The following is a 144,179-nucleotide window of genomic DNA, read 5'->3' as shown; positions in this document are numbered from 1 at the left end:
AGCAGGGAGAGTGGCAGGCAGAGGGAGAGGGAGAAGCAGGCTCCCAGCGAGCAGAGAGCCAGACATGGGGCTCCATCCCAGGACCCTGGGATCATGACCTAAGCCAAAGGAAGCTGCTTAACTGACTGAGCCACCCATGCACCCCATGCCTCTCTATATCTTGATTTTTTTTTTTCCCTGAGGGAATATTTCTATTTCTTCTTTTTCTTTTTAACTTTTTTAGCTTAGGTATTTCATTGTCTCTGTAGAAAATAATTACTAGAGGGAAGAAATGAGGATGCAACAACAGAAAAGATATATACTTTTTGAAAAGAAGTATCTTTTGCTGTCTGTTTTGTTTAGGAGAAAATGTTTATTTGTTAAATGATTAGAGTGAATATTCTAAAAGTTCTTACAAGAAGACAGAAAAAGTAGGTACACTGGAATTGCAAACATTACAGAATCTGCTTGAGTGGGCATGAATTAGAAAGTAATATACTGAAATATTTCTCCCAGGGAAGAGGTCCTAGCATTTAATTTGTGTAGGTACAAGAGGCAGAACTTCAACTAAGGAAAAATTACCAGGAATCAGATATTGAATAAGTATGAGGAAGAACTTCCTAGTAATTGTAGCTTCTATCTTTGAGTGGGAGGGTGAGTGTAATGAATTTTCTCTTCAGATCAGGAGACCATATAATATTTTGAGAGTAAAATGGGGTACTGATACTTATAGTTGCATAATTCTTGAGATATGCATGTATTGACTGACAAGTTGGTTTTATTTTATTGACAAATTTACGTAATAAAAATTATATTAAAAACTTTAAAAATACAATTCTTAATAAATAAATGACATGTCTATACATTAAAGAAAATGTCATAAGATTGTGTACTAAAATTATATAAGCTGCATTTTTTTTTTTGCCTTATTTGAATACTTTTTTTAAACTTATATTTTGGGTACTGATTTGAATACTTTTATCAGTAATGTACAGGTTAAGCCATCTTTGCCTTTATTTCCCCTGCATATTTCATGTATAACTGCCCTATAATTCTCCTATTTCTTTTTTTTTTTTAAGATTTTATTTATTTATTTGACACACAGAGTGAGAAATCACAAGTAGTAAGAGAGGAAGGCAGAGAGAGAGGGGGAAGCTGGCTCTCCAATGAGCAGAGAGCCCGAGGTGGGACTTGATCCCAGGACCCTGAGATCATGACCTGAGCCGAAGGCAGCGGCTTAACCCACTGAACCACCCAGGCGCCCTAATTCTCCTATTTCTTGAAGAGTCCACCAAGTGGCAGACTGACAGCTTCAGGTGTCCTGTGGGCTGGGGTGAGGACCGTGAGAATTGCCATATCAGCTGCACCCTCCTGGACGGACTGCCACTAAGCCAGCAAGGGCAGCAAGCAACAAGATGGTGTGCATGTAGACGAAAAAAAAAAAAAGATGGTGTGCACATGCATTTTCTTTCATTACCAAGTGTCCTGCATGTTCTCCTCGGGGGACTGGTGTTAGTTGCTCTCCTCATAGAAAGCTTTGGACATCTATCAGATTTAACCAGGGGCTAAGGTGGGAACTCTGTTCACTGCACAAAACCTTAATGGTTCCTCGCTGAGTAGGAGCTGAAGCTGGAAAAAGTCCAAGTCCGCCCGACCTGTCGTAACATTTTTAATGCACTTACTACTAATGATACTAGATCAATCTAAAGCAAAGACTAAACGGAACAGGCCAGCAAAGAGCCATGACATATAGAGGACCATCCTTGTTAAGCCAACCACGATGATCTGAGACATACCCAGTTGTTTTCTCTTTTATTTAGGCTTAAACTCTACACAGGCCAAAGGAATTCGAAATCACAATTCATGGGGGGTGTTTTAAGTGTGTCTAAAATGTGGTGACTCTAGAGTGCTGTTTGTGTGGTGCCTTACTCCTCACAATTTTCCCTCCAGCCCTGTTGGAGGCTGGGAAACGCTGGAGCCTTCCTTCCAAGAAAGGAATCCTACCAGCCTGCTGCCCCTGAATCTGGGCTTACTACCTGCCACTCTTGAGCAAAGCCCTGTGTCCCAGTCTGTGTCTCATTTTCTTCTCTGTAAATTGGAGATAACAGTAGTAACTATGTCATAAGGTTGCCATGGGGATTAAATGACCTAACAGTTGTAAAACAGTATTTGCTATGGAATTGTTAAATAAAATAAAATGGCTTCTAGAGCCATGTGGGAGAGAAAAGAAAATGTGCTTTGATCTACTGTGTTCTGTTCTTCAGCCTAACGGTTGAGAGTTTCTCTTCTTCACTCTCTACAAGGAAAGAATTGCCCTTGGTCCTAAAATAAGAATCCTGTTGCATATGATGGCAAAGGCACAATGACATGGTTGCTGCTATTTTCAAAGGGCTCTTAATGCAAGACTATCTTGCTTGTGATTAGAAACTTAATTAAGGGCTTTTAGGTCCTTGCACTCTGGTTAGGAGATATCCTTAAGATTCTGAAATCTGGAGCTATCAAAAATACTTTCTGCAAAGAGCATCAGCCGCAGACAATAAAAGCAGCTCCAGGGAAGAAAATTAGAATGAGCTGAAAATCTCTTCGGACTCCCATCGTAGTTACAAAGGAGAACAAAATGCAAGTGCCGTAAACGGGACCATGACTCATCATATGGTCCTGGAAATCATGGCCATGAAAACCAAAATACTGTACATAAGAAATGATACAGCAGTTTTAATACACTGTAAGATTATATTATTCTTCTGGTTTTAGATTTAACTGCTTGTCATTCCATGTTTATGCTAACCCCACACCACTGTGGGGTTAGCATAAAAGAATTTTTTTTTTCATTCTAGAATAAAATGTTCTTACATGAAAAACTGTTCAGATGAATCACAGCCTAAGAAGTGCATGTGGGCAGTTTATAATAAAATAAAAGCATTACCTTTGCTAAAGCATCAGAATTTTTTTTTAAAGCAGGATGCACTTTGTATTCAATGATAATTACTGTGTTTTTAAAAAAACAGCGGTTGAAAAAAAAGCTGTACTACTTGTTACTGACCCTCTGACTCACCTGAACTTTAGTGCCTCTTGATGATGCCAGAGTGACTTCTTTCGAAAGTAACATCCCAGATTTAGCCACAAACGAGGGTAGTCTGGCCACAGCATTCACACTTCCGTGACACCAGCCCTGTCTGTTGTCACATGGTTAGGTGGGGGTGGGTTCCATTTATTATTCTTCAGATACTGTGATGAAAGAAGTTTGGGATTATGTGTAAACAAGTAGTTCTTGTCACTCCCAAATCAAAGGGTCATACTCGAAGCATGAACCCACGGAGCGGACTGGGCTCCATTAAGACTTGCTGAGAAGCTCTCTGCAGGGCTATGCTCTCCAAGTGTGAGTCGCTAAGGGATAAAGACCTGATCAGCCACACTGGAAAACGGAAGCACTTCCACACGCAGGTCACACACATTTCCACACACATTTCCAATCCTAAGATGCTTCAGCACAGAAGTGTCAGAGCAACAGGATGAACATGATGAATGAAATTCTTCCTCTTTAATTTCAGTGTGTCCTAATATACGCATAAATTTAGGTGACAAGTAACAATCTGTTAAGTCAGGAAAAAAGTTCTTCGGAGTGTGGGTTTTATGTATAAGGAGGCGGCTTGGCGGACCTGGTGGCTCAGTCGGTTAAGTGTCTGCCTTTGGCTCAGGTCATGTCTCAGGGTCCTGGGATTGAGTCCTACCTCAGGCTCTCTGCTCAGCGGGGAGTCTGCTTCTCCCTCTCCCTCTGCCTGCCATACCCCCTACTTGAGTGCTGTCTCTCTTTCTTTTGGTCAAATAAAGCAAGAAAGTCTTTTAAAAAAATAAGGAGAAGGTTCTTACATTTCAGGTATCTGCAACAGAAGAATTTGAGTCTTTACAACCTTATTGTTAAGAAGTCAGATTTTTCATAGACATTAATCCTTTGTTTCATCAATGAAGGACCAAGTAATTTAAATTTGAAGCTCAGACATTAAGTTGTATTGATTTGATTAATGCAGAATTTGGCAAATGGTGGGCTGAAGACCCAAGATAGCCTTTACCTATTTTTGTAAATATTTGCTGGAACATAGCTATGCTCATTTGTTTTCATATTGTCTATAGCTACTTTCACTCAGAGATCATGTGTAGAGTAAAAAAAAATTGATATGTAGTCCTTTGTGGGGTGGTGGGGGGAAGTTTGCTGATCTCTGGATTAATACATATTTTCATAAAACTTTCTTAAAGACCTCATGGGCTTTCTTTATGGTCGCTTGTATACTGGCTCCTAGGGAAGAGAGAAGAGTAATGGAGGTACAGCTGGGCTGAGATCCATTCAGTAGTTTTATGCTCTCTGCTGCCTTCATTTACCCAGCCAAAGTTGCTTCTTACCTCCTTTGTGTCTCTCTAAACTCTAGAGATAAGTCTGATTTTGTAGTCATGTGTTTAAATGTTTGTCTTCCTGTTTGATACTGATTACCTTGAGAATAAGGCTCTTGCTTGACTTAATTTTTTATTCTTAAAATCTAATACAATAGTTGACATAGTACTAAGAATTTTAAGGAATTAAATTAAATTGCCAGAATTTCCCAGCGTCCCAAAGCAGAAGCATTGTATGATAGATGCAGAGAAAAGAAGCTGAGAATGCATTCTCCCTCACCGCAGTTGAAATTATTTTAAAAATAATTGAACATGAACTCTAAACCTATATGGACAAAGAACAGGAATTGAAAGTTTCTGATGTGTCTTGATCATCGAGCTCAAAATCAGTAATCATGAAGTATGTTGAACAAAAATGAAGATTTTGTTTTTAGTTTTGTAGCTTTTAATTTTTCTTTTACAATATACGCTGTGAACTCTTGGTCATTGAAATGATTGAGGTAATGGGATTTTATAGTTAACTTAATAATCTGGCTAATTACTATATAGTAATAGGTTTCCAATTTTGGTGGGGGGATGATTAAACAAACAGTCATAAAACCCTGTGGACAAATTTTAAACATGCTTTAATGATTCAGAAGGCACTTCAGGATCCTGAAGTAACGCTGTTATTATAATGAACATAAATAGTAGGTGGTCAAATACTTATTGATTTTCATTCTGTACTTCAAAGAAGGCAGTCTAAGAAATTGGGCTGAAAATATGCTGACCCTGTGGTATATTTTGAAATTGCTTCAAAAATTCCTGATATCAGCTTGTTTACTTGTCATTTATATTTTTCACATAAAAGTAAATTACAGTAAAAAAAAAACAACTTCTGTTATTTGAGTTTCTTAGCTTTCTGCATTGTAGATAAAGGAAAGTTTTAGTTTTACAGTTCTTAAGTATCTTGAGAGTTGGCAGGTTTCCAAAATACTTTTCTTTTCAGTTTTGATGCCAGTAGTAAATATTAGTTTATACCCATCTTAACCATCAGAAAGAAATATCCTCCTATCAGTCTTCTTCCAAAATTGGTTTTCTGTCATAATGTCCAAAGTGATGATTGCTATGGACCTGGATGGAAAGATATGAATTTAAATCCTGACTCAGCCACTTATTTGTGTGATGATGGTCAAGTTATCTCTTTATGTTTCAATGTCCTTATTGGTAGAAAAGGATACTTAAATAACAGGGTTATGTAAAGATTAGTAAGTTAATGAATATAAACCCCTTAGCTAGCAAGTTTCTGGCACTTAGCTGAAAATGGTAATTCTTTGTCCTCCTCAGAGTCCAGATTTTTAAAAATTATTTACTTTTTAATTTTTAAAACTAACATACAATAAAATTTGGTGTATGGTTTTGGGATATAATTTCATGAGCAGTAACATATATAAACATTTACATAACCATTATCACAATTGGGATGCAGAATAATTCCATCCCCCCTCCAAAAAATCCCTCATGCTGTTCCTTTGAAGTCACACTCTTTCCCTGTCCCCATGACCTAGAACAATCACTGATCTTTTCCCACCAGTATAGTTTTCCCTTTCTAGAGAGTCATATAAGTGGAATCATGCAACATAACCTTTTAAGACTGGCTTCTCCATCTAGCATGATGCATTTGGGATTCATCCAGGCTTTTATTTTGGTGACAGTTTGTTCCTTTTACTGTCGAATGTTATTCAATCCTATGGATGTATCACAGTATGTTTATGTGTTCACTCATTGAAGGACATTTGGGTTAGTTCCAGTTTGGAGCAATTTTTAAAAATGTTTTGATTTTTTTTTTTTTTTAATTTTTAGAGGAGGAGGAAGAAGAGGAGCAGAGAGAGAATCTTTTTTTTTTTTTTTAAAGATTTTATTTATTTATTTGACAGACAGAGATCACAAGTAGGCAGAGAGGCAGGCAGAGAGAGAGGAGGAAGCAGGCTCCCTGCTGAGCAGAGAGCCCGACGTGGGGCTCGATCCCAGGACCCTGAGATCACGACCCGAGCCGAAGGCAGAGGCCCCAACCCACTGAGCCACCCAGGCGCCCCCAGAGAGAGAATCTTAAGTAGGCTCCACACCCAGTGCAAAGCCCTATGCAGGGCTCCATCTGGAAACCCTAAGGTCATGACCTGAGCCGATATCAAGACTCAGATGCTTGACTGACTGAGCCATCCAGGCACCCCATTTGGGGGCAATTCTGAATAGAGATTCTGGATGAACATACGTTACATGAACATACATGTTCATTTCTCTAGGGTAAATGTCTGGGAGTGGCATTTTTAGGTCATGGGGAAAGATGTGTTTAACTCTGTAAGAAACTGTCAGGGTGTTGTATAGAGTGGCCGTATCATTTTTCATTCCAGGAATGGATGAGGCTTCCAGTTGCTCTATATCCTTACAAACATTTGGTATTATCATTAAAACAAACAAACAAGCAAACAACAACAACAAAGCCTTTCTGGAAGATATGAAGTGGGTATTGCACTGGAGTTTTCATAATAATCTGAACATATTTTTATATGCTTATTTGCAAACCAAGTCTCTTCTTTGGTGCAGTGTCTGTGCAAATATTTTGTCCATTTTTACATTGTGTTGCTTTCTTATTGGCAACTTTTTGAGAGTTATTGGAAGATCCTTTGAATATTTTGAGTACAAATTCTTCTTCAGATATGTAACTTGTAAATATTTTCTCACAGTTTGTGACTGGCCTTTTCATCCTCTTTACAATATTTCACAAAACAAAGGTTTTTAAGTTTGATGAAGTTCGATTTACCAATTTTTTCTTTTATGAATTGTACCTCTATTATCATGTTTAAGAACTCTGCCTAAACTCATGTCATAAAAATTTACTCCTGGGGGCGCCTGGGTGGCTCAGTGGGTTAAAGCCTCTGCCTTCAGCTCAGGTCATGATCCCAGCGTCCTGGGATCGCATCGGGCTCTCTGCTCTGTGGGGAGCCTGCTTCCTCCTCTCTCTCTGCCTGCCTCTCTGCCTACTTGTGATCTCTGTCTGTCAAATAAATAAAATCTTAAAAAAAAAAAAAATTTACTCCTGTGTTTTCTTCAAAAACTTTATCATATTATGTTTTACATTTAGATCTGGAATTCATTTTGAGGTAATTTTTATACAGGATGTAAGGGTTTAGAAGTTCCTGGCAGTGAGCTCAGTCAGTTAAGCGTCTGCCTTTGGCTCAGGGTCCTAGGATGGAGCTCAGGCACTGGGCTCTCTGGTTGGTGGGAGTCTGCTTTCCCTTCGCCCTCTGCCCCTCCCCCTGCTCAGCCTTTCTCTCCCATGCATGTGCTCTCACTCATCATGCACTCTCTTTCAAATAAATAAATAATATTTTTTAAAAGGGTGCTAGTAGGGTTTGTTTTTGGTAAAAAGATCAATTGGCCCTGTTTCTATTAGTCTGTCTCTGTATTCCATTGATATTTGTTTATATCTCTTTATCAATAACCCACTGCCTTGATTATTATAGTTTATGGGTTTATGATAATTCTTAAATTACCTCCAACTTTATTATACTGTCTCAGAATTGTTTTGTGCCTTTCCCTTTCCATATAAATTTTAGAATCAACTTGCATTTATTTACACAATTTTATTGGATTTTAACTGGAATTACATTAAATCTAGGTCAATTTTAGGTGGAGAGAATTGACATTTTTATTATGTTAAATCTTGAATCCACAAACACAATGTATCTTTCCATCTATTTGGACTTCTTTCCCTAGTGTTGTGTGATTTTCAGCATCTAGATCTTGCAAATACTATGTTAGATTTATGCCTAAGCATTTCATTATTTTAGAGCTATTATGTTTTTAAAAATTATTTGCAGTTTTCAGTTGTTCACTATTAGCATATAGAAATAAGATTTTTGTGATTATAAATCCTGATACCTTCCACAACTCATTTATTAGTTCTTGGGTTTTTTGTTTTGTTTTGTTTTATTGTTGTTGTAGATTACTTTGTATTTCCTACATAGACAATTTTGTCTCTTGCAAATAGGGACAATTTTATTTTTCCCTTTTCCAATCTTTTCGATGTTGAATAAGAGTGGCAAAAGTGGCTATTTTTGTTCTGCTCCTCACTTAGGGTGGAGAGCGTTCACCTTTTTGTAAAAAAGTATGATATTAGCGAGAGGTTTTATTTATTTATTTATTTATTTATCTTGGCAGATGCTCTTTCACAAGTTGAAGGAGTTACTTTTTTTTTTTTTTTTTAAGATTTATTTATTTATGTATTTGACAGAGAGAGTGAGCACAGGCAGACAGAGTGGCAGGCAGAGGCAGAGGGAGAAGCAGGCTCCCCACCAAGCAAGGAGCCTGATGTGAGACTCGATCCCAGGACGCTGGGATCATGACCTGAGCTGAAGGCAGCTGCTTAACCAGCTGAGCCACCCAGGCGTCCCGAAGGAGTTACTTTTTAAAAAAAGAAGATTATTTGTTTATTTATTTATTTTACAGATAGAGAGAGAGAGACAGTGAGAGGGAATACAAGCAGGGGGGAGAGTGAGAGGGAGAAGCAGGATTCCTGCTGAGCAGGGAGCCCGATGTGGGGCTCCATCCCAGGACCCTGGGATCATGACCTGAGCCGAAGGCAGATGCTTAATGACTGAGCCACCCAGGAGTCCCAAGGAGTTACTTTCTATTCCTAGTTTGTTGAGCCTTTTTCTAAATCATGAAGAAATGTTACATTTTCTCCAAGTATCTTTTGGTTATCTCCTGATTTCTCTTGAGAAATCAGGTTGAGATGGTAGATACATTGATTGTTCATGATGTCCAGTTGTCATTATTCTTTTTTTTTTTAAAGATTTTATTTGTTGATTTGACAGACAGAGATCACAAGTAGACAGAGAGGCAGGCAGAGAGAGAGAGAGGGAAGCAGGGTCCCTGCTGAGCAGAGAGCCCGATGCAGGACTTGATCCCAGGACCCTGAGATCATGACCTGAGCCGAAGGCAGCGGCTTAACCCACTGAGCCACCCAGGCGCCCCGTCATTATTCTTTATATATATTCCTGCCTACTATTTGCTGATATTTTATAGAGGATTTTTGTGTTAATGTTCAAGAGTGATACTGATCTGCAATTTTATTTTCTTGTTCTCTTTGTTAGGGTTTTGATATCACAGGAATGCTGGCTTCACAAACAAATTTGAGAAGTCTTCCCTGCTCTCCTATTGTTAGGGGAGACTATAGAACTGATGGTATTCTTTAAATATACAAGTAAACCATCTGAATCAGTAGATTTTTTTTGGAATGGTTTTTCAATTTAAAAAACCAGTTTCTTTAATAATTATAACACTACTCAGAATATTTCATTTTGGATGAGTGTTGGTAGTTTATGTTATTTGAGGTCTTGGTCCATTTCATATAAGTTATTGGATTTATGTGCTTTTAATTATTCATAATAGTCCCCTATTTTCCTTTTAATATTTGTGGAGTCTACAATGATATCCCCTGTTCTGCAGTAATTTGTGTCTTCTCTCTTGTTCTTTTAAAGTTTTGCCTGAGCTTTATCAATTTTATTAACCTTTGTGAAGGTTAATAAAACACAATTCATTCATCTATTTTTTCCTGTTTAAAATTTTTACTCTTAATTTTGTTATTTCCTTCCTTTTCTTTTTTAAGATTTTATTTATTTATGTGAGAGAGAGCACGTGAGAGGGGGGAGGGTCAGAGAGATAAGCAGACTCCCTCCTGAGCAGGGAGCCTAATGTGGGACTCAATCCTAGGATTCCAGATTCAAGACCTGAGCCTAAGGCAGTCACTTAACCAACTGAGCCACCAAGGCTCCCTGTTATTTCCTTCTTATGCTACTTTTTAAAATTTTTAATGGAAAAGTTTAGATTTGTGATTTGAGACCTTCCTTTTTTTCTAACATAAGCATTTTTTTAAACATTTTTTTTTTCTAATTTGACACAGACTGAGAGAGGGAGAGATATCACAAGTAGACAGAGCAGCAGGCAGAGAGAGAAGGAGAAGCAGGCTCCCTGCCAAGCAGAGAGCCCGATGTGGGGCTTGATCCCAGGATCCCGGGATCATGACCTGAGCCGAAGGCAGAGGCTTAACCCACTGAGCCACCCAGGCGCCCCCTAACATAAGCATTTAATACTAAAAATTTCTATCAATGGATGGCTTTAGGATCATCCCAAATTTTAATATTTTGGACTTTAATTTTTTTCAGTATAGTATATTTTTTAACTACCTTGAGATTTCCTTTTTTTTTTTTTTTTTTTTGAACTGTGAGTGATTTATTAGTATGTTGTCTAATTTCCAAGTGTTTGGAAATTTTCTTATTATCTTTCTCTTATGAATTTCTAGCTCATTTGTATTATGGAAAACATATTTTGTTTGAATTCAATTTTTAAAATTTGTTAAGTTTTGTTTTGAAACAAAGAGGATCTAGTCTGTATTATGATTGCTCCATGTGAATTTGAAGAGAATGTATACCATGCTGTTATTGGGTATTGTATAAATATGAATCAAATCCACTTAGTTGATCGTGTTGTTCAGTTTTTCTATATTCTTCCTGAGTTTTGTTGGCTTATTTATCTATTCTACTGAGAGAATTTGAGGTTGTCCAGTATAATTATGGATTTATTTCCTTTTGAATTTTGTCCATTTTGCTGTATAGATTTTGAAACTTTGTTGCTTATTTGGGATTGTTTTGTCTTCTTGGTGGATTGACACTTTTAATAGTATGTAATATCCCTGCTTATTACTTTAGTTTTCTTTTGATTAGAGTTTGCATGCCACACCTTTTCCCATCATTTTATCTTTTATGTACCTAGCTTTTGTTTTTAAATCCTTTCTGACAATCAATGTCTTTAATTTATGTGTTAAGACTATTTACATTTAACGTAATTATTACTATATTTGCATTGAAATCTATCATTTTATTATTTTCTGTTTTTTCCTCTCTATTTTTTGCTTTTCTGTTTCCCCTTTATTGTTTTCCTTTGGATTATATGAACTCTTTTATTATTTCATTTTCATTTATCTATTGTGTTTGACTATCTCTCTCTCTCTCCTCACTCTCTTCATAGTCTATTGGTGCTCAAGAGTTATAATAGACATACTTAACTCTTTCACAATTTATTTGAAATCAATGTTTTACCTCTTCATTTAGAATGTTGAAAGCTTATGACCATAAAGAATCTTTTATTTTCTCCCATTTATACTGTAGTTGTCCCATGTAACATGAATGCACACTGAAAAATGACCAGACGATGTAATAATTTTTGTTTTAATCTATCAAATGCATTTTAAAGAACTCAAGAGAGAGGCACCTAGGTAACTCAGTCAGTTAAGCATCTGCCTTCGGCTTGGGTCATGATCCCAGAGTCCTAGGATCAAGCCCGGAGTTGGGGTGGGGTGGGGGAGGGTCCCTGCTCAGCAGGGATCCAGCTTCTCCCTCTTTCTCTGTTGCTCCTCCTGTTTGTGCTCTGTCTCTCTCTCTCTGTCAAATAAATAAATAAAATCTTAAAAAAAAAAATGACTTCAAGAGAAGTAGTATTTACCCAAGTCTCTACCATTTCTGAGGCTTTTCCTTCAATCCTGATATTATAAGTTTTATTTTGATATAATTTCCCTTTGATCCAGGATTGAAGAAAAAACTTACTTTAACAATTGTTTTAAAGTGAGTTCTCTGGCAATTAATCTTCTTCATTTTCAAAGAGAAAGCACTTATTTTATCTTTATTCTTGATGAAAATTTTGTCAAATTTAGCATTTGATCCATTTGAACATATTGAGCTAATTCCTCTGGCCTCCATGATGTCGGATAAGAAACAACATTTGACTTGTTTTCCCCTATAGTTAATGCATTGTTCTTTCTTTCTACTTTAAATATATTTTTTTTCTTTAATTTTCAGAAGTTTGATTAAAATATGTCTTGGGATGAACTTCCTTGTGTTTATCCTGTATGGGGTTTACTGAAGTGAATTTAAAATCTGTAAATTTCTGATTTTCTCCAAAAGTAGGACATTTTAGCTACTATTTCTTCATATTTTTTTCTGTACAACCCTTTTTCCTTTCCTTCTGGAACTCCAATTACACAAATATTAGATCTTTTGGTATGGTCCCACACATCCTTTTTCCTGTCATCTTTATTCTGCTATTGAACCAATCCAGGAAGTGTTTAATTAGAATGTAAAGTTCTAAAAACATGCTGTTTGAAAAGGTATAAGGAGATCCCTAGTATCCTGGGGAGTCTTATATTTGTGCCATATTTTGTTTTTAAGAAAGTGTTATTATTAATAGTTGTATTAAGATAAGCTGCCAGTCAGTTAAATCAGTGAGATATAGGAGACATTGTAAGTTGTTTTATGTAAAAAGTATGTGTGCATTTGTGGTTCTTAAACATGTGCACAAACTTTTTAACTCTTCCCTTCAAAAGGTTCACTTTAACTACACTCCCTTGAATAGTGTTCAGTGTCATTTTAATGAACTGTAGTTAACAGAGTACATTGAAAAGTGATGGTGTGTCATTATCAAGGTCATGTAGGAAAAGGAATACAACTTCCATGAGGCTTTCTTTTTTGAAAACCTCACCTTCGTTACTCTGTCACCATATTGTGTGGTCACACGTAGAGAATAAATGTGTAGGTGTGTTGATTGTTATCCACAGCCAAGGGTCCAGGATATGTCCAGCACATTGATGTTAGAAGACATCTGAATAAGCAAGACTTCAGAGGATTCCAGCTGCTTCACTCAAAGCTGAGAGGAGCATAGATAAATTGTCCTGAGTCCTACCTGAATTGTTGATATTGAAGCAAAATGTGTTTTGTTGTTACTAGCCTGCATATTTTGGGTCGTTTATTATCTAGCAATAGATAAATGAAATGGATTTTGGTATTTGGCACCTGGAAGTGCTGCTGGGGATGCTGCTGTTACCAAACCAAACCAAACCAAACACCACCACACACACACACACACACACACACACACACACACCATAAAATATACAGGAATTGCTTTGGAAACTCAGGTAGTGTTAATGAAAACTGAACACCTTGGAAAGACTTTTAATAGAAAACAGCCTTTCTTTAAGGCTTCTAAGGCAGGTAACAAAATCCATCCACCAGCGCTTTCCATTCTTTTAATTACATGTTAATTTAAGTACTAGAGATAATTCATACGCTAACGTTTTGCCTTTTAGCTGCACCTCCTTGCAACATACCATGTATGAGAGTCTTAGTCATTGTGATGCCACAGCACATTAGGAGTTAACCTCCCTCCCACACTTGCCTCTTGCAGTGGTTGCTATCTGACTATTGGGTGATTCAGGTTCAAAATCCTATCCTGAGGAGCTGTTTTCTGGAGCCACTTCCCATTCCAGTTCTTTAATTGGGTTTTCATGAATGCAGAGCCTGAGACAATGACTCAGGGAGTGTAGTTTATTTGGAAGATAATCCCAGGAAACAGAAGTGAGAGAGGGGGGAATGACACAGGAGAGAGAAAAGCCAATAAAGGGCACATTATTGAGCAGGTTGTTGCTGAGAACTGCTAGCATTTGATCCTACTCGAGAACCTTGAAGAACCTTGTAGACTAGGCCTCAGAAATGTCTTGCTAAAGAAGTAGAGTCCAGTCTGCTTATATAAAAACTCCTGTTCAACATTGTTTGAGGGCTCCTCCTATGGTTATTAACATTTTTGCACTTTCATGTCTACTGACCATCTATATGCATCTACTCAGTGACCTTCCAAGACTTCAGAGAAATTCCTGAAGCAGAGAAACAAAGAGATGTCATACTTGAGGACAGACGCTCACAATATGCATGGAATTGTTTATATCAACTGCACTGAAATCAGGTGGACTAAAAAAAAAAAAGAAATCTTGTCATTTGCTACAATATGGATGGAATAGAGGGCATTACGCCAAGTAAAATAAGTCAATCAGAGAAAGACAATTATATGATTTTACACATATGTGAAACATAAGAAACAAAACAGGATCATAGGGGAAGAGAAGAAAAATAAAACAAGTCAAAATTATAAAGGGAGATAAACCAGAAGAGATTCTTAATGATAGGAAACAAACTGAGGGTTGCTAGAGGGGAGTGGGGGTAGAGTGATGGGGTAACTGGGTGATAGACATTAAGGAGAGCACGTGGTGTAATGAGAACTGGGTATTTTATATAAGTCTGATGACTCACTGAACTTTATCTCTGAAACTAATAATATATGTTAATTAATTGAATTTAACTTAAAAATAAATTTAAAAAAGAGAAATCAGATGGACAGAGTGGGGTGTGCCTTTGAAGACCAGCAGCATCTATTACACTTACATTTATTGAATATCGAAGGGTATATGCTAAATTTTAAGTGGGGGTTAGGACAGAATTTATTTTGCATCCAAACTAATAGACTTTTTGACAGTCCATGGGCCTCATGTTCCAAACTTTTGATCTAGAATCTCAGTGATTCTATATCCTCTTTTCAGGCTCACGGGAAACCTCACTCTCTATCCTCTCTTGCAATTAGGCTGGTTATGGACTGAGTTCTAGAGAAAGGTTCGGGGACAGAAGTGAAGTATACCACTTCCAGCTCTCTCCCCTAAAATTATTTCACTCTTTGCTTGTCAGTCAAGAGACAGTTCAGTGGAAAGATGATGAACTCTGACAATGAGAGGAACTTAAATTTTTAAGTCATCATTTGGAAGAGAAGAACCCAGGCTAGTTACCCAACTCACATCATATAGTGACTGGGAAATAAACTCTGTGTATGTGTGTGTGTGTGTGTGTGTGTATGTGTGTTTGAGAATCCAGGGATGTTTTAGGTTATTTGTTTTAGCAGTTGGTGTTAATTACTTTGGCTAATACGAAGTGGTATTTTTTAAATTTTTTTATTTATCTTTTATTTTTTAATAAACATATAATGTATTTTTATCCCCGGGGGTACAGGTCTGTGATAGGAAATCGCCAGGTTTACACACTTCACAGCACTCACCAAAGCACATACCCTTCCCAATGTCCATAACCCCACCCCCTTCTTCCAACCCCCCTCCCCCCAGCAACCCTCAGTTTGTTTTGTGAGATTAAGAGTCACTTATGGTTTGTCTCCCTCCCAATTCCATCTTGTTTCATTTTTTCTTTTCCTACTCCCCCAAACCCCAAGTTGCATCTCCACTTCCTCATATCAGGGAGATCATATGATAGTTGTCTTACAAAGTGGTATTTTACATAAGGCCAGTAGCTTCATGATTCTCACTACTTGTTGGCTATTGAAAGTATTAGTTACCACCTCATTATCTTATATACAGGCATATGATGATAATTGACAGAATCATGTTTGTGATTTGCTTTCACCCTTTTTAGGGACTAGGCAGGAGATCCGCTCAAAGCAGTGGTATTAATATTTTAGATAACTTTCCTCCTTGTTAGGGAGAATTGCCTTTGCTATCTTATACTTGCTGAACACAACCTGAGATGGAAATCTTCCTTCACAATTTCAAGATAATAAACATGAGAGAAAGAACCAGCGTGAAAGACTGTTTTCCTTGTGAGTGGCTAAGAAAATACACTGGATATAATAAATATGAGTCAATGAAAGACAAGCAGAAAATTCCTTGAATTTTAGATGAATAGGAAAGATTGTGTAGGGTCTAATAATACGTCTTATTTTTAGACACGGGTAAGGAGAATGCGCATCTCTTTGGTCAGATGGACCGTGACAAAGAGGTAAGAAGACTCCCTCTTGTGGTTCTTGAGAAAAATAATTCCTGCTACGAGAGCACACTGAGAAAACAGAAATTCTGGATTCGAAGATAACTTCAGTGAGTAGTTAGAATTTATCCTTTGCTCCCTGACCTGGTTCTATGAAGCTGAGTGACCATGTAGGCTATGCTGATGGGGATCTTCTTGAGAGTTTGTAACCTTGTATTGCGAGCCTCAGGGAGGAATGGGGGATGGGATGGAGGGAAGGACTCTTCTACCTAAACAGGAAGAAGGTTGCTTTCCACTTGGAATTGTGTCCCTGGAGGCTAAAAGAGGTAGTAATTGTCTCTAAATTTCTTCTTTCTCTAACTTGCAACTGTTACCCAATGTGGCCTTGTAATTATTCTGGGGGAAGCTTCTATTTAAGAGGAGTGAATTTGGTATTAGGACACTGCGTCCACTAAAACACGACTTGTTATTTTGTGGGTGTAAATCTATTCCTCAGGTATGTGATTTTTCTGTTTGGCATTTTGTTTAGCAGCTTTGCTCTTCTCATGGGATGGCTGGCTGCAAAATGCCGGAAATAAGAAATTGACTCATTTCTTAAGAAGTAAAATAGGGATAAAATCGCAATTGGAAGACCAAAAAAAAGGCAATGTCAACAGTGGCTTGATGTGAAAATTATCATTTGTTTTCTCATAATTGATGCCTCTTACTTTTTGCTGCTAATGTTTCACCATTAGAAATATGATCTTCAGTTCTGAGGAGGGTTGACATGTGCATAGGAAATCAATATCTATTTATTTCTTCATCTCTTTCTCTTTCTGGTTCTCTAGTTTGGTTGTATATATTTTTCTGGTTTGCCCAGAAAAGTCCTGGTTCACATTGTCCCTGTGTCCCATTTGTCCCATAACAAATCCTGACTCAGGATTTGTTATCTTTCAATTTTTTTTCGATGAAAATTTTAACAATTTGAATTTTATCAGTCATAAAATACAACTTTAGGAACATTAGAGGCAATTTTAAATTTTAAGAAACTACATTAAAAAATGCATTATTTGGAAAAGTACCTGTGATGTGATATTGGAAAGCAAAGAAACTGATTAAAGTACATGAATAGCAAGGGGAAAAGAAACTGCCTTGGACTGGGTGAGCCATAGCACTTCTTATGTTCTATTGGAGAGAAGGTCACATGAACTACCAGGAGGGATGGCTGCTGGGAAATGTAGTTTCACTGCTGGCCCAGAAAAAGGAAATGGGTTTGAGAAACATCTAGTCAGTGTCTGTCACGCTATCTTAGAATGAAAGAAGAGAACACATGTAAGATATATGCAGTACAAAAACAAGAGAGGTGTTATTTACACTTTACAGAGAAAGAAATGAGGCTCAGAGGAACTAAGAAAACTATTTACGGCTACACAGTCAAAAAGGGGAAGAATTAAGCACCAAATCTGAGTCCATTTGACTTCATGTTCCGACATGTAGTATTATATCCCAAAGCTTTCTTTGTAATTCCCAGAAATCACACTTTATAGCACCATTTGTATCTTTATGGTTAACAGAAGCTAAGATTTAAGTGATTTAGGTTAGTATTTCTAATTTTCCCTGAATTATATTACTTGCATATATTTTTTGAAAATCATTATTGAATGTATCAAAATGAGTATATCATTTGAATATCAAAATGATTTAGGGGCGCCTGGGTGGCTTAGTCAGTTATGAGCCTGACTCTTGATTTCAGCTCAGGTCACTATCTCAGGGTCATGAGTTCCAACCCTGCATCAGGTTCCCTACTGGGTGGGGTGCTTGCTTAAGATCTGAAGTGTCTCTCTCTCCCTCTGCTGTTCACCACCACCCTCTCTCCGTAACAACAAACACCAAAAAGATTTATATATACTTACCTATCAATAATTTAGATCTGATTTAAACTTTCTTGTGAAAGTCCATTTAATACCTTAATTATACATAAGACAGAAGATAGCTTTTCCTTTTTTCTATGTATTTATTTTATTTTTTTCTGACTTAAGACCGTGGAGTTAGAAACAAAAATCTCATAGGAGATTTTATCATTTTTTCTGGGTTGAGCATAAACACATAACCTACTTGCTCAGAGCTTTTCATTAGTTTTGGGGGTGAGTATAATATAAACCTCTTTATATGCATCATTCTCTCTTACATAAATAATCTTGAGACTCCAAAAAAGCAAAATAAAATTCTGCAGTTAAATTCCCCATTGCTTTTGTTGGTTCATTTTATCAACTATTTGTTGACTGGTTGGTTTACTAGAACAACTCCCTGAAAACATATAGCAAGTTGAACAATCCACTTTGCTATTTTTCCACATTTTTTCGGAAGTCAGGACATATAACAATTTTTTTTTTCATGAACAGATAGATGAACATAATTATGTGGATCTTAGACTTAAAAAAATACAATAAGACACATTTTATATAGCTTGAGTTGTAGGGATCTTTCTTACATTTAGAGTTAGTTTCTGCCAAGGAAGATCTTACCTGATAGCAGTTACCAAGCAAAAAAAAAAATAAATAAATAAAAATTAAAATTAAAATAAAAAATAAAGACTATTGGTGGCCTTTAACTATTCCCCTTACATTTGTGCCTGCCTCCTTTATAATTCAGAGTCCACATTTGGGCTGTCTGTGTGTTTAGAGCAAACTGGGTGGAAAAGGGTGAAGAGAAAGGAAAACAACAGTTTCTTCCTATAATGCTAACTCTATCTTCCTTGTTTTGCTATTCTCTACTCTGTACTCAGAAAACAAAGCCTCATTTTTTGTTTGATTCTGGCCCTGCAGACTTTCTGGTAAAAACAGCATTGTTTCTCTACCTATGCTTTGTAGAAATGTGTTTGGTTAATTGTTACTTTGCCCTTACCCTTTTCAAGCACAAAAACCCTGTGGCTTGTCCCTTGGGGAGGCACATGAACTAGGGAAGCATAAATTTCTGTTTACCTCAAACTACAAGTCATACACTCGGCTACTCAGCAAGTATACAAGCTACTCAGGAGTTCCGTGTGCTCAGTGGGCTGACCCACAGGAAGCTCAGAGATCCCATATCAATAATGTGTAAATGTAGCAAAAAAACCGACTGCAGGCTCAACTAGGATTCAGACATGTCTGGACAAGCCTGGTATGCTGCAAGGCTATCTCTCCAAAAGATTTGTTTTTCCGATGGGCCAAGATTTCTGAGGAAGTAATTGTCTTAGAAGAGTATGATCCTATAATGAAATCTTAGTTGTCTGGGAAGAAGTGATTTTGAATACAGCACCAAAATATTCACTTTCATTTGACTTAAAGCCAAGACCCTACTGGATTCAGGTTTAAGTCTTGAGGAGAGCATTAGATCTGTACTTAGACCCCCAAAGACCTGATTTTCTAAAAAACAAAAAACTCTCAAATGTAGATGTACAAACAATGCTTTTTCTGGAGCTCTCTAAAGCAGATGCAGAGGTAAGAGCTCTTCCCCACAAGGTAGCTATGGTAGGTGGGATTCTAGAGATGCTTTCCCTTTATCCGCACTAAGACTTTTATCTCATGGTTACTCATTCAATCAGTAATCTAGGTACATCTCTGAAGAGATTCTGTAGATTGAAGTCCCAAGTAAGATGACCTTAAAGAATGGAGATTATCCAGGTAGGCCTGATCCTATCAGATGAACACTTTTAAGGCAGAGAGTTTTCTGTAGGTAGGAGCAGAAAAGGAAGTTAGAAATTCAAAGCACAACGCGAGGTTCCATGTACTGTTGCTGGGTTGAATATGCAGGTGGCGTTGTGCCAAGGAATACAGGTAGCCTTCTGTAGTTTATTTATTTTTTTTTTAAAGATTTTATGTATTTATTTGACAGAGAGAAATCACAAGTAGATGGAGAGGCAGGCAGAGAGAGAGGGAAGCAGGCTCCCCGCTGAGCAGAGAGCCCGATGCGGGACTCGATCCCAGGACCCAGAGATCATGACCTGAGCCGAAGGCAGTGGCTTAACCCACTGAGCCACCCAGGTGCCCCAGCCTTCTGTAGTTTAAGAGTGGCCTCTTTTTGACAGCTAGCAAAGAGACATGGACCTCATTCTGTATTTGGTCAGAACCTGAACGCGTTTGGAAGCAGATTCTTTCCTAGAGCTTCCAGGTATAAGCCCAGCCCAGAGACATCTTGATTTCAGCCTTGGAAGACCCTAAGCAGAGAACCCACTCAAGCCTTGGCAGGCTTCTGACCTAGAGAAGCGTGAGATAATTTCTTTGTGTTAGGTCACTGTATTTATGGTAATTTGCTAGGTAGCAATAGAAGACTAACACAGAGACCGAATATACTGAGACTCTGTGTGTTGTGGGACCCAGGCCTCACCTGGTGGTAGACAGTGGATGCCATGGGTAGATGGGGAAGCATGGAGGGGAAAGACTTGTTGAGGGTTTATAAAACCTGTCCTGGGAACTCCCAGAAATTCTCCATCCAGTGAAATTGGAATTGTTACAGTTAATAGGAGCCACCAGAACTACAGGCTGATGAAGTCTGGGAAATTAACTGCACACATTTCCATGAAGTCCAGGTTAGTTCAGTCACTTCATTCAACAAAAGGGACCCAGTTTTTGTTGTTGTTTTTATTTGTTTGTTTGTTTCTGATTTACTTCTTCCCACTCCTAAATTCTTTTGCCTTTTTCTTGGGCCCTGATGTCTTTTGGTAGCTGCCCAGAGACCTGTTTAGTAAGTGTATCATTGAATAATGAAAACAGTAGAAATAAATATGTACTTGTATTTATTATTAAATCTTTGCGATTGAGATAAAATAGAGAGGTCATTGTTTTCAGTATACGTAGATGCCTTTATCACAAACCTATTAAAATAACAGCAAACATTTTGTATTGGGTTCTTTTATTTTAAGTTTTTATTTCAATTCCAGTTAATTAACATAAAGTGTTAAATTAGTTTCAGATGTACAATATAATAATTTAACATTTATATACATTACCCTGTGCTCATCACAACAAGTGCCTCCTAAAGCCTCATTACCTATCTGACCTATCTTTCCATCCCCTGCCCTCTGGTAACTATCAGTTCTTTCTCTATAGTTAAGAGTCTGTTTTCTTGGTTTGCCTCTCCTTTTCTCCTTCTTGCTTGTTTATTTGGTTTCTTAAATTCCACGTATGAGTGAAATCATATGGTATTTGTCTTTCTCTGACTGGCTTATTTGCTTAGCATAATACACCCATAATCCACATCATTGCAAATGGCAAGATTTCATTTTTTTGATGGCTGAGTAATATTCCAGTGTGTGTGTGTGTGTGTGTGTGTGTGTGTGCCACATCTTCTTTACTCATTCATCGGTTGACAGACACTTGGTTTGTTTCCATAGTTTGGTTATTGTGGACATTGCTGCTATAAAGCTTGGGGGGCATGTACCCCTTTGAGTTAGTATTTTTGTATTCTTTGGGTAGATAACCTAGTAGAGCAATTGCTGAAGTGTAGGGTAGTTCTATTTTTAACTTTTTTGAGGAACCTCCATACTATTTTCCAGAGTGGCTGCACCAGTTTGCATTTCTACTTGTTTCCTGTGTTGTTAATCTTAGCCATTCTGACAGGTGTGAGGTGGTATCTCATTGTGGTTTTGATTTCCCTGATGATGAGTGATGTTGAGAATCTTTTCATGTGTCTGTTGGCCATCTGGATGTCTTCTTTGGCAAAATGTCTGTTTATGTCTCTGCCCATATTTTATGGGATTGTTTTTTGGGTGTTGATTTTTACAAGTTCTTTACATATTTTGGATACTAACCCTTTATCAGATATGTTATTTGAAAATATCTTCTCTTCCTTCTGCAGATTGCCTCTTATTTTTATTGATTGTTTCCTTCACTGTGCAGAAGCTTTTTATTTTGGTGAAGTCCCAATAGTTTATTTTTGCTTTTGTTTCCCTTGCCTCTGTAGACATACCTAGAAGGAAGTTGCCATGGCTGATGTCAAAGAGGTTATTGCCTGTGTTCCCCTCTGGGACTTCAATGGTTTCCTGTCTAACATTTAGGTCTTTCATCCATTTTGAATTTATTTTTGTGTATGTTGTAAGAAAGTGGTCCAGTTTCATTCTTCTGCATGTTGCTGTCTGATTTTCCCAACACTGTTTGTTGGACAGACTGTCTTTTTTCCATTGGATGTTCTTTCCTGCTTTGTCAAAGATTAATTGACCATATAGTTGTAGGATGTATTTGGTTCTTAACAAAGGGAACTTGATGAAAGTATAGGAGACTTCATTTTCACAACCAAGATACAGATTAGTACACAGGTGACTGTAGTATGATTGTACTGTAATTTTATAAGAATTTTACTGGGAGAAAATCCCCCATGTATTTCTTGTATTTCTGCATGTCTCTTAAGCAGATAAATTGACAGTTCTGGTTCTGGAATATCTTTTCAAGTGTGTTTGTATGGCAAACAGCTTTGGAAGATAAAGACAGTGTCTCTCTCTGAGGCAAAGGGCAGATTTGTTTGCTGTCCAGGATAATAAAGATAACGTCTTTTTCTAGCGCAAAGGTTGGACAAATTTGTTGGCAGTCTCCTTTAAAATCTGGTGTTTCCTAGGCTCAGGGCATCACAGCTGTGATAGAAAACACTGTGTGACCCACACAGGTGACCAACTTGTCCTAGTTTGCCTGAGATTTTTCTGATTATTACAGCAAGTCCTGAATATCAGAAGTCCTCTAGTTTTGAGCACACCAGTGAATTGGTCACTCTTATGAGCTGCGTACACCTGAGATGTTCCACATCCCCGCAATGGGATTTGGGAAACAGGGACCCAGTATAAACTTGAAGATCATCCTGTTACTGTGCTATAAGTAATAAAGTCCTTTGGCTCTGGTCCAGGAGTCTGGTGGTTTGGGCTAGCACCCTACAAACTGTAGTAGGCTAGCTCATTCGACAGTAAATACAGTAAAATATCAGACTCTTAGCAGCTATTTACAAATATAAGTCTGGCAATTGCTGGAACTAGAGTTGGGGGAAAAAAGTTTATTTTAGATCGGAGGAATGGATAAAACCCTACGTTTCTTCTAAGGTTTTCAAAAGCTGTTTTATAAAATGAATGATTCAAAAGAAAATCAACTTCTATGAAATTACTTTGCAAGAGCCTATGTTATTTCTATTTCCCTTATAATTTTTTCTCTTCTTCATAGATATTTAGAAGTGTATTGTTTAATTTCCAAACATTTAGGAATTTTTCTAGTTACCTTTTCTAATTATCCATTAGTTTAATTTCACTTTGGTCAGAGAACACACTCTATAATTTCAGTTCTTTGAAATTTGTTAAGATTTGCTCTGGTCTATTTTGGCAAATGTCTAAGTGTATTGTAAAAAATTTTGTTCTTTGCAGAGATTGGCTACAGTGTTGTTTAGATGTCAGTTAGGTTAAGGTGGTTTATTGTGTTGTTCAAATTTTCTCTATTCTTACCGATTTTTCTGTGTTTATTCTGTCAATTATTATGTTTCTAAGAATGATTGTGGATTTATCTCTTTTGCCTTTATACATTAAATGACACAAATTTAAGAATATTTTATCTTCCTATGTCATGGACTATTTTATCATTTATAAAAATCACTCTATTTCTGTAATACGTGAAGTCAACTTTAGTTGCTATTAATAAAGTTAAATTAGCTTTCTTTTGCTTAATTTTTGCATAGTATATATTTTTCCATTCTGTTTTATTAAGTTTTCTCTGTCCTTACATTTCATGTATCTTATAAACAGCATTTCTTTCTTTCTTTCTTTTTAAAATTACACTCAGTCTGACAGCTTTTGTCTTTTAATTGAAGTTTTTTGCTCCATTCACATCTCATATAACAACTAGTTGGTGCAACGGACTGAATGTTCTGGTAATTAAGATTAGACGAGGTCATAATAACAGATCCCTCATGAATGGGATTAGTAGTCTAGGAAGGAGAGCTTGCTTCACTCTCTGCTCTCTGCTATATAGAGGATACAATCAGAAATCAGCAGTCTGCAACTTAGAAGAGGTTTCTTACCAGAGCTCAAGTGTGCTAGCACCGTGATCTTGTACATCCAGCCTCCAGAACTGTAAGAAATAAATTCCTGTTTATAAGCTATCTAGCCGTTGATGTTTTGGTCTAACCCTCCCAAATGGGCGAAAACAATTGGGTTTACGTCTACCAACATATTATTTGTTTTTTATGTATCCCATCTTTGGTCCTTTATTTTTCCTTTCTTGAATTACTTTGGACTTATCAGGTGTGTTTCTTAGGCCATTTTCCTTCTAAAAGATTTTTATACATTTAAAAATTATACTTTTGGTTTTTCCATAGAATTACAATGCTCACCCATATCTTATGATGGTCTGCCCTAAATTAGTAGCTTTACTAGTTGCTGACCAATGTAAGAATTCCTCAGTGTAATTTCATTTACCCACCTGCCACCATTTGTGCTAGTGGTGCCATAATACATTAACACCATGAGGCATTAACATGAGTTGAGGGGAACTGGAATGCAGATTTTTGGATCTTTTTCTCAATTCCTTTCCTGTCTGGGATTTTGAAGCTCAATTCCAAGCCACTTTGGCAGTCCCAAATTTAGACCTCTTTTTCCTCAGTCCAATAAGACTGTCACTTTCCGTTTGAGCTCTATTCCCTATATCACAATTTGAAAAATGCCCTCATAAAAAAAGCCGTAGCATGAATGTAGAGCTCACCATATGTGCTTCCCTTCTCTGAGGGACTGAGGGAGTCCTGCCTGTCCTGGTTTCTTGCCAATGCCTTCAAACAGTTGATTTATATATGTCATCCAGCTTTTATAGTTGTTTTTGGCAGAAGAGTTAGTTTAATACCAGCTACTTTATCATGCATGGCTGAGACTGGAAATCCCTTAGAACATTTTTATGAACAGAAATTTCTCCTCATCTAACATTTGGTACACCAGTGGTACAGTTCATGTAACTGCATGATCATTTTCCTTTATCAGTTTTCAAAATAATGAGATGATTCTCTAGTATCCTCTAATGTTGACCAATTATTATCATGTTTAATATAATTTATGAACTTGTAGATTTAAACGAGTTTATTATTCTTTACTCTATGGTAGGTATTATTCTTAGTGATGCTCAAATTTTCCCTTCTTTGATCATTGAAAGCCTCTTTAAGCTAGCTCTGAATATTTTTGACATGATCCTGGTGGTTGTTGGTACATTTTTTGTTGTATGTTTGATGGGAGAGTCCAGGATCATCTTGTATATCCAACCTCCAGGCCTAGAATTACCCATTTATCTAAAGAACCCAAGATAGTGTATGAGAAGAAGATCAAGGGTAAGTTGTGTTTCTAGGGCACTGCCAACTTTCAGTTAAAGCAAGAAGGTAAAGAAACTAACCAGAGGAAAAGCTGAATATATAGGTAATTTTGCTGATGATGTCAGCAAGCCTCTTGCTCAACTGTAGACCCCAACAGTTATTTCTTATCACACTTTCTTGTGGCATTGATGAAGATGTTTTGCAATGCGTGAAGCATTCCAACCACCAGACCAGAAAAGCCCTGATAGCAAAAGAATGCCTAGAAGACTACATGCTGCACGTCCCAGGCCTTGCCCGCCAACAGGCCTTGATCATATCCCAGCTGCCACCTATGATAGCTGCTCTCTGCCTGCTCTCTTGCATGGACCTTACCAAACTTCTTCTGTAAAACTGTAGGTGCCCATCTTGCTGGGGGAGAGGCCAGTCGTTCAGGTTTGAGCCTGCCACCTCCCCTGGATGCTGGCATCCAAAATAAATTTCTTCCTTTTTCTTTTCCAAACTCTTCTCCCTTGAATTATTGGTCTCCCTTGGAATGAGTTTCTTGGGCAACAGTGTTGGCAAGCCCAGCCAGGGGCTATGCTCTTGATTTGTCCAGCGCCCTCAGGATTCCCTGGGAAGGAGCAGTTGGTGTCAGCACGGAGGCTCACCTCTTCAATTCCTGAGTTAGTGCTTGCGATTGATAGTTTGGTAACAATGACAAGTCATAATATCATAAGAGCAGAGAGAAAGATTCTTGGAGTTAGAGAAAGGATGGAACATTGGGTCAAACTAATAAGCAGGAGGAGAAAAGAAGGTGGGGAATGAAAGCCTGGTGAATATTAACTTATGTTATATGTTAAACCACTTAGTATATGTGCCCTTATTTTTTGCCCTTAAAAGTCTGAGACATTAAAAAACACCATAACAATTCTCATGTCACTAATAGTTGCATAGACTCAGGTATTTGTTGGCCCTGCCTTTGTTCTGATCAAAGATTTATCTGGAAAATATTTTTCTGCTGAGCTCAGAAAATAGGAATATTTCCTTCTTTTCAGTATGCTAGTAAAATCGGAGGAATTGTCAGACATTGTAGAGAAAGAACTCGTAGAATGGACTGTAATCAACTTGTATATTTTATTTGGTAATAATTCTGCCTCTTTCACTATTCTGTTGCTATTATAATAATTGCAATATATTTAAAGATATTTATTTCATCTACATTTATTAAACAGTCTTTTTTAAACTTTAGATTTATTTATTTGCTTATTTATTTATTTATTCGAGAGAGAGAGCGCGCGAGTGGGGAGGGGGACAGAGAAAGGGAGAGAGATGCTGAAGCACAGAGTTGGACACGGGCTTGATGCCACAACCACAAGATCCTGACCTGAGCTGAAACCAAGGGCTAGACGCTTAATGGACTGAGCCACCCTGGTGCCCCATTAAAGAGTCTTAATGTGTGAGACCAGTTGTTTGATATTTTCTGCTGATTTGATGGATTTTAGAGAAATTCCTGGGATGGACCATATAATTATTTGCATGCAGTGTTATCTTCTTGAAAAGGAGTCTCCTAGAACAGTAAAGTTTTGCTAATGAAGACAGATGAGTAGTAAAATTTTTTCTTTAAGATTTTATTTATTTGACAGACAGAGATCACAATAAGGCAGAGAGGCAGGCAGAGAAAGGAGGAAGCAGGCTCCCTGCTGAGCAGAGAGCCCGATGTGGGGCTCGATGTGGGGCTCGATCCCAGGACACTGGGATCATGACCTGAGCTGAAGGCAGAGGCTTTAATCCACTGAGCCACCCAGGCGCCCTAGTAGTAAAATTCTTAATGTTGAGAGTGAACTCCTGTTTGTGTGCACAGGGCATGTGGTTTGATTCTCACTGTGATGGATCACACAGCATCTCTGATTTCAAGAATTTCATTAAGTCTAGTGGTGGAGAGGGGTAAATTATAGAAAATGTCAAGGATAAGTAACAAGTGTTTTAAGAAAGCAAGCTTGGGCGGTCGGGAACACCATTGGCTTCACCAAGAAAAGTGATCTTTGAGCTTTCTTGTTGGAGTTCATCCACAGTGGGAGGAACCATGCCAAGCAGAGAGAACAGCAGGTGCAAGCGTGCAAAATAGAGAATAGGAGAAAAGGCTATAATATCACTAAACCTAATGGACCTTTACGCCACAATGAGTTTGCTCTTTATCCTGTACCAGAAGTGGGGAGAAAATGCATTGGTTGAAATTAGGGAAGGGTATGAGTAACCTACTTAGTAGACTATAACCTGGACATTTAAAATAAGTAAGCATGGGTGATTAGGGGAAAGGACAGGTTAAGTGAACTTGCCAGGTTCTTATAACTGGATGAAGAGTAGAGTGGAGTAGGTTGAGGGGAGGTGAAAATAAGCAGACACTGAGGGGATGTGAATATGATGAATTTGATTTTTTATATATCTCTATTCATATGTTCATAGTTATGTGTGAACATATTTCTCATGGTATTTTTTTCACCTTATGTATCTCTTCAGATAACCTCTCTGCTTTTCCCAGATAACAAAATATATTCCCATGTTTTTATTAGGAAACATGTATCTTGTCTTGCTGCTCTTTCAGCTGCTTACTTGTTCTGTAAGCTTTCATGTTTTCTTGAATAATGTTATGTACCCAGTGGATATTTTTATAATGAAAAGTCACACATAGGGCTTTTTCTCATAGAGATAATATTAGTCGCTTCAAGAAAGTGTCATCACACACAAATGGACCAGATTGAAAGTTAGCAGGATATGCCTTGCTGGTTGCAGCCACAAAAGGGGTTCAGTATTTGTCAACCAATTTAGACTTTAAAGGAGAAGTTAACTGAAAATCTTTGAGGGAGACACAGGTAAGATGGAGGCAGACAGATGGGGTGATATTGGAGTGAAAAATAATGGGTAGTTTGGGAAGCTGCTGTCTTACACAGTATGGGCTCACGTTAGAGTCAGAATAACTGAGTTTTTGATCACCTGCTATTTATTTCATGTATAGTTTTGAAATGGAAATGTTTACATTCCTGTTAAGTACAAACGTTGAATGAGATACGGTCTTGAATTTTTTTTTTTTTTTTAATTTAACCAAGTTCCTTTTCTTGGGAGAAGGGAGAAGAGTTATGAAGAGTCATGAAGCACCATCATCGTGTCTCATCTGTCTCTTCCGGCCTCAATTCTGGTCCTCATTACTTCATTCCTAACCTACTGAAATCGTCTCCTATCCATCGTGTCCCTATCTCCAGACTTCCTACCTTCTGATACATTTCAAACAACGCTAGAAAGAACTTTGGACATCATTCCCATTCCCCCAATCTTAATATGCACGTTGTTAAATTAAACAAGGAGGTCATTAGCCTGACGTAGCTCTAATGTCGCGGTAGCCTAGTAAGCAAACCAGGATCTAAGCCTGTAAATACCTCAAGGTTAAAAAACCAAAACACTAAGGGGAACCAATCACAGCCTGTCAACTAGGCTTCAAGCGACAGCTGATCAATAATTTCCTGTCTTTGCCTCTGCGTTCTTCCTGTGTAAGTCTTTCCTCTGGCTCCTGTTGGCAGAGTGCTCCGGACCACTTCCGATTTGGGGCTGCCTGATTCAGATCGATTTTTGTTCACAGGAACTCTTGCAATTTTTCATATGCCTCTGTTTATCTTTAGCAATGTTCTCTGAGTCTGTTTGTCTTTTCATCCAGACTTCTAACTTTTGTTTTTAACTTCAATATGGGGTTGATGTTTTTGAAATTTCTTTCCAAAAGGCTTGAATAAAGTCCAAATATTTTACCTCAGTATTTAATACCTTCCATGATCAGGTTTCAGATTTATTATTAGCTACGCTTCCCTTCGGCCATCATAAACAACTCTGTGTTTCTTACTCATGTCTCTTCGCTTTCTTGTGGCCTTGCTATTCATCACCAGAGTGTAGGCACCACGAAGCCTGATCTCCAGAGCATAGGTATGGGAAGATTTTGGAACGAGTGAATCATTCATGAATCATCCATTCATTTATCTACTTCCTCCTCAATCTCTGCATAGCTAAATTCTGTGCTTACCTTAAGGTGCTGATCAAATACCACCTCTTTCATGATTCTTTCCCAGTTTCCTTCGCTTGGAAGAGCCATGTACTCTGAGCACTCATGGTATTTGTTTATGCCTCTCTTGTGATGTTTATTTTCTTCCTGAAATTATTCTTTAGTATCTTAGAGTGGGCTCCGTGTTATATTTTTGTGTCTACTCTAGATCCTAGACTCCTGATACTTAGCACATAGTTGACATTTAGTGTTCCTCGTGTCTATTAATAAAGTCGAAAGAGAACTGGGGTTGATTGTCACATAAATTCCTAAATCTTTGTAATAGGCGCTATACAAACACATTTAAGGATTTCTTTTTTTATACAAACAAAAAACAACAACAAAAAACCCCAAATGGGGTGAAAATAAAGTTATAGCCAATTTTGGGACCACCACTCCAATGATTAACAACCTTGATAATAATCACGGCCATGCTTTATTGAAAACTGACTCATCCAGGCAATCTGATCACCTTAAGTATATTATCTTGGGTCTTTAAAACTGCCTTGTGAAGGGTTGTATGTATTTAAATAATGAGCATAGTGAGGCTGAAGTTGATTCTTCTATTTGCTAAGTATGTGAACTGATACTCAGATATTGATCTAACAGACTCCAGAGCTCTACCCACAAGGCCATACCTTTGTATTTTTTGAGTTAAGAAACACTTTTGGTTATGTAAGTGAAATGTCTTATGTGATGTCCACAGTGGAGACACAAACATCACTAAGAAATCTGGGTATATGTAGTGACAGGCCTTACTCTCCCTAAGGGAGATCTGATGGCTATATTGCTAATAAAGGGAAAAAGTACCCTTAGTAAATTTTTAAGTGAAATCCCAGAATTTAAGTTGAACCCAGTCACCATTTGCTATAAAAATTGAATACTACAACCTGGAATCCAGTGGTGAAAAGAAATCTTGGTAGTATTCCTAACTGTGCTACCTGATTACAGTTTAAAGACCTGTATATTCTGAGGACCAGGAGGTCATAGAATTGCCTTCTCCATGCTGCCTCATTAACCTAATTTCCCCTGCTTATTCTATCTCCAGTCATCCCTGGGATATGCTAATGGTAATGTCTCTGGAGTCAATGGAAGGTAAAATCACAGAGGTACAAAACAAATTAACTGCAGAATTACCAGGTTTTTTTCATAGCTTTGGCAGACTTGTCCTTTCGATTGTCTTTCTTTTTCTTTTTGAATGTAGTATGGTTAAGTCAATGATCTTTTTATTCTTTTAATGCTTTTCATTGTGTTAAGAGTCTTCGTTATCTTTTACATGGAAACTAGAGAACATTAGTTCTCGTCCCTTCTATTTGCCTAACTAACCGGGTTAGGTAAGCGAGGGATGTTCTAGCCCTTTCTTGATGGTCCTCTTGTTCCTCCAGTCTGTTCCTGTCAGTAGGGAGATTTTTCTCTCTGCCCACTTCTTTTAGTACCTCTTAGTACTAATAATTAATGAATGGAAATTATCAATTTTTTTGTATAACAGTGTCTATTTTGCATATTTATTATTTTATCCTAAAAATAACAATCTATGAAAGATAGACTAATGGTATTTTCATCTCCATTTTCTAGATAAGGAAACAGGTCATTTTCTTTTTTTTTAAACATTTTATTTATTTATTTTAGAGAGAGAGAGAGAGAGAGCGTGTGGGCATGGAGGAGCAGAGTGGGAATGAGAATCCCAATATGGAGCTTGAACCCACCACTGTGAGATGATGCGGATCATTTTCCTTTTGAATGTGAGAAATAGCATTTATAGTCCTACTATCACCAGAGTCATCAACTTCAAAACTGTATTATTATAGCAAGGGAACAGGAGATACATAAGCTGAACTAGGGTTCCTAGTCCTCATTTTCTCTTGTACTCATCAGTAAGTACAGCAGTGAATTATGACCATGGCCTTTGAACTACGACAGCAACAGTACACGTGTCGGCTCTGACACTTAGACGCTGCATGTTACTGGGCAACTTGACCTGCTGAAACTTCAATCTCCTGTTCTAAAAAGATGAGGGTTATGATCTTTACACCTAACTCAATGAAATCATGTTAGGAGCTCTTTAATTTCCAGGCCATCATCATCATGCGTACACTCATTTATTCAAACTAGGTATGTTGTTCCAGTATTCGTTCACTCCTTTAACAAATATTTGAATGCCCACTATGTACTAGACATTGTGCAGTAAAGCAGACACACACAGTCCTTGCCCTGATTAGAGTGTACATAGCAAAATACCCGAGTTCATTCAGATATGAGAATGTACACAGCAGAATATCCAAGAATATTCAGATGTCCAAAGGTCAGGATTTTGATGAAGTGCTAAGCAGGAAATGGACAATGAATTGCAGTAAGAGAAGAAGAAAACCAGACAAATGTGCTGCTGGCCTAAAAACCAAGCCAAGAAAGTGTTTCAAAAGATGGTGGTAGTAGATCAGTTGCATTAAATACCCGTGACAGTCAAAGTAAGCAAGAACCACAGAATGAAACTTTGATTTTGGCAAGAAGATTTCATAGATGTCTTTGACAAAGGCCATTTTAGGAAAAGGTGGGAGAAGAGAAAACAATCATTTGGTACATACAAATTCTCAGGAATGAATTTCTAGCATCCCTAGCTCAGAACTGCTAATATTCTTTTCTAAAGGAGAATATTCCTCTTTTGGTAACATGGCCAATTGACTTGAATTGAGGATCTATAATATTACTATCCTATTTCCTTTTCACCTTCAAGTTTTTAATCATTGTATATAAATACCTGGCAATATGTCCTTTGGGCTAACCTATTCACTGCTGGCTTTCTTTTTTTACCTACCATTGGGTAGGGTCTAATATCCAGGGACAAACTTTCATCATTCTATCTTATTTTCCTAATATATAGCATTTTGTAATGTTTGATTAAAAACATAACTTTTGTTGTCTAATGAGTTGTTGAATATTTTAAGAACATCTAGACATTTTAAGGAACTCATGTGCTACCATTTTTAGACATCTTTTAATACATGATACTTATTTTCCTCTGGCACTTACTTTCCCAGAAAGATACAGACATCTTATCTTTTAACACTGATATAAATTATCTCTCATAAAGTAACAAAGAGACAAGCAAATCTAAGTAAACCTTTCACTGATTTGCATTTTTTGGCCTCAGATATTGAAATCAAGGGGTGCCTGTGTGGCTCCGTTGGTTAAGTGGCTGCCTTCGGTTCAGGCCATGATTCCAGGGTTCTTGGATTGAGCCCCATGTCAGATTCCCTGAAGGGAGTCTGCTTCTCTCTCTGCACCCTCTGCCCTGCTTCACCCCTGTTCATGTTCACTCTCACTCTCTCTTTTTCTCTCAAATAAATAAATAAATAAATAAAATCTTAAAAAATATATTAAAGTACATGACTTATGGCATTTGATTTCTTATTTGGATAATATTGCAAGATCGAGAGATGTGGTATGGCCTTGTTTTTGAGCTTTCTTGTCAGGGCTAGGGTATCTAACTTTGGGAGAGAATTACCCTCATGTTTGGCCCAGGACACAGGAATTCTCTCTAGAAGTTATAAATGATATTTCTGCCTGAATTGGATGATCACATTGTTAGAGCCAAAGAGAATCTATTCAGAGAGAGCCTAACACTTAAAAAAAAAAAAAAGCTTAAAATTTTGCTTCCATTAAAAATTACCATAAAAAGAATGTATTTGTGATTAAGATATGTGATATACCTGACATTTGACTATAGTGTTTTCTCCTTGTTATGTTAAGCACATGACATAAATGAAACCTAGTTTCTTCATTTTAGAAAACAAGTGTAATAAAGATTTAGAGAACAGGTCGGCTTGTTTTGTTTTAATATAAGTGCAAACATCAAAAGTGAATGAAGCAGGAATTTGTTTTTCAATAAAAACCTTACTTTAAGTCTTCTTTATTAATATATAGTGATGTAGAAATTGGCTTTATTGGTGACAAATAACAGATCCTTTTAACATTTGAAAAGAAAAAAATGTTGTTTGCTTAGGATTTTGATTTGTAAAGACAGAATTTTAAAAATGAATCCCTTCCAGATTTTTCACTTATGAGAATGGTCCTTACATGAGAACAGTTTTCTAAATCTAGTGGCTCCTTCACTCTGCTTTCCTAACCAAGAGTTACAATAACAAGCTTTTCACCCAGGGATGAGTTACCTGACTTCAGCAGATAGACCATGAGCAATTTAGGCCATTGCTTCGTTATGTGAGACAGAATATGTTATCACTGGATTCACAGTACCATTTTCACGGAAGCTTTATTTAGAGGATCTGTAAGTGCTTGCCTGTCACTGAATATTTGCCTTGAGTCCATAGGGTCAAAGCTATGAAGTTATTTCCTTCAAGTAAAAGCTATTTACCCAATAGAGAAATCATAGCTATCATGTTTAAAGGTACATGAGTATATAAGAAAGGAATAAGGGCTCTAGTTCACACTGGGGCATGCCATTTCTTCATGTGGGTTGCCTTGGGGGGTAATATTTTTTAAAATACACATAGTATCCGTAGAAGATAGGAATAGCAGATCATTTGCTTCTCACTGCTCACATTTGCTAAGACTCTTACGAAGATTTTCCCTGGGCACATGAATCAGTTTAATAATGATTGCTGCCAGTTGGTGGCTAGACATCAGACTGCCAGCCTACTCAACAGTGTTGCCATCTGCTATTTGGATTCACAGTGTGCTGCTGCTACGCACCACCTCATTAAGAACGGGACCCTTGTGAGCCATAGACAGTAGCTTATTCAACTGAGCTGAAGCAAACTCCTCCCCAGCCACATTTCTAGAGGCTGCATGCATCTCCTCTTGGTTGGGAATCGCTCTGTGCTGATCATGCTGTCTGATAGTTCACTATCTCTGATCATTTAGGTGTTAGTCTTTCAAGCCAGCTCCTTGTCCCAGAATATTAAAATTAAAACAGTGATTATTTCAATAATTTGTAAAAAAAAAATTACCCCCCCTTTTTTTGGTAATACAATTAACATCTTGAAATGATATTACCCAGTGGTTTGCCAAACACAAGTATTTTAAGTTAAGTGTGTTATAATTCACTGGACTCTTTGGGATAGATTTTCCAGTTCTGAAGATTTTTTTCAGTTTTGTGGAAATCCTACTCCCAGTTTTTATTTCTTGAAAACTGATTTTCAAAGGCTTTTCTTGTACTTTTCCTTTTTTTCTCCCACTAAATATCCGAAGACAGCTGTGATTACAAAATAGTTGTATAAGTCAGAAATGGAAATGAGTGCATTTATCCAATACCACTGATCACCTTAGAGACTTAAGCATTTTTGTAGAAAAAAGAAAACTGATTTGCATACATCATATAATACTTAGAACTTCTGCATCTACTTCAATAGATAATGGATTCTGTAGCACTCAAAATATTAGACAGTTATATTTCAAAATTGGGCTGGTTTCAAACAGCAAAGGAAATCATGGGCTGGTGTTCAAGTCTCAGGCACCCCTCCTCCAACCTCCACACAAATACCCACTTCTCACACTTGTTCTTACAGTCATCGAAAATGTGCTGCTTCAACCCTATGCTTGTTAGGTACTTGGAGAAGAAAGGTTTTAGTGGGCAAATAGAATTGGGGGAGGTGAGGCGTCTCAGACTGGGTTTTCCAGGATTCAGACACTGAGATGGGTTTTACCTGTAGGAGGTTTATTAAGAAGAGACAATGGGACCAACACTTGTAGAAAAGAGGAAGAAAGGGAGAAGCTGAGTTGTAATGCAGGTCCAGTCATAGCTTTGGCCAGTGTCATGGGGGGAGACCTAAAGTTGAAATGACCTTCAGAGTTGTCCTAAGGTGGGCAAGAGAACAGCTTTGTACCCTTGCACTGATAGGTCACTGAATATTGGCAACCCCATGAAGAGGAGTGACCTTAGGTAAATTTTCTCTGCAGTAAGGGCAATTCCCAAAGAGGGCTGCGAGCTGTAGGCTGCCTGCTCACGGTACCCAGGAAACGAGGAACAAGTCCTTCTTTGAAGGGGGATCTGGGCCCATATATCACAATGCTGTCACATGGGCCAGGTCAAATCATGTCATTTGGAGAGTTGCATTAAACATTCAAATAGGAATGCCTTTGAGAATCTGGCACTGAAAAAACCTTCCCACTTCGTTTGTCTCCTAACATCAAGTCATATCTTATGGAGCTAGCGTTCCACAGAATATAATTTGGTAAATGTCTCCCTGATCTTACAGTGCCTTGCAGGCTGTGTTGAAAGGACTGAATACAGATGGTTTTCTCCAGGCAATCCTGCCCAGTGGTCCTGCTCAAAAACTTTGGTGTTGGTATATGACAAGCTTGTGATAGGCGTGTAAGTCCCATGCTTGGGTATGTGGGAAAAGTGATTTTTCCATAACTGAACTTAATTTATTCCTAATCTCCCATTCTGCGATGGCAAACACACACATGTTCACCAAGTCCCTCACTTTAATAATTTTCCAGGCATGTAGACCTTATATTTTAAAATGACTTACTACAATGTCTTTTCCTATTCTACCTGGGGCTGCAGCTGAGTTCCAGAGGTCTTAGGTTATGTCATGCTTTACAGGATATATCTGATTCTGGATTGGCATCTGTTCATGGATATCACCCTTCATGCTGACATCATTTGAGATGTCTGCATTCCCATCCAGAACCTCTTCAGCGAGTTCATACCACACCTTTGCCCAAGAGGTCCCTCAGGTCTGTCAGTTCTTGGAGTCATTTCTCAAGTGTTTTTAATCACATCAAGAAAAACATTGGCTCGATCCTGTGACCGCATAATGTCTGTGAAGTAGTTCAGGATCCATCTGCCTAATTGTTCAAATGCAGATATTTCTACTCCAGTTTCTAATATCACAATGTCAAAACCATGGAACTTTCTCAAGATAATCAGATAGGAGGTAGAGCACTGGTCTCTCCATTCTTAGATCAGATAAATTTTTTCTGGGGGTTCTTTTATGCTCTAATTTAGAATATTGAAGCTCTTCAGAAACCCTCACCAGCCATTAACTCATTTGTTTTCTCTCCAACTGTGATTTATTTTCTTCTCACTTAGTGCTTTTTTTTTTCCCTTCCTTTGAGTGAGTTTGGAAAGAGTAGGGCATGGAAGAGATTAGCTAGACAAATATCCCTCTAACCCTAAATTTTTTGACATGATTTTGGTCTTTGGAACCTCAAAAGTCAATAACTAACATTTCTTATGCATGTTTGTTTTATGGTCTCTCTTCCTCAAGGTGTGAAGATTACTATCTAGTTTGAGTGGGGGGATAAGCTTGGTGTTCTTGCTGGTGTAAGAACAAATTGTTTGCTTTAGAAAAAAATACCCATACTTTTATCTTCTCTTCTATTCTATTCGTCTATTAGTTTATCTTTGTGCAAACACTATCTGTCTTCATTTCTATAGCTGGGTGATGGGTATTGATATGTAGTCATGTTAAGTCTTCCAGCTTGTCCTTTCTTTAAGACTATTGGCTGCTCTTGGTCCTTTCTATTTCCATATATATTTTATATTCAGTTCATTAATTTTCTAAAAAAAACCCCAAAAAACAAAAAACCAAACCCTTCTAGGATTTTGATTGGCATTACATTGACACTATAGATAAATTTGGAACAAATTAAAAATACTGATTTTTAAAAAATATTGAGTCTTCCTTCCATTAACATTATTTATACTTTATTTAAATCTTCTTTCATTTCTTAAACTTTTTTTTTTAAAGTAAGCTCTATTCCCAATGTGAGGCTGGAACTCATGACCCCAAGTCCAAGAGTCACATGCTTGACCCACTGAGCCAGCCAAGTGCCCCTCTCTTTGTAGTATTTTATAATTTACCCTGTAGAAAAATCGTAAATATTACAATTGGTTTACCTCTAGGTATTTGATGTCTTCGATACTATTGTAAATTTTAAATATTTTAATTTCTCCAGTCGATCCTATACCAGGATGTGTAATGCAGTGGATTTTGATAGTGACCCAGTATTATGATACTCTGACCTTGCTAAATTCAGTTATTTGAAATGCTTATTTGTAGATGATTTCAGATTCTTACCTACACAATCACATGGTTAACTATTTTATTTTATCTTATTTTGCAACATATGTTCCTGCTTTCTTTCTCTCCCTCTTTCTCCTTTACTGTCCTGGCTAGGACATCACGCACAATGTTAAATAGACGTGATATGAGTGAACATCCTTGCCTTAATTCCAGTCCTAAGGGAAAGATTCCAGCTTTTACCATTAAGTGATTAAGTTAGCAGTAAGTTTTTAGTAGATAGCCTTATCAGGTTAGGAAAATTCTCTTCTAGTTCTGGTTTGCTGATAATTTATAGTGCTAATGAGTGTTGGTTTGTCAATTGCTTATTCTGCATCTATTATCATGTCTTTTTTTCTCATTTATTCTGTTACATGATGAATTACATGAGTTAATTTTCAAATGTTAACCAATGTCATGATGTATTAGCCTCTTTACATTTCAGATTCTATTTGATAATAATTTATTTAGTACTTTAGCATCTATGTTTGTGAGATTTATTGGTTTTTGAGCAGGAGAGAGTTAAGTAGCTAACCTCCAATTAATTTATCACCTGGAAACGTAGTGGGGGGTGTTTCCTGGAAAGAAAGAAGGAACATAACCCAGATAAGCTAGGCTAATCTCCTTGTAAACATATTGATAACAGAGTTCATGTAAATAAAGTATGAATTATTAGAAGGTGAGTCCTTATCTATGAAGTGTTTTAGCAGGAAGCCCTTGATTCAGGATTGACTATGGTAAACAAAAATCTATGAATTGATGGGGCATGGCCCCCAGGAATATGTCATATAAGTTGCATAATTATATGGGTATAAACTAGAGAAGTGTCATGACCTAAAATGCTCCATGTTGTATGTAGTGAATTCACTTAGGGAACGTATCTTTCCAGTTCAGCCAAATAGCCCATCCAATGCCAGAAGGAAGAATCTGGGAAACTGTAGACACTGTTCAAGACTTCTTTCTGCTTTGCCTGTCCTCTTGATTGCTTATATTCTTGAGATTATTAGCAAAACTTTATAATGGATAAAATCTCTTAAGCAGTGAGTCTTTGAGTCTGATTTGATGATCCTGCTTTATAGTATCTCAATCTATAATATACTTTTTTTTTATAATGTCAAGTTTTGGAGTCAAAATTATGCTTGTCTCATAAAACAAGTTAGGATGGATTTTGTTTTCCTATTTAGTAGAAAAATTGTGTAAGATTGGTATTTTTCTCTTCTTAAATATTTAGAAGAACTTCCCGATCCAGTCATATGGGCCTGAATAGTACTTTATGAAAAGCTAGGGACTTCCCCTGTGGTGGAAGATGGTACAAAAGCCTCTCTTTGACAAGAGGATGAGTAGGTGCCCCTTCATGAGATGCCTCCATCTTCTTTCCTGGTTGTTAGGTATTTGGTTTTCTTGGAGTTGTGTTGCAGTCTGAGACTCTTACTACTCAACCCTCCTTCCTTCCCTCTTTCCTCTGCTTTCTCTGACTTCCTTTCTGTTTTAATGGTCATAGCCATTTCCCCAAATAAACCTCTTGTAAATCTAATCCTGTCTTTGCCTGTGCTTCTCAGGGGACCTGAACTAACACATTTGGACTTTGTTTTGGCAGGTAGCTACTTATGAATCAGCTCCATACTACTAAGGTTTGTTTTTAAGCTGTTTTAGCGGGGCAAGTCTAGTGTAGATTTTACTCTCAGGCTAGTTTAGCCCTTCTTACATAAGGTATAACCTTCTCGGGATCCTAGTAATGTCTGAAATTCCCAGTGAGGACTAGGCTGGATGGAAATTAAGAGTTTCCCGTTCTCATGCTGCTTTTGGGAATTCAGTTCAGTGTTCAGCAATGAACACAAAGGGATCTGTGTGCGGATTTCTGAAGTTTCTTTCTCTGCAAAACTTCCTCCTCGCTGGTACTGTGCCCTGAAAATTCAAGACATCTCAGTTTCACTCAAGTCCAGTCTTTGCCTCCTTAACTCAGCAAGACTGCAACATGATCCAGAGTGCTGAAACTCAGGAAAGCAGGGCAACGGTATAGACACCTTACTCCTCCTCTACAGTGAGCACTCCTTTACTGCCAGTTGTCCAATGTCTGAAAAGCTACTTCGCACACCTTTTTCCCCCTGGCTCCTTGGAACAGCCAATCTTTTTGTAAAATTTCTAATATATGTATTTAGAGCTATAAATTTTCCATAAGCATTTCTTTTCACAGCATCCTACAAGTCTTGATATATTGTACTTTCATTAGCATTCATTTAAAAATATTTTCTAAATTCCATTGTGATTTAGAGTTTGACTTGTGGGTCATGAGGAGTATGTTCCTAGAATTACAAGCACTTGGAAAAATTTTATTTATTTTTATATAACTGATTTCTAGTTTAATTCATACTCTATATGATCTCAGCCTTTGGAAATTGGTTGAGGTTTGATTTGTGATCCATCATATGGTCAATTTTGGTGAATGTTCTGGGTGAACCATAAAAGAATATGTATTCTGAAATTTTTGAATGTAATATTTTATATTATGTCTTATTGATATGTATGGTGCCAACACACAGGAAATAGTGGAAGCTCAACTTATATTGAATTGAATAACTCGAAAGTTTTATCTCGTTTGTGGCAATTTCAGACCAAATAAGAGAGGATGATAATAATGCCACGAGGTATAGGGAGAGAGAAAACCATTTCTGGTAAGACATAAGCTCATAGAGGAACTCTAAGTTAAAGCATAAAGTATCCCCCCCCAATTCCCACCAATATTAATGACAGCACTTTATGTGACAGAAATCATCCCAATATTTTTCCTTTCTGTGTTTCTACCAATTTTCCCTTAATTGGTTATAAGCTCCATATCACTGGTGCTATAGTAGAAAACAGTATTTCAGGAAAACTTAATGACACTGATTTATAAAGCTCACAGAGACACGTAAATGGTTAATTTTATTTTTCCATTTCCCCCCAAACAATTCATGATTGTTTCTGAGATTACATGAGTTTCAGCAAAGTCTAATATCTCTATCCAATGGTCCAGTTTTTCAAGTAGAATCATTTTTGAATCTTCCAAGTTCTCATATCAATTTCTAATCAACATCACTCCAGGTTAGAATGATTATTAACATACATCGTCTAATACATTTAACCTTCCTAATTTAAGCCTTTTGCTAACCTTGTTCTGGACTTATTTTTTTTTTAAGATTTTATTTATTTGTTTGAGAGACAGAGAGCACAAGTGAGCCAGGGAGGAGAGGGACAAGCAGACTCCATGCTGAACACAGAGCCTGATGTAGGGCTTGATCCCATGGCCCCAAGATCATGACCTGAGCTGAAGGCAGACACTTAACTGAATGAACCACCCAGATGCTGGAAACTGAAATTTTGATTATAGAAGGATACAGATTTAGACGAGGATAAGAACACCTTCTATAGACTTACGAGATGCCTGTTCCACATCTCTCTGTAACCTCCAATTCCAGCCACAGCTCTGGTGAATAGTTTGGAGGAGGTTTCGCCTTGCTTGGTGCTGATAGTGCCTCGCTTCAGGTATGCTCCAAGAATCTAGCTTCCTGTCCCAAGGCTCCTCTGGTGTGGCAATGTATGATACTCTGGTACCCGAAGGCTCTTCCATCTTTGCAGCCCACAGGGATGGAGATGTTAACACCCTATGGGAGCAGCCCTCGGCAAGGAGGAGATGGCTGTGGAGAGAGAAATGCTTCTCCCTTTCATCCTTCAGGAGTGGGCAATTCTGAGACAAAACTGAGTAAGAATCTCTAGAAGGATCTGCATGTGCGGAGTACCCATTAACCGTGGTGGACTACTCTATAACACTACCTACTTTGCCTGGATTTTCTTTCCATTTTACCCCTGTTCACTCCTTTCTCTTTCATTCCTGCTCCCTGGAATCACATTCACAAATAGAGTTTGCATCTACCTTTGTCTCAGGCTCTGCTTTCAAGAGTCACCTGGATTAAGACAATAGGTTAGCAGGCTGTATAATGTGGGAATATAACTGTCCTCGACTCTGCATACGCTACAGAGAAACACGCATTCAGTTGGCAGCACAGTTTATGGTAATTTTGATGATTTTCCATCTCTTTCCTATTTGAAAGTTCATCATCCATCCTGAAGCCTGAATGCCTAAAGAAAAAAAGTTGGGTTCAAATTAGCTTATAATTGAATAGACAATTTTTTTTTGGTGACAATAGCTCTAAGCAGTTTTTCTCTGTGAGGGGGCCCTTGACAATTTGGTTGGATACTTCAATCTAATAAGGAGGAAACCTCAGTCTACTTAATCAGGTAAAGCTTTTTGTTGCTTTGGAAACAGTCATACGGTATTTCTTATTCTCCTTGGTTAAAAAACTGGAACTGTGACTACTGTAATTCTTTTGGCTAAGAAACTCAAACATACCTTAAAAATGTAAATTACTGGAGTACTACCAGGCCTACTTATTCATGAAAACTGAAGGAATAGCCTGAAAGATATAGGGACTTAGCAGGAATAAATTAAGGTTGCCTACATGTCAGTCCTGAGAAAAATGTTAACAATGATAATGTTTTACTCATTTAAGATACTGAAGACACCACAGAAAACAAAATTGGTAAACTTGCCTGCCTCCTCACAGGAAGTTATAGTCTAGTGGTGGGGTAAGTGAGACAAAAGCAAATTAAAACAAACAGACAAACAAACAAACAAACAAACAAAAAACTCTATTTATTTAACAGAGAGAAAGAGAGCACAAGCAGGGGGAATGGTAGGCAGAGGGAGACAGAGAAGCAGTCTCCCTGCTGAGCAAGGATCCCAATGTGGGACTCCATCCCAGGACTCTGGGATCAAGACCTGAGCCAAAGGCAGATGCTTAAGTGACTGAGCCACCCAGGCACCTAGACAATAGCAAATTAAATAATTAAGATACACACCATTTCAAATAAAAGCATCTCAAAGTAGAAGGAAAGAATGTGAAAGGTTTTTATTTTGTCTTGTTCAACCTACAGGTCTTGTTGAGGAAATAACATTTGAACAAAGACCAGAGGAGGAGAAAAGAATCAGTCATATGGATATCTGGGGGAGGAGCATTTGAGGAAAGCCTTGAGATGGAATGGGGTCAGTGTGGTTAGACAGATGGGAGGATTAGAAGATAAGGTTCAAAAGGGGTGGACAGAGGAGAAAGTGGAAGGCCACCAGAGAGAGGGGTCCTCAGTGTATACAGAGCTACATATACACCAAGTAATATTTTGAAAAACTGAGGACATTTTGATGTTACTATGATTGGGGTGGTACTACTGGCCTTTAGGAAGTAGGCAACATTTATAAAAATACAGTAATGCTCAGGACAGTTCCAATCAATAAGGTATTTTTCTATATTTTGTGTGAGTTTAAAATGTCCTGCTTATTTGTGTAGATTTATGTTAACTTTTAAATTCCATTCATAGCAAGCTAGGATATTGGGATTAATTCTCCACTAAAAACGAGTAAATATCCTAGGATAAATTCATTTGAACAAATTCAAATGTTTTGCTAATATTTTTTCAAATATTTTTCTGCCTCATATTCTCTTTTCCTTGCTTTTAGGAGTTCAATTTCATGTATGTTAGATCACTTGCTACTACTCCATCAGTCACTGATGCTTGTTTATTTAAAAACTTTTTTCTCAGTAGATTTAAATTTGGATCATTTCTAGTGACCTGTCTTCAAATTTAATGATACTTTCATTGTTGTGTCCAACACACACTGATAAACCTATCAAATAATTTCAGATATTATATTTTTTAGTTCTAGGATTTCCGGTTTTTTAAAATATTATCTGTATCTTTTTGAAATTTCCTATCTGTTCATCTATTTTATCTTCTCTTTAATGGGGTTCTTTGATACATTAAAAAAAAAAGATTCTCTGATGCATCTGTCATGGTTATTCTAAGGTCCTTGTCTACTAATTCCAACATTTTCACTGATTTGCCTTTCTGTTGACTTGTGACAAAGACAGTGCTGCAGAGCAGTGGGAAAAGGATGGTCTTTTGGATCTTGGTCAGTAGGATAACTATATTATAACTAACTAAATAAAATTAACCCTTACTTCATACCGTATTTCAAAATCCGTTCTACATGGTTAGATCTAATTGTTCAAATAAAAACTGTATGTTTTTAGATGTAACTTGTAACATAGCTATAAGTTCCTATACGTAACATAAGAGTTTTTAGATGTCCTTGTAGTCAATGATTTCTTTTTTTTTTTTTTTTAAGATTTTATTTATTTATGACAGAGGGGGTGCCTGATTGGTTCAGTGGGTTAGAGCCTCTGCCTTCGGCTCAGGTCATGATCCCAGGACAGAGAGACAGGAGAGAGGAAGCACAAGATGAGGGAGCTAGAGAGGGACAAGCAGGCTCCCTGCTGAGCAGGGAGCCCCCTATGGGGCTGGATCCCAGGACTTCAGGATCATAACCCAAGCTTAAGGCAAATGCTTAACAACTGAGCCAGCCAGGCACCTCTAGGCAATGATTTCTTAAGCAGGCTAGCATGAACCATAAAAGAAGACTGATAAATCAGACTTTTATAAAAATAAAAAAATTTATATTTATTAACATTTAACATTGAGATAATTGAAATGCAAGCCACAGATTAGGGTAAGGTGTTTTTGGACAGCACTGATAAATGAAAATGGACTCACATTAGAATAAATAAGTCAAGTAGAAAAAGACAAAAACCCAACAGAAAAGAACTCAAAAGATCCCTTACTAAAAGAGGATATTCAAATGACTTACTATCACATGAAAAGATGTTTTTTTCATTAGTCATCAGAGAAGTATAAACTGAAATCACACAACCACCAAATGTTGGTGAGGGTGTGTAGTCATGAAAACTCATTACACACTGCTGACTGGAGAGTGAACTTAAAAAGAATTTGGCACTATCAATTATAACTAACCATAAGCATAAGCTATGTCACAGCTATTCCACTCGTAGGTATATATCCCAATAGAAATATGTATCTGTGTGATACAAATCTATCTATAGATACATATAATACAGATATGTATAATAATGTTCCTCAGTATCATTATTTGTAATAGCCCCAAACCTAGGAATGACATGAACATCCAGTATCAGTAAAAAGGATCAGTTGCAAAAGACTCAGCATTTTTGGATCCCATTTTTATGAAATGTCCACAGTAAGCAAACCTTTAAAGACAGAAAGTAGATTTGTGGTTACTTTGGGCTGGAAAGGATGGTGGGACATGGCTACAAGATGAGAGCTGAAGAGTATGGAATTGTTTTGAGGTGATGAAAATGTTCTAAAATTGTGATGATGCTCTGTCTGTGAATGTACTAAAAAACTACTGAATTGCATACTTTAAATAGATGAATTGTAGAAGAATTATATCTCGATAAATCTGTCACTTGAAAAATAATAGTATAAAGGATAAAATCTATTATATTCATATAATGGTGCCAAACAGCATAAAATAGAGAAAGAAAAAAAAAAGACCTATTATAAGCAATAATGACATGGATGAATCTCAATTAAAATATAAATGGAAAGAACCAAATATTACAGAAAACGTAATGGATAATTCATTTCATTGAAATTCAAGAACTTACAAAACTACTCTGTGTATTTGAGGATAAGGCAATGATTTTATTTGGGGGAGAAGTTGCTTCTGACTGGGCAGGGGGACTAAGGGGGCTTGGAATAATTTCTTGATTTGGATGGTGGTTGCAAGGGTATATCTGCTTTAGTCTTTGTATCTTTGTAAGTTTACTGAACTGTACATTTATAGTTTGCACACTTTTCTATATTTTGGACTTCAACAAAAGTTACTTAAGAAATATTTTTAAAAAATCCAGTTGTTCAGTAATTCATCCTAAGGATCTGTATTGGGAAAAGGACCTAAAGAATACATAAACATTTAGTAGTTTGTTTTTTCTCTTTTTGTCGGTTAGGTTATGGAGGATTTTTACATTCTTCTATACATATTTCAGTATTTTCCCAATTACTATAGTGGACATAGATTACATTTATCACGAGAAAAAATGCTATAAAAGCACAATTGCTTGACATATTCCTGTATTACCTTTATTCTAATTTATTCACAATGTAGAAACTTTGGCTTTTGCTCCTAGATAGGAATCAACTGGCATTTTAGAGTAGAGAAGGGTCTGGCTGCTCCTCTGCCGGTTTCTTGGTAGCCTTGCTGACTCAGGAACTCACCAGGGGCCATCCGGCAGGGAGGAGGAGTAGAGGTGCAGGTGGAGGCACCCAGAAGATGGAAAACAAATCTGGGAAGGCGAAGCCACGAAACTCAGGTGGGTTACAGCCCTGGGGAACCCAAGGCTTTACTGCAAAACTGTAGTGGGATCTGGGACGGGTGGGTGCAGGCCTGAAAGAAGCTGGGTAAAGTGAGTGATCAATCTAATCATTATAATGTGCATGTTTTTATAAGGCCAGCAGCTAAGATTTTTTGTTTGTTTTTTAAGAGGTTGTTGAAACAGGAGACAACTGTGCGACTGAGACCGTTCCTGGTGTGCCAATCCTAAAATAGTTGTATCTGGCTCTTCACAGGAAAAGTGTGCCAACTCCTTGATTAAGGGACTCTAGGCTAAAGAATTTTAAGGTATTTTAAACGTCACCTAGATTAGCGCTTGCTGGTGAGGTGCTGGGTGTGGAATGCGCCTGCCCGGGGCACTTTCAGTCAGTGGTGTCACGAGATGGAGTACTGACTGCCCAGGCGTGTCAGATGCGGGAAGGGGAATGCACTAAAGAGAGCATAAAAACTCACCTCTGCAGAATCCAGCCTGGAAGGGGATGGCCAGGCACCGCGGGCCCAAACACAACTGGCTCTTCCTAGCAGGGGCTTTATAAGAATGAGTGGTGCACACTGCAGCCCTCATCCGATTGCAAAGGAGGAGGCTTCCGGGCTTCTAGTGGGAAAGCATCTCTGTCACGCTCAGAGAAGCCAGCGGAGCCCCCGGGGAGTTTTCTTTTCCCTTCTCTGTTGTGTGCAGCTGCGCTGGATGGTGGTCCACCCGCTGGACTGCAACTTTTGGAAAAACGCAGCGGGAGTGCGGCGAGCTGCCCGGCGCCTGCGCAGTGGCCACTGGCAGGCTCCTCTCACCGCGCAGGCTCCGCCCGTCAGCTCCACGCTAGCGTGGGGGGCGACCCTCCTGGGTCCCGGAGGGAGGAGGGAAGTCCGGGCGGAAGGACACGTACAGTGGTTTCTGTTGAACAGTTTGGGAGTTAGTTATGAACCTCATAACCTCTCGCCCTTAAATGTTACCAGTGTTTTCACCTGCTCGAAGGACGGTTTCATTTATCCCAGCCTGATATCTAGCTATCCCCTAAGAATAAGGGGTTCTCGCCCACCGAGGTTTCTCAACCGCGGCGCTACTGACATTTTAGGCAAGATGATTTTTTTTTTGTTTGTTTGGGGGGTGGGCGGAGGAGCTGTCTTGCTCTTTGTACAATGTTTAGTAGCATCCTTGGCCTCTACACGCTAGATGCCAGCAACAGCCCTCCCTTCCCCCAGCTGCGACAACCAAAAATGTTTCTAACCACTGCCAAATGTGTGTAGGGGAGAGAGCAGCAAAATTACTCCTACTGAGGACTACTGTCCTATAGGATTACAATGCAGTGTCTTTAGACAATGGATCATAAACTCTTAAGACACAGAAAGTCCGAATCCTCTCAACGTTATTACATTATTATAATCGACTGTATAGTTCATATTATTTCCTCAATTGATCCCCCCCACCCCCGCTAAAACCTTGCTTTTACTCTATCGTTGTTTGTAAAACATAAATCCAGGAGTTAACAAGGATCACAGATCGCATTTAGTTATCAAGCCTCTTGAGATCCCTTAAATTTAAAACACTTCCCCAGCCTTTTTTGTTTATTTTTTTTGGCATTGACATTTTTGAAAAGTTCAGGCCAGTGGTTTACCAGAATCTCCTTCAATTTGGATACTCATATTGGTTCTTCATTATACGATCCAAGTTGAAAAAATTTTTTTCTTGATTTTTTTCTGGAATTCCACTTAGGTGATATTATATCCAATTTTATTTATTTTCAAAGTAGCATTTAGTTTTTCAAACAATATCTAGTTTTAATAAGTACACTTTTCTCCCAGTGAGAAATACATAAATTTCTGCATTGTACCTGAGTCTACATCTTTATTTTCTATTTTTTTCCATTGATCTGATTGTCAACTCTTGTGTTAATATACTGTTTTAATTGCAAGAACTGTATAATATATTCCAATATCTGGTAGGGCTAGGCCTGTTTCATTACTGTTTTTTTTCCCCCTCCTCTTTTTTGGATATTCTCATTTATTTATTTTTCCATATAAAGTATGGAATCTACAACCATGAAAATACTTCTAAAAATTGGTATTAATTTATGATTTTGCATAATTCTATTGAAGAGTATGGTTTCACTTTTTCTTTTATTCACATTCCAGCTTTGTGTCTTTTAGGAAGTCTTTGAAGTTTTCCTCATAGAGGGTTTGCCCATTTCTTGTTAAATTTATTCCTACTGTATTTTTTTTGTCATTACTGTATACAAGGTCAGGTCTTCTATTTTTCCCTATAACTGCTTATTGCTTAAGTATACTGAGATATTGATTTTTATATGTCATTTTACATCTTGCTACTGTATTGAAAATCCTGTTGCTTCTAGGAGTTTTCCATTGATTCTATTGGAAACTCTATTTTCTTTTTTATGTAATTGCAGTGATTATTCATTTTAGAGCTCAAATTGCCCATCTTTGGCTCCTAACTTCATTTGACAACCACAAATGTTTTAATAGCTTCCTTGCTTTCTGATGCTGTAAGAGTCCCAGTGTCATATTGGAGCATTTACTGTCCTAGACCAAAATCAGCAGTTTGTCGAAGGAGTCCTCATTACTTTCAGTGGAAATCCTATTTGGTGACAGCGATCCATGCCCTTAAGGATGTTCATGGCTAAATAGCTTGTTGTTACTTTTCAGACTTTACAAAGCAAAATCTAGAATATATATCTTTCAAAGAAGATAAAAATGAATCATAAAGTTGTGCTGATATTCCAATTCTAATGAAACATTATAGAAGTTTTTACTTAACCGATTTGATTTTATACTACATCACTTTTCTGCTGAAACCCATGATACCTAATAATATTAACAAAATTACTTACTTTTTCCTATAATATATAGTTTCAAAATAACAGTACCAATATTATAGCTAATTATAAAAGTGCTAAACGTAGTTTAATGCAACTAGGTTTAGTTTTTTTCAGGTTGTTTTCTAATCTAGGTTAATTAAAAAAAAATTAAATCCAAATTGGAAAAAAAAACAAACCCCCAAACAAGACTTAAGTATTTCTAACTTTTTGAGTGTGATGTCTCACTCACTTATTTGTCTCATTTTTATTGATATAAATATTTAAATCTATGAATTTTATTATAAACACTCAACATTATCTTGCAGACTCTGATGCCATATTTTCATTATTTTTTAAAAAGATTTTATTTTTTTATTTGAGAGAGAGAAAGAGGAGAGAGTGGAGGTGGAGGGGCAGACGTAGAGGGAGAAGCAGACTCCCCACTGAGCAGGAGGCAGGACATGGAGTTGGATCCTAAGACCCTGAAATCATGATGGGAGCCAAAGGTAGATGCCCAACGGACTGAGCCACCCAAGCGTCCCTTCATTAGTTTTTTTTTTTTTTTTTCCTGAAAATTCTCTGTATCAATTGGTATTTCCCTTTGAGCCAGGCTATGTTTAGTAGAAAAATTTAAAATTTCAAGATGGGAAGTCTTTCTTAATGTTTTGATAGTGATGGATTTCTTTTTAAACATTTTATTTATTTATTTGACAGAGAGAGAGAGAGAAAGAGAGATCACAAGTACGCAGAGAGGCAGGCAGAGAGAGAGGGGGGAAGCAGCCTCCCTGCTGAGCAGAGAACCCCATGCGGGGCTCGATTCCAGGACCCTGAGATCATGACCTGAGCCGGAGGCAGAGGCTTAACCCACTGAGCCACCCAGGCGCCCCTTTTTAAATTTTAGTTAGTGAACATACAGAGCAATGTTGGTTTAGGGAGTAGAATTCAGTGATTCATCACTTACATGCAACACCAGAGCTCATCAGAAGTGTCCTCTTTAATACTCATCACCCATCTAGTCCTTCTCCCACCCACCTCCCTCCATCAATTCTCAGTTTGTTCTCCATTGCCAAGAGTCTCATGGTATTTTTCTTTTTTTTCCTTTTTCCCCTTCCCATATGTTCATTTGCTTTCTTAAATTCCACGTAAGAGTGAGATTGTATGGTGTTTGTCTTTTTCTTACTGACTTATTTCACTTTAGCACAATACACTTTAGATCTTGGGGCATCTTGGTGGCTCAGTGGTTTGAGTGTCTGCCTTCAGCTCAGGTCATGATCCCATGGTTCTGAGCCCTGCATCGGGCTCAGCAGGGGTGTCTGCTTCTCCCTCTCCCTCTGCTGCTCCCCTTACTTGTGCTCTCTTGCTTTTTCTCTGTCAAATAAATAAATACAAATAAAATCTTTTTAAAAAAATGCACTCTAGCTCCATCCACGTCGTTGAAATGGAAAGATCTCATTTTTTGATGGCTGAGTTATATATATATATATATATATATATATATATATATATTTGATAATGCCGCTATAAACATTGGGGAATATGTACTCCTTTGAATCTGCATTTTTGTATCCTTTGGATAAATTGAATTTTTACTTTTATGGTATTGTTGATGCATAATATTTGTATTTTTCTTTACTTAATTATTTTAGGTATACATGTGTTTATTATATGTGAAGAGTCAATTATTATAAATTATTTTTTTGTCTTGGACTAAGAGAAGTGTACTAAAGTTTGCTATTATTTACGTGTTTCTATTTTCTTTGAATCTCTTGTAGTTTCTGCTATATGAAAGAAGCTGCTGTATTATTTGTTACATATCTTTCATAAATATTTTATTTTCACTGTGAATTGTAGCCTTTAGCATTATCAGGTGCTCTTTGTTTCAGTCATGGTTTTGGACTGAACTCTAGTTGTTTGGATTTCAAAATTGCAGTTCTTTCTTTTTATTTGCATTTTCTTGGTATACCGTTGTCCATCCTTTCTTCATTAGCATGAAGAATTATTAGCATTTCTGAATTATTTTATTTAATTATTAGCATTTCTGAATTATTTTATTTTAGGCATGTCTTTGTCTTTTAAGTGAAGTGTAGAGTTGGGTATTGTTCTGGAATCAACCAACTTTCTTTGTCCTACTAGCAGAGGCAAGCCCTCTAATGGTTGATGTGTTTGGTCTCAGATATCTCATCTCATATTTTATTTATATATGTAACATATAGCATACTTGATGATGCTAAGTGCTCTTGAGGAAAATAAAGGAGAAGGGGTGAGGGCAATATTCCATTTTAAATAGGTGGTCAAGGAAGGCCTCATTGGAAAGGTGACTTTTGCACAAACTCTTGAAGTCGGTGAAGGAATGAGTCATTTGGATAAGTGAGGTAAGATTTATCCTGATGAGAGAGAACAGCTGGAGCAAAGGCCTCCAGGCACAGGACTACCTGGTATGTTTTCCCAGAACAGCAAAGAGGCTGGGGAGGCTAGAGTGGGGTATGCAGGACGTAGGAGATAGGCCAGCCGGGACAAATCAAAGAGGATCAGATAGGGCCCTGTCAGTCAGAGAGGTAACAAGGCAACCCCTCTGAGCGGAATTTTCGTGCAAGATGTTAAAATAATATTACTGCTGCCAGTCCACGGTCATAAATCAATAACTCAATAGGAATATGTTCATAACTCTGGGTATTCCAGCCTAGGTAGAAGAGGAAGCCAGGCTTGTGAGAATTATATTTTGGGGTACAACTCAATTTATGCATGAAAGTACTTTCATCCCTGCTGACTTTGAGAACTAGATTACTAAACTCCTGCCTAGTGTAATGGGAATAATCCTTGAGTATAATTTTAATATCTCTAATATTTTATGGGCCACCTGGATGGCTCAGTAAAACATCTGCCTTTGGCTTAGGTCATGATCCTGGGGTTCTGGGATCAAGCCCCATGTAGGGCTCTCTGCTCAGCCGGGACTCTGGTTCTCCCTCTGCCTCTCCTCTTCCTCCTCTCCCTGCTCCCACTGTCTCTCTTTCAAATAAATAAATAAAATCTTTTAAAAATCTCTAATATTTTAGTTTCCACCCCAAACACATCAGATATAACTTCACAACTATGGCTTTTCACAATTTATGTGAAGGTATGAATTTACAGGGAAAGAGTTTTTATTGAAACATATCAGTGTAATGTATCTTGACTAAAAATGTTCAGAAAGCATAAAAACATTAAAATTCTATACTGGGAAGCTTGACTAAAGGCCAGAACATGACATAGGAGTTTTTTGAATTCTTTTCAAAAGTCAAGTATTTGGCTTAAAACAGGTTTTTTTTTTCTTCTTTTTTTCTTTTTATAAAGACATCTGTTGTTTTAACAGAAAACTGTATGGCAGAGGTGGTCGAATGAAATGGGTGTGTGGTATGGGGTGAGGGAAGTGGGGAATTATTGTAGCCTGCCATCCAGAAAAACAGTCTACAGGATTCAAGTGGATGGGAACACAGAAGGGACAAACTTTAAGTACACGTAAGATTACTTCTTCCTTGTCTATGTGTTTCAGTTGGACGCATTTTAATTTTCCCCTTCCTCTTTCCTCTTTTTCTTTCTCTTTCACCTTTCTTTTTCTTAAGCTAAACTGTCACAGCGAAATGCTGTCTGAATAAGTCACAACTCATATAGAAGACTGAACAGAGCATTGTAAGATAGGACACAAAACAAAAGACTTCATCACAGAGCTGAGATCATCGTGGGGTTGTGCACAGACCCAGTGCAGCAATTCAACCGAGTTTCTGAGAGCCTGGGACCGGTTCCACCATTCTTGGTATGCTATTGCCCCCTGCTGTTCATGTGGAGGCACTGACTTACAGAAACGAGTTTCCGTAACATTCTATGTTTTAGTGCAATTGTTAGCGTGCAATCACTGAATGTTAGGACACATAGTTCAAAGATTTAAAACAGTAATGTAAGCAACTGCTTTCTGAAAAGCTGAGTATCAAAGACATCACAAAACAGCTTTTTCCCCCCTGCTCTCTCATGTTGAAAATAAAATTTTGACTCCGTTTTTTAGCTAATAAATCTGGTTTTCTATTTAAGTTTCTGAGCCCAAGGCAATTGAGGTAGCTTAGAGAAAAACCAGAAAAGTGAAAGCAGGGTGAACACAGAGAAGATAGAGGACAAAATGTACAAAAGGAGGGGGTAATGAATAATTTATGTACAACAAGGAGAAAGCAGTTCAATCCTGAACATACCGTTTGCATTCCTCAGAGAGTGGGGTACAAACTGGCCTGTGTCCAGAGTAGCCAGCATGCGTCACTTGTGAGCCTTCAGGTCTCTTGCCTTTTGTTCTTAGGTTTGGTCATGGAAACTCCTCAGAACCATTAGGATGTAAATTGGGGCTCCTGAAGCAAAGCAGAGCACATAATCCTTGGAGCTGATTTCTTGGCTTACTCTGCAATTTCTAAAGAGGTCAGGGCTATATCCTGGGTGGAAGTCAGATGTGCGTGTTTGAGCATGGGGTTTTATGTAACCCCATTTCTCTCTTTTTTTTTTTTTAAAGTCAGGTATCAGACCTCTGGCACTCTGTTCCGTGTTTCAAACCTGTTCGAAGTTTCAGACCTGTAGAGCCCATGGGCTGCTAATTCCTGCATGCCAGGGTTTCCAGTAGAATTGGGTAATAAGGTGTCAGGATCCCCTCTCACTCAGTAAAAACAGCTTAGAAGCTTGGGGCCTTGCTTCAGCATTTGGTTTTTGTTCAGACAATTTCTCCATGAGGAATATGATTAAAAAGAATATTTTAATATTTAGAAAACTACATGCATACTTACATACAAAACTACATCCTGTTAGGATAAACTGAACAATCCAGCCTGAACTACTCCTGAAAGATTTAGGTTTTGCTCTAAAGATCAATAAGAATGTCACTTCTAAAACCTCAGTCCCCACTTCAAAGGCATAAATGATGGATTTCAAGAAATAAGAATTGGAGAAAACATTTACATAATTTAGTTCAGTAACAATTAATAAGCTGATTCTTTAATGCTTGAGTGGTTTATTCACAGTGTTTTTTTTAGTACTCATAGCATTTTCTGTTTCTATTGTGTAACACCTTACTATTTATTTATTTATTTATTTACTCACTTAAATTTATATTCTCAACTGTGGCAGGTGTTAAAGATATGACAAAAAATAGGATAGACTATGTCCTTAAGCTTTTTATAGTATTATAGGCATGATAATTATGTAAGAAGACAAAAGTAAAAAATAATTTTCCTATTCCTTTTCATTTTAGCATTTTATTCCATTCCATCCCATTCCATTCCTTCTCCTCTTTACTGTTCAATTTTATTTGTATTTGTATTCATTTTATTGGTTTAAATTATAAACCAGGAGTGCTGGATATTTTTTTATGTATTTTTATGCTCCTTAGTACACCAGCACGTAATACAATGTTGGTATATATTTACAATAAATATCTGTTGAATGAATGTGAGTACTTACTAGTTGCCTAGCACTATGCTGTGTCTGTGTAAACCAGATGTACATTTGATTTCAATAGAGGAGAGGAGTGAAGTTGGGGGAAATTTATATAGACCTGGAAGGAAGTATTAGGAATTTTTATTTCTATCCAAACTTGTGGGGGTAGTGAGAAACTTTTTTAATGAAAAAAGCTAGAGGGACACAAAAATTCCACCCTATAAGTACCGAGGAAACCTCTCTTTTAATGATTTGTTAGAAAAAAAAAATTGGTGCTTCTCTCTCTCTCTCTCTCTTTTTTTTTTTTTTTTTAAAGATTTACTTATTTATTTGAGAGAGAGAGAGACAGAGAGACACTGCAAGCCAGAGTGCAGTGGGAGGGGCAGAGGGAAAGGGAGAGTGAAAATGTAGCCGACTCCACACTGAGTGCAGAGTCCTGTGTGGGGCTGGATCCCACAATCCAGAGATCACGACCTGTGCCAAAACCAAGAGATGAAGGCGTAATCGACTGCACCACTCAGGTGCCCTTAAATGTGCTTTTATTATAGCGTGGGGAGAGGACCCATAGGCAGAAAGGTCTGCACCTCTTTTATGATTTTCTTCTGTTGCTAATATATACACGGATTTTTAATGTTTCTGTCTGTGCAGTTCCTTACAAAACCTGCACATACACACCTTCGGAAGATATGGTAGAAACGTGTATTTATTCATCGGACCTAGAGAGCAAACATAATATCTATTTTTCAAAAAGAAATTCATACTTAGTTATTTCTCTTTTTGAATCAAGAACTAACTTATCAGTCTTTCAGTATACAAAGTTCTTAGTATTTTGGAACCTGCTTTTTGCCACCTTAATTGTGCAATTCAAATTGTCTGTTCCTATTTAATTGTTCTACATAAACTGTAGGCATAAATGGTTCCAAATTTTTTTCTTTCTTTCTTTTTTTTTTTGGTTCCAAAATTTCATCGAGTTGCTGAGGAATGGGTCTTCTTTGCAAGTGTGGTATGGGGTAGTTACATACATTTCCCAATGGTAATGCAATATTTTATTTATTCTGCCTGTTAATGACTAATATTTGAGAACGTTTATAATATGAATGGGACTTAATCTAAGAGAAGTTATATATATATATATAAGATTCACACACACACATTTCAATACCGGGTATTAATAAGAGACATGGTCAAAATAATTACAGTTAAAATTATGTCAAAAACTTATAATACATGCTTGGCGTTAGGCGACATACTATTCCTTTTGGTGCATAATTCTTCCGCTACACAAATGACTAATAGGACTATCTCTTGATGCTGGGTGGCCTCTCTCTGGTGTCTCGTCTGTTGATTTTTAGCAGAGTTATCTGTGATTCCGTGAATGGAACTGAGTGAATAGTTACTCGTGTTTATTCTAATTAAGAGTACATAACCGATTACTACAGTTACAAGGAGGTAGAGAGGCAATGCAACTGCCTCGTATTTTTGAGGCCAGTAGGTCAAGCCTGAGGAGTTGGGCCAAAATTCAGGAATAAAAGTCCATACGGCATATAGGAAGCCTAATTTGGAGCTTAAGAAAAGAACAAAGCAAGACATAAATGTCTCTTTCCGGCATCGGTGATGGTGACGTGCCCCATTATTCTCTCAGGGAGTTTAGACAACTGGGGTTCTGCAGGGGCCCATTTAGGCCCCTGGGCCGGGTCCTCTGCGCAAGCGCCAGCCAAGGAGCCGCAGGGGCGAGAGGGAACCGGAAGCGGAAAAGGCCAAGGGCGAAGGCGCACCGCGACGCTCCAGTGAGGGTGTGAGTTTGCGCTTTGGTTAGGACCTCCTTTCTTCCTCTTCTACAGTTCCGTAGACTCCTTCTAGAAACTTCGGAAGTGTTTTCTGGTAAGTGGTGGTGGGAATTAGGGTGGAAGAAGCGCACAGATTAAAAAAAAAAAAAAAAAATCGCTGACAACCGTATTTTAGACAGTGCTAAGTCCTCTTTGAATTCTAGAGTTTTGTGATTCTTCTCATCAGACATTGCCTAAGAGTATTTTTTAAAAAGTGCCAACTTCTGAGTTTCCTGTGTGAGATGGCTTACTGTCTAGGACAGTCACCCTAGAGCATTTTAAGAAATGCTTCATTGAGGTATGATGCCGGGCAGGTGCTTGTGAGACAGACCGGCACAGACTGACTTTCCATCCTCGGGTTGTTTATACTAGAATGTGAGACGAAGTTAAAAAAAACAAAAACAAAAACCAAAAAGACTTTAAAGCACAGAACTAGAAGAGAAAGTGCATACTGTCTGTAGCGTTTTGTTTCTGTTTCGGTAAAATATCTCTGGAGAGGCTTGGTTAGTAAACGGTGGTTAAAATTGTTGAAGCTACAAACCTTCATCTCTCATTATCCACTTGAAAAGTTGAAATTCGGGGTATTGATACCCTCTGGACACCAAGAAATCCTCCTCTACCTCTCTTTGCTTTTAAACCCAAATCTTCTCTGGGTGGCTGAAAACAATGGGAATTATTAGAGCTCCTTATAATTGATTACTCTTGCCAAAGCCAGAGTGATAGATCTGGTTGGGATTTGGGGAGAGGGGGAAGTCCACATGACTTCGCAAATAAAAATAAATGTGCTACGGAGGTGCTGAAAATATATCATTAAATAGCCGTAAGAGACCTCACAAATAATTTATGTATGTTTTAAGCCGGTCAGTATGAGGTTTGTATTTAAATGGCCTTTTTTTCTCAATTCAAATTGCCTTAGGCTTCTGGCTATTTAAAAATATTTTGTATTCATGAACACTTCTTTTATAATTGATGTGGATGTTTGCTTACTGTTGACTTTAGTTAGCTAGGAAGTCCATCTATTTATTCATTCCACATCTATTACATATTTACTGTGTGCCAGGTATGATGGTAGTGATTAGTGTTTTTAAGTGAATGTTAAATCTTACTTACATTTTTGTAAGCTTTGTTTACCTAAATTCTAAGAAATCATGTACGGAGAACAGAACAAGAGGGCCTATCACACTTTTTCTAGATTTCTATGGTAGCACATATCACACTCCTTTTTTACATTAATTGTGCCTGCTGGAATGAGGGGAGCACATGGTCTGAATCTGATCATCACTGTGTTCTCAGTATGTAACACAAAACCCAATAGAGACCCAAAAAGCGTGGTTTGGAAAATAAAACACCACATAAACACACACTGCTTTTTCTGAGGAATTTTTGTTTTCATTGGGTATTCAGGCCATTTCATACTGTGAGATATCTTTCCCTAGAAAAAGGCAAAATCTTTTCATAAGCACCTTTGTTATCTAAATATCTTCCTTCTAGAACTTGCCTGAATATTGATCTGAGACACTTGATATCTTAATGAAATCTAATTCAAGTAATTTTTGTGATAATTAAGATCTGCAGGTTTAGACTGAGTGTTTGTTGATGTGAGAGCAGTTATTTTGTACTGATTTTTTTTAGGTATATATTTTTAAAAAGATTTTATTTATTTGTTGGAGAGAGAGATTGAGGGAGCACAAGCAGGGGGAGCAGCAGACTCCCTGCTGAGCAAGGAGCCCAATGCCAGCATTAACCCCAAGACCCTGGGATCATGACCTGAACCAAAGGCAGATGCTTAGCTGACTGAGTCATCCAGACATCCCTATTTTATACTAATCTTAAGAATATTTTCCAGGTTGCCTTTTAGGTAAAAATAGGCTTTGGAGAAGCAGCTCTTGTCTGGAAGATGCTGATGGTGGTCTCTCTGAGAAACCTTATCCATTCAGCATTAGTTGTTTTCTATGTATTCAGTGGGTTTGCATCCACGTGAATACATTTTATGAGTGCTTTGAGAATGAAACAATGCCAAAAGGAGACAGTAGTCCTATGCAGCCCGAGGGTTATTTAATTCATGTGAGTTCTTGATCATTCTCATTTAGGTTGAGAGTTAATGGAGTACTTTGGGGTAATATTCCTTGTGCTTCATTTATCAGAGCTCATACAAAATTGTCATTTACTGTTGAGTAGATTGCGTACTGCACAAAGAAACCTATCCAAAATGTACACTATTTATATAATAGATATTATAAATTTGAATATTTATGTGTTAGTTTTATGGTAGGGGACAGTAAAGTTTCTTGCTCTAGTAAAATTCGTACATTGTGACACATTTTCTGGCAAATGGAAGTAAAATGTCTTGAGAAAGAGGTACCTTGCTTTTTAAAAATTTGCACAAATGCTTTATATTGGCTAGTAGCAGCCTGAACTTGGACAACTTACATAACTCTCTTGGCCTTCAAGTGAAGATATTAATACTTACCTCGCTAAATTGTTTGAAAGTACTAGACATGCCAGGCACACAGTTAATATTCAATAAATGTTTTGGAATGACTGAAAACACTGAGGGTAACGTCTGTGCTTAAGATTTGATAAATTGCAGGTCACTTTTTTCTTGAATAAGAGGGTAAGTGTTTATTAGAAATAATTTATTTGAATCTTTGAATTTGTTAAGTGTTTCACATTTTACACTTAGTTACTGCATGGTACCACCAAAAATATTCTTAACAGGTGTTTGGGATTCTTTTTTGTTTACTGAGGGATTCATATCCAACATAAGGAAACTTATGACTATGTAACCTACTTGTGACTGACTCATGGTTGAGCTTCTTTAGAATCCTAAAATACTGGAATCCTAGGTTTAGATGAGACCATTGGAATTTCTCTTTATCAAATGTGTGTTAGTCACTTACTACATGGAAGTAATTGTGGTATGCGCTAGGGCTATAAAGATAAATAAGTTACTATTGTGAAAAGTTACATATCCTTGCAAGAACATTTCCAGGGACTATATATAATTACTAAATTGATTTTTAGAAATTTGTTTTATGACAATTCAAAATTTGTCCTCTTATAATTTTCATTTGTTTGCATTAGCGTTACACTTTGGGGCACAAAAACTAAGTTTGATTCTTTACTATATATATATATACCCTTCAATTTAAGCACCAGTGCATTCTGCTACTTTTCCTCAAGCCTCTTTTCTCTCTTGCTCTCTCACCTGAATACCTTCCAGGTTGTCTACTTCCCTTATAGATGTGGTACCCACCGGGGTATTCAGGGCTCCAGGTGTAACTGATTAAAACAGGATACAGCCCGGCGATCACTTCCTACATTCCTGATACTGTCCCTCCAATCTCTGGCGTGAATTTTATTCACAACCGAGTGATCACTATGTGCTTATAAGATGTCCTTTCCCTACCTCATTAAAAAGAATTGTATTTATTTTGCTCATGTTACCATGTAAGGTCATTTTTGAAAAAGGATAAATGACATCCCTAATTCCTTGAGGAGCTTTTAATACACTTTTTTCCAACAACTGAAATGGGAACAATAATGAGGGCAACCTTGCTTAAGCTCCAGATTATTGAATTACCACTTGTAAGTCATTTTTGGTCCAGGTGATTAAAATCACTGTAATTCATACATTTTTGACAGCTAAGGGGTAAATAGCCAAGGGAGGACTTCTATAGCTTTGCATGATCTCTTTCTATAAATTAGTTCTCACTTAAACATTCTCTTTTCCTTTTTGATGGACAGAGAACATGACAGGGATAGAATTGTTTTGCTTCTAACTTTAAGCATTTATTAAGAAAACTTAAAATCCTCTTAACATTTTTTTTTTTAAAGTTAACCCATGTGTGCAACTCTACGCCAAACGTGCTCTGACTCAGGTTTGGGACTAGTAGCCCTAACTGGCAGAGTACCAGAAGATGCCAGCTATAAGTCAGCTATAATATATAAGTATGTACGCTCCTCTGCTTTGTCCTTTTAATGGAGGTTAAGGACAGAGACAGATGTAGTAATTGATTGGCAGATTAGGGACAGGGAAGAAACCTCTGCCTAAATAAAGGGGGCATGTTAGGAAGCACGGGGGGTAGAATTGAACAAATTTCCTAGGTCTTCCATAATAAGTTAACACAAACTTTGTAGCCTAAAACAGCAGAAATTTGTTGTGTTATGGTCAAGGCGCCAGAAGTCTGAAATCAAGTTTTGGCAGGGCCATTTTCCTTCTGAAGGCTCCAGGGAAGATTCCTTCCTGGCTTCTTCCTAGCTTTGGTGGCTTGTGGAAGTCTTTGGCATCCTTTGGCTTGTGGATGCATCACTCATTCTCTTTTTGTCTTTTCATATGGCCTACTTTCCTGTGTCTCCTCTGTGTCTTTGTGTCTAGATCTCTTTCCTTTTTCGTATAAAGACAGCAGTCACTGGGTACAAGCCCACCGATCCAGACCTCATCTTTATTTTCTTATGTCTGTAATGGCCCTACTTCCAAATAAGGTCACATTTACGTATGGGAGGGGTAGGATTTGAATATATTTTTTGGGGGGATACAGTTCAACCAACAACAAGTGAGATGGCACCAAATCAGGGAACACTTTAATGATAGGTTAAAGAGTAAGGGTTTTACTTATAAGCCAGGGGGACCACTGGAAACTTTAAACAAGGGTACTAATGCGAGTTATTGCAGGAAGGTCCGCTAACGGGCAATCTGCTTCAATGTACTGAACGGAAGATGAAGTTTAGAGGGGGTGATATTAATTAGAAGGATGTTATGGTGTTCCAGGAGTAATGGGAAGAAAAGTTTATAAATTTTGCACTTTGGGGGCTTTCATTTTAAGGAAGCATTCAGTCTTAGGGTTGAACAAGTACAGAGGTTGCACTTGGGAACTTGCCTCCTTAAATGTTGTGGCCAAGGCACCTTTTCTTGCCTTGCTCTAGTTGTCACCCTTCCTGGAGGGTGATACACCATCTGTTGAGAGAGAGCTAGAGAGAGGGAGTGGGGGGAGACAGCACGCAGGTGCATGCACTTGTGCACCGAGTGAGCATGAAGAACCACGGCTTTACCAGGCAGTTAAGTGAGAGAAACTTCTTGAATATTGATCCTCTGGCCTCAGCTACCAGCTGGCACCAGGTCAGTGAGATGAACCACTAAGCTGAGCCTTCCTAAATTTCTGATTTACAAAATCATGAGTGAAACAAAATGGTGGTTTTAAACCACAAAGTATAGATATGTAGCGGTGTATTACCCCAACTACCTGCAAGATGTGCCAGTATTCACATGGTGCTGATAGGTGAGGCGAAATACCAGATACCCCTCTATTTACTCAGTTCTGATGGAGTAGAATATGTTTGATTGCTACTCAGGGAGAAGGGATGAAGAAAGTGAAGAGAGATTATAGTCACTGGCAGCCTAGGAAATAGAATTTAATGCTTTGCTTCTTCAGCTCACTGCTTACGCTACATAGTCACACAACTTTGAACGTGCGAGGTTGGCCAGAACAAAAAGATACACACACTCACAGTTTGAGTCCTTATAGAAACAAAATCCCTGTCTGTTTTGATCTGTGTCATGTAGAAGGATGTGAAATTCCCATTTTAAAACAGATGGTCTGAATTCTGAAGCTAAATGAATAAAATTGTCCTTGGATCTCATTAGCCCTCATGTGGGAAGGAGGGGAATTCATATAGCTATTTCTTCTTGGCTTTGAACAAGTCAGGCTTTCAATAAAAGGTTTATTTTTATGAAGCCTGAATTTACTAATTTTTCATTGAATACCACTGTTTCACGGTAATTTACACATTCTTTCAAATGGTGGTTGGCACATTTATTTATTTTCCTTTGAGGCATTTTCTAATTACTTGTAAACAGGCTGAGAAAAAAGCAAATTTGGAAAAAAAAGTTAAGAAAAGGACTGTTTGGTAGAGGAGGTATATTGCACGTAAAATTAAAATATAATAGATATTTTAAAAGCCTTCATTCCATTTTATAGGTTTCTCTGCTTGCTCCTACAAGTGGGCAGTGAGTACAGATTTCCTGACCCATTATTCATTTCTACAGGACGTTAGACATTTTTATGACCTCCTGGAGTACTTACAATCTGTACTACACAATTTAGCACCTAATTATATTCTGTCTCATAATGTTCATTATTATATCACTGTATGATTCTTGTCTTCTGGAGTAGGTTATATGATCTTAAAAGGCAAGGACCATATCTTAAACTTTTCCTATATTTGCATTCCTTCTAGCATAGTTCTGAAAACAGTAAACTACTTGGGAAATTTTATTATTATTTTAAGATTATTTTTAATTTTATTATCTTTTAATTTAATTTAAATTAATTAACATATAATGTATTGTTGGTTTCAGAGGTACAGTGACTCAGAGATACTGTGATTCATCAGTCTTCTATAATAGCCAGTGCTCATTACGTCACATGCCCTCCTTAATGTCCATCACCCAGGTACACCAGCAACCTTACCCCCGCCCAGCAACCCTCAGTTTGTTTCCTGAGATTAGGAGTCTCATGGTTTGTCTCCCTCTCTGGTTTCGTCTTGTTTCATATTTTCCCTCTCTTCCCTTATGATCCTCTGCCTTGTTTCTTAAATCCACATACCAGTGAGATCATATAATTGCCATTCTCTGATTGACTTATTTTGCTTCACATAATACCCTCTAGTTCCCATCTATATTGTTGCAAATGGCAAAATTTCATTTTCTTTGATGGCTGAGTAGTATTCTATTTTACCACATCTTCTTTATCCATTCATCTGTCTATGGACATCTAGGCTCTTTCTATAGTTTGGCTGTTGTGGACATTGCTGCTATACTCATTGGGAGTATAGGTGCCCTTTCAGTTCACTACATTTGTATTACTTGGGAAATTTAAATTTAGAAATATATTAAGTAATTCTGGTTCCTCAAAGCTCACTGAATTTGTCTCTAGAGCATTTGTCATGGCTGTGACATTAAGGGCACAGAGACATCTCAGCAAGTTACTTTTCCTTCCTCAAGTTTCCTTTCTTTAAAGGAGCCAAGATAAAGGGTTACTTTGGTAAAATGGCTTCCCTCTACCCCCTCCTTTAGTGTCAGACCAGGGCACGTTAAAAGCAGAGAGGCATGCACCATTGGGCTATCATTATCATTCTGATGGAGGTGATCGTTGGCTTTTTTCCTTTTTATTTTTCATACTGGACAACCTATCTAATGATGTCTGACCTGGGGAGAGCGGTGGTCTTCTTTGGTTGGGCAGCTAGGCTAAAGGACTTAGCAGGCCTAAACTTCATCTCGTTTTGAGTGAACATCCTGCTTCTCAGGGCATCAGATTCCCACTATTACGTTTTCTCATTTTGGTACTGGCGACCACCATTCTACTTTCTGTCTCTGTGAGTTTGACTATTTGTGGTATGTCATATAAGTGAAATCATAGTGTATTTGTCCTTTTGTCTCTGGCGTATTTTGCTTAGTTTAATGTCTTCAAGTTTCATCCATATTGTAACATGTTTCAGAATTTTAGTCCTTCTTAAAACTGAATAATAATCCATTGTATGTGAATATCACATTTTGTTTACCTAATCATTGGTGGACATTTAGATTGTTTTCCACCTTTTGGCTGTTGTGAATAATGTTGCTAGCAGCATGGGTGTAACAAATGCAGATCACATTATTATGAGCACCAACATGGATTTAATGCTTATAGTGAGCAAGAAAGGTACCCTTCTCAGTCATTAAAATACCTGGAAGAATCAACATATCTCTGGAATTTCATAACTTTAATTTAGAGACTTAACTACTCCTTGGGAAAATGTGGCCTGACAACCTTTTTTAGAGCAGAACTGTGACTAATACTTGGCATTCAGTAAATGTCTCTCTCTCTCTCTCTTTTTTTTTTTTCATTTCAAAGAGCTTCCAGTCTCCAACTTTCTCCTCTGACACCTCTGCAAAGTATGTCCTTATTGCCAAGCAGCAGGACTGTTACAATCCATTCTAACTGATTTGTTTACCCCCTACCCCCAACTTTTTCACTTAGTCTTAGAAAGCACTGCTTTGGTCATTTTACTTTTCTCGACAGAACCTTTCAGTCGCCATCAAGTACAGGACAAAGCTCAAACTTGTTTGTTGGGCACCGAAAGCCTCTTGTCATCTGGCACCAGTTTGCCTTTCAAGTTCCATCTTCCTTCACTTCCTTACACAAGCTCTGCTCATACTGTCTTTTCATTACCTGCTGGAGAAAATGTCATCATCCTGAGTTTCCTTACTGCAGTTTGCTCTATCATGGATCATCTTTTTTTTGTGATGCCTTTAAGTTGGAGCTCAAATCTTAGTATTTCTGCTAAATCTTTTTTAAACAACCACATTTGAAACTGACTGTTGGTTCTTTTGAGTATTTGAGCACTCAACTTAAGATTAATCATGTTAATGATATTTTTATAATAGCTAATGGTTTCTGAGTTCTCAGGCTTGGACTTAGTGTTTTGGTTGCACTATTTCATTGCATCTTTATTGCAGTCACATGAAGTATATACTATTACCCATTATACATACAATAAACTTGAGGCTTTGAGATGCTACCAACTTGTCCCAAATCACATAATTAGTAAGTGGCAAGTCTAGGACTTCATCCCACATTTTCTGTTGCTGGAGCATCATTTTAAATGTGTATCTATTGCCTTAATTAGATTATAGGTCATTGGGTGAGGAGGGTATTTACTGTTCATGGTTATCTCCCATAAGAACTGTCCATGGGGTTGAAATCAGAAAAAGATTGCCCACTGACTGGAGCAGCCACTGAGGTAATTTTTCCTTTTAATTAGCTTACTGTGGATGAGCTTAGCATGATTTTTCAACTGGTTACCTTATACCAGTGACCAGGAGAGCCTAATTAGGTACACTTCTTTGATCATAACACATACCACACTGATTGTATTTATCTGCTACCTGCCACATCATCTTTGCTTGAATTCGTAGCATCTAGAACAATATATTGCACATAAGCTCAGTTAATGCTTATTAAATGAATTAACTGTGTCTGTGGCCATTGTAAGAGTTGGATTCTAACTGTGTTGCTGTTACAGAGTTGAGCGGTGCTTAAATCCAATGGAGTTGATGAGGGTATATCCTTAAGGAGACACAGTGGGAATGTAAATGAAAACTATAATATATTTCATTTTGTTGCAACTTCCATTACCTGGTACGATGGTATTTGTGTTACTTTTCATGAAGTGTGATTGAGTGTAGGCAGTTGACGTCTTTATTCAAAGAAGAGAGATTCTATGACTTAAAGGCATAGGTGTATTTGGTCCGGGGATAGCTTGGGAGCACGATAAACCTTTAAAATTAACCAGTTCTCTTTTATTTCTCAGTATGTGCTCTCCAAAGTTTTTATCAATAATTTCTCAAATACCTTGATACTTAAAAGACAATAGCATAGAAAGCAGATACTAATATTTTGGTCACTGGAAAAAGTATATTCTTTGCAAAACATAGTAGAAGATTCTTTTTATTTAAGTATTTTGAGTGTGCCATGTCTTAGAAAAATTGAAGCAGAAAGGCTCAAGAATATTAAACAATGGTTATGATTCCCCCAAAATTTCTCCAGAGATTTTTGCCTGAGAAGCCAACAAATCTTTTCATTTCTTTATATATAGAGATGCAGCAGCCTCTGGTGTGATGCTTTGCACACAGTAGGCCTGCAACAAATACTTTTTAATTTTGTCAGAGCAGTAGAATATAGTAGTCTAAAGGAACAGTTGCTAGTCATTTTCCCTTCATGACAGGCGTGAAAGATATTGTTTCAGCTTCTAAATACATTTTTACATGCCTCCTCAACATTGTTTCATGTACAGCTGGTATACCAGCTGTAATTGTGCCTTCTGTCCATTCTGGGGAGAATGTGCATAAGAACACATTATTGTAGAGGTAATAATACTAACAATAATAGTAATGATAATGATAATAACAATTATAAGGGTACAGTTGGAAGAGTTCAGATATCAGTCTGATCACTATTTTGTTTATAACCTTGCAATAGCTTCTTGTTGCCCAATGTCAGTCTCTAAAATTTGTTTGGAACTGCAGGGCTGGGTATGGTGGTAGGGCCAGAAGCATGTGGGTTCTTATGCCCCTGCAGGATGGGGATGTACTCTGGCCAACGCCTTCAGGCCTCCCCCACATTCATACATCACAAAACTATCTGAGAAAACTCAAGAGAAGCAGGAACAAGCAACTCGGTAGTAAAGGGGAGCTTAGCTTATTTCCTAATCAGCCAGGGGTGATGGGGTATATATAGATTCCTGGGTGCTCGGGGTTATGAACTACTCTAGGGAAATTTCAGAGGCAATTTGATATGAGCCAGCTTCCACCTTGGACCTTCCTGAGGGTTTGTTAAAAATGGAATGACAGAAATACTTTTGGCTTGCTATGAGGCCAGAGGGACTTAACAAGGATACACTTATTTGGCTTTGATGGTTTTATTTTTGAGTACCACACTACTGCTTCCTAGTTCTTTGGCAATTTAATTCTGAGAAACCCCCAGTTTTTTTATATGACAGAATTTTTATTTTCTTTGAATTTAAGACATTTTAGAACATTTTCTTTGGTCCCTTAAAAGGCAGTTTATGGTACTTCTTGAAGGACTTCCAAGGCAGTTTGGAGCAACTGAGTCACTGGTAGACAATCCTTTAATATCCTAAAGAGCAACTAGTAATTAATTAATCATAAATATTTATTTATTTATTTATTTAGGTGCTCACATGATGGTATATTGGAAAGAGATATTAGGTTCAAATCCTGGTTCTACCATTTGCATGTTAGACATTGGGCAATGCAGTTTGTTCATTCATTCATTCAACAGATTACAGAGTTCTTACTTTGTGCTAGACACAGTATTAAAGCTCTGAGGAGAGAAGTCAGATTGAAGTGGTCTCTGAACTTTCAGAAATTTGTAATCTACAAGGGGAGATTGGCAACTAAATCATCAATTTCAGTAGTGTACATGAGACTGTGTGCGGTGGTGATGCCCTGTGGAAGTAACACCACGGGAAGGGTGAATCACGAATGGGGGAGGGCATGAGGGAAGGCTTTTCAGGGAAAGTCATGGTTAAGCTGAGCCTCAAAGCCAAGTACAATTCAGTTGAATAGAGGTATGGAAAGAACATTCTAGCAGCATGAGCAAAAGTTAATGGAAACATGAAGTAATATATTTATAGATCAATATTTGCTCTTCAGTATTACTGATATAAAAGTTTTATCTTGAGGAGACAAGGGAGATAAATCTAGACACATAGTTCCATTTCCTTTTCTTAAAATGAAGATAATGATATATATCTCTTAGATTTGTTGTAAGCACTCCATAGAACGGAGAGTACTTAGTACATAGTTGCTCAAAAATATTAGCTCCTTTTTCTCCTCACCATCTATCCTCTTCTGCCCTTTCTCAATTCAGATTTTCTGAAGTAGAAAACACCCTATCTTTGGTTAAGGTATCAGTTTGTAAATTATGGCTGTATTTAGCGAAGTACAGGAAGAATGAAAAGATTTAAAACTCTGTTCTTTTTCTGACCTGGATTGTGGCATGTTGAGTTGAATGGGGGCAGTCATCGGCAACAACATTACTTTATTTTGACAATACACAGTTTCCTGTGTCATCAAAATTGGTATGTGAGGAGGGCACTGGTTCCCAGAGGGCACTGCATTCTTGTCTGCCTGTTTGATTTGCTGAGTGAAGTGCTGAGCATGGGTCATGTGCACTGGAGTGCCTGAAAAAAATCTTGGAATGATGCTGTTGTGTATGTTCTCTTTTCTTTCACCTAGCTGAAGTCTCTGAATTTGGAAGTGTTTCAGAAAGCACAGTGTTTTTGCATTTTTTCCCCTGGAAAATAGGTTTGTCACTTATGATCCAGTAAATATTAGGGATCACTACTTTTGGGGGATTTTGGTCTACATTTTGATATTTCTTTCAGGAGTTTTGCTTTGGGTTGAGTTCTAGTAAGAATTACCTAGTCTGGAGAGATTTTCTTCATCCTACTGTTTATTGTTAATAAATTGTTATTTATGCTCAAATGCAGTTTTCCCAAATATTTGTCATTTGCAGATAACATTCACAATTTCTTTTTTTCCCATGATTTCTGTCATACCCAGGTATCTTCTGTTGTATATTTACTTAATATTTTTCTTAAAAACTTACATAAAATTAGCCTAACCCAAGTTATAATACTTAAGAATGCATGGGCTTCATGAGCTTGTTATATTTTTCTAATACATTTCCAGGCACATATTAAAATAAAAAAAGAACAACCTTCTTCTCCCACCTAATACAGAGATCATTATAACCTGTTCTTTTCATCTCTTCATTTATGAATGGTCTGTGGCTGCTTTTGACATATGAAGTAGTTGAAACAGAGACAGAGCGGCACACAGAGACTAATGTATTTATTATTTTGTTCTATAAGAAAAAATTTACCAGCCTCTGACCTAAAATTATCTCCATGCCATCAGTAGAATACATAAACAATTCTGTAAAACATTACTGTAGTGCACTTGTCAAGAGACAATATGTATTATATTTAATCACCTTTTCCAGAATCAGTCAATATTTTACTTTTTTATTCTGGAGTTGAAATATTTAATTATAAATGCTTACTTTATGGGGCACCTGGGTGGGTCAGTTCGTTAAGTGTCTGCCTTTGGCTCAGGTCATGATCCCAGGGTTCTGGGATCAAGCCCTGCATCCCTCTCCTCCTGCCTCTCCCACAAGCTTCTGTTCTCTCTCTCTTAAATAAATAAATAAAATCTTTCAAAAGAATACTTATATTCTGAGGACCTTGATAACAAGGTTTTTTGAGAGCAAAAGAGAAATGTAGACATTGAAGATAATTTACACATTATTAAATAACAGGAATATTTTTCTATAACAATATTTAATGGGGCAAAAATGTATGAAGTAAGAAGTAAAAAATTCCCTGCAAGGGAACTCTAGTCTTACCTTCTAAAAACAACATTCCTTTTATTTCCTTCTAGTTATTTTCTGTGCATACTGAAGATTAAATACATTTTTTGATTCTTTAAATTACAGCTTTTTTTTTTAAAAAATAAAGATTTTTATTTATTTATTTGACAGACAGAGATCAGAAGTAGGCAGAGAGATAGGCAGAGTGGTGGGGGGTGAAGCAGGCTCCCTGCTGAGCAGAGAGCCTGATGCGGGGCTCCATCCCAGGACCCTGGGATCATGACCTGAGCCAAAGGCAGAGGTTTTTTTTTTTTTTTTCTCAATTTATTTATTTTTAGAAAAACAGTATTCATTATTTTTTCACCACACCCAGTGCTCCATGCAATCCGTGCCCTCTATAATACCCACCACCTGGTACCCCAACCTCCCACCCCCCCACCACTTCAAACCCCTCAGATTGTTTTTCAGAGTCCATAGTCTCTCGTGGTTCACCTCCCTATCCAATTTACCCCAACTCCCTTCTCCTCTCTAACACCCCTTGTCCTCCATGCTATTTGTTATGCTCCACAAATAAGTGAAACCATATGATAATTGGCTCTCTCTGCTTGACTTATTTCACTCAGCATAATCTCTTCCAGTCCCGTCCATGTTGCTACAAAAGTTGGGTATTCATCCTTTCTGATGGAGGCATAATACTCCATAGTGTATATGGACCACATCTTCCTTATCCATTTGTCCGTTGAAGGGCATCTTGGTTCTTTCCATAGTTTGGCGACCGTGGCCATTGCTCAAAGGCAGAGGTTTTAACCCACTGAGCCACCCAGGCGCCCCTAAATTACAGCTTTTTGCTAATAAAAAAAAAATCAATATATGCAACTTGCTTTTTATAACCTAGATATATTTCTGTTGTATAGACATCTAAGTAATATGGCTAAAATTATAAATTGTGTAGTATTACTTTAAATTGTTTATTAAGAGCTTTACTGAAATACAATTTACATATTCTGAAATTCACCCATTTTGACAGCACCAGCGATTTTTAGTAAATTTACAGCATTGTGCAGCCATCACTCAGTCCAATTTAAGAACATTTTCATCATCCTGAGAGATTCCTCATGTCCATTTGCAATCAAGTCTGTTCCTACCCCCAGCCCCAGGCAACTACCAGTGTACTGTCTGATTCTATAGATATGTCTTTTTTGGACATTTCACATAAATAGAATCATGTATTTTATGATCTTTTGTGTCTGGCTTCTTTCATTTAACATTTCAAAGTGACTTTAAGGTAAAAGTTTCAAATAACCCCAGTTATCTTCATTCTTTTGCATAAGATGCTCTAGTTACAGTCAGTATTTTGTTCTCTTTCCTTTAGAAATTAGCCTTTGACACAAACAGTGACACAGGATCCTGGTAACTTTTTCAGTTCCTGAAATTCACAACTTCCCAAACCTGTTCCCCTCCGCACACAAGGAACCACAGATACTGGTGCGACAGTCAGAGTGAATGAAGAGGCTGCTCACTGCTGGAGATAACAGGTCCAGGCAGCCCTATGCCTTACAGGGCCACTTTGAGGGGGGTGGTTGGGGGTGGGGTGTCCTGGCATAGCTATAGGAAATGTACATCTTCCCAGTGTACTGTGCCATGCAGGCCTGGAAATTCTATTGGAAGTCTTCTGGCTTTCATGTCACAGCACCTTGTAGGTGCTCTTGTGAATGTGCTATAGAGACCCAGATCCAAGATCCCTTTTCTTATGTAATCCTATGTAATAATGATGGCTAAAAGCCCATTCAGAGACAGTCAAAATATTTGAGAAACTGAGTTATTTTTCCCATATAAGTGAATATAGATTTTCCTCTTCCTCTTTAACAGCTGAGTAGAATAATTCCAGTGCTTTGATACCATAATGTATTTAATTCTTTAGTTTTTTTTATTTACTGCAAGCTGGAAAATTTCATATTTCATTTGCATGTTTTTGCCTTCTTGTGCAGGTGTCAGTAGGATAAATTCCTACAAGGGGGCTTGATGGATCACAGGCTGTGCACATTTCAGATGTTTATATCTGTTACTTGGAATGGTAGGTTAACTAGTGGCCTCCTGATGACAGTTGATTGTGGATCTGTGGTACGTAGGCTGTGGCTATAAGAACCAACAGTTTTTAATGGGAGTGTGTGTGGGTGAACATGAGTATCTTTCAGAGTGTCTTGGGAATGGGAGTGAGCTTGAGTAATTTGGCCAGTCTTTCCAAGTGATTCTAATATAGGTTCCACTGGATTAAAATTTGTTTCTCTGTTTCGTACCCAAAAGTATGAATGCTGCTCTAAGAATTGTATTTGGTATTGAGCTCGTCAAGGCTGTCCTACAAAGCTTTATGGTTTGAGGGTTTATTCTGCTCAGTAACTCAAAGAAAAGTAGCCAATAGCGCAGAAGAAAGTGACCCTATAATCTGATGCTAAAACCATCTCCCATCTATGTTGAGAAAATTCTTTATAGTCTCTCCTAAAGAAAGAGTTAGCCTTGATTCCTATTAAACGCTCAGTACAGACTACCCTTTGGTAATGGGTGTTTTTCTCTCCCTGTATACATGCATTGCTCATTTTAACCTATGGAAATGAGAGAGGGAGTGGGAAATCCACACATGCACCACCACTTTTGAGTTGTTGCACTCATTAAATAACAACCAGCAGCCCACAGATCCCTGGAAATCTACTTTCACACCTATTATAAAGTAATCCCAGGGTATAGTTTCAAGTTACAGGACAGTGATACTCAATAAGTTTTAAGGAGGAAAAAAATGAAAAAGGATGTTTCTAAGTGGATGTAGAGACTTGCAAAGTTAAATATTAATGAATTAAACTCTTTGAATCACTGTGGACTGTGGAATAAAGAAGCAATGTTGGTCAACTTCAAAATTCTGGTATTTTCATCTCTGTTGGAATTTTTTGGCAGTGATTCCCTCTTAAAGGTTTATAGTGAATATAATATACCATTCTACTGATCAAAGAAACTTATTTGGTGTCAGAAAGCCACTTGGGAGCCAGAGTGTTTACTGGGTAATTTCTTAATGAGTTCTGGCACATGATTCTCATCTCTTTAAGAGGGAGGAATGTAACTCAGAATGTGCAAAGTCAAACTATGAGCATTTTGGCAGATGTGGAGATACAGCACAGCTGGAGAAAAAGTCCCTTCTTTGAAATCTCGTATCTCAAATGCTACATCAATTTTTAAGGAGTTCTACTGCCAGTTCAGATTTTAATATGAACAGGAATTAGGGAATGTTTATTGGTATAGTTAGAAAACAGATCAGAATCTGTTCACTGGTTGCCCTTTTTGTCTCCACAAATAATCTGTGAGGACCACAGGTGAGGCACAATGAGGGAGGATAAGAAGGTTCTCTGTTGTTGCTCTCTTGGCAAGAAATGTGGCAAGCAGGACATTTGAGGTGGTAATTTATCCTATGACATTTATCCTTTAAGGCCTGTGGATCAGTGGTCCTCTGGTTCATCGGGAAACACAAAGCACTGATAAGCATTCTTTTAAAAATGATTGTTTTTCACTATAAAGTAATACGTGTTTATTATATAATACATAGGACATAAAGGAAAAAATTGGTGAAGCTGTTGCTTCGTGCAGCTCTCAGCTTTCTATCTGTGACGTATTATTGTCTTTCTGGTCCAATACAACTTGAATAAAGATCTTGGTTCCCCCAGACCACAGACTTTCGTTCTTCACTAGCAGCCAACAAGCATATATCAAGTTGCACACACTGATTCAGGAACTGGACCAGTGCTGAAAATACAAAGGGAACAGAGATTTGGTTCTTGATACACAGACCCTAATGGGTAGTGTACATGATAAATGATTAAACCAGTGATTAAATCAGAGAAATCACAATATGTCCACAGGCTGAACGAATCCATATAAGTAAGAGAAAAAGTATAGGTGTCGTGGGTCACTAACTGCTTGATCTGATTTGTGCCCTGGGCCTTGGTTTCTTTACCTGTGAAATGAGGGCTTGGATGAGATGAGATGCAGAGTAACCAACTTGTTCTGTCTGCCTGGGACTTTCCCAGGAACCCCTTAGTCCCAATTTTAAAACTGAAAGTCCCTTTTCCTAGGAGTCCTCACAGTGCTGGGCAGACTGAGAGTTGGTCAGCCTGTTTGTAGGGCTTCTTTTAATCTTCATCTCCTATGATGTGTTAAAAAACAAAATTCAAATGAACACATTTTAAAGATCTTACGGTCTTTATTCAGTAATTTTGAATTAGGTAGCATCCAGTCTAGTAGATAAAGAGGAGCTCTGAGGAGCTATACAAAGTGAAAGACTTTTATAGGCAGAAAGGGTGGGAACAAAGACGTTTTATGCAGCAAAATGCAAATTGGTTATTGTAAGATTACTTTCCTTTAGCAGAATGCAGGGGCCTATCAGATCCCTAAACTAGTGCTGATCAGGCAATTCATGATTGTCTGATTTAAGATACCATTTCTGGGAGCTGAAACTAATTAAGTCTCAGTTTGCTGACATGGGGCCTACCATAAGAGACTCCATTTTGGCTGTGTTTTCACGTTTTTATCAGATTGTATATTGAGAAACCATATTTCATGAGGTTTATATGACCACATGATAAGCCACTTAGATTGAAATACTGGATGCACATTTGCAAAAATACTGGATGTAAATTAGCACCTGGGTGGCACAGTTGGCTAAGCGTCTGACTCTTGGTTTTGGGTTAGTTTATAGTCTCATGGTTGTGAAATCAAGCCCTGTGTCTGGCTCAGTGCTCAGAGTCTGTTTGAGACTCTTTCTCCCTTTCCCTCTGCCCCTACCCCCGCACTTTCTCTCTCTGTCTCTCAAATAAATGTTGTTTTAAAAAAAAATTTATTTATTTATTTGACGGAGAGAGACAACAGGAAGAGAGGGAACATAGCGGGGGAGTGGGAGAGGGAGAAGAAGGCTTCTTGCCAAGCAGTGAGCCTGACATGGGACTCGATCCCAGGACCCTGGGATCATGGCCTGAGCCAAAAGCAGATGCTTAATGGCTGAGCCACCCAGGCATCCCTCAAGTAAATAAATCTTAAAAAAAAAATCCAAAAGGGTAAGTTATTTAAATACATTTTAGGTAAAACAGGCTCTGTAAACTAGTTGGTGACAGAAACATTAATATTATATTTATGGGAAAGGTAAGTTTTACTCTTCTAAGAAACTATCTTACAAATATCTGCAGACACTCTGTAGAGTCAGAGAGTTTTGTGCAAACAGCTGCCTTGGGTGTGATTTTCAGTTGGGTCCTCTAGGAATCTGGTGTAGTAGAAAGAGTACTGGCTTAGCAATCAGGCAGTTTTTGCTCTTTTGTTTCCTAGCCATAAGAGCTGGAGAAAATAACAATCTTCATTTATAAAATATGAATAATAGCTATCTGGCAGGGTTGTTAGGAGAGAATCACAGAGGATATTGGTATGTAGTAAGTGATCAACAGATGTTTGTTTTGTATCCCTAAGCAATTTGTTTTCCATTGCTTTCATTTTTTTTTTTTTTTAATTAAAGTAGGCCCCACGCCCAGTGTGGGGCTTGAACTCACAACCCTGAGACCAAGAGTCACATACTCCACTGAATAAGCCACTCAGGCACTCCGATATTGTTTTTAAATTAAAAAGAATTGGATCTGATTGGGACACAAGTGAGAAAGACACTCTTTACAGGTGCTTATCTGAAAAATATTGAACATAAATATTGATGTATGTTTATGTATAAATGTATAGATATTTATATATGAATATATATTTCTAGTTAATATGGCCCAAGAGAGCCAAAACCTGTTCTAAATGTTACTCCTCACAGTTAGGATCCAACCTAGGTCATAGAGTCTTCCAAACCCTTTTTTTTAAAATTTTTTTTTTTTAAGGTTTTGTTTATTTGACAGAAAGATCACAAGTAGGCAGAAAGGCAGGCAGAGAGAGAGGGGGAGGCAGGCTCCCTGCTGTGCAGAGAACCCGATGTGGGGCTCGATCCCAGGACCCTGAGATCATGACCTGAACTGAAGGCAGAGGCTTTAATCCACTGAGCCCCCAGGTGCCCCAGTTCCAAACCCTGTTTAATGTTGAAAGTAACTATTATAATTTGGTAAAAACTGATTTAACTTGTTTAATATCCACTAAGGCTAATGATTTATTTGTATTTTAATGGCAATAAAAAAGCTACAGTTTTGCAGGCAAAATGCCTGATGCATAGATTACTCTTAACAAGGATAATTTAAATATGAAAGAAATATTGAAACTAAAAAAGTTTAAATGTATGCCAAAAATGGTAGCTAATAAGTGTTAACAGCTTTTAACATATTCTAGTGTGCATATATTACGAACACTACTGTGGGGAGTAATGGCCTAAAGTAAACATAAGATACACATAAAGGAAAAAAATCATCTGAAGCCATAACGCATCTAAAAAATTGTGAAAATGCAGGATTTTGTTGTACACATACACTGGTGATTTTAAGGGCAAGAGTGCCGAACTCCTTGATATGTATAACTAGTCACTGACAAGCCAGAGTTATTAGCCTGTGTTCTAGATAGCAAATGATATAATTCCTTCCCCAGCTCTACATTTTGACATTTCTTAGCTAGGAGACAAGTGTCAGTTTGTATTGCAAAGCTCAAGCTGTTTTAGCATCTCCATGTTCATTTGTTGGTATAGACAGAAATATTGGCCCCTAAAAACACAGCATTAAATATTGAATTACCTAGTTTAGTGCTCATTACTTCAATGCTGTTGTACCCCCATTGTGTGCATGGGAGTTGTGGTAGGTACTGGGAAGAGTGATTATGAAGATAAACTGGACAAATGGCGGGCATCTTTCTTGCCTTCTTAGAGTTTTTAGCTTTGCTGGGGAGGTACAATTTCATAAACTCAAATAAGCAATTTAGTTAGGATTATTTAAATACGAGTATTTGAAACAGTTTCCCCCAAAATAAAAAGAAAATGGAATCAGTACCAAAGTGACAATTTCCAAAGGGATGTTCTAAAACTTTAGAAGTTTTCTTTGGAGTAGCAAAAACTTTCCAGGAAGTGAAGCAGTTTATAAATAGTTTCAGATCTTTGTGGAAGTATACCAAAACTGGCAGAAAATGAATCCTTGGAGCATTTGACAAGACCCATCTAATTGAGATCTTAAAAAAAATAAAATCAAGTGGAGTTGCCCATGGATTATGTACCTCTTATCAGAGACCTTCATGCAGAACTACAGGTTAGGTGGTGGGCGATAGGATTGCAACCACAAGAGAGTGAGATATAGGTAGTGAAATTCTGAAGTGCTCTCTTAGGCTGAATCAACCGAAAGACCACCCTTGTTTTTGATGACAGATGAAGAAAGGCTATGAAAGAAACAGTTTCCGGTAAGCAAGAGCGTTTCATCACAAACACTAAAGATGACATTTGTAATCAGTGGGCATGGGCTTTATTTTGCAGTGTTATAGCTGTTTTTGAATCAAATGGATTGTGGGGATCTTTGACGTGGTAGGCATCAAAAGGTTTTGGAATTTTAGAGACTGTACCTTTAATGTAGCTCATGACATGGTTTGAGGGGTTTCAGGGAAGGCTTCTTGTCTCTTATTAACTCTCACACTTAGGAGTAAAAGTCCTATTATTGGCAGTTTCTGTGCAGTGAGCATCATTCTTTCCCTTTGCCCCTTTTTGAAGGTGGAAGAGTAGCAGCACTGTTTCTCCTTCAACACCTTAGATCAATACTTATTAGGTCACTTTCCTGTTCGATGAGAGAGATGGGAAAACTTGAGAACACTAGGGAGTATGGAAGGGAGCTGGGCGGGGGGCAGAGGCTGCAGAGATGGAGTCAGCATCCTGGAATACTATGGTGTGGCTTACCATTTTTTTTCTGGGCTCTGCTGAAGGAAATGTGGCATTTGTGTACAAGGTCGTGAGAGTTAAGACATTTTTATTTTGTGTAGGAAATATTTTGTGTCCCAACTCACTGGGATATTGTTAGGATGGAAGTAATAATGAAATAATAAGCGTTATTAAGCATTGCTGAAGAATATGATTTTAACATTGTGATATTGATAAGTTATCAGTATCAACCACTGCATAAATCTAGGGCACAGAAAATTTAACTGCAGGGGAAAGAAAATGAATCCATGGTACTGCCGTTAGCAAGGTCACAGAGCAGAATCGTTTCCAGCCCTGAGAACTCGTGATTTCCTTCCTGTTTCTTTTCATCTTTATCCATTCTGTGTTCCAGTGTTTTCTCTCATGTTCCTTCCCCTACCCTTGCATTTCTCAGGAAGGGTATTTTCTATTTGAGACCTGAGGATATTGCCACTGTTTTGGTTATTGCTTTTGCACTTGTGTAGCAGCTTTTAAATTCCCATCTTTTTGAGCAGCTGCAGCCAGACAAACATATGAGTCAGTGGGAGGGGTTTAGAGGAACTGGCTCAGTTCTCCAGGGAGCAGTAACCTTTTGGCAGTCCAACAAACAGAACATTTAAAGTCCAATGACTGCAAAAGCTCTCTCTGTACATGTGATAGCAACTGCAGTTTTCCCAAGGTCTACTAAGAGTTTTTTCAGAGGGAATCAGGTTTCTGCCTATAGAGAGACACATTCCTGAAGGCTTAACTCTGACCTCCTAGCTAAAGTGGATACAAAATAAAATCTAGAGACAGCTGGGAAGTGATAAAGTAACGGGGGGGGGGGGGGGGGGGAGGAAGAGGCTTGGGGATATGAAAGTGATGAAAAGCTCTTATTAAATGTTCTCTTTGGGTCTTGTTGCCTGTATACCCTGAACTCCAAATAGAGAAGCCAACCTGATCTTTCTCTCTCTCTCTCTTTTCTCCCCCAGTAGTTTACCGTACCAGGATCTTTCTCTTCACACCAGGACCAACCTGGTGGTCGTTGGGCTCCTTCCAGAAGGGTGGGCATTTTCAAATCAACATTTTCTCCCTCTTCATTTCCAGCAGTGGCAGCAGTCCACAGACTAAGGTGTGACTGTGACTGAAGCTTCCATTCAGGTGCCTCACTGCTGTTTGCCTTTTCAAAATTATGCCAATTTGATCAACCTAATATTAAGAACACAAAGATAGGAGTGGGTTGTTGACTCCCACGAGAAATCAATAAATGATTTCTTATTTCTTCATTTGCTTACATTGCTCTTCTGTTTATCTTTGGCTTTCATCTTCATTGCTTATCACAAAATGAAAAGATTAAGAGTCTCGTGTGGAGGGATGAGTCATGGAAGAATTTTTTGTGGCAAGTAGGAACAGTTGGTTCTTTTGATAAATGGAAATTCAGACAATACTTTCCTTGATACACATTTTGCTAAGATAAAGTTCCACAATAAAGCCTGTTTACGCTGAAAAAGGCAACAAAATAGTATCTTAGTTAACATAGAAGAAAGTGGTAATTAGAGGCCGCTTGGAAAGCCAAAGCCACAATTCCAATAAGGCTGGAAAGTTTTATTTGATAACCCAGGGTACCAACTGGGGTTCTTGGTTTCAAGTAACAGAGAACCTCTGTCCAACACAGGCAAAGAAATAATTGTTGGAAGGATATTGGGTTTCTCACAATTGGCCAGAGGTCCGGAGATCTGATTCATGAAGAGACTAGGGACCAAGGGAAGCTAAGCAGCTGAGGGCACAGCTGGTATCACTCTACTGGCACAGCAGGCTTAGAACTGGTCTTTATTCCTGTTGCCATTTAGCTTTGATGCCCCTGGGTACTCACCACCACACCACTGGCCATTGCCCTCAGCCAGGGGGCCAGGAATATTTTCTGGCTATTCAACTTGACCCCTCTCTCTCCAGAATCAAAAGGCTAGTCAGGAGAACCTAATTGGCTAAGCTCACGTCATCTGTGTTTGTCCAAAGAGCTAAGGATAGTGCCTAATGTATGTGTAGGGGAGGAGTGTATGTGTCAGGAGATTGGGAGGTGGGCATTTTCCACTCTGTCTAAATCTATCCATTGCCCACAGTGGCAAGAAAGCTTCTTGCTCCCTGTCCTTTACTTACCTTGTTGGAGGTGAAGACATCCACCCTTTTTTTTACCTTTACAAGACTTAGTATGTCCGTCTTACTGCATTCTTCTATTTATAAGTGTGTTTTCTCTGGCTGGTCTGTGAATGTACTGAGATGAGGGATTGAGTTGTGTTTTTAGCCTTATCACCTACAGTGTCTAACAAATATTAGGTGCTTAAAATATATGAGGTGAATAAATTATGTTTAGTGATGATATTATAAGAAAGGCTAAAATAATGATAATATAAAATAACAGCAAACAAGTATTGGTGGAACCCTTATTATATACTGGTCATTTTCTCATTTCATCCTTATAATAATCTGTCTGTTTCCTCATTTTATGCCTGAGAAACTAAGGCTCAGGATAACTAACTTGTCCTAGTTTGTGTAACTGAAACTGACAGAGCAGGGATTTCAGCCCCAGGATTCTGACTCCACAGCCCATCATTGGACTGTACTGCCCCCTGGAGGTAAGTCAGAGAAGAGGAAAATGGAGCCAATCTCAGGAGAGAGATCTCTGGTGTGCTGCTTCTCTATTCTTAGATGTTCACTTAGAGTGGATGGTATTTATTTGATGAGAGACAAGCAAAGCAAGAGGTTTTTGTTTATTGATATAAATGATATCATCTTGAGAATTTGATATTATCCTAAAGGAACTGGTATTTTGTAATAATTTACCTTGCAGGGTTGTTGTGAGGATGAAATATATTGTAGATGAAAGGTTGTCATAGTGCTGCCTTGTGGTTGCTATTATTAATATTGTTACTGTTATTTTGATTTCTAATCTAATTCACTGGGGCAGATGACATGCATATGATTAACCACAAGCTGGTAGAAAGACTGAGGTTAAATAACTCTTGGCAATCTTATTTGGGAATGCTGGAGCTGGGTTAGAATTTAATAAGCCCTAAGCCAGAAAACTTTGTCACCAAGATGAGATAGGGAGAGAGAATACAGGAGTCCATGTTACAGCAAGGCAGTATGTGTGGCGGTTCTGGGTGCAGCCTGGATGTAAGGCCCAGTGTCAGTGGTGGGAAAGAATTGCCTCAGAAGTGAGAGAAACCGTCTCTCTGGGCTTCAGTTTCTTCGTGTATTGGAAAAGTAGAAGTACTCCTTCTTCTGTTTGTTGTGTAGATTACATGGGATAAGATAAGGAAAGTCCTTTAACAAATGTGAAAAGTGTGCATATATATGTTGGGTGTTTATTTATAAATTCAGGTATAACTAACATACATTGTTAGTTTCAGGTTAACAGTATAATAATGATTCAACAATTCTATACATTACTCAGTGCTCATCAAGATACTGGTGTTCTTAATCTCCTTCACCTATTTCGCCCACCCCTCACCTACCTCCCCTCTGGCAATCACCAGTTTTTTCTCTGTATTTAAGAGTCTTTTTTTTTTGGTCTCCTTTTTTTTTCTTTGTTTTCTTTCTTAAATTCCACGTGAGTGAAATCATGTGGTGTTTGTCTTCCTCTGACTTATTTTACTTAGCATTATACCCTCTAGGTCCATCCATGTTATTGCAAATGGCAAGATTTCATTCTTTTCTATGACTGAATAATATTCCATTGTAGAATATGTATACCACATTTTCTTTATTCATTCATCTTTTGGTGGACACTTAGACAGCTCCCATAATTTATCTATTGTAAATAATGCTGTAATAAACATAGGGGTGCATATATCTTTTCAAATTAGTGTTTTCATATTCTTTGAGTAAATACCCAGTTGTGGAATTACTGGATCATATGGTATTTCTGTTTTTAATTTTATGGGGAACTTGCATACTGTTTTCCCTAATGGCTGCACCATTTTGCATTTCCATCAACAGTGTGTAAGGGTTCCTTTTTCTCGCATTCTTGCCAACACTTTTTATTTCTTGTGTTTTGATTTTAGCCATTTTGACAGGTGTGAAGTGATAGCTCATTTTGGTTTTAATTTGCATTTCCTTGATAATTACTGATGTTGATCATCTTTCCACATGTCTGTTAACAGTCTGTATATCTTCTTTGGAAAAATGGCTATTCAGGATCTCTGCCCACTTTTTGATCAGATTATTTGTTTGCTTGTGGTTTGTTTGTTTGTTTTTAAAGATTTTATTTATTTATTTGACAGAGATCACAAGTGGGCAGAGAGGCAGGCAGAGAGAGAGGAGGAAGCAGGCTCCCCACTGAGCAGAGAGCCCGATGTGGGGCTCGATCCCAGGACTCCGGGATCATGACCCGAGTGAAGGCAGAGGCTTAACCCGCTGAGCCACCCAGGTTTTGTTTTTTTAAATTTTTTTTTTGGTGTTGAGTTAATAATTCTTCACATATTTTAGATATTAAACCCTTATGGGATAGATCATTTGCAAATATATTCTTCCATTGAATAGGTGATATTTTTGTCTTGCTGAATGGTTTCCTGCACTGTGCAAAAGCTTTTTATTTTGGTGTAGTCTCAGTAGTTTAATTTTACTTTTGTTTCCTTTGCCTGAGGAGACTTACCTGGAAAAATTTTTCTCTGGCCAGTGTCAGAGATAGTTACTGCCTGTGTTTTCTTCTAGAAATTTTATGGTTTCAGGTCTCACATTTAAATCTTTAATACAGGAGTTTATTTTTGTGTGTGGTGTGAGAAAGTGGTCCAGTTTCATTCTTCTGCATGTAGCTGTCCAGTTTTCCTGACACCATTTGTTGAAGAGACTGTCTTTTTGCCAATTGTATATTTTCACCTCTTTCATAGATTAATTCACCATAAAAGTGTAGGTTTATTTATGGATCTGTTCTGTTCTGCTGATCTATATGTCTATTTTTGTGCCAGTACCATATGGTTTTGATTACTATAGCTTTGTAGTATTATTGAAATCTGGGATTATGGTACCTTCAATTTTATTCTTCTTTTTCAGGATTGCTTTGGCTATTTGGTCTTTGGTGGTCTGTAGGGTGTTAATCTCATGAATATCTGTGGATAGAATTTCCAGTGGCTGCTATTACCACCATGATGACAAGTCATGGAGAAAATATTGTACCACTCTCTATAGGAAATGAAACCCAAAAGGAAAAAAAAAACTCTCCAAAATAATTGAAATGTTTATGAATCATAAGACTGGTGAAAAGACAGAACAATTTTGTAGCTTTGATGAAAGAGTTTGCTTGGTAAATTTCTACTGTTATCTTGTCAGTATTTTTTTTTTTTATGATTTTATTTACTTATTTGACAGAGAGAGACACAGTGAGAGAGGGAACACAAGCAGGGGGAGTGGGAGAAGGAGAAGCAGGCTTCCCGCCAAGCAGGGAGCCTGATGTGGAGCTTGATGTGGAGCTCAATGTGGGGCTCAATCCCAGACCCTGGGATCATGACCTGCCTGAGCTGAAAGCAGACGCTTAACTACTGAGCTGCCCAGGTGCCCCATATCTTGTCAGTATTAGAAGGTATTTTGCTTAGTAACCAATACTGTAATATGATGAAATGTGACATTTTTCTAAGCTATTTTTGGATCCTTAAGAGGAAGAAAAAACTTCCATTGTTTATTTGGAACAGTATCAGAACATGAAGATTCTTGCCTGCTAATAGTTTTATTCAGATTTTGTATGGTTCTTCTCTTTAACCAATCAACTCTCTCTAGCTCTTTTTTTTTCTTCAGCCTGTCTTTTGTCTGGCTGAAATAGGTTCTCTTCATTGGGCTTTGTTTTCTCTTACATTTGGCCTCCAGGGAATGGTTGTATCTAAAATTTTTTGAGATCTACCCAGCTTAAACTATGGTAGTGACATGTAAGTAGGTAAGTAGAAGGGATTGATTCCCCAGAAAATGCTGCTGATTTAAGAACAAATGAAAGTGATAAATATTCATAATAATAATAGTGCATAATAAATGGTGAACACATCTGTTTAAAATTTTCGCAATAACATGATGAACTTTTGTTATTACTACCCTATTTTAAAGGTGAGGGGATGTAGGGCATTGCTGTAGGAGAAGTAGAAACACCTTCTCAAGGACTCCATTTAATCCATGGCAGAGTTGGGAATGGAAACCAGATAGGGTAGTTTTGTTTTTGTTTTATTTATTTTTTTTCTCACCATAGCACATACCCTCCCCAATACAATAGGATAGCTTTAAGCACAAGGATATACCATCTTTTCGGTATTGAAAGACTTAGAAAAGAAAAGTTAAAGTGGAAAGATAAACCGATCAGTCAAAGATTTGGAAAAGATGATGTTTAGTTATCAGATTTTAGAATGTGAGGAATAAGAGCACTTTTTGATATTTGAAAGAGGTACATTTATTTAGTAAATAATTGGAAATGTGTTTGATAAATTTATGCAATTTAGTAATCCAATAAATGACTTATACTGTAAACCCCCATCCTTTAAAAAACTCCAGTGACATAAATGTGCATTTGAGTATCTTTGCTCTTGGGGCATTCATATTCAAATTTGCAGGCTTATTTTAAGGCAAATAATTAAGTGCTTTACCTTTTATTCTTGTGATGCTCTTAACAGAGCTGTAGTCCTGGGCTGTAGGAAGTTTTTATGTTCTGATTGTGAAAATTTAACTTCCTTCAGTTGGTTTGACTTTATTGTCATGTTTGTATCAACATGGGGAACTGTCTTCCAGTTTTTCAGAATCAGTCCAACACTTGGCTAGATTTTTAAGATAAATTGCCCTGTTTTTGGCTCTAGAGCCTGAATTTTGGGTGGCAGCCCTGAACAATGAGTAAAAGAATGACCTGGGGCGGAGACAGGAGGCAAGAGATGCAGGTTTCTAGACGTTTGGGTAATAACTGTGAATTTTCATTATGATACTAACAGGATAGAGGTTGGGATTCTTAAATCTGTTTTTGCAAAACTAATCTATTCTAATTTATTAAAATATGACCCTTGGTCTTTGATTCAGAAATAAGAGTAGTGACTGGGTGTTGTTTGTAACCGTGAATTTTTATGAAGCATTCATTTAATTTCAAATGGTTACATGAAATGATAATTACTTCTATTTTTTTGCTTTGTTTTTATAAGTTATTTCAATTCATTTTTTCTGATTAAGTGTTTTTAAAAAGCTTAAACTTAAAAATATATTTGCAGAGCCAGAGCTTTGGTGTATTAATATTTTGTAAAATAGTTAAGCAAAAGAAGGGACCAAATAAGGAAAATGTTCATTTTGTGACCTTGGAGAGGCATGGATAATTGTAAACTCTCAATACACTGTACTCCAGTGGCTTTCCTGCTCTTCATGACAATAATAGGAATTGATTAAAAAAAACCTTTTTTTTAAGATTTGTTTATTTATTTTAGGGGAGGGGGCAGAGGGAGAGGGAGAGAGAATCTTAAGCAGACTCCTTGCTGAGTGCAGAGCCTGATGTAGGGCTTAATCTCATGACCCTGAGATCACACCGGAGCAGAAAACCAAGAGTCAGATGCTTAACTGACTTTGCTACCCATGTGTGTCCCAGGAATTGTTTTTATCTTGTTGATGATTCAGTTTCGAAAAAACAAATTACCCACTCTAAATTGTCTTTATTGAGATACACTGTGTGAGACAAGTGGCGTGGTGTTTTGTTTGGAGACCTGAAGTCTGAGCCGTTGCAGTGACATTCGGGTATTTCCTAGGTGACTTGTGGGGTAGTCAGACAGTGTCTCGATGAGGCGATGGTCTCCAGAGGCTGCGAGAGTTGGACTGGTGGCCTGGCCTAAGGGAGATATCCTGCCCTCTCAGTGACAGCTCACTCACCCCTGGGCCTGCATGCTGCATTTTCTCAGGCATATTACTTGCTAACATGAGAGGGAAACACCCTTATTGGCACATTAAGGCACTAAGAGGCTTTTACAAATGCCATCTCTGACAGCTTCTGAAGGGGCTTTTCAGCTGTCACCATGACCCCTGCTGGGCTAAACATATGTTTAAAACATGTGGAGGAATGGTCCGGTTTAGAGACTCTGCTGCTACTCAGTATTATTCCTGGCTCTGTTTTCTGCTCCACTTGCCAACATTCTAATTGTGTGGGGCTTGCAGCTGCCACAGTCATACTGGTCTCAATTTGGTGTTTCCGAGCTCCTGAAGATTCCACCACTCCTGCCAGAAGTCCTCCCAGTTGTTACCACCCGGATTGCTTTCACGTTCATAGGAAAAACTGGGAGACTGGTTTCTCTGTCTCTGTGTCTCTTTCTTTCTCGCTCTCTCTCATGTTCAAGCTCACGTTCTCCTTCTGTTTCTTAACACATACTCTAAGTTCATAGAGGGCAGCTCTTTTAGCTTTGCTTGTGTGGTGCCCGCCCATCCCCACTCTGGACTCGATTTAAAGGAGCAGTTTATGAATGGGTTAAATATTACTCACCAATGTTTTTCAAGTCCTGTCTGTTGCTTCTTGCTAAAAAGGTGACTGGGTTAACTTAAATGATACTGTTGAGCAGGAGGTTTTTCCTCTGTAGCAATGCAGATATAAATTGAGCATGAGTTAATCAGTGGTGATATTTAACTCTGGCAGCTTTTCATAAGGGATCTACCATGTTTATTCAAATGATCCCTTTAGTTTCCTACTATCTCCAGTCCCTAAATATGGCAGTCCAGATTTATCAGGGTAAAGTAATGGATGTGACAACTATTTCAGTTGGTCCAATGAGGTCTTATTAAAGAGTCTGTAATATAGCTGATACTGATGTTTTTGAGTAGCAGCACTGAAGGGACGGGGATAAAGAGGGATTGGAAGGCAACTAACATATACCTGTTCCAGCAGCCACGTGTGGATCTTTATAAGCATTTTCTCATTTAATCCTGACAAAAACCTTATGTTCTAGTTATTTTACTTCTACTTTAAAAATAGAGAAACCGAGGTTCAGAGGTTTAAGTATTGTATTCTAGGATACATAGATGGTAAGTGGTAGAAATAGTTTAAAATCTCGGTGGGTCTGACTCCAAAGTCAGTGTTCTTTCACTTGGATATAGTGTCCCAAGTTTGGTTCATTCTTACTTTGGTAAATGTGTTGATTTTGGAAGGCTATTTACCTGTCCTATTATCATCTCCAAGGTTGTTGGCCAAAGTATTACCTACTTTATGATATGTAAATATAAATCAATGAGGCTCATTTAAAAAATATCCTTTTCCTTTGTACCAAATAAGAACCATTTCCTAATATCACATACCTCAAGAAACTATGGAATTATACCCAAATATGTCTCTGTTAATGGCATTTTAGCAATCAGTATTTGGGAATTGCTTTCAGAGCAGATTTACAAACCACAAAGGGCATGGTATTTGTGGTGTATGTTCAGGATGAGGCAGTGTTTTCTCAAAGGGTACAAGTGAGAAAAGATAATCCAGATGAAGACCTGGACACACATGTTGGGGTCTTCTAAAAGAGTTGTCACCGCCAGAATGGAAAGTACTAGAACAGTGGGTTTGGAGCAGGGAGGGAGGTGATATAGCCTTGTAGTTAAGAGCATCATCCTGGGAGATAATCAGTTGGGTAAATCTTGTCACTGTCACTTATCACTGTGTGACTTTAAGCAATTGATTTCTCTGATTGTTTAAATTTCATCGTCTTTAAAATGAGGATAAAAATTGTGTTGAGGTTCTCTAGAGATATAGAACCAATAGGCTATAAGATAGATAGATAGATAGATGGATAGATGGATAGATGGATAAATAGAATTATAAGGAATTGACTCATATGATTGTGGAGGCCGAGAAGTCTCATAATCTGCCATCGGCAAGCCAGAGACCCAGGAAAGCCAGGGGTATAGTTCCAGTCTCCAAAGGCCTGAGAACCAGAAATGCTAATAGTGGAAGTCCCAGTCTGACCAGTGTCCCAGCTCAGCAGTCAGGCAGCGAGGGAGAGCTTGCCTTACTCTGTATTTTTGTTCTATTCAGACCCTTAACAGATTGGATGATGGCCTTCACATTGGGGAGGGTATAGTCTTTTACTCAGTTTACCAATTTACATGCTGTTCTTTTCAAGAAGCACCCTCACAGACAGACCCAAAAATGATGTTTAGCCAGATATCTGGGTATCTTATAGCCCAGTCAGGTTGGCACAAAGTTAACCGTCATGACAGTTCAATCTTCTTCCTAGCAGTTTATTGATAATAAATAATATGATGGGTTTTTAGAGCTTGCACAATGTCCGTCACATAGTAAACACTGGCTTTTGACAGGTGTAGCTGTCATTTCCTAGCACTAGCAATGAAAGGTTTTCTATACCATGTGAAGGGGTTTAGATGTTTTCCTGAGTTCTTCATACAGAATGTGATCAGCAAGCCATATATTATGTTAATGTTTTTGCAAAATAATCCTGTGAAGGTTGTAAAAGTAGAAGTGCAGAGCAAATTTTAGGAACAATAGAAGAAATAACATGATACTGCAGGAGTGATGAAGAAATGCTAGGTAACAAGTATAAAGGCAATTCAATTGACTGGTTAGTGATTTCTGGGTCTGAGAGAGAAGGAACTAGTATAATTATGTTTTTAGCCAGGATGACTGGGTAGTATCAGTATACAAGAAAAGAAGCCTAATAAGCAGATTTTATGACAAAATATTATTTTTGTGATATTGGATTTGAGATGCCATTGACAGAGCCAGGTGATGACATATGATCTAACCCCAGCCTCAGCAGAAAGCCCGTATATAGAAGGTTTTCAGTAGATTTTTGGTAAGATTGTTGGGAGATACATATATGGCAGATGAAGGCGTGGAACTTTTATATTATTTTGGTAGGATTAGAAGAAAGCCAGTACTGTACCTTCTTCGTACCTAGGGGCTGAGGAAAATGGAAGCAGCCCAGAGAAGAGATGGAGAGGGAGTTGCCAAAGGCGGAGAACTAAGAGAAGGTGGTGGTTGCAAGGTCAAGGAGGAATGGAAAGCAGTCTTCTATATGTTAATATTCATAGAGAAGACAAGTAAGAGGTACAATGAAAGAATTCATGGTGCGGTGCCTCCGTGACTTAGTCAAACGTCTGCCTTCAGCTCAGGTCATGATCCTGGGGTCCTGAGATGGAGTCCCATATCAGGCTCCTTGCTTGGTGGGTAGCCTTCTTCTCCTGTCCTTATGCCCCTCCTCCCTGCTCATGCTCTCTGACTCTCTCTCTCTCAAATAAAATCTTAAAAAAAAAAAAAAAAAGAATTCATGGTATTTGAGATGATGGGATTAGTCATTTTCACCCTTGCCAAAGTATATCTATACTGTGGAAGTAGGGGCTAAAAATGGCTTTAGTGAATTGAAAATAATTAAATAATTAGAAATGAGGATGTGGGTATAGCAAATGGTGAGTGCTGTAACTGTTCTTCCAAGAAATAGAATTGTCAGGAGATGGAGGCGATGCATGGTAGGTAAAAGAGAGATTGACACAAGGCTCTTCTACTTGACTATATGGAGGCATGCAGGGAACAGGGCAGGAGCATACAGGGTAGAATTACTGGGGCAGTAGAGAATTCACCAGTTAGGAAGGGACCAGCTCAGGAGCAGCTGCAATACAATTAATCCTGAGCAGTAGAATGGGAAGTTGGGAAGGCTTCCTTTAACCCCGAGATGGATAGAAAGGAGGTGAGATGGGTTGTAGTGAGATGGGGACTCGAAGAAACATTTGTAATAGATGCTGTTGGGAATTCACTGGAGGTCCGTAGCAGTTGTTCTTCGGGTCTGCCTTAATTCGGAAACAGTGTTTGCTTTCTTCTAGGAATGCTAGAGTTTGGGTGGATAAATGAATATAGCAGATGGGGGAAAGGAGCTGTGGCAGTGAGGATAATTGCACGAGGTGGGTGTGTTGAAGTGCTCTGGGTTCTGGTTCTAGCAAAGAAACTGACACCACGGGAGGGGGTGTTAAGGGGATGGGATAAATGTCACAAATGATATGTGGTGTGAGTATAACATGGACACAGGCACAGGGCTGGAGGGATGCCTGTCCCTATCCTCTAATCTATTGCTGTGAATATTTATGGTTGGGATGGAACAGTGATCACCTGACAAAGTTCGGAGGCTTCCAACTTTTGTTTGTTTGTTTTGTTTGTTTTTTTTTTTAAAGAGAGAGCTAGTGTGCCTGACTGAGGGGAAAGAGCAGAGGGAGAGAGAGAATCTCAAGCAGGCTCCACATCCAGTCTGGACCCAGGGCTTAGCGTCACAACCTGAGATCATGACGAGCTGAAATCAAGAGTCACACACTTAACCAACTGAACCACCCTGGCACCCCCAAAATAATATTTTTAAAAAGATGTAGTTATTCATTTTTTATAATTTCAGCCTTATGTAGAATGCTAATTTTACGGTAATAAAAAAAGTTCAGTTAATTCTAGTGATATCTTTTGGGGGATAAAAGCAAATAAAATTAATTTGTAGCTAATTATAAAATTTGTATTCATTTTTAAAAGTATAACGGTACCTTGAAGTTTTTAAGAAACCCATGATCTGAGGTCCTTTCAAATTTTCTTATTCCTTACGTTCCATGGCCAGGGCTCCTGGTTTTTAAATTGAGAACAGAGGTTGCTTTGGATACTCTGGGGCAGAACATAGGAAGGTCTTTAGTTCACATATTCAGTTTATAACATACAGGTTTATAGTGACTAGACCTAAACAGTCTTGGTAGGTGGAATGAGCCATATGTTTGTCTTCTGGCAAACAATTTATTGCACTTACATTAGAGATAATTTCAAAGCCAAAGTAGCATGATATTTATCTATCTTTATATAAAGTGATCCCTACATTCAATATGAAATCTTTCATGTCAGTTTTACAACCTGAATATTCTGATGAATCACAGATTTTCTGAATGTTACAGAATTGTCATAAGCAATACCATCATTGAAATGGCTTTTAACAAAAAGGGGGCTTTCCTTTATTACTTCTACTGAATAATTTATATGTTTTAGAAATACCGTGTGTTAATTTTTGTGAAAAATAATAATGCAATTTATTTGAAAGGTCCATTTTTCTGAGAATAAATCAATGCTTCTTAATCAGCTGTCTAATCTGCAAGCATTGTAGATATAAATCAACTTACAAATTAAGTTAGAAATCTAAGTTAGACACAGATTGATTTTGACAATTGCCTTCAAGTGAAATAGCCTGGACCCAATAAAATTCTCTCCATTGATTTCCAGAAATGGCATTTGGGATAGCCTTCTGGTATTAATGTGGTGGTCATGCCCTGGTATTTGTACTCAGCTATGGTAGTAAAGTAAGTTTAAATTGATGAGATTGGATAAATAGCATTCTTCAGATGTTCTGGATGACAGCATATCTAATGTAATTGCATTTGTCTGCCAGTTTCTGTGTGTTACAGCACAAAAGATTTTGAACCATGCATAATTTTGATAGAGAAATTCAATTCACTTCCGTCTATAATATACTACAAATCACAAATTTTCATTACCACTATTCAATCACTTGAGAAAAGAATGCATTTTAAATCAGGTTCCATACCAAATATCTCATTTATGGAGCTATGCTGCTTAAAATTGGACAAATCGATTACCTTAGTTAATATTGAAAATACTAGTTGGAAGCATTAAAACCATCTTTATTAGTTCTAGGATCTAGTACTACATAAACTTTTATAATAAATATTAAGAACTACTAATAGATCAGGTTTTAAAGTGAGAGAATTTCCATTTACTTAAGTGTGGTGAATTGTTGTGACATGATTATGCCGGCTTGGGTGCTGAAACATGATTAAAACATTCAAGAATCCTATCAGCTCCTGTAGGCAGCTAATAAATATGCCCATTAGAGAGTCTGATGAGGTATTTTGGGTTTCAAGGCCTGATCATAATGGTGATTTATGCTTGTATAGCTACTTTTGTTATAAGCTCATGAAGGACTATGTGGTCACTCACTAATTGATCACCACAATTTCCTTATGAGCTAAGTGGCTGGTATTTATTTATTGTTCCTCCAGTATTTGGTTACTTTTCAAGAGGCTAACATTTTAATCCATTTCTTTTAGTCCCCATAACTACACAACTTGAATATATGATCTTCAATTGAACTATAATATTTAGAAATTCATTGATATTTCACTCTAAAAGATGACTCATTTCATCAGAAGTTTTATTCCTAACCTCATGCACTCTTCTCTTACTTTTTAATATTAGGTTTAACTGTAGCTTTGCCAAGGTTTTCTGATTTCTGTCATGCAGAATCACAGAATTGTGATTGGAAATGACTTTAAAGTTTCAGGTTCTGACTGCAAACATGAATCCCCTCTTGGCATCTCTGAAAGTTGGGCATTGGGCCAGGATCATAAATGTGTTCCCTGGAGTCTGCAGCAAGACAGCCCTGATCTGAGTCTCTACCTAATGAATCTGTGGGTTTATTGCAGACATTTTGAGATCAACTTTTCAGTTAAGAGACAACCTTAATGGTTATAGTTTTACTTTTATATTAAAGTAAAACCTTTCTTGCAGTAGCCTTCAAATGCCCTAAGGATTAGTAGAATATGCAACTTCTATTATTTCGACACTTTTAATGACTAATATGTTCCATTTAGTCAGTTTTCCATAGTTCATGGTAAATATTTGCAGTTTCTTCAATCTCAGAATATTGACATGATTTCCAGAGGTCTTGTAAAGCACCCTCATTAAGATCTTCTGATATCTGCAGTAGTCTTAGGTTGTTGTTGCCAGAATTGCACATGTTAGTTAAAAACAGTAACAGCTTACATTTTTTTCTAAAGTAGGCATTGAACGGCGCCTGAGTGGCTCAGTTGGTTAAGCAACTGCCTTTGGCTCAGGTCATGATCCCAGTAGGGCTCCCTGCTCAGTGGGGAGCCTGCTTCTCCCTCTCCCTCTGTTGCTCTGCCTGCTTGTGCTTGCTTTCTTTGTCAACTAAATAAATAAAATCTTAAAAAAAAATAAAGTAGGCATTGTAGTAAATAGTTTATATGAACTATGTATTTTTAAAAACTAAGCATTTTACTTTAAGGCAATTAAGGATTTTATCGCACGCAATTGAAACAAATGATGCAGAGATCCTACGTGCTCTTTACTCAGTTTTTTCCAATGGTACTATCTTGTAAAACTGTAGTAAATTGCCATAACCAGGATGTTGATATTGATGCTATATTTATTGTTCAGATGTCCCCAGTTTGGTTTGTACACCTTTGCATTTGCGCATCGAGTTCTTTGCAGTTTTACCATGTGGGTACATCCACTGTCATAGTTAAGATACTGGACATCTCTGTCACCTGAAATATCTCTTGTGTTGCCCTTATAGACACATCCCCTTTCCTCCTGCTACCCTTCCCAGTCCCATCCTTAACTTCTGGCAACCACTCATCTGTTCTCCATTTCTATAATTTTTGTCATTCCGTGAATGTTATATAAATGGAATTACATAGTATGTTGATTTTGGGGGACTGGCTTTTTCACTAAGTAAAGTTCTCTGGATCAAATTCCAAATTATTTTTGTGTATCAAGAGTTTGCTCTTTTTATTGTTGAGAATATTATGTAGTGTGAATATACTGTATTTAATCTGTTGAAGGACATCTCGGTTATTTTCAGTTTTCAGCTATTATGAACATGAATAATTATGTACAGGTTTTTTGTGGGAACATGGATTTTTATTTCTCTGAGATAAATGACCAAGAATGCAATTGATGTTGTACAGTAATTGCATATTTAGTCTTTGAAGAAATGACCAATTTTTCAGTTTCATACCAGCAATGTGTGAGTGATCTAGTTTCTTTACATTCTTGCCCCATTTGGTGTTGCGGGGGTGTGTGTGTGTATAATTTAGCCATTCTGATTGATGTGTACTATCTTACTGTAGTTTTAAGTTGCATTTCTTTAATGGTTAAAGATTTGAACATTTTTTCATATGTTACTTTCCATCTGTATGTCTTTTTCAGTGAAATGTCTTTGTATATCTTTTGCTCATTTTCTTGGTGTGGTGTTATGGTTTTTGTTTTGAGACTTTATATATATTTTAGCTATTAGTCCTTTGTTGGTTTGTTAAATTTTGTGTCTATGGCTTGTCTTTTCAAAATCTTACAGGGCTTTGCAGAGCGAAAATTTTTAATTTTGGTGGAGTACATTTTATGTTTTTCCTTTTATGAGCTCTACTTTTGGTGTCCAGTCTAAGAACCCTTTGCCTAGCTCTAGATCCAGATGAATTTCTCTAGTTTTTCTTCTAAAAGTTGTATAGTTTTTCATTTTATGTTTAAGTCCATGATACATTTTAGTTAATTTTGGGTAAGGTACATGATTTAGATTGAAATTCAGGTATTTTTCCCCCCATGGATGTTCAGCTATTCCAGGATCTTTTGTTGAAAAAACTTTTCTTCCTCCATTGAGTTGCTTTTGCATCCTTGTCAAAAACAAAGCCAGCAATACCCTGATTCCCAAACCAGGCAAGGCCCCACCAAAAAGGAAAATTTCTGACTGATATTCCTGATGAATATGGATACTAGGATTCTCAACAAGATCCTAGCTAATAGGATCCAACAGTACATTAAAATGATTATTCACCATGACCAGGTGGGACTTATCCATGGGATGCAGGGGTGGTTCAACATTCACAAATCAATCAGTGTGATAGAACAAATCAGTAAGAGAATTGACAAGAACCACATGGTCCTCTCAATTGATGCAGAAAAAGCATTTGACAAGATAAAGCATCCGTTTCTGATTAAAATGCTTCAAAGTGTAGGGATAGAGGGAACATTCCTCAACTTCATGAAATCTATCTATGAAGAACCCACAGTGAATATCATCCTCAGTGGGGAAAAGCTGACAGCCTTCCTTTTGAGATTAGGAACACGACAAGATGTCCACTTCCACTACTGTTGTTCAACATAGTACTAGAAGTCCTAGCAACAGCAATCAGACAATAAAGAGAAATAAAAAATACTCAGATTGGCAAAGAAGTCAAACTCTCTCTCTTTGCAGATGACATAATACTTTATATGGAAAACCCAAAAGGCTCCACCTCTAAATTACTAGAACTCATACAGCAATTCAGTAATGTGGCAGGATACAAAATCAATGTACAGAAGTCAGTTGCTTTCTTATACACGAACAATGAAAATATAGAAAGGGAAATGAGAGAATTCCATTTACTATAGCACCCAAAACCATAAGATACCTGGGAATAAACCTAACCAAAGAGGTAAAGGATCTGTACTTGAGAAACTACAGAACACTCATGAAAGAAATTGAAGACGACAAAAAGATGGAAGACTACTCCATGCTCATAGATCAGAAGAATAAACATTGTTAAAATATCCATACTGCCTACAGCCATCTATACTTTCAGTGCCATCCCAATAAAAATTCCACCGGCATTTTTCAAAGAGCTGGAACAGGCAATCCTAAAATTTGTATGGAACCAGAAGAGACCCTGAATTGCTAAGGAAATGTTGAAAAAGAAAAACAAACCTGGGGGCATCACATATCCTGATTTCAAGCTTTACTACAAAGCTGTGATCACAAAGACAGCATGGTACTGGTATAGAAACACACACACAGACCAGTGGAACAGAGTAGAGAGCCCAGATATGGACCCCCAACTCTATAGTCAAATAATCTTCAACAAAGCAGGAAAAAATATACAGTGGAAGAAAGTCTCTTCAATAAACGGTGCTGGGAAAATTGGACAGCTATGTGTAGAAGAATGAAACCTGACCATTCTTTTACACCATACACAAAGTTAAACTTGAAATGGATAAAAGGCCTCAACATGAGGCAGGAATCTATCATAATCCTAGGGAAGAACATAGGCAGTAACCTCTTTGACATCGGCCACAGCAACTTCTTTCAAGGCATGTCCCCAAAGGCAAAGGAGACAAAAGCAAAAATGAAATTTTGGGACTTAATCAAGATCAAAATCTTCCGCACAGCAAAGGAAACAGTCAAGAAAACAAAGAGGGAACCCACGGAATGGGAGAAGATACTCACAAATGACACTACAAAAGGCTGATATCCAAGATCTATGAAGACTCAAACTCAACACCCACAAAACAGATAATCATGTCAAAAACTGGGCAGAAGACATGAACAGACACTTCTCCAGAGAAGACATACAAATGGCTAACAGACACATGAAAAATGTTAATCTTCATTAGCCATCAGGGAGATTCAAATCAAAACCACATTGAGATACCATCTTAAACCAGTTAGAATGGCCAAAATTAACAAGACAGTAAACAATAGGTGTTGGAGAGGATGTGGAGAAGGGGGAAACCTCTTACACTATTGGTGGGAATGCAAGTTGGTGCAGCCACTTTGGAAAACAATGTGGAGATTCCTTAAGAAATTGAAAGTAGAGCTATCCTATGACCCTGCAATTACACTACTGGGTATTTACCCCAAAGATACAGATGTAGTGAAAAGAAGGGCCATCTGTACCCCAATGTTCATAGCAGCAATGGCCACAGTCACCAAACTGTGGAAAGAACCAAGATGCCCCTCAATGGACGAATGGATAAAGAAGGTATGAGGTATGATCCGTATATACAATGGAGTATTATGCCTCCATCAGAAAGGATGAATACCCAACTTTTGTATCAACATGGATGGGACTGGAGATTATGCTGAGTGAAATAGGTCAAGCAGAAAGAGTCAGTTATCATATGGTTTCACTTGTGGAGCATAAGGAATAACATGGAGGACATTAGGAGAAGGAAAGGAAAAGTGAATTGGGGGAAATCAGAGGGGGAGACAAACCATGAGAGACTGTGGACTCTGAGAAACGAACTGAGGGTTTTGGAGGGGAGGGGTGTGGGGGGTTGGGTGAGCCTGGTGGTGGGTATTATGGAGGGCATGTATTGCATGGAGCATTGGGTATGGTGCATAAACAATTCTGGGACACTGAAAAGAAATAAAATGAAAAAAAAAAGTATTTACATGGGTCTCTTCTGTTCCATTGATCTGTTGTCTGTTGCTTCACTAATACCATACTGTCTTAATAATGTAGATATATATAATATTGACAGAGTGATTCTTCCTACTTTATTCCTCTATTCAAAATTGGTTTTGTTATTCTAGAACCTGTGTCTTTCCAAAAAATTTGGAGTAAGCTTGTGTGTGTATATGTATAACACCTTGGTGAGATTTTGATGGACATTGTTTTATTTTTATTTTTTTAAAATATTTTATTTATTTATTTGACAGAGAGAAATCACAAGTAGATGGAGAGGCAGGCAGAGAGAGAGAGAGAAGCAGGCTCCCTGCCGAGCAGAGAGCCCGATGCGGGACTCGATCCCAGGACCCTGAGATCATGACCTGAGCCGAAGGCAGCGGCTTAACCCACTGAGCCACCCAGGCGCCCTTTGATGGACATTGTTTTAAACCTATAAATCAATATTGGGAGAATTGACATCTTTACTATGTTGAATTTTCCAATTCCAATTCAGGAACATCATCTGTCTATCTATTTAGATCTTTGATTACTTTTATCAGCATTTTGTGGTTTTAAGCATACTGATCTTGTACATATTTGGTAAGATTATACCTGAGTATTTCAGTTTATTTGGAGCAATTGTAAAAGGTACTCTGTTTTTAATTTTAGTTTCTGCATATTCATTGTTAGTGTGTAGAAATGTTGATTTTGGTGTGTTCATCTTGTATCCTTTACTTTTGCTGGACTCATTTCTTAGCTCTACAGGTGTTTTGTAGTTTTCTTGGGATTTTCTACATAAAAAATCACGTTATCTGAAAATAAGGAAAGTTTATTTCTTACTTTCCATAATGTATGCCTTCTGTTCTTTCTTCTTGCCTTATTGCAGTGTCTAGAACTTTGCTGACTAGTAGAAGTGAGAGTAGATATCTTTGCCTTGTTCTTAATTATAGGAGGAAAGCATTCAGTGTTCTACTATTAAGTATGTTGTTAGCTATAGGGTAATGTACTTCTCCCCACTCCTAACTTTCTGAGAATTTTTTTTTCTTCTTTAGTTGTTACTGTGGCGGGTTACATTGATTTTCAAATGTTGAATCAGAGTTTTACACCTGAAATAAATTACAGTTGGTTGTGCTTAATTCATTTTATACGTTGCTCAATTTGATTTGTTAATATTTTTGAGGATTTTTGTGTCTCAGATACTGATCTGCAGTTTTGCTTTTTGTTTTACCCTTGCCTGACTTTTATATTAAGGTAATACTGGTATATGAAATGTTCCTTCTTGTATTTTCTGTAAGAGATTATGCAGTTTTTCTTTAAGCATTTGTAGAGTTTAAAGATCTGGCTTGGAGATTTCTTTTTTGGAAGTTTTAAGTTATGAATCCATTATAGAACTACTCAGATTATTTAATAAATTGAAATTTGGTAGTTCAATGAGCTGGTACATTTCATTTAAATTATTGAATATATGAACTGAAAGTTGTGTATAACATTCCTTTCTTTTTAAATGGTTACAGGATATGTTTTGATGTCCTTTGTTTTATTCTTTATATTGGATTTGTGGATTTGTGTCTTCTCTTTTACCTTTGTCAGTCTTCCTAGGGGTTTGCCAATTTTATAGTTTTTTGAACAAGCATCTTTTTGTTTCATTGATCTTTCTCTCTTTTCTTGTTTCCAATTTCATTGATTTCTTCTCTTTATTATCTCTCTTTTGCTTGAGCTGCGGTTGTTTTGCTTTTTTTTTTTTTTTTTTTTTTAAGTTTCTTGAAGTAACAACTTTCTTTTTAATTTGAGACTTTCTCTTTTCTAGTGTAAGCATTTAGTGCTATAAAATTTCTTCTCAGGCGTGCCTGGGTACTGCAGTTGAGTTGGTTAAGTGTCGGCCTCTTGGTTTAGGCTCAGGTCATTATTTCAGAGTTGAGAGATTGAGCCCCATGTTCAGCTCTATACTCAGTGCCAGAATCTGCTTGAGACTCTCTCTTCCTCTCCTTTTGCCCCTCCCCCACAAAATAAATCTTTTAAAAAATAAATAAAATTTCCTCTCAGCAATATTTAGCTGTATCCCAATATTTTGATATGTTGTATCCTCATTTTCATTCAGTTCTTTGTATTTTACATTTTCTTTGTGACTTCCTCTTTGGCTTATGGATTATTGAGATGTGTTATTTAATTCTCCTGTACTTAGAGATTTTATGTTGATTTGCTGTTATCAATTTCTAGTTTTATTCCATTGTTGTCAGAGAATATTCTCTGTATGACTTTAATTCTTTTAAACTTTTTGAGGTCTGTTTTGTGACCTAGAATGGGTTTATCTCATTGTCTATGAAATTTAATCAGGTGAAATTTATTACTTTCTCAAAACTTATCACTCTTTATTATTATTATTATTATTATTTGAGTATAGTTGACACACGTTACATTAGTTTCAGGTGTACAACTATAGTAACTAAACAACTCTGTAGGCTACACTGTGCTCACCACAAATGTAACATCTGTCTAGCTAACATCTATCACCATGCAACACTAGCAACACCACAGACTATATTTCCTATGTTGTACCTTTCATCCCTGTGATTTATTTAGAAACTAGAAGCCTGTATCTCCCACTCCCCTTCACCATTTTGTCCATTTCCCCACTTTCTCCTCTCTGGCAACCATGAATTTGTTCTCTGTATTTATAGGTCTGATTCTGCTTTTTATTTGTTTATTCATTTTTTTAAATTTTTTTTAAAAGATTTTATTTATTTATTTGACAGAGAGAGATCACAAGTAGGCAGAGAGGCAAGCAGAGATAGAGAGGAGGAAGCAGGCTCCCTGCTGAGCAGAGAGCCCGATGCGGGACTCGATCCCAGGACCCTGAGATCATGACCTGAGCCGAAGGCAGCGGCTTAACCCACTGAGCCACCCAGGCGCCCTGTTTATTCATTTTTTAAAAGACTCCACATATAAGTGAAATGACATGGCATTTTTCTTTCCCTGACTCATTTCATGTAGTATAATCCCCTCTAGGTCCATCCGTCTTGTCTCAAATGGTAAGATCTCATCCTTTTTTTTTTCATGGCTGGGTAATGATCATTCTTATTTTTAGACAAACTGTATAGCCCAAGAGTGTTTCTTATCCTTTTTTCTACATAAACACAACTCCCCTATTTTTGATACTCTTCTCTATCCTATTCTGTTTCTTTGGACAATAACTGTCTTGTCTAATGTGAGGAATTGCCTTACCCTCAGACCAGGAAAGGCAGCAGATGCCATAGTTTTTTTTTTTTGTTTGTTTTTGTTTTTTTTTAATTTAAGATTTCATTTATTTATTTGATAGAGATCACAAGTAGGCAGAGAGGCAGGTAGGTTTTGGTATTTTCACAGGGTGGTGCAACCATCACCATTATCTAATTAGAGATAATTTTCATCACCCCAGAAAGAAATCCCATACCTGTTAACATTAATTCTCTGTTTCTCCCTCCATCAAGGCCCTGGCAACCATGAATCTATTTTATCTCTATGGTTTTGCCTACTTGGATATTTTATATGATGGAAGCATAAAGTATATGGTCTTTTGTGTTTTTCTACTTTCACTTAGCATAATGTTTTCATTTTCATGTTATAAACTGTAAAATACTTCATTTCTTTTTGTAGCTGAATAATATTCCATAATGTGGAATAGATATACCATATCTTACTGATTCATTCATCATTTGATGAATATTTAGGTGGTTTCCAGTTTTTGCCTTTTTGCTGCTGTGAATATTTATGTATAGGGTTTTGGTAAATGTATGTTTAAGTCTACCATCAGTTATGCACCTGATGGAATTAATGGGTCACATGGCAACTCTACTTCCTGTAGAGTAGGGAGCCCAATGGAGGGCTTGATCCCAGGACCATGGGATCATGACCTGAGCCTAAGGCAGACACCTAATAACTGAACCACCCAGGGGCCTCTATATTTAAGTTTTTTTTTTTTTAAGTTATGCATCAGTTCTTTTATTTAATTTTTAATTTTTAAAATTAAAAAAATTAATTCCAGTACAGTTAACAACTAATATATTAGCTTCAGGTGTACAATATAGCAATTGAACAATTCTGTACATTTCTCAGTCTCATCATGATAAGTGTACTCTCAGTCCCCTTAAATTTATTTCACTTACCTCCCCACCCACCTCCCTCTGGTAACCACTAGTTTGTTCTCTGTAGTTAAGAGTGTGTTTCGGTTTATCTCTTTTTTGTTTCTTAAATTACACATATGAGTGAAATCATATCTCTGACTGACTTATTTCACTACTCTCTAGATCCAGCCATGTTGCAGATGGTGAGATTTCATTCTTTTTTATGGCTGAGTAATATTCCATTGTGTGTGTGTGTGTGTGTGTGTGTGTGTATACCACCTCTTTATCCATTCATCCATTGATAGGCACTTGGGCTTCTTCCATTATTTAGCTATTATAAATAGCTGCAATAAAATAAAATGCTGCAATAAACATAGGAGTACATATGTCTTTTTGAATTAATGTCTTTGTATTCATTGGGTAGTGGAATTACTGGATCATACAGTAATTCTATTTTTAATTTTTTGAGGAACCTCCATACTGTTTTCCACATTGGCTAGACCAGTTTGCATTTCCACTGACAATACATGAGGGTTCTTTTTACTCCACACTTGTTATTTCTTGTGTTTTTGATTTTAGACATTCTGACAGGTGTGAGATGATATCTTATTTTGGTTTTGATTGGCCTTTTCTTGGTATTACTGATATTGAGCATCTTTCCATGTATCTGTTGGCCATCTGTATGTCTTCTTTGAAGAAATGTTTGTTCATGTTTCTGCCTATTTTTAACTGGATTATTATTATTACTATTTTTTAAAGTGTTGAGTTATGTAAGTTCTTCAGATATTTTGGATACTATCCCCTAATTGGATATATCATTTATGAATATCTTCTGTTCAGTAGATTGCCTTTTTGTTTCTTTAATGATTTCCTTCACTGTGCAAAAGCTGCTCATTTTAGTATAGTCCCAATAGTTTATTTTTGCTTTTGTTTCTCTTGCTTGAGGAGGCTTATCTAGTTGGAGACATATCTAATGTTGCTATGGCCAATGTCAGAGAAATTACTTCTTATGCTTTCTTCTAGGATTTTTATGGTTTCAGGTCTCACATTTAAGTCCTTAATCCACTTTGAGTTATTTTTGTGTAATGTTTAAGGAAGTGGTCCATTTTCATTCTTTTGTATGTAGCTGTCCAGTCTTCCCAACACCATTTGTGGCAGAGCCTTTTTTTTTTTCATTTTTGCCATTGTGTATTCTTGTCCCCTTTGTCAATTTGGAATAATTGACCATATGAGTGTGAGTTTTTTTAATTTCTGGGCTTTCTATTCTGTTTTGCTGATCAGTGTTTCTGTTTTTGTATCAGTATCATACTGTTTTGATTACTATGGCTTCGTAATGTATCTTGAAATCTGGGATTGTGATACCTCCAGATTTGTCGTTCTTTTTCAAGACTGCTTTGGTTATTTGGGATCTTTTGTGATTCTAAACAAAATTCAGAATTATTTGTTTCAGTTGTGTGAAAAATGCTGTTGGTACTTTGATAGAGATTGCATTAAATTTATAGATTGCTTTTGACTGTATAAACATTTTAGCAGTATCAATTCTTCCAATCCATAAGCATGGAATGAATATCTTCCATTTGTGTTCAGTTTCTTTCATCAGTGCTTTATAGTTTTCAGAGTGCAGGTCTTTTACTTCTTCGGTTAAGTTTATTCTTAGGTATTTTATTCTTTTTGGTGCAGTTGTAAATGGGATTATTATTATTATTTTTAAAGATTTTATTCATTGATTTGACAGACAGAGATCACAAGTAGGCTGAGGGACAGGCAGAGAGAGAGAGAGGAGGAAGCAGGCTCCCCGCTGAGCAGAGAGCCCGACGTGGGGCTTGATCCCAGGGGCCTGGGATCATGATCTGAGCCAAAGGCAGAGGCTTTAACCCACTGAGCCACCCAGGTGTCCCTGAAAATGGGATTATTTTCTTAATTTCTCTTTCTGCTACTTCATTATTAGTGTATAGAAATGCAACAGATTGCTGTATATTGGTTTTGTATTCTGCAAATTTACTGAATTCATTTATCAATTCTAGTTATTTTTTGGGGGTCTTTTGGATTTTCCATACATAGCTTGATGTTATCTGCAAATAGTGAAAATTTTATGTCTTCCTTACCAGTTGGGATGCATTTTATTTCTTTTTCTTATCTGATTGCTGAGGCTAGGACTTCCAGCACTTTGTTGAATAAAAATGGTGAGAATGGGCATCTTTGTCTTGTTCCTGACCTTAGAGAAAAAGCTCTCAGTTTTTCCCCATTAAGGATGATCTTGGCTATGGTCTGTGTTTAACTTTTTAAGGAACTAACAACTGTTTTCTAAGGATGCTTCACTATTTTATAATCCCAAGAGTATATAAAGGTTCTGATTTTTCTCTACATCCTCACCAATACTTATAATTTTTTTAATGTAGCAGTTTTTGTGAGTGAAGTGGTATCTCATTGAAGTTTGGATTTACACTTTGTTAATGAGTTCATTAGAGCTCATTTCCCACCTCTTGCAAATATATTGCACTATTAACTTAGTACAAGTTTGTTTGCCTTTGTCTTTATTTATTTATTTTAAAGATTTTATTTATTTATTTGAGAGAGAGAGAGAGAACAAAAGGAGAGAGGGGCAGAGAGAAGCAGACTCCCTCTAGAGCGGGGAGCCTGACACGGTACTCGATCCCATGACCCTGAGATCATGACCTAAGCCAAGGGCAGGTACTTAACTGAATGAGCCACCGAGGCACCGTGCCTTTATTTTTTTGACCCATTTTTTCTATACCTAGAATGCCCTATCTGTACCTCTTTGCTAACATTTTTCATCCTCGAAGGCTCATGGCTAATCCAATACTTCATCCACGAAATAACTCCTGATACCTCCATAAAAATGTGACCTTGCAACCATTTGAAACTCCATAGTATTTATGCTTTCTTTATTAGAATTATTTTACTACTTCTTATAATTTTATAGTAGTCTTATACTGCTGCATAAAAGATTTTAATTTATTTAAAATAAAGGATAGTTTTTGCAATTTTGGTTTTCTCTAAAGCAACAATATATATCTTGTCTATCACAGATGACCAGATATTAGTGAACTGAACTGATTATCCTGCAACCTTCTCTTTTCCTTCTCTGTTCCACAGTAGTTTGGGATCTTGATATTTCCTATTTGTCCTAATTTGATAACACTTTAACCTATTTGCCTGACTCTATTTTTAGTCTAATCAGTCTACATATGTGGTAATAGTTTCACAAGCCAGGACAATTCATGACTTTTTGTTGTTGTTGTTGTTGTTGGTGGTGGTGGTGGTGGTGGCAGCTCCAAACACACTGTTACCTTCTAAATAAGATCCAGCCTACTGAATAAGGTATCCAAGACCCACCTGTTTACCTTATTTGCTGTATGTGTTCATCTTGATTCCTTGAACAAGCTCTTGGCATCATGGTTCACTTAGAAAGAACATTAGTAAGTCACACTAGGGTAGTTACACACAATTACTTATGACAATGGTAATTGGCCTGTGGTCTTTGGCTATTCCAGTCTTCACCCATCTGTTCCAAGAGCTGAGGAAAATTTATTTAATCACAAGCATAACCTATTTATGATATGCCTTAGAAGAAGCTTTATACCATGGCTTTTGCTCATGTCCTCTTCGCTGGGCGACTTCATTGTGTACCAGTTCCATGGGCCCTTCATCCCCTCCTCCCAACATGGCCTCTGTTAGCAAGATATACACCTATTTTTCCAGGCCTGACTCTGATGTAGCTCAAAACCTTCTCTGATATCTTCCTCTAAAATTATTTTCTTTATTTTTCCCAATACATTTTGTTTTACATTTTCTCTAAAACTACAAATAATCTGTCTCATATTAGTTAATTCTTGTTACTTTTTCTTTCCCTGCAGCCTCATTAGGTTGAAGAGTCTTTGATTTACACTCCATCTCACATTTTAATATTCCTCAGCAGACAAGGTGTAGCCTATACACATTAGACATGAAATAAACATGTTTTTGAGTTGAATTGTTGGGTATCTCCTAAAGATAATATTTTATGTTATATGTAGGATAACTAGATTTACAATATTTCTAGCCATTTCTCTTTAAAAAGAAATGGTTCTTGATTTTCTTAAAACATTTTTTCCAAAATCATTAATTATAGCACTATTTTTCAAACTTAAGTGTGTGTAGAATAACCTAGAGGACTTGTTAAAATACGGCCCCAATCATAGAATTTCTGATTTAATAGATTTGGGGTGATATCCAAAAGTAGCATTTCTAACAAGAAGGCTTCTTATGCTGATGCTGTCAATTAAGGGATTACATTCTGGAATGCTGCATTAGGCTACAATACACTTATCCTACTTCCTGGAGGCTTGTAGAAGTATTTTAGAAGGACATTGTTTTGCATATGTGTGACAAGATAGTATTGTTGGGGGTGCAGTAAAACCAGAGGTTAGGCTTCCAGGCCTCAACTGTTCTTTGTTAGGGTGATACATAGAAAATAATGATGTTCCTTTGGGATTTACTCTGTTGCAAATATACTCATACTTTTAGTCAATAAATATATAGTACTATGCTAAAGAAGATTCTCCTTGTGGTCTTGGGATCAAGAAACATCCTTAGAATCTTTGGATGTTGCTTATCAGCCACTTAAAGCCAGAACTCATCAAGTCTATGTTATATTTGTGTCCAAGTTCTAGAAGAGAGCAGAAAAGGACCATGTTCATTGTCAGGCCTCAATGCCACCTCAAAAATGGGTGATTAGAGCAAACATGTGGCAGAGAGGAGAGTACAGCTGTGAATGAGAGAGACATGATGTTCCTGGTGTCACATGGTTTCCCTCTTATGCCCTGTGGAGGGTATTTTCCCTGTGCAGAAGAGTCCAACAGTCCATTATTAAAGGCAATGTGAAGTTGTGAATTTACTAGGGTTTTGTGGACAACACATGTAGCTCGCCATCATTTATAACACTGCTTTTGGGATAATGTATTCTGAGTTCCAAATAGCCAATTTGCAAATCAACTCAGGCAATACAGCCTGTCTGAAAATTGGGCACTGCTTATATTGCAGTTTCTAGAGCATATTTGTTCTACTCATTTCCTGAAATGGTCCATTTGTATACGGCAGGGCAAAATATAAGCAGGTGTTTAGTTTTTAGAGAGGAATTGACAATTTCCTATAGCTAGATATTGTTTATTCACATAGCATGGAGACAATGCTATAAAAACCTTCTTGTGGTAGTTGCAGATTTTTGTTCTGGATCAAGGGAAGGCTAAAGGCTGTGTCTGGGTTGGCCAGCATTGCAGTGTGGCAAGTATTCTAAAGCCACTGTGTAAGTAGTGGCCTCTCTGGTTTGTGTTGGCTGAACTAAGACCCCTAGGAAGGAAGGATCAGGGCTAAAGGATTACCCTGGCTATGACCCATAGCAGGGTTCCAAAAATAGTGACGAAGAGGGTTATGAGCATTTATTTTACCAAATTTTGTGTTAAGATGATTGCGTGGTGTCAACAATAATAGGTCAGTGAGTGGTTTTGAGCAGGGAATGCGGTAACTTATTGCTACCAGATGGAGTCCCCAGGAGGCCAGCTCTGAGGCAGAGATTACCATGTAGGATGTTTGTGAAGGAGGGCTCTTAGGATTGATATCTATAGGAAGAAGGTGGAGAAGCAGGACTGAGCTGAAGGAAAAGATGGGCTGTGTGATACAGTCCCCACAAAGCTTCCCTTGGCTAGCCCTGCTCTGATGTTGGAATGTCCTTTCAGAATTTTTTCTGGTGTAGGCCAACACCCACCTATACCCACCAGTCTTTGGATACAGGAGCACCCTCCAGAAAACGGGTAGGACTTTGGCTGAGGAAATTTCCAGAGAGTACCAGCCATCAGGGAGATATCCATTCTTTGGTTCTGAAGGAGGGCCTGGATGACAAAACAGAACATCTACCTGTTTGTAAAAAGGAAGATGTGTGGGGTTTTGGAATCAACTCTTTGTGTGGGGTGAGAAGTTGAGGTCCATGGTCCCACTTGAATAGGCATTATAGGGCATAATGGAAGGAACTGGAATAGCACAATATGAACTTGATTTATTGATTTCTTACTAAGTCTTGTAAGAGTCCTAAAAGTAGATATTTTGAACTCCACTTTATTAAAGGAGTCTCAGAGGGAAAAGTGGCTTGTCCACAGCTCTGTGGATGATAAATGTCCAGAGCAGAATCTGATACACTATCTTTCCTAAGTTCCCGCTTTTCCAATTCTATTCCCTGAATATATGCAGAAAATTAAGTCACATCAACTTTCAAAACCAGGGCAGATCCTGGAGTGGCCTCAGACTCGATAAACACAGGCTGTGGGACCACTCCTGAGAGCCACGCTCAGGGCTGCAAGGTTCCTAAGGCTTAGTAGGGGGGCCTTGGTTTGAACTTAGCGCACAGAAGAGCAGACCTGGGCGAGGAGCAAGGACAGATCAGAGATGTGAAACTCCATGTTTCCACCTCAGAATGAGGTAATCCACTGACTGAATTGGGATGATTCATTTCAGCTCAAACAGGTTTGTGAATTAAACTCACACTACACTGAGCGGTGCAAAGGAGTAATAGCTTTATTTTCTGTAGATTTGCTTTTCTTTAAGAACCTCCTTCTGTCTAGCTAGTGAGGAGGTAGAAATAAAGCACCTAAATTTAGTCATTCGAATGCAGTAATTTATGCAGGCTTTTAAGGTAACTCAGAGTCTTATTAGATGAAGTTCCAGTCTTTTAGATTTTTTACCCTCCCCTCGTGTTTTCTTTCCAGAGCAATACCAGGGTACATGGAAGTGGATGGGATCTGGCCTGCTGGTGCCAGGGAAGAAGAGTGCCCCAGCACCATGAGCAGGCCCCAGTACTGCCTCTTCTCCTCTGCCAGCAATTTCTCTTAACTGCCGCTATGGTCGGCACAGGACACGTTGAGGTCTCTCAGCTCTGGTTCCATCATGTCTCCAAGGATTTTCCCGAAGATGCAGTTTCCCCGTGCCTTTGATGGCTCTACAGGCCTCTCAGCAATCTGCTGGCAACTAATTTGATTTTCAGCTCTGGTCTTCCCTGCTGGTTCCTGTCTCTGGGCCATTTGACCTCTCTTGCCAGCCAGCATTATTAGCTGTCTTCCGTGTCCCTCCACAGTGCATGTAGAGACCCCTATCTCTGTCCCTGTGTCTCAGGGGCTGAGGAGGTCCCAGAGACAGTCAGGGGCAGGCCTTCTGTGACCAACGACAGTGTTCCAGCTCTTGCCCTGGAGTGGCCACCCCTCATTTGGATCTGAGGATGGCCGATTAAATTACCTCACTGTCTCAGACAAAAGTGAAGTCAAAGCATGCTGATTTTTGGCTTGATCCTCAATCTCTTTCTTTAAAAACTGTTTTATGTGCATATAGCTGACACACAGTGTTACATTAGTTTCAGGGTACAGTACAGTGATTCAGCAACTCTGCATGTGGTGCTGTGCTCACAGGGGTAGCTACTGTCTGTCACCAAGCCCACTGTTACAGTATTACTGACTGTGCCTGCTATGCTGTGCCTTTTATCCACAGGGACTTACGTCCTTCATAACTGAAGCCGTAGCTCCTACTCCCCATCACCCGTTTTTGCCCATCCCTCATGACTCTTCCTGCTGGTAGTACCCCATTCTCTGTATTTCTGTGCGACTCTCAGTCATTCTAACATGGCTCCTGCCTTGGCTGGAAGGGAGGGCATGGCACACGTTTGCTGTTCTTTCTTCCTCTTGCAAACTCCCCAGGGCTGCATTGCCCGGCTCTTATGCTCTTTCTCCTGACTCATGACAGCTCTCTCCTTTCATCTTCTTCTCTTTTACAGAGCAGTGATAGTGAAATTTCATATTGGCAGACAGAGAGAAGATCGAAAGCGCCTTGGCTTAATATTGCCAGATGTTCTTTCTCTGTCAGCTAGGGCAGTGAATCATTTGTGCTGGGTCTCTGCTCCCAGTTTTCTCCATGCAGTGCATTCTCAGTGGTATTTGCCCTGAGTTTTCTGACTTAGGCATCAGAATTAAACATTTTGCCAAAGTGGAGGAAAAGCCTTTCTAAAACTTTCTGTATAGTTAAATTGCTGAATTCAATAATTTAAAGAGTCCCTTGGTTGCTTGGTTTTTTGGTCACAGTAATAAAAAAAAAAAGCTGTAGTTAAGTTTCTCAGAAATTGAAATATTCATACACCAAACCATTTCTGATTCAATTGTAATGGATACTTATAAGCCCATAGAATATGATCAGAAGTCTAAGAGGTCAAAAGAGCAATTTTAGATCATTAATATTAATGACATCTTTAGTCATTCAATTTCCTTTAAAATCTCATCAGTATGTAGTTTACTTTCATTTCCTACTGATAGCCCATTTCTAACATTTGACAGCTTACCAGTGTTTTTAGCAGTCTCCTCTTCGGAAGTGCTGTGTGGTTGACAGACTCCTTGCTCAGAGTGTCATCCATGGACCGGCATACCTGCCATTGCCTGGAACTTGTTAGAAATGCAGAATCTCAGGCACATCCCAGACCTCCTGAATCTGAATTTGAAATTTAACAAGGTCCCCAGGTGATCTCTACACACATTAAAGTCTGAGAAGCATTGGTCATCAACATTGGTGAAAACCCTCTAAAGAGACACCATCATTCACTCAGCATGTGTTAATAAACTGTTTATGGCAAATAATAAAATGGAATGGAATCAAGCCATCGCTCTACACTCTGGTTCTTGCAATATTATTTTTTCAAATCCATGCCACTTCCTTCCCCCAATTAAAATAGAGACAGCTGTTCCCTTGGTGCACCTGGGTTATGCCTGGTCCGAGTTCACTTAGGCCTCTGCATCAGTCAGGCCAGCTGAGAGCAGCTGTGGCCTTGCTTCAAGTCAGCAGTTTTCAGACCACCTGTTACAACAAGCAACCTCAGAACACTCCCAGCAATCTTGTCTCCAATCCTTTCCTCCCCCGTCCCCCAGTAACAGCTCATAGTCATTGAAAGCAACATAAATTACTTGTCAAAAGTAAATCTCTATGAAGACATGCAGCTGTGTTGTATGGAAGGGACCTAATTGTACTGAGTAGTTCCCTTCCTCCCCATCAGTTAAAACCACAGGAGAGAGCAGTGGGATGATGGGTTATAAAACTCCCTGCAATCCCACCAGGAGAGGCCTCTATAGCCAAAGCAAAATGAACATCTAAACAAAGATTCTGCTAATGTAGGCCAAGCCCAGAACTGTCAGGATAATTGAGGATAAGATTTCCTTTGTTCTCCCTTCCCACTCCCTGCTATTTTCTCCTGTCTTCAAACCTCCATTTAGCCTTATCCTCAGCAACTGCCCTACCTTTTTGGCATTCCAAGAATACCTCTCTGCATCTACCTCTTCCTGTGTACACCCACCCCTTCTTGCTCAATAGTCTTTCAGGACTTGGTTAACTCAGTAGCTACACTGGTTTGGAGTCATTCCTGTAGCTCAGTTTTTTCATGAAAGGGGACCAGAGCCAGTAAACGGGCACACTCATTAGCATGGAGCAGAGGTTTAGGGAGGCAAAAGGACAGGGCAGTGAGGGCACAGAATCCAGTGTGCCTGGTGATAGATGTAAGCTTTTAGACTTTACTAGAAAGGCCCCGAATGCTTGGGTAGTTCAGTTGGTTGAGCACTGACTCTTGGTTTTGACTCAGGTCATGATCTCAGGGGTGTGAGATGCAGCCCCACCTCGGGCTCCATGCTGGGTGTGCAGCCTGCTTAGGAGTCTTTCCTCTCCTCTTCCTTTGCCCCTCTCCCTCCACTCACTCTCTCTATGTCTTAAAAAAAAAAAAAAAAAAAGGAAGGACCAACACTGATTATAAATAAAGATAACAATAGCTGCATTTGAAGACCCATGTCATGCTCAGTTACTTATTACAGAGCTCTGACGCTCTATCATTATTATTATCATCAGCATCATCAGTGCTTTAGGAAACTAAGAGATTAAAAAGAATTCCACAGTTAGTCAAGTATGGCATCAGATTCACACCCAGGTTTGACTCTCAAGTCACTGCTCTTATACAGTGGGCTACTTCCCTTGTGGGTGTCTTAGCAGATGGGCATAGTTTGAACACAGACATGTCAGCAACAAGATGATGCATGGAACTGCAGCCAGGTAGCCATATGGTGGGCATTAGGAAAGTCTGGTTGGAAGTAATAGAACATCTGCTATGGGCCTCGTGTTCATGGGCAGGATTTGAACGCTGAAAGTATTGGCAAAAATTGAGTAGGGTCCAGCCTTAGTGGGCTCCTGGCAGTTATCAGTTGCAGGCCCTCCATCCAAGTAGAAGTACTCATCTGGAGTATTACCTGGGGACCGAGTCCTAGTAGCCCCTTCCTAAGAAGAGCTAGGGACAAGGGCAGTGTGGGAACAACAAAGAAATGGGAAAAACGGATTTCATTTTCACTGGATATATGGACCTGAGAATTACGGAATTTGCTCTAATGGTTATAGAACTGACCCCAGACCAGGGTGTTATGGAATTTGAAGGTGGAATGTTCCCAGACCAAGAGGGGACTTTCTGGGGTTTCCTTCTGTCATAGTAGGAATTTAAGTGGAAGTTACAAAGAGCCACTCAAATATAAAAAGGATCCTTTAAATCAGGACTCAGTGGAGCAGAATGTTGTATAAAGACTTTATGTGTCCTATCTCTAAGACTTTCAAAAACATTTCCTTGCTTACTGGGCATTTAATGACTTCGGTTATACTTCTTCACTCTTACTGTGACCCCAAAGCCCTTCTGATGTGCCTCCAATCTAGCTTCTTGGCCTCCCCTTTATCCAGTTCTCTTTCATTCAATGTTGTCTGACAGGGTTGCTCAAGGGAGGTGCTGGGTTTTTGGGTAGGAGAATTCTTTCTGGAGTAGGACCACCTTGAATAGTGGAAGATATTAGCACCCTTGGCCCCTGTTCATGAAATATCTGCAACACCTCCAGGCTGTCATGTGACAATCAAAAGTACCTCTCCACTTTTCTCATATGCCAGTAGAGACTTGCTCAACTCGCTCTGTGGGTTTTTGGTATTCCATCACTTTAACATGCCAAGTTATTCCTATGTCAGTGCTGTTACATTTGCTTTGGATCTTCTTCCCATGATGTTTGGTAGTACTTCTCATTTTTCATTCTCCATATCACTTTCTCCAAGAGCATGTCCCAACTTCCATCGGAGCATTTGTCTTGATCTGAAATTACTTTCCTTTTCTTGCTTCTTTCTCTTTCTCTTTTCATCTCCTGTCACTAGACTGACATCTTTATGAGAAGAGGAACTTGTTCTTCATATTCATCCCTGTATGTTGACCCTTTCAGGAACTGTAGATAGTAGGTACTCAAGTATTTTTTTGAGTTTTATAAATTAAAACAATTGAATTTTGAGTATTATGAAGGGACAGATGAACACTTTCTGAGATTTTCTGTAAGAAGATGCCTTTTTTAAAAAGTTTATTTATTTATTTTTGAGTAATTCTACACCCAGCATGGGGCTGAATCACAACCTTGAGATTAAGAGCTGCATGCTCTTCCAACTGAGCGAGCCAGGTGTCCCCTATATAAAAGATTTCCGCATTGCATAGAAACCTGGGTTCCGGGCGCCTGGGTGGCTCAGTGGGTTAAGCCGCTGCCTTCGGCTCGGGTCATGATCTCAGGGTCCTGGGATCGAGTCCCGCATCGGGCTCTCTGCTCGGCAGGGGCCTGCTTCCCTTCCCCTCTCTCTGCCTGCCTCTCTGCCTACTGTGATCTCTCTCTGTCAAATAAATAAATAAAATCTTTAAAAAAAAAAAATTAAAAAAAAAAAAAAAAGAAACCTGGGTTCCCTATCAACTTTAAGGTTCTGCTGCATTCCTTTTTGGTAGCTTCTGGAGTGTTTGAAGAAGAAATTCTCCTTGGCTAGCCTCTAATGTCCTATTTACATTTATTTACCTGAAGATAAATGTGACTATATAATTAACAGCATAACTAAGTCCCTCTTTTGGAAAAGACATTTTAATGATAAAAGAGATCTTCACCTCATCAAGACAAAACTGCAGGACATGGATTCATAAATATGACATCCAAATATTGAATATATCCTAGTCTTTCCAGGATGATTAAGAATATAATGGAATCACTGGAAAGTCCTAAGCAAGCATCTTGACATCAAATAAAATTACAGCTTGCATGGAGCAATGGGTGTGGTGAAAAAATAATGAATACTGTTTTTCTGAAAATAAATAAATTGGGAAAAAAAAAACCAAAATAAAATAAACCAAAACAAACAAAACCTGTAAGAAGTCATTCACTCCAATTTTTTTGTTGTATATCCCCTGGCATTCTGATGGGCACTGGGGGAATGGCAATTTTGGGGTATCATTTCATGCAGTTGCCAGTGAAATCAAGGATGGTCCCATAGGAGACTTATTTAGTTCAAAAGCATTTCTGTTCTACAACTCCGGCTTAGAGGGAACTGAAGTTAGGTTGACCCAGGAATATCATTGTTTCCAGGCACTAAACAGCCTTTTTGTAACCCAGGCCCCAGGGGTTCTTTGAGGGTTGGTAGTTCTAGTCTTCTGAGAAGAGCATGGCTGAGGTTGCTTTATGTTTGGTCTGTGAATATTTTCAGTTCATACACACATATTCTTCCTGGGTCAAATGACAGCTGGTTTTAGAAATCAAACACTTCACAGACCTCAAACTCATAATACTACTGTGTTAGTCCTTCCTCATACTTTTAGTTCCACTTCCGCCCTTCCCTCCTTTGCCCTCTGTTCCTAGGGTGTCGACCCTTGGAAATGACCTTTCCCAGATCTCTTGCCAACTAGTTTCAGTTACGTTAGGCCAATGTGAGGCACTGGAGCAAACTGGAGAACAGAAGGAGGGAGCCACTGCAGGTTTTCCCTTCTCACTGCATCAGGGTCCAGCACTGGCTGTGTCTCCTCTATAGACAGCTTTTGCTAGGTGACCTCTACCCTGAGCTCCTGTAACACTATCTGTGAGGGTAAATGTAATATGTCGGCTCTGGTACCCAGTTGTTAGGTCACACACTAGATGTGGCTGTGAAGGTGTTTGTGGATGTAATGAACATGTACCATCAGTTGACTTGACGTAAAGCAGATTGTCCTTCATAATGTGAGTGGGCTTCATCCAGTCAGTTGAAGGCCTTACGAGCAAAGAATGAGATTTCTCTAAGAAGCAGTTCTGCCTCCAGGCTACAACATCAAATCTTAACCTGAATTTCTAGGCTGCCAGCCAGCCCTATAAATTTCCAACTTGCCAGCCCTAATGGTCCCATGAGCTAGTTTCTTACAATCTCTCTCTTTTTTTCCTTCTTCCCCCTCTCCCTTCCTTCTAGGTTCTGTTTCTATATAGAACCCTGGCTAATACACTGCTTCTTCCCATTATCTTCCCTTCCTTAAGAGTCATAGTGGCTTTCTAGAATTGGTAATTCTAGAATTGCCACACTGTCCCCTGCAAGCTCTTTGGTGCTTTCAGCTCCTTTGTGAAGCTGTTCCCTGCATTCAGTTTTCTCTTTTGAACTACAGTGTGGGTGTTGTTTTCCTAACTGAACTCAACTTTATCCCAAGGAAGCTTATCAAGTCATTCAAAACCTAAAGTGCCCTTCTCTGAGGACAGGTAGCCCTGTTCCTTTAGCACCTAAATAAAAATGGATACCACTCAAAATCTTAGAAAAAAGAGGAGACCATACTACTATGTCATTCTTTGCTATTGCTTAGTGAAAAAATAACACTTGGGGAAGAAAAATTATTGTTGAGTGAGGCAGCCCTTTGGTTGACCATGTCACTGAAGGAGCGAGTGACTTTGGGTATGAAAGTCAGTGAGGGTGGGGAGAGGGAAGATAGGTGAATGAAGCTGTGACTGAGTGTGAGACAGGGAGTGTAGAATGGGGTAGGTGGGGCTCAGTGTGAGGGAGTGGCACTGGTTGTGTATGAGTCAGTAGGTCTTAGCATGGGAACTTGTGTGTAGTGGGACTTGGTAGTATGTGTATATTTGTACTGTGTGTATGTGTGAGACTTGGCATGTGTGCCCACTCACTGTGAGTGTGGGTGAGCACGTGTGTGAATGGGGTTGGGTATTTCCATACCTGGGTGCAGGGACTAGGTGTGAGTATATGAGTATACTTGTGCTAAGGACTGAATGTGTGTGTCACCCCTACCCTGAAATTCGTATGTTGAAACTTAACCCTTAGTGTGATGGTGGGTTCTTTAAAAGATGCTTAATCTCTCATGAGTGGATTAGGGTTCCTGTAAAAGAGACTCCAGAGAGCTCTCTCACCCTTCTGCCATGTGAGGATACAGCAAAAGACACCTTTTACAAACCAGGAAGTGGACACCCGGTCTGTTGGCATCTTGATCTTGGACTTCCAGTTTCCGAAACTGTAAGAAGTAAATGTTTATTGTTATTAATTCACTGAATTTATGTAGCCTGGACAAAGATAGCTCGTGTATGATGGGGAACATCTGCATGAGTGCTGCAATTGAGCAAGTGTGAATGCGTGCAGAGGAGAGACTCTGTTCATGAGGTTGGGTGAGTGTGAGAGCAAATGACTTGAAAGTGAGTAGGATGCAGTGGAACCAGATGTGAGTGGGACTGTGTGAGACTAGGTATGAGTGTGACTGCATGGGGCTAGGTGTATATGAAACTGCACATGACTAGGTGTGAGTGAGACTGAGTGGGACTAGGTGTGCATAGGACTAGGTGTGACTAGGTGTGAATTGGAACATTTTGTGACAGGGTATGGCTGGGTCTGTGAGTATGAAGTGTATCAATGGCAGTGAGTATGAATGTGACTTCATCCTGAGTGTGCAGGATGGCAAGTGTGTGAGGGAGAGGGATCATGCATGAGTGAGTGACTGTGTCACTGAGTGAGCTGACTAGCCTGGGTGTGAGTGTGGGGAGCTGAGTGAGACTTCGCAAGACTGAATGGAAGTCAGTGGGCTGACTAGTTGTGAATGTGATGGAGTATGAGTAGGGTGCTGTGGCCTTGAGCAGGAATGTGAATGCATGGGGCTGGTTGCGGATGACTGTATGAATAAGCATGAGTGGGGCTGAGTGATTGTAGATGGCAGGACCAGATGTGAGTGAGTGAGTGTGTAAAAGCAAGGGCCTGGGAGGGGCTGCTTATGAGGGTGAGTGAGCATGTGCCCCTTGGTGTGTTGAATGGGCCTGAGTGTGTCAGTCCACATGCTGATATCGCTGGGAGTCAGACAAGGAAGTGGACCGAAATCAAGTAGGCATTTGAGGATTAGGGGACACGATGGAGTTAGAATCCAAAGGAAGGAAATCACTAACTTGGCAGGAACAAAGAGAGCATAATTATCGTAGAATAAATCAAGGAAAGAAATAATTTAAAAAAATCATGACAACAGTAGGGCCAGGTGAGAGGATAAGGTCAGCCTCTATCCACCAGCATCAGCACTCGCACCCCATTGGATAGAAACCAAGCAAACACCCGGGCAGTAGACATGATGTGCCAGCTATAGGGAGAAACCTACTTAGATGCTTCTTGATAGAGCATGAATGAATTGCAGGCTGTGGATCACTTCACTGCTCATAGATGAGATCGGGAACATGGTTGCAGCCCAGGGAGGAGGGAGATGAAGTCCTGACCAAAGAATTAAATTGTTTAGTTAATTGAGCTTTTTATTCTATCCCTTTTCACTTCCAGCATCCATAAAAACTTCAGAAGTTTCATTCAACACGGGATCCCAACACACACATCAAAGAGGTTTGATGAGGCACGCTGGTCTTGGCAGCATTGCCTTTCCTCCCAGCTCTGGGCAGTGTGACTCCCATTATGTTCTGTACCTCTCCTGCCCTGTTCTCTTTTTTTCAGGTTCATTTCTGTTACAGAACTAATTTCTTACAGTTAAAAGAGATTATTGCTTTCATTTAATTGAAAGTCTGGGCCACAGCCACATGTCAGGATTGTTTGCAGTAAGTTATATAATAAGTTATTTATAGAGAAGGTGTGCCTTTCATACATAACAACCAAAATACTGATATGGCCACTAGATAACATTTCTGTTGCAACCAAGGAGTATAATATATGATAATTTCTAGATGATAAATCAAGGGTTTGTTAGTTAAGTTTTATGGACATACAGACTAAGGTCCAGGGACACCCTGAAATTATATGCATCAATATAAAGATGCATTTTACTGCATGCAGCGTCCATAGCATGCACGAAAGTCTCTGATGGAGACTATTGATCCCTAAGGTTATAAACTGCTGTTTTAGAGATTACCACTGTATAGACACTGAGTTTCATTGTGGGAATTCTGTCTTTGTGATTTCACTAAAGCTGTTCCTGCTGCTTTGACTAGTGATGGTTCTGTCTGAGCCTTAGCCTGTAGTGGGTTGCTGTTATTAGAAACATTTGCAATCCTTAAAGTCAATATTAAAGGTAGGCAAAAGAAGAGGGAATTTGCTATCTATTTCCACTGAAAGCAATATAAATAAATTCAGTTTGTCTGTATATATAATAATTTTTGTTGTACCAGTTTCCATGGCAACCACTTCTTTAAAATATTCTACCCTTTTAACACTTAGATTTATTAATTTGATCACCTTATTCTCAGGTATTTTCATACCATAATTTTGTTCATTTTACATAAAATTCTTTCAAAAATGAGAAAAAACCTCTTTCTTTGACAATTTCTTTTTATCTGTCTTGTGATGAGCAAGAAGGAGTTGCATCTAATTTTTTTAGGACATATAGGTTAGGTACAGATTTTGTGGGGCCTGAAGCTTGTAACAGATTTAGGCCCCTCTTTAAGAAAAATAATAAGTTTTATGAATACAGCAACGCTAGGGATTTTCTCTGGGCCTTGGGCAAATGAGAGGTCCTAAAGTTTAGGCTTAATTAGCATTATTCCATGTGTATACATGTACATGGGGAACAGATCTGACTTTTTAATGTTTAACTTTTAATAGATTAAGTTTTTAATGTTGCGGTCAACGATTAATTTTGGTTATTTTGCCTTAATTTGAAAATAAGTCTACTCTTAAGAAGAACTACCTAGTTAAATCATTTATTCAATGTTAGCTTGAGGGATTTATACAAATTTAGACTATGCCCGAATCTGCAAGAGTTCAGATACTGCAATAATCTAATACAATAGACAGCAAAGGGGAGAACTGATTCGTTTGTAAGTTCGAAAGAAGAGGGAAAACTGACTTGTTCTTTTGAGATGCTCAGAGAAGTGTCCTGGTTTAGGGGGGAAAAAAAACCAACACAGAAAAGAAGCTCTATTTTAAAAGGCAGATTTTTGCTTTAAGATGAGGGTTGCTTCACACTAATTGGCTCTGAATAAATTAGTAAGGAGAAGCCAGTGTTCTCTTAGAACTACCAGTGGGACTAGTTGTGCAAAAATCTTGAAGGGGATGAGAAAATGAGAGAGACTGGAAGGAGTTAACGTGGAAAGAAATATTTTATACAAATAACATTGGTATGAGTATACAAACACAATATCTGAATGTGCTATTAATTTCATTTTATAATTAATTGGTAGGTTTCTAACAATTCTAAGTTTATTGAAGAAATAATTTCATTGCCCCAAAAGAACGCTTGTCTGGCTTTGGGAAGCAACAGGCTTAGGAGAAAAACTTCTAAAGAAATTCTTACTATAAGGTCAAGGTTGAAACATTGCATTTCTTCTTCTGCTTCGTTGCGTAATGTAAAGATGTCTGGAAAGGAGCCAATCAATTAAAAATATATCTAGAGGGAATTGTTCAGGGAGAAGGCTTGTGGCAGTAGCAGCCCAGGAAAACCTTCCTTTCTCTTTCTGTCTTCCCAAGTGAAGAATAAATCCTGATGAGCCCTTTATTAAAGAAGGGTACTCATTTGCCAATGAAATGTAGAACTTGCATCTCCTGTACAGTATAGTATCCAGTTATCCTTATAGGAAATAGTTTTATTTTTCTGTTACATACTTTAAAAAGATAGGATGTTTCCTTGGGTGCGATTATTCCATTTAGAGTGATATACTATAGTGATATAGTATTCTGCGATAACCCCATTTAGAGTGATATAGTTTCTGCTTTGATTAGGACATCTGAGTAGATAAATAAAGTAAGATGTTAGTATGGTAACATAGAAACAATACTTAAAGGATGGTCCCCACCCAGGATTCATAAAACTTGAAAATATATCATCCGTTTCTCATTAATGCACATACATAACTGAGTGTGTGTGTATTACACCTTGTGGGAGGATGTGAGTCCACTCAGGATAGCATGTGTTGTAATCACTAACAGAATTCTCCCATGTGTCTGTCTCTTCACCTTTAGGGTGCATGGTTGGATTGAATTCCCTCATTCCATGGTCCTTTTATATTTAGGTTTGGACCACGTGACTAGTTTGAGCTAAATATTTATGAGCAAAGATGACATTTGTTATTCTGGCTTCATACTAATGAAGTATGAATCAGCTGCTGCTGATAGCAAGGATTTTTGCTCTGTGATGTTTGAAATGTGGCTGTCCTGTGAGTCTGTGTTTCTGAATGGCTAAGAAGAGCAGAACACTTGGTTAAGCTGGTATGGATATGTAATAGAAGAAATAAATCTTTTCTCTTTAAGTCATTGAAAACATTGTTATCACAGCATACCTGAGCCTACTCAGACTTCTGTAAGTATTATTAGGGCAGATTTGGGGATAATTTACCAGAAGTGTAATTCTGATGACTTAGGTTGGAGAAAAATCTTATTTGGTATTTGGAGCTGCCATCTCTAGAGATAAAGGTCAGTTGTTTCAATTTTTACAGATCGCACTTTGTTTTTTGACTAGGACTCCAAAGAGTTTGATGTACTGTAAAAATTTTAGGACATTAAGCTGCATAACTCACTTGGAAAATTCCATTTTTTGCCTCTAGAGTTGTTCATGGACTGTTTTCAGTAGTAGAAACCAGTTCTCACTGCCTTGGATATCCCATTAAGTAATGCTAGTTTTTTTCTTAGCAAAGTTGAAACTTCAACTAAACATAACCTTGATTTATAATATATATTAATATGATGCAAAAGTTGATAGATTTTTTTGGGGGGGGTTATGCCATTAAACACATTTTATTGATGTAGAATTTTACAGCCATAGGTATGATCGAGTGTTGGGGGATGCCTAAAAATGCTGAGTTTGTTGGCAGAGTCTAGATGACTCTTAATTTCCAACAGAATGTCACTTTTTTGAGGCAGGAGCCAAATGTTGTATTGTTTTAGCTGAGCTTCTTAAGAGGTTAGCCTATAATTTCTTTCTTTACTTTCTGACATTTTTACTCACTGTTGTAAAGTTTTAGTCACCATCTCCACACTAAGCCTGCTCTGGAAAAGGTCTCTAATTTGCTCCAAATCACCAAGATCTTTTGACACATTTCAGACTCATTATTTTGATCTCTTTGCAGCTTTTGATACTGACCTGTCGTTTCCTTCTTAAAACTCTGCTCCTTTGTTCCTTGATGCCACTCTAACTTGGGAGTTTCTATTTGTCTCTATGTTAAAGCTCAGTCTTGGGCACAAGAACTATACTGAAAATATTTGCCTGCTGCTGCTTTGATTAGGATCCTCTATGGGACTCCTACATTTAACAAATCAAGCAGAATTCATGATCTCCTCCTCCCCAAGTGTCTCCACCTTAAAGTCTGTTCTTTCTTTTTTATTTCTATTCTTGATGAATGCAACTTCCATCTGTTGAGCCATTAAACCAGAAACATGGGAGTCATTATTGATCCTTCATGTATAAGTGTTAAATCGTTTTGTTTCCATTGCCTAAATATCTATGGAATTTATCTCTGGTAAATTTATTTTTGGTAAAGCTACCATATTTCTTTTTATCCCCCCCCCAATTGATATAGTAGCTTCCTAACCAGTTCACTTCCCCCTTGTCTTAGTTTTCTGATTTATTTTCCACAGGGCAGTCATAATGATCCTTCCAAAGACAAATCAAAACATTTCACTCCTTTCAGCAAAACCCATCAGTGGTTCTCTATTGATTTAGAATTATACTACAAATTCCTTTGTATGGCACATAGTGCCCCTTAGGAAGATGAGCTTCCTCCATTTTTGTTTACTGTTTGTCTCCTTTATGTACACTCTGCAATTCTTCAGGTCTCCAAAAATCTATATTTTCTTTTGTCTTTTAATGAGGTTGTTCCATCTGTTTATAATAGGATAATCAACTGTTCCAGTGTGTCCAGAATTTACCTAGATTTAGCCCTAAAGTCTCTGCCTGGCAGCCCCTCATCCCCAGGCAAGTAGGGGTGGTTTATCACTGTTGCTCAGAATACTGCTTTCCCTTCAGTTTTCCTGATTAGTTCTGCAAGAGTGCTTACATTGACCTCTTCTAAAATCCTGTTCCAACTCAATTTTTCCTTTGGGCTGAAATGTATCTGTATATCCTCCAAAGGATTACCATATACTACTTTAATCTGGTCCTGCTACATTTTGTGCTCTCTGAAGAGAGACAACTTTGTTTTGTTCATCTCTGCATCTCTATCTCAGACATGTCTAGCACATTGTTTAGCACATGGTAGGACACTGATAAAGATTTCTTGTACTGTATTAGAAGAAAACTCAGGGCATCTATCTTAATGCTGTACCTTGCACATATCATAAATACTTTGCTGATTATATTAGTTGAGTGTTTCTGTTATTTTCAGTTTGAAATAAATGTGTTACTTTTCCTTATCTAATTAACTACCATTCTATAACTCAAAAGTAGTGATAATTTTTCTTGTTCTATTAGTAGATCTACCATCATATAATTAACACTCATTTGAACATCTCTCCTATTTCTTCTGTACCAAAAGATTTAGAGATGAAGAATACTTCAGTGTATTTTCAAAAAAGGATTTCTTAGAGCACCTAATTATGACCACAAGTGTACCAGGTGCTGTGAAATGCTAGGTATAAACCAAGGAAATTTGACTTCTGTTTTCCAGAAGTTTACAATCCAGATGAGATTTAAGCATGTAGAATTAAAGGGCAGAGTATCTTCTTAAGAATTTCACTTGGCACATGAATCTGAGAACTAGAGATCAAAATTATGGATAGACAGTCTGTTGTCCTGAGGATCTCTTCCTTTAACATACGAAATGTGCAGCTGCTAGAGATGGAAAGAGTGGGGGATTAGGAAAAACCTCTAGCCTACCTCCTATATTTCTCCTTTACTGTTATGCAACTACCACACTGACCACACTTCTGGTTCTAAAATATGTGGGGTTTTCCCCCACCTAGCAATTTTCTACAACACCATCAGGGTGCCCTACAATTTAACTCAATTCTGACAGTATCTACCTGGGGATGGCATCATATCCCACAGGTTAAGGTCTCAGTCCCACAATACTGTTTCTACCCCACTTCAGATGCCAAGTACAAGTTCAGGTTGTCACCTGTGCTTCTGACTCATAGGCTATAAGCCAGAGGTTCCCACCACTTCCTTTCCCAAGTTTGATTAATTTGCTAGAATAGGTCTGGGAAGGTCCCAAGCACAGGAACTTCTGTCCTTGTGCAGCTGGGGAGTAACTTCCTGGTACATTGACATGTTCACCAACTGGAAAACTGTCTGAACCCCATACTATTGGAATTCTTTTAAAGAAGATTTTATTTACTTATTTTAGAGAGCGAGAGTGTGTGAGCACATGCATGCGCACGCACACACATGTGCATGCAAGCAGCAGGAGGAATTAGACGGGAAGACAGGGATAAGCAGATTTCTCGCTGAGCACACACCCCAGTGCAGGGCGCCGGGCTCCATCTCATGACCCTGAGATCATGACCTGAGCCCAAACCAACAACTGGATGCTTAACTGACTGAGCCACCCAGGTGCCCTACTATTGGGATTTTTATAGAGGCTTCATCATGTAGGCTCATCAGTTATTATTAACTCCATTACCAGCACCTCTTCCCTCCTAGAGAATGAGGGGTTGCGGGTAAAAATTCTAAGCTTCTAGTCATGGTGTGGTTTTTCCAGTGACCAGTTCCTATCCAGGAGCCATCCACAGCCTGCTCAGAACCAAAGACATTTGCATCACCCAGGAAATTAAATTCTTTTATGAGCCCCATGTCAGAAACTGGAGTCAAAGACCAAATATTAGAAACAAGGTTGTTCCCAATATTCCTGTCACAGGAAACTGCTAGGGTTTTAGGAGCGCTGTGGCAGGAGGGAGAGGCAGAGACTGTAGTATGCATTTTTTATAATCTCACAGGTGTTTAACTTCTTAGTTACCAAGCACAACCAAAAAGGGCATACTATTTGAAACACAAAACAGAATCTTTCTCTTTTCCTTTCATTGATTTGTTTTAAACTTTAGCTATCCTATTTTTAATTTTAAAGAGCTTCTTGTCTCCCATTGTTCCTTTTCGATGGCACTCTGTTCTTTGTTTTATAAACTCATTTCTCAGAAAATTTTAATGATAGGTTTTAAAAAACACTTTATACTATCCTGCATTGTCTTTGTTTCCTCTAGTCATAGCTTGCTCTGTTTATTTTTCCTGTTAGAGGATTCTCTCAAGGCTGGTGTTACTTGGATGTTTATTTATATTAAGAGTGAGGCAATAGAAAGTTGATTGAAAGCCTTGGGTCAGAGAGGCTTATCTGCTGATGCCTTATTCTGAGAGCTCTCAGCCTTTTCTTTAGGAGCCTTAAAATTTGTGGTATCTTCTCTTTGGGACTATTGGACTTTTTTGGGGGGTGGGGTAGAGGAATCCTTTGATATACTGCCCTGGGTGGGGATTTAAGCCCAGTTTGTGGTAGTCTAGAAGAAGAGGGCTGGGATTACTTTTCACTGTGAAATTTCACTTCTATGTGTTGTTTGCTCCAGGTCTCCACCTCCTACCCCTTCAGGTTTGATTTCTCCAGAGAATAAGCCTCTTATCTTTTAGGGAGGGTGGAAGGGGTGATGGTGGTGGTGGAGATAACCACCAGGTTGGGAGGGGTGGCTGGGAAGGGCCCATGGATCTAACCTCTTTATAAACTTTTCTTTGAATTTGCCCTTTCTAGTTACTATAAATGCAATAGTGTGTGTCGTTGGCACTGCCCCCTCTGCAGAACACAGCCTATGGATGAACTGGAAACTAGCCTTCTTTAGAAATTCTGGAAAAAATCACATAGCTGAACTACCTAATCACTACAAAAAGAATTCTGTGTGGGAATCTCTTTTTCCTAGTTTTCAGAAGGTTAGTTTCATGTAAAATAAAGACACAACAATAAATACCTTAGCATTTTTCAAAGACCAAGTTTCTACTTGATGATTTTGTTTGTTTATTTGCTGTCAGATGTTGCTAAGAATTAGGGTTTAAAAAGTTTTTTTTCCATGTAGATATAAAAAAAAGAAAACCCTTTCAATCTTCATGTTTTGTTGATTCTCATTCCTAGTTTTCTTACTTTGCACCCTGGTCAAACCACCCTCATTGCTCACTGTTCTGATGAAAATGGCAAATACCTTCTACACTTGCACTTCAGCCTTTCTTGACTTACTCCAACCCGTTCCCCACACTGCTGCCATATGATGACTTAAAATCAGGCATAGGTATAACCCTAGAACAGAGGTTCTTAACTTGAAATCGTCCATTATTGGTGAAATTTAGAAGTCCGTGATCCCTTTGAATTATGTTTGTGATTATTTCAGGGAAGAAGTGTTGGATTTTATCATGTCCTTTATATAGATTCTGATACTCCCAAGTAGATTTAAGATGCCAAATAGTAAGGAGAATAGCTGATGATCTCAACACACACACACACACACACACACACACACAAAGTCTCCATTATTTATCTGCAAACATGGTTGTTAGAAATCCACACGGCGTCTGTGATTGATTGCTCTTCTTTTCTCTGTGTATAATGGTGGTAAAATAATGACTGGTAGTTAAGTGTCTGTCAGAGTGTACCACAAATATGTTCATTAGAAAACAGGCTGTTAAAGTAGATCAAGTATAAATATATTTTGCATATCACAAAAGACTCCTAAATTAAAGAAAGCTGTGGAAGAGCAGATAGCCACTTTTCAATTATATATGACCAATGTGGTATTTTTTGATATCTTACTCAGTAATTGAAAGGTTGGGAAATGCCATACCTGCCTTCGTCATTTGGGGTCACTGCTTTTAATGTAGGCAGTGAGTCTAGAAATCCTACCCACCTCAGAACAATCTGCTTTGACTTTTTCCTATTTGTGCAATTACCAAGATTGCACCTCATTGAACACTTTTATGTTTATGCACATGAATATTTCCTGGGAAATAGACCTGGACATTAAAGAAAAAAAGTCATCCAGCTTCCTTGACTTCGTCAGGTTGTTTGTGGAGAGGCTATTTCACAAACACGCAAGCTACAAATCAAAGGGATGTGACACCTTTTTATATTATCAGGCAACATGGTGAAGAAAAAAATGAAATGGAGTTTGTGAACTTTATTACTCAGGGTGACAAGTTAATATGTGGGTGATGGTGTGCCGCTCCTAAATGAGATTTGTTGCATCCTTGGAACTGCGTAAAATCTCTAAAGAGAGAGGGAAGTTCCCATGCCATAGACAGTAGCATTGACTCTCCTGTGGAAGTTAGATTGGAAACTTATAAGTTTGCAATCGTTCGCAGGCGATCAAGTGTGTGAAGTGGAGAGCAGGAAGAGACTACTTGCATGAAGAATTTTAATGACTGAAAGTTTCTTTTCTTATTAATTTCAACATGGAGGGGCAGTGAGATAAGGAAGTCATCAATCTTGCAGATATCTTTTTCCCTTACAGAAGGCAGTGGTTGATTTGGTACAAACATCATAGAGCAGGAAGCCAGAAAATAGAATCAAATCAAACATGATTTTATTGTTGTTATCATTCCTAAGAATATCTGTGCTCCCATAGGCATATGTCTTAGATAGGAGAATAATATTGGAATTCTTGGTCTGTGCACTGATGGGCTGTTGGTCATCTGGAACAGATTTGCCTATTGGATGTGACAGGGCTGCTCAGAGAGGCCTCGCTGTGTCTGCTCTTGGACCTACTCGTGATTCAAGGCTGTGTCTCCTCTTTGCACATAAGACAGGTGAGTTATGTTACTTTCTGAGTAGATAGGATGGCAGAAGATGAGTTACCTGAAACTATCTGACTCATTATTATCCCCTTCAGTATTGACATAATGTCAGAAGAGGATCACTAAATCAGATAGAACTAAAGCATTTTTTTCAACATGCCTATTGGGGTCTTGTCTCTCTTGCTGCACTAGACTGTGTAGGTGGAAACCAGACAAACTCAAATGAATTGTCTGATTAAATGGGCAAACTGTTCCTTCTTTTTTTTTTTTTTTTTAAAAGATCTTATTTATTTATTATAGAGAGAGAGATAGCATGTGCATAAGCAGGGGGAGCAGGAGAAGAAAAAGTAGGCTTCCCACTATAAGCTAGGGAGCCTGATATGGGGCTTGATCCCAGGACCCTGGATCATGACCTGAGCCAAAGGCAGATGGTTAACTGAGACACTCAGGTACCCCTAAACTGTTTTAGTTATGACACAAATAAAGGGTGTTTTTCTGTTGTATTCTACATGTATACTGTGGAAGAAATTATTATTGCATATTCACATATATTTTCTAGAGAACACATGGAAGTATTAGAGAACAGTTTTGAAATCCTTGTTAAAACGTAAGATTGAGGATCACGATATTTTCCTTTTTATGGGTATTCACAGTTTAAATAACTTTATATTTTTACTTTTTCATTTCACAAATGTAAAATAATAAATTGTGTTCCCCATTGGGGGTGCTAGAATAGAATCATTGATAGGACACTTGAAGCTATCCACCTGGCCCAGGTTTCCTACCATTTTTCTGAGATCCCACTAAAATATTTGACCTAAAATAGCACAATATTTCCCAGATCAGACCCTCTTTTATTAAATAAAAACAATACACAGCTATGAAAGAATAGCTGTGTACTATTCCTTATTAAGTCACTGAGCAAAATGACTGTGAAGGGAGATTCAGTTGAATCCAAGAAAATATTATTTGAGGACCTATTATATGCTGAACTCTGTGAAGGGCATTGGAGAGGAAAGTAAACATTATACCATCTACAAATAAAAATAATAAGCAACTCTAACACAATGTGATAAGTGCTATGATAGGGAATTTGGTTGTGTGACTTCAGTGTCAGTGGATTTCTGATTCAGTTAAGTTCATCTGCCCAGGAAAATATTTTTGTAATGAGGAAGTGGCACCAATGTTTACTGCTGAGAACTATTTATTAAGTTGTCATTTACTTGGATAATTTTACCAGATATTGTTTGAAAGATGATATTGAGTAAAAATAAAACTATTTTTAATAGAACCATCTTTGGCTTGTAAACTGTGATACTCATAATGTTTAGTGAGTACATGGTGCATGTGAGACTTCTGCCCATCTGGTCTTTTGTTGAAGAACTAAATAATTATTTTCTGTAGGATCTAATATAGTACTAAAGCCAGGTCCTCACTAGATTAATTTTATCACTCTCTTCCTTGAGCCATTTTTTTTTCCAAATGAGATTGTTTACTGAGTATAAACTTAATTGTATCATATCACAGGTTTTAGAAAAAGTACTGTGGCTGTACCTATGATTTGTTCCTTATCCTAAAACTAAAATTTAATTGATTCTTTTTCCTCAGTGACTTTTTGGCTTTATTTTTTACCACTTAGCAAAAAGAAACAGTTGCATGTTCTAGTCCATGAAGTCCCTGAATTTCAGAACTTTGAATGAAGGGCAAGAAAGGAAGAACTAGAAAGTGGGTTTAGTGGAAATATACCTTAACATAATAAAGGCCATGTATGAAAAACTTACAGCTAATATCATACTTTATGCTAAAAAACTGAGTGCTTTTCCTCCAAGATTAGGAGTAAAACAAGGATGTTCACTCTTTTCTTTTCTTTTCTTTCTTTCTTTCTTTTTTTTTTAAATATTTTATTTATTTATTTATTTGAAAGAAAGAAAGAGAAAGAAAGAGAGCATGAACAGGGAGAGGGGGGAGAGAGTGAGGGAGAGACAGAGAATTTAAAGCAGACTCCATGCTGAGTGTGGAGCCCAGAACCCTGTGATCATGACCTGAGCCAAAAACAAGTTGGGCACTCACCCGATGGAGCCACCTATGCAGCCCAAGGATGTCCATTCTCATCACTTTTATTCAGCATAGTACTAGAATTCCTTCCCATGGCAATCACACAGGAAAAAGAAATAAAAGGCATTCATATTGGTAAGGAGGAAGTTAAATTATCTTTACAGATGACATATTATAGCGAAAACTTTAAAGATTCCACCAAAAAACTATTGGAAGTAATAAATGAGTTCAGTAAAGCTGCATGACACAAAATTAACATATAGAAGTCAGTTGTATTTCTATGTACTAGTAATGAAGTAGCAGAGATAGAAATTAAGAAAACAATTCCACTTATAATTGCACTAAAAAGAATACCTAGGAATTAACTAACGAAGTGAAAGACCTGTACTCTGAAAAGTGTACAATATTGATGAAAGAAATTGAAGATGACACAAACAAATGGATAGATATTCCATGCTCATGGATTGGAAGAATTAATATTGTTATCATGTCCACACTACCCAAAGCAATCTATAGATTCAGTGCAGTTCCAATCAAAATACCAACAGCATTTTTCACATAATTAGAACAAATAATACTAAAATTTGTATATAATCACAAAAGATCCCAATAGCCAAAGCAATCTTGAGGAAGAACAGTGCTCAAGGTATATGACATGTAATCCTAGGTTTCAAGATATACTACAAAGCTGTAGTAGTCAGAACAGTGTGATATTGGCACAAAATAGACACAAAGATCAATGGAACAGAATAGAAAGCCCAGAAATAAATTGATATTTACATGGCCAATTAATCCATGACAGAGGAGGCAAGAATATATAGTGGGGGAAAAGACAGTCTCCTCAAAAACTGGTGCTGGGAAACCTGGCAGCTATATGCAAAAGGAAAGAATTAGACCACTTTCTTACACCACACATGAAAATAAACTCAAAATGGTTTAAAGACCTGAGTATGAGACTTGAAAACATAAAATTCCTAGAAGAAAACATAGGCAATAATTCCCTTTTCCTCCTTTTCCTCTCTTTTTAAAGTAGATTCTACACTCAGTGTGAAGTCCAATGTGTGGGACTTGAACTCAAAACTTTGAGATCAAGACCTGAGTTGAAATCAAGACTTAAGACACTTAACTCACTGACATACCCAGAGACCACTCAGATAGTAATTTCTTTGACATCAGCTTTAGCAATGTTTTTCTACATGTCTCAGGCAAGGGGGGAAAAAGCAAAAGCCAACAATTGGGACTACACCAAAATAAAAAGCTTTTGCACAGCAAAGGGAACTATTAGGAAAATGAAGAGGCATCCTACTGAATGAGGGAAGATACCCACAAATGATATATCTGATAAGGGACTAATATCTAAAACAAAGAACTTATACAACTCAACACCCAAAAAGCAAATAATCTGAATAAAAATGGACAAAAGCACCTGAATTGACATTTTTCCAAAGAAGACGTACAGATGGCCTGCAGACACATGTTCAGCATAACTAATCAAGGAAATGTGAATCAAAACCATGAGCTATCACCTTATACCTATTAAGAATAGCTAGAATAAAAGAGACAATTTAAGTGTTGGTGAGGATGTGGAGACAGAAATCCTCATGAAATGTTTTTGGGAATGTAAATTGGTACAGCCACTGTGAAAAACAGTATGGCGGTTCCTCAAAAAATTAAAAATAGAAATACCATGTGATTCAGTAATTCCACTACTATTTACAGAAACACTAATTTGAAAAAAAAATATCCACCCCTATGTTTATTCCAGCATTATTTACAGCAGTCAGGACATGGAAGCAACCTGAGTGTTCTATCAGTAGACAAATGGATAAAAAAGGTGTGATAAATACACACAAGGGAATATTACTCAGTCATAAAAAAGAATGAGATCTTGCTATTTGTTGCAACAGGGGCAGACCTAGAGGGCATTATGCTAAGTGAAGTAGACAGAGACAGACAAATGCTATTTGATCTCACTTATATATGGAATCTGAAATAAAACAAATGAATAAACAAACAAAAAGCAGAAACAGATCCATAATTATAGAGAACAAATTGGTGGCTGCCAGGGAAAGGGTGTGATGGGATGGGCAAAATGGACAAAGGGAAGTGGGAGGTATCAGCTACCAGCTATGGAATGAATAAATCAAGGGAATGAAAGGTAGAGCACAGGGAACACAGTCAGTGGTACTGCAGTAGCTTTATATGGTGACAGATGGTAGCTACACTTATAGTGAGCATAGCATAACATATAGGTTTGCTGAATCACTGCGTTGTTCCCCTGAAACTCATCTTACTTTGTGTGTCAACTATACATCAGCTAATAAATAAATAAATAAATAAGTAAAAAGGAAAGAAGAATTAGGGATTCCTGGAAATCTTCTGTGTGTGTCTTATATCTATCTTCTTCCTGCCTGCTGCGTCAAGGACTGCCGCTAACACCTTAAACCCTGTACAAAGCCTTCCTCCACAATAACTTTCTTGTCATCCACAAGGAGCCTCCTTGGCTCATCACCCTCTTACCTTTATAGCTTTACTTCCCCTTGTCATCCTGTCTGTCAGGATCTGACACTCTTAGCGCTATTCTGGAAACCCCATGGGGTCTGATCTCTTCCCCTTATCTCCAGACCTTGCATTGACTCAGCTCTCTCTTGGTAAGTACCAGCGTGAATGCCCTGTCCCCTTGCCCAGCTCCTCAGTGACATAAACTGGAAACCAAGGTGTGTGCTGTCCCCAAAAGCGGTCAGACCATGTTAATCTAGCAGAAGGAGCCTGGTCATCCTGTGAGTGGCTGCAGCAAAGGAGTTACTGGATACAGAGAAGAGACTCACTTTGAGGTACTGGAAGCTTTCTGTGACCAGATACAACTTATGTCTCTTTAGTTAAGAACCCCAGGGAACTTGGGTGAAGGTCAATGAATAGCTTTAAATGATGGGAATTATATTGTGTAAGTGTTAATTAATAATATTATTTAACCTGATATTTGATACAGGTTTCTACTGCCCAGTAGTCTTTTTTTTTTTTTTTTTTTAAACTGCCCTGGGTTCTAAGGCTGTCTGTTTTACAGAATGATTTCTCCTAAGTAAATTGTCAACTCTTCTGAGGGGACCCTAGGTAGCCTAATCTTAATTGTGAAGAACTGATAGAGTTCTCTGGTTCCTTGAGGGGTGTTTAAAAATACATAAAGCAAAATTATATCACCTAAAGTACATTATGAATATAAAAGCACACAGTTAGCCCTGCCAGATTTTCCTTTGCCTTGGAGAATTGGAATAATTATATTGTAAGTGCAGACAAAATGAGGTTTCTCTCACAGGCAGATTTTTGTGATTCCACTCTGGAGTTTTGTTTAGAAATCTTGTTCAGTTTCTTAGAGGAGCTAAATAAAATTGCTGCAGAAAGGCCAGAGGGGGGCACCAAATAATCATGATTGATAGAGTGGTTTGTCTGAGCAGTTATGGGAGGCACAGGCATCAGGCTGTTGAAATCTGTGTGTCTGTTTTGACCATTTTGGGCAGAAAGCACATTGAAGTTTTTCTCTTTACTGAATTATTGTCAAACCAGGAGCTAACATTCCTGCTTTAGAAGAGCAAAAGTACTCAGCTAATGGGGAAGCAGCAGTTGGCAGGATCTGTGACTGCAAACATTTTAGAAAACCTCTGTACCCTTAAACTCTTATTTCACTATCAAAGCTGAACTTTAGGAAGAACTGAGAAATAAACTTCACCATGTCCTTGAGAAGGCACTGGGATGGTTCTTTCTTGATCTTTCTCTCTGAGGCAGAGAAATTATTGGCAGTTTTCTAGCTTTAATTGTTCTTGGTAAGTTGCCGAAGTGTCTCTTTGGTCTTCGGGATAGGGGATAAATTTACCACATTTTAAAATTCATTTTTTTTTTTAATTTAATCTGTGGCTATTTGAAAAAGTCTGTGTCCTTTGCTGTAGGCAGGATTTCCAAGTTGAAGATACCTTCCAAAAGTGTTTTACCACAATTGTTGCATTTTTTCTTGTGTGGAAAAGTTGTGTAGTAGTATTTACTACCCCTGTGGTCTGTAGTTTGCTTATATATCCTTATTTGTGATGGACTAAATTGAGGCGGGGTGGGGGTGCTGGGATGAAGGCAAAGAATTGGAATTTCCTCTATTCAATTGAGGAGTATATAGGTATGCTTACTATGTTCTTCACCAACTCTCAAAGGGTCCTAAGTCTTGTGGAAGATATGTGAATACCAAAAGTGATTAGTTATGATCATGTGAAATTTAAGACTCATTTTAGCTCCAGACTCCCATTTATCCCCTCAGTTCTCCTTTTCAATTTTCTGTATGTTCAAGGTGTATTTCTTTTTCTCTTTTTTAAGAAAAGATTTTATTTTATTTATTTGACAGAGAGCAAGAGAGAGAGAGAGAGAGCGCACACAAGCAAGGAGGAGGGGCAGAAGGAGAGGGAGAAGCAGGCCCAGTGCTGGGCTCAGTCATGACCTGAGCCAAAGGCAGACGCTTAACGACTCAGCCACCCGAGCGTCCCTCAAGGAGTATTTCAAAGTCCTTTCCATCTTGTTTTGTAAGGTGGCATCTGGGCTTATTGTTTTTCCCATTATGGTAGTGCTTGACAAATGAACCAATGCACAGAGTCGTTCTGACTCAGAGAGACAGCCTGTGAGGATCCCATAAATGCCAGCCCTTTTGTATGTCACATTTTATTTATTTATTTATTTGAGAGAGAGGGAGAGAGAGAGACAGAGAAACCATGAGCAGGGGAGGAGGGAAGGGCAGGGGGAGAAGGAGGAGCAGGTTCCCCTATGAGTGGGGGACTGGACACAGGGCTTGATCCCAGGACCCAGGCATCATGACCTGGGCTGAAGACAGATGCTTAACCGACTGAGCCACCCAGGTGCCCAGATATGTCACATTTTTTTTTTTTTAAAGATTTTATTTATTTATTTGAGAGAGAGAAACAGTGAGAGAGAGCATGAGCGAGGAGAAGGTCAGAGAGCGAAGCAGACTCCCCATGGAGCTGGGAGCCTGATGTGGGACTCGATCCCGGGACTCCAGGATCACGCCCTGAGCTGAAGGCAGTCGTCCAACCAACTGAGCCACCCAGGCGTCCCGATATGTCACATTTTAACTTTGTGTTTAAGAACCTGGTCTCTGGAGCCAGGCTACTTGAGTATCAGTTTAGGCTCTGCCTCTTAATAGCTGTACGACTTTGGCAAGGTGTTCAGCTTCTCTGTGCCTCCATTTCCTCATCTGTAGAGTGGAATAATAGTATCACAGGGCTATTGTGAAAATTAAATGAGTTATTATATGTGAAGCAGTTACACAGGACTTGGTATGCAGTGTTTCAGAAGTGTGTGCTAAGTAAATATTTATAGGCATTGTAAAGCCTATTATAACAGTCTCATAAAATATTTATTTCTCCACAGAAATTTGCCATCAGGTGAGTTTTTATATGGGTACACACCGACTTAGGTGTTTCCTGCACTCACCTCCCAGGCTGGTATTTCAGAACTCTACCATTATCTCCTATGCCAAAATCTTGTACAAAGATCATATTACAACTGACTCCTCAACATAATTTATTTAACAAACATTGATATAGCACTTTCTATGTGCCCCACACCGTTTTAAGCACTATACAAATATTAACTCATTTAATCCTCATTATAACATGAGAATACTTGTTGAATTTCAATTAAGTTATGTGAGAGAATCCTTTATCCCAGTGTCTGACATGGTGATCCTTCAATAAATATTTGTTGAAGGAAGGAATACCTGTGAGTGACTCAATCAATCAGTCTATCTTGTTTGCTATCAAAAAGCAAACAATACACCAGGATGTTATATTAAGTGACCTAATGTATTCTCAGAAACTGGAAACAATTGAGACTCTTCTTCCACAGCTGTATTCAGTTTGTCCTGAGGGGCTCAAGTAGCCTAAATATTCCTGTTCCTTTCTCAGTATTAAATCACCATTGAGTTTAGATGTTTAGATATCGTAGAATAGGTAAAATCTTCCGTGACCTGTAGATTTTTATACTCACCTGTATTAATAGTTGAATACTCCATTGTAAATTTTGATTTGGAACATAATTTTGGATTTTGAGCAACAGGTATTCTGTTTAAAACATTAGGTATTCTGTTTTAAACATTCTGTTTAAAACATAAGCAGGATTCTGGGGCGCCTGGGTGGCTCAGTGGGTTAAGCCGCTGCCTTCGGCTCAGATCATGATCTCAGGGTCCTGGGATCGAGTCCCGCATCGGGCTCTCTGCTCGGCGGGGAGCCTGCTTCCCTCTCTCTCTCTGCCTGCCTCTCCGTCTACTTGTGATTTCTCTCTGTCAAATAAATAAATAAAATCTTTAAAAAGAAAAAAAAATAAGCAGGATTCTGTTTAAAACATTAAGATATGCCAATTCTCCCTCGCTCTTTGAATTGCATCCTTTATTTTTGTTCTAATTTGGGAAGACATATTTGCATCATATTTCATTTCTCACTGTCCTGAAAAGATTAATAAGCAAGCATTTAATATTAATGCTTTATCATAATTGAAAACATCTACATATTAAGTCTAAGGAATAAATTACCTTAAAAATATGTCAGGTCTATTTAGCATCCATTTGGGGACACTTGAATGGTAAATGCCAATTTTTATGAAATGACAGTAAATGTTTTTATTCAACATGCCATTGCCCCAATCAATTGTAGACTCTTTTTTATAGTCACTAAATTAGTTGCATTTAACTTTAAATTGTATTTGTTGAAGTGTCGTTAATGTGATAGAAAAGAATCAGTGTAATAACAACCTAAGACTTCAGTAGTCTATGTGTCTGCTTTCTCTCTCTCTCTCTCTCTTTCTTTCTGTCTCTAGCTACCAATCAAAATATTTATCTTTTCCTAACTACGACAAGTATCTGGTGAAGTGGGATTTACCTTTTTTATGGAACTATTGAAATGTGGCAACTGAAGGGCATTTGGAAAAGTGTGGGCAAATTTGCAGAGTTCAGGTCCCTTTGATTGTTCTGAAGAGGTGGAGTTGAGAGATCAAACTCTCCAACCTCTTGAGACGAATATGACTGATACCGCCAGAATAGACATGGCTGATTGTGAACAAGTCCTGGGTTCAAGGAAGTCAACAAGTCTTTTTTTTTTTTTTTTTAAGATTTTATTTATTTATTTGACAGACAGCAATCACAAGTAGGCAGAGAAGCAGGCAGAGCGAGGGGAGGAAGCAGGCTCCCCACTGAGCAGAGAGCCCGATGGAGCTCAATTCCAGAACTCTGGGATCATGACCTGAGCCGAAGGCAGAGTCTTAACCCACTGAGCCACCCAGGTGCCCCGTCAACAAGTCTTTTAACAGAAGTCATAATACTGGTAAAGATAACAGTTGGGAAATGGACTCCCCCTGTGTCGCATCCAACATTCCAAGGTAGAACGTGGATTGAAGTTTATGAATTGACGTCCCTAAAATCTTTCCTAATCCCACCATGTAGCTGTCAGGCTTGAAGCCAAGTGGTGGTTCCTGTGACCTATAATTTCTAGTTCAGTTTGGACGCCCTTTTTTGTGCAAAGCCCAGGATGGGGAGAGGCAATCTTCTCACTGCATCACTTTTATTCGTGCAGGTAGGGCAGTGTCCTTGAAATGAGGATATCATAGGAAAGTCTAGATTTTGGCTGTGCACTGAAGCCTGATATTTGACAGTGTGGACAGTGAACAGGCCCTGAGACAGGAGCAACAGGTTTTCCCTAGGGATTGTGACATTGCCTGGCTTCAAGGGATACATCTGAACTCTGTCCTCTGAGATAAGAGGTACAAACTGTTGGTCTCAAATCCCTGTAAATGTTTTAGAGGATTTCTGGACATTTCAGGATGATGATATGGGGCTGGCGGCCTGGAATAATAATGCTGGGATTGTTTATTTGGTTATGAAACCTATTTGTGTAAGTATTTGTGATGTTTGGATTTATAAGGAAAATGCCATCCAGATGACCAAAATATATTCCTCATATACATTTGGTCTTCATCCACAATTCCTGACTCACAGCTCCCAAAACCCTTGGTATTTCCTCAGTGTTGAGAGTGACAGAAGTGTTTCTTTAATGTTAATGAGGTGACTTTTGGACCCATCCAGAGGAAGAGGACTGGTTGCCAGGAGAATCAACAATGTGATTAGAGGATTGGAACTTTTGGTTCTAGCCCCAGACCTCTGGGAAAAGGAGAGGGCCTGGAAATTGAATCAGTTGTCAGTGCCAGTGATTTAATCTTTGTAATGAAGCATCCACGAAAATCCGTAAGAATAGGGTTTGGAGAGCTTCCAGGTTGGTTAACATGTGGAAATTTAGGGAGAATGGCATGTCTGGAGAAGGCTTTGCAGCCTTCTCCCCCTGTGCATCTCTGATACCTGGGCTATTCCTGAATTATATCCTTTTACAATAAACCAGTGACCAATTAAGTAAAATGTTTGAGTACTGGTGAGCCATTCTAGCAAATTAGTTAACCCCAAGGAGGGGGTTATGGGAACCTCTAATTTATAGTAGTATCAAGCTGGGCTTGCGACTGCCATCTGAAGTAGAGGCAGAGGGGGCGGTCTCATAGGACCGAGCCCTTCACCTGTGAAATCAGGTGCTATTTCCAAGTGACTAGATTCAGAATTGGGTTGAATTATGGATACTCTGCTGGCTTGTGGGTGTGGGGAAACTCCCCCTGACCTGTTGGAATTGGAGCCAGAGAACCCCAAAGAATATTTAAGAAAAAATTAAGTGGCTCAACAAATATTTGTGGAAAAACTATTGAATAGAAATGGTAGTAATCTTGGAAGAAACCTTGAAATATTTGGAAGTTTTCTCTCTGGTGGATAAAGGAGCTCTGTGATTAGTTCCAGATGTAGTCAGTCATCAATGCTTATCTGAATAGGTTTTCTAGTAAATTATTGGAGAATGTTTATTTAAAGTCTTCTGAAAAACTTTAAAATTGTTCTGATGAGACAGATGTATCTTACCCGGCTACAATGCTTGAGTTTATGATTATCATACCAGTGAAGTAATTTACTTTCACAATATATATTGAGCTCCCTGGGGCCTTGATGTCAGGCATATTGTTAGGCACACATAGTAGGTTCTTAATAAATATTTAATGGGATAATTAATATATTCTAATATATAATTTTTTGAGTTTGCTGTTCCATTTTGGCACATTGCCAAATGTAATTGACTAGAAAATTCTGTAAAGTGCTCATTTATGACCAAATTTAAAACCTCTTTGAGGGGCACCTGAGTGGCTCAGTGGGTTAAAGGCTCTGCCTTCTGCTCAAGTCATGATCCCAGGGTCCTGGGATCAAGCCCCACGTCGGGTTCTCTGCTCCGTGGGGAGCCTGCTTCCTCCTCTCTCTCTCTTTGCCTGCCTCTCTGCCTACTTGTGATTTCTCTCAATCTGTCAAATAAATAAAATCTTTAAAAAAACAAAACAAAACAAAAACAAAAAAAAACCTCTTTGAGGTTACTAGAGGTGCCTTTGTCTTCACACAGCTAGGAAGAAAATAATCTGTTTTCTATAGAGATTATATTTAGTTGTTTTCTTAGATTTCACAATAATTCATTATTATAATTGTATTTTAGCACAGACTGATAAATAAGATATCAGGATTATTATCTTTTCTCTTTCCAGTTTCAATTTTTCCTTCTTCTTAACAGATTTTTTTCTCAAAACTATTCATAGGCATTTAAATTAAATTAGTATTCTTTAGGTTACATGTGATATAAATAAATATTCTCTCTGGATAAGTGGTTGATGATTATTTTTGTAGTTGTGTTATAGACTTTGGTATTAGTGTTATGGACTTTGGTATTAGTATTATTCTAAGAATATATAATTTAAATTCTGACAAGATTTTAAAATGTTTTCTTCTAAGTAATGCCTACAAATTCGTCCTTTCCTCTCCTTGTTAGTTTAGGGCTATGACTGAATACCAGATGGGAAGAGGATCATAAGTTTCTGTTATATCTGGATCTAGATCAACAGGAGGACCTGTGGGTAAGTGGAAGCATGGTTATGGATGGATTTTGGAGCTTGCTTGCTAACATAGGCTTGTGGCTGCAGACTTTATAGGGTTAGCTTTTAATCTGCTGTCAACTAGCATGGTATCACAAATGCCGTAAGAAAATAAACACATAATCTTATGAAGATGGCTACATTGACCTCACCCTTTCTCTGAATGACTTGACAAAAGATCTGATTCTCTTTAATGCAAGAGAAAAATATCAAGTTGCAGTGTTTTGCTACATAAAGTATATTCTGGTTTAAATTAGTGGCATATAAAGTTGTCATCTTGTTTGAACAAAAATCTTAGTAAATTGAGCATTATTTTTACTCCACAAAGTGAAATTAAATTTTTAGATAGTTATTTTTCTTTTCAGTTGGAAATTTTTTGAGTTAATAGGAAACAAGTTACACGGCTTTCCAAAGAATATATTACACGTTTTTGCATTTTGGTTTTATTTGGCTTTGTATGGTTTTTAGAAAATGTTGTAAGTTGATTATATTAAAGTAGAAATCGAAAGAAAATAACCAGGCATATAGCAATAAATTTGCAGATAAATATTTCTTCAAATGAATGTTTACTGCTTTAATACTATATATAAATGTTTACTGCGTTAATACTTAAAAGTATTAATTGGGAACTACCAAATTCTCCAACAATAAATACATTGTTAGAAAAACTCTTTCCATTAATGGACTATTAGGTAAAATTTAAAAATATTTTTGAGGAAGTTTTAAAAGCACAGGACATTTTTCCTAATGTAAGAAGACATAATGACAACAATAACAACAAACCCAGAAAACCAACTGCATATACAATAGAATTTTGGTTTGTAAAGACAAAGAAATGCGTGGGATAAGGCAAAGTGCTGAGCACTTTGAGGGTCCTATCATATTTAATCTTCACAGGAGCCCAGTGAGATTATTTTGGGCAACTCAGAAAATTACACAGTCAAGGACTGATTCCCTGCATGACTAGTTTTAGGAGATCAATTTAGAAGTTGAAAGTCATAGGTCAACAATTTGAAGACATGTAGATTGTTTATTGGAAGAAATTATGTAAATGTAGTGAATGTCACTGATTTTAAGAGTGTGTTTTTTCAGAGGAGATATAACAACTGCTATTGTTGGGACTGGTTCTTAAAGTATGAACCAGCCATGTGCATGTAGACATTAAAATACTTTCCAGTAGCTTTTAGGTTGTCTATTCACTTCCAGGCACCCATAAGACAAACCATTTTGCCTCAGTGATATGGAGTAGTCCTTTTGATTGAGCTTGAATTCCAGTCATGGTGATTTTTCCCTGAGGAACTCAAGAGGAGCCATTTTCCTCAATGCAGAACTAAAAGGCTCAGCATGATTGGAGCCCAAAGTTTCTGGAATTGTCCTTTGCCATTCTTCTGCTCTTGTTGCTCTTCTCCAGTCAGCTACCCTCACATCTCAAGGGTTAAAGATTGGTATTGTTTCTTGAGCTAATAGCCTTTACTTAAGATTTTAGGGATTGGGTAAATGTCAGTAATAAAATGTTTGTACTAGGATAGCCATTTTCTCCTAAGAATCACCATATTCTGTTATGGTGCCTGAGCATGCAAATGCAGGGCAACTGGTTTTTTATTTTATTTTTTAATTTATTTTTATTTTTTATTTTTTTAAAAGATTTTGTTTATTATTTATTTGACAGACAGAGATCACAAGTAGGCAGAGAGGCAGGCAGGGAGAGAGGGGGAAGCAGGCTCCCCGCTGAGCAGAGAGCCTGATGTGGGGCTCGATCCCAGGACCCTGGGATCATGACCTGAGCCGAAAGCAGAGGCTTTAACCCACTGAGCCACCCAGGTGCCCCAGGGCAACTGGTTTTAACACAGAGTAGAATCAGGCTTTGATTCTTCTCTTGAGAATGATATCTAAACACTGGTTAGTAACTTCTTTTGCATATGAGTAAAATTAAGACATAGAGAAGACTGTAATTTACCTAAAGTCACACATCTACTTATGACAAGATTTCAGCCTAGCTCTGTCTAGTTTCAGAGGTCTTGGTTATTTTAGCACTGGGATCATAGATGGTTTTCTTTTTAAAAATATATATTTTCTTTATTTTCTAAATCTTATATGATGATACTGCTTTCACAAATAAGTAATACATGTTTTTTAATGTTTTTTTTATAAGTAATAAATGCTATGAAAGTAGAGACAAAACATTTTATGTGATCTGAAAAAGGGAGAAAGTCGAGATTTTTCCCATTAATGAGAAACACGTTCCTGTTTCTCTTTTCCATCCTGAACCCTTTGCTGTGATTGCACCTGCCATATTGTGCTGCAATGACCTGAAGACAGATGGAAACAATGTGCTCTACAAGGCTGAAAATATCTTCCTTGACTTACAGTTTCATTAAAACTTGTGTGATCAGACTTGCAAAAATTAGCATATATTATTAACTAAGCTCATCAAGTGCTAATGACTAATAAAACGTAGAACAATAAAAATACAGCAGAAGATATTCTTTAATATTCTCTACTTGATTTCTTCAGGTTCCAACAGGATTCCATTTAGCTGTAGAAACTTGAATACAAATCTGCAGGTATATATTCCTTTGTCCTCTTTGGGCTAGGTGTGCCTGCCCCTTGGGAAAAAAACAGAAGTTTCAGAATACATTTTTATTCATGAAGGTGCTCGCTTTAGATTTCTGAAGAAAAGAACTTGGTGGGCGGATGAGTAAAATATGTTACTTCTGTTCTGACATGGCTGCTATCAAAACTAGCTGCCACAGTGCACTTTAATGACCCTTCCACAGTCACAGCTGCCACTGCCACTGACAAAAAGGATTTGGGACGAAGAGCTGTGTTCACCTGTACATCACTTTCCAGCTTTACCACGAGCTCTGCTTTGTATGCTCCTATATTTGGCTTAAGTACATATTTGTATCTATGAAAATAGAATGCTCCTTTACTATTTAAGGACTTTATCACGGGCAGGGGAGGGGAGAACCAGGATCAAACTGTTTGGCAGGCAAGCTCTTTAATAAGGAAAACTATGTGAGCTAAAAGTCATCAAATTAGGAACAACTGAAAATCTTCTGTATCTATTGAAACATCTCCAGTTGAGCCATGTTTGTAAATGAAATAGTTCAAAGGCATTTGCAAAGCACGTTCCTTAAAAAAAATCATTTGCTTCTGGCAGTTACATAAAATTCAGGTGCTTTGTAAAAAGCCCTCAATGTTGAATGATTGAAGGTTGTTAATGGAAGTAGTCTTCCTTTGATCCCTCCATTGATACGGCCATGAAAAACAGCTGGGAGTTGGTGAAAAGGAATGGTATTCAGAAACACAACTAACTGAGGCGGTCTCTGGGGCAGGGTTTAAATAACTGAAAATTTGAATGATCTTCTGAAGAGTAGCCTGTTTTTGTTTGGGTTCTACAGTATAGGATGTGTGGTTCCAAGGAGCTTGAGGGTACAGTGCTGCTGTGAATCCTGGCATAAAAGTCAATAACAAACTTCCAAAATGATAATTCTTCTGAAACCGTTAGTTCTTAGTGAAACACTCAGTTTGGAGCATCTTTTGCCAATGCCCATTAGTTTTAGAACAATAATTAGAAGATAATTAGCTTAGCCGCTCTCTCAATGATTTTATGTTAGGAGTGATAAATATCAATATTTATCTCCATGGTTTCAGTTCTGTGTATATTTGCTTTGTACCAAATCCAGGCAACTCGGGCTGTTCGGGATGAGTGACGTGGACCGCTAGGGGGAGGCACCCCCCCCCCAAAATCGGTCCAAGAGTATTGGTGACTCCATGGCCTTAGCATACCACAAGTGAGTGAAATAGCAGAACAGAAATCCTCTAGTGATTCTTTCAGGGATTAGTTCATGCGTACAAATAGAATATTTCACAGAGATCTTATCCGATCACGAAGAGGAACTTCTTTCTGTATGGATGCAACCTGAAAATTCTGCCATAACAAGAGTGTGATAAAAATCCCTCCACTGATACGGCTTACAGTGGATAAGGGATGTAATACAGCAAAAAAAGAAAAAAAAAACAGGCTCACAGAGGAGATTATGCAGAGCTGAGAGAAATTTTCTCAGGTAATAAAACACTTGCAGTCAGGATTTTGCAGAGTGTTTGGGAAGGAAGCGAAGTTGCTGAAATGCAGTCAGAGGAGACCATGTTGAAATGATCAATTTTGCCATCTGTAATAAAGAGACCAAAAATTATTTTTGAGTTGTATTGAGAACATTGATAGAAAAAAGGGACCGTTCCAATAGACATTTGTGGTGGAAGGTATCATCAGTGTCAAATGCAGATAGGGTCTGCAGATGAAAAGAATTTGATGACTAGCAGGTACTAGAAGTCAAACCAGAGTAGTGCTGTGTCATTTCTTCTGGCTTCCTGGGTTCCCCAGGAGGAGCAGCGAGATGCTTTGCCTAGGACCTGGCTGCTTGTATAGCTGAGTGAGTGCAAAGTTGAGTGTGTTTGAGGCAAAGAGAATCTTAAGCTTCACTGTCAGTAACAAACCATTTGTTACTCAAAAGCTCCTGTTAAATTAATTTAATGAAGAGCCCATTAGACTGATTTGGTTCTAATGACCACTGGCCTAGGTCAGCAAACCAAAATAAAAATCTGCAAATGCCTCAAAGTTACAAAATTGAAATGCCAAGGAGAACCAATCACAAATTGGCTTTATGCTTCAGCCAATCAAATGATTTCCTTTCTTTGCTTCTGCACTTTCTCTCTCTATATATAATTCTGTCCCTGAGCCACTTCTGGTTTGGCACTGCCCTATTAGAAGTGATAAATGTTCAAATTAACTCTTAAAATTTCTGGTATGTCTTTATTTTTTAATACCTCTCTTGAGTTATAACGAGGGTACACTCTTTAGGGGGACTTTTATTTTGTTGAGGTGGGTGATGGGTAAGGATACAAACTGGGGAAGTGAAGGATGAACCAAAATGTCCAATTTAAAGAAAGCAGATTGAGATCTTGGGGGAGATAGTTCTGTGAGCAGAGAGGGGGTCGCAGATGCAGAGAAGGGTTCCAGATGCTTGAAGTAGGAGAGGAAGCTGAGAGTGATATAAAAGCAGGTTAGAGAAGAGCATTTCTTATGTTTTACAGGGCAGAACACTTTCTTTCATTTCTACAGGGACACTTCAGTAAAAATGACATTATTTATATTTGGAGTTATTTTTGTGTATTGAGATGGGACATATCAAGGCTGACCCCAGGGCACATTTGGGAGGAGAGAAAGGAAGTCTAGTGAGAGCTGGTCTCATGTGGATTATAATGAATAAATTGAATTTTAAACTGTATACAATTATTCTTCCATAATTTATAGTGTATGTTTAGCCATTCTCCATTTTTGTTTATCTTTATGAAATACTTATTTAATCTCCCTGAAGTGTTATTGGGCATAATTAACTGAATTGAGGAAATTTCTGCTGACAATTGCAGCAGGGAGTTTGTGCCTAGAGGGAAGAGTGGGTGTATAGACATTTTGATAGAATGGTTCCAGAAAAACTTTCATTTCTATTGGTGTTTGCTTAACCTAATATGCTTACAAGTTATCATTATGTACAGATTAATAAGATAGTTTATAAGCTTTTTATCAATTTTGTCAATATGCAATTATTTTTCCAACTAATGAGGGATTGTTAGCATGTAAATAACATACCAAAAGTGTGTCTTGTCTACTTTAGTAAGTCAAATACTTATTATATTGATGATAAAAGCAAGATCTAAATTTAAGAACACTTTATGTCCTTCCTCAATTGAAGGTATAATGCAAAGTAAATGAAGGTTCTATATAATTTATTGGATTTTTAAGAGCTTTGTGTACTTTTCCTAAAAATACCTTGAGGCATTAATAATAAAATTAATTTAAGCATCTGCATCTACTTACAGCAATATTTATGTATTCAAAAAGAAATTAGGAGCATGCATGTCAAGCAAGATGCTCCATTAACCCTTGAAATATTGAAGGGTGCATTGGAAATAGGTAGTTATTTTAGTAAAGAAGGGGGAAACCTTTCTTGTGTCCTCTTTTGTACATTCTCTACACTTCTCTTAAAACAGCCAAGACAACAAACCGGTGTTTGTCAGTGATGGTCTAGAAGCTAAGATTCAGAGACTCCTCTTGGAATGTGGCTGCCCAGGTCTTTCCTTTTCTGTCCTTTCCTGCCAGAGTCCCTCTGCCCTCAGCCTGTGCAGGGGGATGACTCTGTGGGACTGCAGCTCACATGCGCACCGTAATTCTCAGCCACGTGCCTGTGGCCAGGATGCCGCACGCATCCATCATTTTATAAAGTGGTCTTTTCAGTAGGCTGCCAGAGGGTCCTTCACATTTATGCTTTATTTATTAAGAAATGTCTAAAACGTGAGAAGAGAAAGTAGAAATGTGCAGCTCAACTCATGAGGGGAATAAAGCTTTGAGGTTTTTCTGTAACTGATTTTATCAGGCACTGTGACCCCCTTTTACTAGTGAGGTGAAAACTTAACCTTGATCATTAGTGATAATTAAGTCTCTTCTGGCTACAACAGCCTCTTTTAGATAAATATTCCATCTGTTCAAAGCTCAACATCACTGTCAGGGCTGTTTCTTTCCTTTCAGGTGGTACCACTTCCATCTCTTCCTTCTCAGGAAGACAGGTCGGGGCAGGAGGAGACTAAGTATTCTCACTGCAGTGGGTGGGAAGTACCAGACTTGGGGCAGGAGGAAGCCCTGGTCCAGCCAGGCCTCTGGGGGAGGGTGTCTTGTTCTGCTTGTATGTGGGCAGAGATGTCTGCCTCTCTGCCTCTGTCAGTAACATGTCTGCTCCTGTTTTCTTAGCACAGTAGTACAGTGGGCTCTAAGTGGTTGGGCATTTCTCCTTCTCCACCGGCTCTTTTTTCTTTTCTTTACTTTTCTTTTCTTTCCTTTCCTTTTCTTTTCCTTTCCTTCTCTTCTCTTCTCGTTTCATCTCGTCTCGTCTCTTGTCCCGTCCCGGCCCTTCCCTTCCTTTTTCTTCTCCTCTCCTCTCCTTTTCTCTTCTGTTCTCTTCTCAATATTTTACTTATTCATTTGAGAAAGAGAGATACAGAAAGAGAGAGCATGAACAGGGGGAGAGACAGAGGGAGAGGGAGGAGCAGACTCCCTCCTGAGCTGGTAGTCCACATGGGGCTCAATCCCAGAACCCTGAGATCATGACCTGAGCTGAAGGTTGACTCTTAACCATTGAAGCCATCCAGGTGCCCCCACCTGTACATTTCTGATGCTCTGATTACACATGGTAATGACTCCCACTTACCCCAGTGTGATAGTTGCCCCTTTGGCTTCCTTCCTCAGGATCACTTATCTCACTGTGGTACCCCAGCAGGTGAGCTTTCCAGCATCTGCTGTTCTCTCTGGGACAAAGGAAGCTTCTGGATTACTTACATGTCACACTGAGGCCACAGAGGATGTGGGATACTACAT

The 144,179-nt window shown here is 38.1% G+C and overlaps 1 long non-coding RNA gene across 1 annotated transcript; it reads left to right on the top strand.

Annotated features, from left to right (window-relative positions):
• The first annotated feature begins 45,553 nt into the window (after positions 1-45,553).
• On the top strand, positions 45,554-136,716 carry LOC122908478. The gene is made up of 3 exons (XR_006384964.1): positions 45,554-45,694; positions 124,562-124,666; positions 136,645-136,716. It is a non-coding gene; the product is annotated as an uncharacterized LOC122908478 (long non-coding RNA).
• Positions 136,717-144,179: the final 7,463 nt, after the last annotated feature.

The sequence above is a fragment of the Neovison vison genome, chromosome 6, assembly GCF_020171115.1.
Source record: "Neovison vison isolate M4711 chromosome 6, ASM_NN_V1, whole genome shotgun sequence".
NCBI classification, from domain to species: Eukaryota; Metazoa; Chordata; class Mammalia; order Carnivora; family Mustelidae; genus Neogale; species Neogale vison.
Note: the sequence above shows the minus strand (reverse complement) of the source record. Positions and strands in the feature narration are given on the sequence as shown.